The sequence below is a fragment of the Medicago sativa genome, chromosome 5 (assembly GCF_051527215.1).
Source record: "Medicago sativa cultivar Bolivia chromosome 5, Bolivia_mono, whole genome shotgun sequence".
Taxonomy (NCBI): domain Eukaryota; kingdom Viridiplantae; phylum Streptophyta; class Magnoliopsida; order Fabales; family Fabaceae; genus Medicago; species Medicago sativa.
In genome coordinates, this window is record NC_140753.1 from 828,085 (window position 1) to 972,263 (window position 144,179).

Here is a 144,179-nt window from a genome sequence, read left to right on the forward strand (position 1 = left end):
AGAAAATTAATAAACCATGTAACTCATGCAATATTGTTGAATATATCTTAAATATTCTGCTTAAATTATTTTGTTTAATTGAACTCTCTTTTGCACAAGTTATAAACTTTGACTCCAGGATCAAATTTGTTTGGTTAAACACGAGAAGGGGATCTAGGTGAGTTCAATGAACGGGGTGAGTTCAATTAGTTAAATTAATTTTCATGCAATAATTTTATTTCGTGAGTCATCTGAACGTGCAGAATAAATTTGATTTGTTCTGACAAGGCTACCTCATGCAATTTAATAAACCATGTCTTGGATGTCTTAAAGGTTGAAAATTAATTTAGGATGCTTCATTGAACTTTAGGATTCTTACTGGAAATTCATGATGGTCTGTATAGATTTCATATCTTCATGATTTAATTTTCCAGGTTTGCCTCTTTCGCTCATGAATATTTTCAAACAATTGCTCCAAGACATGGTTTAAAACATCCAACCAAATATAGCTCTGCAAATAACACTATAAAATAGCTCTGCAAATGACACTATAAAATCGTCACATGCAGCCTGTAACACAATATTTAGAGTATCTAATGCACAGGGATAGGTTAACTTATAAGTTGATGATAATTTTTTTTCTAGAATTGATTAGAGTATCTAATGTTATGCACCATGACTGATTGTTTACCCGGATATGACAGGCTAACAATGCTCTTGGATGTCTGTCGGATCTTGATGTTTTAGTTTGAAAACAGATGTTGTTCAAGGTTGAAATAACTGATGGGAATTTGCGTCATAACTGGAGGAATTATGATGTCAAGAGGACTTCTGCTAACACTGACCTGATCAAATAGTTTTTGCAGCGTGACAATATTAAGGTATTGATGACATAATTATACGTTGCAATATGTGTTAATCTTGAACTTGACAGATGAAGTGTCTGCCTGTCTGGTATGGTTTATATTAAGGTAGTAATAACCAATTAAACAGTACTATGTGTATATGCATTGCAGATTATTAATGAAGAGGATGAAAACTTCTGGAATAATGTGGCTTTAACACAAATTGATGCAGATTCGTTGGAATGAACCACCTTATTATTGGTAAATTGTTTTATGAGATAATGTTGACAACTGATACCGAAAGTTGATTTATGATTTCCCAAATTACAGGGTTGACTGATTGAGTCAACCCTTTTTGAATTTGTACCAGAAGGTGTTACCTGTTAGGCATAAAATGGGAGACACTGGTCTAAGAATCACGCTGCTCATAATGTTGGTGTAGTTAAAGGAATTTGAGGTTATTGGTATGTTAAAGTTTAATAGGCATATTCCATATTGAAAAATGCTAGATATTAGTTACATATTATGCTATATGTACTGTTATTATATCTAATACCATTTAAGGTATGGTTCTGTATACGTTTTTGTTCCAAGGAATTATTTCAGAATGTTTGAACTTCTATGCAGAATAAGAATCATTGAGCTCATTTTGAATTCACTCTTTATATAACATTTTCATTCATTGTATTCTCATATTATGCTTAATTTTATTTTGTTACTATATAAGACTGTCTTGCAACTATTTTACCAACATGTACATATATTATGTGTTGTATTCTACTAAATTTTAATCCAAACTATAAATGCCCATGCGTCAGCACGGGAAGACGATCTAGTATATATATATATATAGGGTTATGTTACAAGCCACCCTTTGGTGGTGTCTTTTATCAAGTCACGCCTTAAGGTGTGATTTTCACTTTTTAGTTATAACTTTGCTAAAAGACACCTTCACAAAAGGTGTCTTCTATCATAACCCATATATATATAGTTAAGTTGATACTTTTGTTGTCTGGACCCTTGTTCTATCATCAAGCATCTATTTGCATTGAAGTTAAGGTGGTGTTTTTGTTGTCTGGAAGGGGGCTGCTTTATATATTGTATATGTATATGATGCATGTAACATTCAGGGGAAGTGTTGGTTGTGAGAGGAGCGTTTGTCTCTCAGAAACAAAAATGTAGACTCAGAATGTACATGGTGATTTCAATGTCATTGTATCGAACAACAAAGGAAAGGTGATAGTAGCATGAGCATGCGAGGTGGGATAGATGAGTTCAGCCAGTTTATTGACAACATCGAACTGGTTGATATCTCATTGGTAGGAAAGAAATTCACATGATTTAGTGATGACAAGATATTTGATGAAATTTTAGCTATGTTTTTTAGTCGATTTAATAGAGTCTGAGGTCATTTTAGATATGTTTTAGAGAAGTTGATTATGGTTTAAGGGATATTTTTTATTGTTTTCATTTGAGTCAATGTAAGTCGACAACTTCATAGGTGTGTTGGTCCTTTTCGTAAGAAATCATGTAAATCGGAAAATCAAGACATCGCATGGTGGAGGCAGGACAATGAAGATCAATGGAGTTCAAAAATGGTTTTATGGCAATAAAATGAGGGAAAATAATGTTCCAAGTCCCATGATGAATATTAGAAATCGTGGTTGGGCCTAACACAACCCCACAAAACCGGCTTGTGTGGTGAAGATTGCCCCCGCTTATAAACAAATTGTCAGGCCAACTCCTAACCGATGTGGGACTCTTAACACACCCCCTCACGCTCAGGATTGCACATCTGAAGCGTGAACATAAATGACGGGTGGCCCGATAACGGAAACCTGACAACAGGTGGCCCAAAATCGTGAAGAGGCTCTGATACCATATTAGAAATCGTGGTTGGGCCTAACACAACCCCACAAAACCGGCTTGTGAGGTGAGGATTGCCCCCACATATAAACAAATTGTCAGGCCAACTCCTAACTGATGTGGGACTCTTAACACACCCCCTCACGCTCAGGATTAGACATCTGAAGCGTGAACATAAATGACGGGTGGCCTGATAACGGAAACCTGATAACAGGTGGCCCAGAATCGTGAAGAGTCTCTGATACCATGTTAGGAAACATGGCATCCATTGATGAAGGAGAGAAAAGCTTATAAAATTCTTTCTATTGATGGAAAATGAAATATTACAATATGAGAAAGTTATCCCACTAGTGGGGTTATTACAAGTATATATACTACTACAACTAGTATCTCTAATAGTCCCCCTCAAGTTGGAAGGTGTTCAAAACACTTCCAACTTGAAATGAGAAAATACAAGAAAATGCATCAAGCAAATGAAAATACAAGGAAAGATGCCGGAAAAACATCGGCTAAAAACCAAAGACATCAAACAAGTGCTTATCCAACAAGAAGCAACCACAACTCAAGGTTGAACCAATTGAAGGAAGAAGCATCAAAGCAACGCTTAACCACCATCCGGTAGAAGCCAATATCAACAAAGCCTTAAAAGGCACAACACTTAACCATCAAGAGTGTTCAATCACTCAAGATAGAAGCACAAGACAAGAAAAGAAGTGCAAGGAAGAGCCATAGTCTACAATGGAAGGAGGTCATATGTTGAACAAACTTCACACCAAAGGTACCATGAAGCAACAAGACCAAGGTTCCAAAGATAAAAGTGATGCCCTCCTATGCCGAGCCGAGACAAGAAAAAACAAAATCAAGCCAATAGAGATGCATAGCCATGTGATGTGTCTTCAAACCATAGAAAACAAATCCATGTTGATGCATTCAAACCATAGGCCAAAACCAATGCTTCCAATAATGAAGCACTCCAAACAACGATCCAGGACAAAGAAACCGAGGAAAAGTAATCAATTCAAGAATCTTCCAACAATCCAAAACTGAGCCAGAATCATAAACCTCACCAAAAGATCCAATAACACTGCAGCAGTCAAGAACAGCCATCACCAAACTGGACGCAATATGCAATAAGGACCAAAAACACGAACATAATAGTAGAAAACAATCTGAATCAATTGCCTAAGAGGATGCAACACAAACTTCATTGACATCAAATGGAACATCAAAGTAAGCTGGCCAACAAAGTAGCATCAGTCTTAACTATAGCCATAACAAACCATTTTGATGTCCTTGTGAACCACTCTCCAATAGTCACGATGAATCAAATCATATAACCAGATCAGGCAGCAGGGGAAAGCCAATCACCAAGGCAACATACAGTATGTAAATGTCCAAAAGAATCAATCTAACACCTCCAAAAACAGTCAGCAATATCAACAAAAAAATGCAGAGGGAAGAATCAGAATATGTGCATCAATGCATCTGGGAATCTCTATGCTCCACCAACAAAATGTTATTGCAGTAAACATCTTCTCACATACTCATCATTTCTCATCAAATGTTGAATTCAATTGTACTTCTACGAGAAACAAAAACTTGTGATCGAATCAAGTAACAAATGCCAACACGATTTTGCAGATTTTCAAGGTCTACTTGAATCATTATTTTGTTTTTCAGTTGAGCCTTTTTACAAACACCTTGTGAGCACAGATGCAATCTCTTTCAGATCATATTCACACTTGCGATTTCAGTCACAACCAGGAAATCGTTCATGAACATCATATTTGATAATGCGCCTAGCAAGCGCAAACGAAAACGATTACGATGAAACAGATCGAAAAAAGAGATCGAAGAAACTATAGGAAACCGCCAATTGTGAAATCGAAGTGGAATTCGTGAAACAGAACTGCAAATGATGACAACGAAATCTAACCAAATCGCGAACATAATCGGAAAGGATAAGACAAGTGAAACAGAATTGAGATACGAATCGTAGACGAAAACGATCGAAATCAAACGAAGACAATCGGATAGAAAAACGAAAAAAAAATCAGTGAAGAGAAACAGAATCGATTAAAAGATCAAGAAAGTGAAACCGAAAATTGAATCAGGAATTGAATTGCAATGGAGAAATCAAAACCGAAAATGGAAAGAAGAATTGAATCTCAATATTGAGATTCTAACAGAATCAAGAAAGAAAGGAAAAGAAAACGAACGAAAATGAAATACGAGAAAGAAAGTGAACGTGAGAAAATTTTATTTTCTCGACAAAATGCAGCGGAAAATATCCTTCAAGGTGGATACCAGGTTTGCTCTGATACCATGTTAGAAATCGTGGTTGGGCCTAACACAACCCCACAAAACCGGCTTGTGAGGTGAGGATTGCCCCCACTTATAAACAAATTGTCAGGCCAACTCCTAACCGATGTGGGACTCTTAACAATGAAAGCATGGATGAAGATCACTCAAAGAACGAACAAAAACATTTTTTGCACATTTTCCTGCCCCATGCGCCCCTAGGGTGTTCCCCAGGCGCATGACACCAACATGAAGGCAAAATTCCCTGCCCCCAGGACATGGTCAGAGACTCTTGCAAATATTTTTATTCATTCTGAAACTCAATGGTGCAAGTTGAAGGCAAGCATCAAGGAGCATCTAGGAGCTTTCCAACCTCTCTTTGGGTATGTTTTGTAACTCTTTCGTGTTTATGCTTTTTGTTGCTGTGAGAAACTAGACACCCTCTAATCTAATTAGGGTTCTATGATGAATCCATATTTATTTGTTGGAATATATTAATGCAATTTCTCTATTCAGTAATGATTTTAGTCTAATATAATTCCATTGTCCCGTTTGTAATGCTTTTAGACCCCTAGGCACAAATAAGCCTTAATTGTATCTAATTAGACCTTAGACAAAATAGGATCAATGATTTATCTATGTATGATCTCTATGTTACAGTACAAGGCTGACATATATTGATTTAACTTGAATAAAACTAAATCGAAAGTTGCTTACTTATTGTAGTCAAATTAAAGTTTTTAATATGATTGTTAAATTATGATTCATTCTAATTAAGCATAGTTACCATAAGTAATTCTATAGATCTATAACGGTTTGATAATCGAACCATCATTTATCAAATAGTTAGTCATAATCGCTATTGAATATTATATTTATTCGACAAAGAAGATAAAAGAGATTCAAAGAATTCTAATCACCGTCAAACCTCTGAAGCAAACTTTTATGTTCTACTAACAAAATCCTACTCCCGTTGTGCACACAATTCAACCGCGCCACCACTTAAACCCCTTTAATTGCTTTTAATTAAAAAAAGTTAAATAAATTGCTAAGTTGACTATGTGTATTACCAATTATCTCTCCTCGAACATATAAAACATTTCCTTAAAAAATACATATAAAACATTGAATAATATAAGTAAATATAATTTTATGATAAGTAATATCCATTAAAATCACATCTATATAGGCTATAGAAATAAACTTATATATAAGGCTGCTAATTTACATCCACCTAAAAATACTAAGGTGTAAATGAACCAGCTATACCCACTTGCTTTTTACCAAAAAACCAATCTCCACTGTTTGAAGTCATTTAAAATTAAAGGATAATTTTGTCATTGTCACTTTAATTAAAAAACACAAACCTTATATTCCTCAAAACAAAACAAAAAAACTATGATTGTGACCTGTTTTATCTATGTTGACCGCCAACTTTTTTTTTTTTTGCACGATAAAGCCAACGCTTTTTATTTTTTTACGTTAATTAATGACACCTTGATTTTACGAAAAAAATGCAGGCTAATTGCAGTTTTTTTTTTTTTTTTTTACGTTAAGAACATTTTGATTTAAAAAAAATTGTTCCCTTTTTTTTATTTATCATACGTTGGATTTGATAAATTATATGTTCTGTTTAGTACAAAGTGGGACAAACTTTAAAGGAAACAATATTTGAAATGATGACTTGTCAAAAAAAAAATTTGAAATGATGAAAGTATATGTAAATTAGTGAGGTGGGTGTAAACAATTGTTAAAACTTATAGAAATGAGTGTAAATAATCAAGTGGGTGTATGTTACTAACGTACATATTTTATGTGGCTAATTTACACCTTATTGGTTTTAGGTGTGTGTAATTTAGCAGCATATATATATATATATATATATATATATATATATATATATATAGATCCAGCTAAGGTAAGGAACTTCGTGTCGCGGCTGCTCCACTCCACCGCGGTCTCATGAACCGAACTTCGTAGCCTTCCTGCACGCGAAGTTAATGGCCGTTGTGCTGTGGGTCAGTTTCAGGGCATATATATATATATATATATATATATATATATATATATATATATATATATATTATAATAAATTTGGTCTATAGAATTTATTATAATAAAATGACCATAATAATAAAATAACTAAATCATTTTTTTTATCAAAATACAATTATTACTTAATAATATATTAAAATATTTTAATATATTTGGTGAAAACAAATTATTATAATTATAATAATAAAACAATAAAAACTTTATTTTTCTCTAAATAAAATCATTAGTTATGATATATTCAAATATTGTAATAACTTTGGTCAAAAGAAGAATTATAATGTTGAATGAAATTCATTATTCATTTTTTTTATCATTTAAATTAGATTTTTTTATTATAAATCATTTTCCAATATTTGTAGAATCACCTACCAAACTTTGTCAAAAAATTTATTTATAAATACTGATTTGGTCTAACTTTATAATTCGCACTTCTCCTTTCACGTCTTATCATTATCAAAGAGGTGAGGCAAAATCCTCTGCCACTGCTCACCATTTAAATTAGTCCTTGCCTTTTGTTTTCATCTTCAAGTTTTATCAATTATTCCATTACTGTAAAATTTTCATTTTGATTGCAATTTTTTGGGTACAATTATATATGTTGCATTTTCTTACTTGCATTTTGATGTTAATTTAACCTATAGCTAAATCTACCATTTACATCAATTATTTAAATCGACCAAATCTCAACCTTCATTTTAGTCTATTGTCCAAGAGTAACACTTTGAGCCATTAGATTAATATAACCATTGAATCGACTGAGATTTAGCCAAGGAGGAAAAAAGGACCTCAGTTGATCTTCATGCATGGTTTTCAAAAACAACAATTCAGTTGCAAAATGAATCATTACTCATTAGCTTTAGCTAGTTGTATAGTTTTCTTATAGCATTGTCAAACTGTTTGATTTAATAGAATACAAATACAGTTTATCATGATTAATGTTCTTCCTCTTCAATATTTTTCTATTGACAACATGCATAATTTACAAAAAAATTAATCTATTTAAGATGTGGGTGTAGATACTTCGATGCATAACAACGACAAGTGCCGAAAGATTATTATCCGATGAAAGTATTACAAAATTATGTGATCTACCGGATGGGATCGTGCAAAAGATATTATCCGACCTTCCAACGAAGGAAGCGGTTGCGACAAGTGTTTTGTCCAAGGGTTTGGGTTAATAAATGGACTGGTATCAACAAAATAGATTTGGAAGATGAAGTTGCACCTGAAAAGAGGCAACAATTCATAGACTTTGTAGAGAAGTTGCTGGAGGTTTGTAATACTTCAAGCCTCAAAAAGTTTTCTCTATTGTTTGAAGTTGGTACGGAAGCACCTAGGGTTACTAAATGGCTAAATATTTTTGTTAACCCTAATATTGAAGAATTAAACATTGAACTTTATACAGTTCGGGAACCACTTGTTCTCCCTGATCAATTTTTTACTTCTGCAAAATTGACCAAGTTTGAACTTAGTATGAGTCAAGTCATCAAACTTCCTTCTACCATTAATTTTCAAAATCTTGTGACATTGACTTTGAAATATGTTATTTTCCCTAATTATTATTGCACAACAGAGTTTTTCTTAAGTTTAAGGTCCCTGAAGGAAATGACCCTAATTGATTGTAATTGGAGGAAGGTTGGTACTATCATTATCACTTGTCCATTGCTTCAGAAATTGTTTATTAGGGATTGGAAAGACCATGATGATGAAGATGATCACCACAACATCGAGGAAGAAGTAGAAGAAGAACTTGCTAACGAATTAAATGATGATGTCAATGATATTGCTGCAGTGGAAGTTCTAAATCATCATCATGGAAATATAAGAATCCTTGCAAATGAACTGGTATCATTCACATATGACGGTGATCTCATGAATGATTATTCCTTATTTTACACATTCTTAGTCTCTGATGCAACTATTAAGCTTCATGAACAACACAATAATATGTTGCACGCTGGACATTTTATCTACAAACTTTTCATAGCCCTTTCTGGTGTGACAAAACTATCACTCTCTGACTTTGCTCTTGAGGTATGTGATCTCATCTTTCAAATTTTTATATATTCAAACAATAAATATCTATAATGGCTACTAATATATAATTTGATGACCCTTTTGAATTATTTAAATTTTGATTATGCATGCCAAAGGCTTTATGTCAGCCACTTCTTTTAGCTGCACATCTACCTCTTTTTTTTAATTTGGTCAAGCTCCGTGTGACCTCGCCATCAGCCGTGGATTTGTCTTGTGAAGGATTGCATGCCCTATTAAGAAACTCACCTTTTCTAGAAAAAATTGAGTTTAAGGTGGTAATCTAACTTGGATCAATTATAAATTAAAAGTTGTATTTATTTTACCTTCCAAAAAAAAAAGTTGTACTTATTTAGTTATATATTATATGCTCGTGATTGCAGGGGATCACTTTGGCTGAAATTGGTGGAAATATCATTAATCCATTGCCTGGATGCTTTTGGACAAAGCTCAAGGTTATCAAGATATATGGCTTCTGTGGGAGTGATGGAGAGTTAAATGCAATAAAGTTCTTGCTGCTGAAAACACTAGTTTTAGATACATTGTATATTCAATACAATGAATCTCATTTTGACTCTCCTGAAGGAACAGAGATGTTAGATATGTTGTTGCAACAAATTTATGAGTTTCCTAAAGCTTCAATGGATTGTGACATACATGTAGAATAGAGAAGAAGAAGAGAGGGCAAATTGGGGGGAAATGGTAGGGTTGGATTTTGAGTTGGTTAAATTTCAATGCTCGTTCTTTGAGACTTTAATAAATGTTTAGACTTTAATAATAAATAAAGATTTAAATTTTAAACATGTTCTCATGATATAAATTTCACTATGTTGTTGAGAGGAATGTTAAGGTCACACCCTCTAACACACTCCTTCAGACAATAATTTCTCCTATTAGCCTGTTGTACCAGTTGACAAACCGCCACTTTCTTTTTTTTTTTTTTAATAATTTGTCTGCAATATTTACATACACAACAATTTAATAATTTGTCTGCAATATTTACATACACAACAAAACTGCAACGTTGTGCACTATCTCACACACTGATGCTGCCATTGTCTCTATCCCAAGCTCTTTTGGTCATTTTCTCAAACATCTTTATTCACCATAGTTGATTTCAATAAAACCCATTTGCAGTCCCATCAAATTGGTATCCAAGATTCAAAACTTTACCAAAATCCTTATGGGAATCCTTTAATGGAGTTCAAATAAAAATTAACTGAGAGTGGAACAAGTTGAAAAAAATTCCAACTTTGATGTATGAATTGAAGAAAACGGTGGGGATTGAACTGTGAAAATGAGGTAATTAATGAATTTGTGATTTGGACTAGGTTTGATTTAATTTTGCAATGCGAATGGGGCGTTTTTTATATCACATTGAACCCCCTACCGCTGCCAACACAGGACGGGCTGCACCTCCCACTCATGATAAGTGCAAGAACTAGCAGGACGCTTAGCCAGGAACCAATTCCAAGCTAAGAGTTTCGCTCTATCTACCACAGGTTCATCACAAAGAACACCACCAGAAAAGATAAGGTCATTCTGAGATGTCCAGATGGTCCAAACAACAGCATGCCAAACAAGAAGCAACCCTAACCTAACTCTCTTCCCCCTCCTAACCCCGTAAGTCAAAGATTTATTCTATATTCCTTTCATTTATAATTTATTTTTAACTTGTGTGTGGTACTTATCTAATCTAATTATAAATATAAGTAAAAAGTTAGATGTATATTTGATCCTTAGCTTTACAACAACATTGAAAAACAATATATTTTAATATTGGAAAAAATATATTTAAATTTCATTTAGATAATTTCATCTTCACCTTATAATATGAGCACCTAAATATTTTTTGACCACATTAAAAAATATATTCGTTCATAAAAGAGCAATAAAATGTCTTATTTTTTTTTTTTTTAAGAATCAACCATAAAATATCTATTAGTATTCTTTAATTTGTAAAAAAAAAAAAAAAATCAAAAACAGATATGATGTAATAAAGAAAAAGAAAATATTTTGACCAAAAAGAAAAAGAAAAAGAAATATATTAAGGAATAATCAAAATTTATTCTTACATAGAAAAGAATATTCTTTTTCTCATATTTATCGTATAATTAACGTATCTGGTCTATATTACAAATAAAATACATAAATTATTGAATTGATGTAAGAAAATAATTCTTCTTATATATAATACCCGTGTGCTTTCATTTGTCACTCATCTCATCTCTCATAAACCCTAATTTCCCGCTCCTTACTATCTCCACGGCGCTAGCTCTCTTCCTCAAAAAAACACTCTTCCGATCTCAACTCAACCATGGAGTCTCATTTACCAATCACTGCCTTCACCACAACAACCATAAAGCCTTCCAAAATCACCAAAATCACAGATGCAAATGCAGTTGAAGACATAATCTCCAACATGCTCCCTGAACCAGTGATAACTCACATTCTCAATTTCCTACCAACCAAAGATGCTATTCGCACCTCCATTTTATCCAAAAAATGGGAACGTCGCTGGACTTCCCTAACCAAACTCTCCTTACATGATTATCAACTTTCTGTTGATTTCATTATCAGGTTTCAAAGAATGAAGAATTTTGCCACCTTTGTTAAGAGAGCACTTCTTCTTAACGATAGTTTAGCCATGGATCACATTTCTCTTTTCCTCCGTAGTTTGTATGACTGGTCTCTTCTAAATTCATGGTTATCAAACATCTTCAAACGAAGAGTTAAAATTCTTCAAATCCATTCATTTTTTCAAATCCCATTCTCCGTTCTCGCTGCTTCTCATTCTCTTTTCAATAACCTTTTGTTGTTAGAAGAATTAGAATTGCTTACTGATTCCATTTCCTTTATTAATGTTCCTATGTACGATGAAGAATTGAAATTGCTTCAAAATTCCATTGATGTTCCCGCTCCCAACAAATATATTCTATTTCGAAACTTGAAAATTCTCAACTTGTGTGGAATCAACTTTAACACGGACTCATCCAAATCTCCGCGCAATGTTCGTCTTGAATTCCCCCTCCTAACAAAATTTGAGGCTAAAAACTGCGCTTGGTTTGTTGATACATCTTTGGTTATGATATACGCGCCTCTACTTGAAAGCATTTCAATCGAACATAGCGTCGGTGTTCCTTGTAAACGTGACAAATCATTTATCTGCTTCCCTGATTCTGAGGATCTGAAAGAATTCAGTTTTTGCGGTTTTGATATATCACAAAACATTATAATTAAGTCCCCATGCCATGCTTCGGCTAAAATCAATTTATATGAGAGCCAGCACTATGTAAGTTATATGTCAGATTTCCATGCTACTGCACTTCTCGGTCAATTCAGTCACTCAAAATCTATCAAATTCGAGTCATCAAAGGTAAGTATATTTAATCCTTTAGTGTTTTTAACAATGAATGTCTTGATCTTGAAGTAATTTATTTTTATAATAATATAGCACAAGTAGGATAAATATTTATGAGTTTGTTCTCAACGGATATATATCTAAGTTTAATCCTTTTGTTGTAATATAAGTCAGTTTCGCTGTGTCATTCATTTCAGGTTCTGGATCTGAATGAGATGCTACCAAAAAAGCTATGTGTATTTCCATTGTTGACCCATTTGGAGGTTGGCTTCGTTAGTGTTGATATTCTATTAACCTTGCTTCAAAAGACACCGGTTCTCGAGACACTTGTTCTCAAGGTTCGTAATTACTAGTGTTTGATTTTAAAATACATTACTTTACTTTGGCTGCATTTTTTTATCTAGTTTGTTTGCTTTGTAAGAGTCTTATTTGGTCTTTCTTTGATGATTAATGGTTAGGAAATATGTGATTTTGGGAAAGAGCTTTTGAGTTCTGCTGATGTGCCCAAGCGTTTGGCTTTTCTCCATGTTGTGAAATTTGAAGAAGTTATTGGGGATGATCTTGAGTTATCTTTAGCTAAATATTTTCTGGATAATGGTAGGTGCTTGGAGAAGATCTGTTTCTCCCTTTCTAGTCAAATTGAGGACAAAGACGAGGTTGTGGAAGAAATTAAGGAGAAGCTGCAATCATTTTATAATTTCATTCCTGAATATCTTCTTGAATTTTTATATGATTAGCTTACGGAAGCAAGTGGTATTATTATAGTATGCTTGCTAGAATTTGTGGTCAAGTCCTCCTTTGAAGGATTAGCTTACAGTTAGGTCGCGTGTATGTTTAGTTTGTTTTTGGTATATTTGGGTTGATAGTATAAGGTGAAATATCAAATGAAATAGGACAACATCTATTTTATAATAAAATCTATAACATTGTAATGTTTCACTAATGTGAGATCTCTATCATGCCATATATTGCCATCAAAATAGCTGTTCATTAAAATACTTTTTATTTTTGAATCGGCAAAATATTATTCAATAATGCATCACTCGCACAATAGATACAAGCACACCAACAAAGCGAAACAACAAAAAAGGTCTCATATATCTACGACAACCTTCCCAACAACAAAAGAAAAAACAATAAAAATACTAAACAATGGCTAAAGGCTTGCATAACATCCTAAACAGCCAGCAGGAATAAAAAAGCCAGCTTCGGCAGCCTCAAACAACCTCCTTATTAACACTATTCTACCTCGATAGACAATCCCTTGGATTCCACCACCACTCATAATACATACATGCATGGAGGATTCTTAAGCTCTTCAAACCTCAATTCCAAGACAAAACTATTATTTCTTCACCCAAATCCTCCGCCACGCAAACCTCATTGTTGTTCATTAAAATACTTACAAATCTCAGTTTGATGATACTTCATTCTATCCTATACTTATTAAGCTTCATGAACAACACAATAATGTGTTGCACGTTGTTTATTTTATCTACAAACTTTTCATAGTCCTTTCTGGTGAGACAAAACTATCAGTCTCTGACTTTGCTCTTGAGGTACGTGATCTCACCGTTCAAATTTTTATTTATTCAAACTATAAATATATATAATCGCTACTAATATATAATTTGATGACCCTTTTGAATTATTTAGATTTTGATTATGCATGCCATAGGCTTTATGTCAGCTATTTGTTTTAGCTGCACATCCACCTTTTTTTTTTATTTGGTCAAGATTCGTGTGACCTCCGTGGATTTGTCTTGTGAAGGATTGCATACCCTATTAAGAAACTCACCTTTTCTAGAGGAAATTGAGTTTAAGGTGGTAACCTAACTTGGATCAATTATAAATTAAAAGTTGTACTTATATTTAGTTACATATTATATTCTCGTGATTGTATATATGTTTTGCTAATCCATTGCCTGGATGCTTTTGGACAAAACTCAAGGTTATCAAGACATATAACTTCTGTGGGAGTGATGGAGAGTTAAATGCAATAAAGTTCTTGCTGCAAAAAACGTACACATTGTATATTCAATACAATGAATCTCATTTTGATTCCATTGAAGGAACAGAGATGTTAGATATGTTGTTGCAACAAATTTATGAGTTTCCTAAAGATGTGTTCTATTCCTTTCATTCATAATTTATTTTTAACTTGTTTTGTACTTATCTAATTATAAATATAAGTAAAAAGATAGATGCATATTTGATCCTTAGCTTCACAACAATATTGAAAAACAATATATTTTAATATTGGAAAAAATATGTTTAAATTCCATTCAGATAATTTTATCTCCACCCTATAGTATGAGCACCTAAAATAAGATGTTTTTTTTTTTACCAAGCCTATTAAAAAAATATTTATTGGTAAAAAAACAATAAAATGTCTTTTTTTTAAGAGCCACCTATTTCCAAGTGTCCAAGGGACCGCTAAGATCGACTTAAAAGCTTGAAGGAATGGTTGAGAGTATAAGTGTAGTCTTTAGAAGTTGCGACTTCAATTGCAACATGCAATTCACCAAACAAAGCATTATCGGGACCTAGGTTTTGAGCAAAGCAGGCAATGCATATGTCATTGGCATCCTTAAAAATTCCACCAGTTGCTGCATTATCAGGACTATTCACAGTTGCTCCATCAGGGTTTACCTTGATCCAACTATGAAAAAAGTGGAGACGAAAAAACTTCCTTGATGATGGGAGACTTTGGAGGGTGAAAATCAACTTTACAAGCTTTTAGACTAGTGAACTCATACATAGAAACTGCAAATGTTATCTTTGTATTATAACAGGATAAAGAGACATTCGAGATGATTAGATTAATGGCAGGTTTCCAGTGAAGCATGTTGTCTTGGAATCTAGCTTGATTTCTTCTACACCAAAGGACATTCAAAAGATTTCTGATGCATGCTTTGATTACCACTTTACATTGAGGAGTCCAGTTTATGTCACATAAATGCCAGATATTATGAATTGTAGTGAATTGAAGAGTAGTGTTTAACACTGTGGCCAACCAAAAACAAAGTTTTAGAGCAAAGGAACATATGGAATGTTGATTCAGTACTAGTCATACAAGAGGAGCACATATGGATTTCTTGCAACCTCTAATCATGAGGTTTTCATCTGTTGGGAGCTTATCATGCATCAACCTCCAAACTAAAAAGGATTTAGAGGGAGGGATATCAAGACTCCAAATAACTTTAGCCTGATGTAAATTTGCGGTAGAAGATGATTTGAAATAAATGAACTAACTAAAAACAAAGATTATACAATAAAATCATAATAAAATAGATATATAATTCAATGAAATAAAATAAAATAAAATAAAATAACAAGAAACATACAGATACATGGTTTTCTTTCCCTCTAAAAAAAAATCAATGCTTTTCGTTCGGCTTTGCAATAAAATATTTTTTGGGTACATGGAGAAAAGCAACAAAAAAAGATAGAAAAAAAAAACTAGGCTACAACCTTAAGAACTACACTCTAGAAGCATCATCAAGAAGAACATCTTCCAAGTTCAGGAGGGAGTTCTCCAAGTTGCATCAAGAAAAATCATGATTAGCACCATGCATAGCTAAAAAATCCGGACACTCATTTGTCTCTTGAAGGATGAGGGTCATAGCTGAACATTGCAAAGGAGATCAACAATATCCTTGATATTTCTAATGATAGTTGCATAAACATGTCAAACATTGAGAGAAGCTTGAACTAAGTTTATAGCTTTCCCAAACTTAATTCAAGTTTGAGTGAAAGATTTAACCATATATGACAACCCTGTCACTTAAAATAAATATTTTATATTTATTTAAAAAACAATGAATATATTAATAGTATGTCTTATGATGTGTAATGAAAAATTTAGATCCTTAAAATTATAACGACACAATTTATTCATTTAAATTTGTGGAATGACAATCTAGCTCCTTAAATTAAAAAATTACAATTAAATTACCCTTTTTTGGTATGTAAATTACCCTCTCTTTTTTTCTTGTTGCAAATTTAGCACTATAATTTGAAACTACTATATTTTTTTATTTTATTTTATAACAAGTACTATATTTTGTTTGATGGAACACAAGACTATTTAAAATAATATGTAATTCTTTATTTTATTTTTATCAATTTTATTCTTAAATATATTTTGTCAATATACATTAAAATATATGCTCTGACTTTAATCTTCGTGTTCTTAACAGACTTAACACTATCAAAGCCATATCAATGATTTGTAATTGATGATTAACAATGTAAAACACACTAAAAAAAATAAACAATGTAAATCACTTTTAATTGGTTGGTGTTTCAAAGTTAATCAGTAGATTCAATTGACTGAAATTCTTTATTTAAAAAAACTAAATTATTGGTATCAATGTATCTCAATCTTGGTTTGAGGATGCTTCTCTGATGCTTAATTCTAAAATAGGAGGCAACTCTAGACGTTTATCTTTCTTCGATCTTTTGGTTGATGGAATAAGAAGAGGTACTCTCGTTGGAAGTGCAAAAATTTGTATACATAAGGTAGCCATAATTTACTCAAATATGGTGTGGTTGATGGCGTTGTTTTGCGGGGGAAATTGGGCTGCAGTTTGGTGGAAGAATTTGCATAGAGTTAGGTGGAAGGATAATGAGGGTTGGTTTGATAGTTTAGTTTTTTAAATGGTCGATAATGGTAAAAGTTTCATGTTTTGGCATGACCCGAGGTTGGAAGGAGGGTTTCTTAGAGAGAGCTATAGTAGACTTTTCGGATTAAATTGAGACAAAAATGTGTTAATGGCGGAGATGTGTAGGTAGGGTGGGGGAGACATGGTCTTTTTGCATTTGAAGATCTGGTGGGAGAGTCGATAGACTAAAGAACTTGTTTAGGGTCTTAATTGGTGTAATTTGCGATATACTTAATTAGGATCTCTAAAATTCTGCAACTACACAATTGTTTTTTAATGATTTCAGATCAATCCATAAAGCAATGGCGACTGATTTCAGATCAATCCATAAAGCAATGGCGACCAAAGGATGTAAAAAACTACAAACTATGTTTGATTTGAACAAATCTCTCAAAGACAACACAGAGGAGGTCAATAGAAAAAAATATTTGTCTCTTTGACATACTTCCAGTTGTAAAATCAGACCTGCTAGTTCCATTAGTGGAGCAACTATTTAAGTTACCATGATCTTCAGAAAAACTTGTATGAAATCAACGGGTATAAGCTTGTTACGTTGAAAGATATTTTGTACATAACCGGTTTGTCCATTCGAGGAAAACCAGGTACGAACGCTCCCAAAGACAAGGACACGTCTTTGGCATCGTCAACAAAAAACATGGCAATATTAAGAGGTTGAAGGACCTGACGAGAAATACAAATCTTGAAACGGATACTTGGGTTTAGGCAGCTTTAATGGTGTTAAATGCTTGCTTTGGGATCCCTACCGGTAGCGCTGACAATATAAAGGGAGATTTTGTCAAAAGGCCTAAGGACGTTGACACCTATGCATAGGGTACAGGTTTTCTCACATTCTTGTACAATGGTATTCGCAAATGGAAGGTTGATGAGAAAAACAATTGTAATCAATGACAACCTTTGGGTTGCATTGGTAAGTGGATTAGTTGTTTTTTCCTTAATTAAATTGTAGAAAATGTTGAACCAATTTTTCGTACTCAACTGAAATTTAAGTTTAAAGAAATTTTACAGGCGTTTTTTCTTATCATCGTTCCAGACTCAGGAGCAGCTTTTGAAATAAAACTAAACTTGGACGAACAACAAGTATCTTTGTTGCTTCTAGTTGTGGAGGAGTTGTGGAGGCGGCAAACAAAATTTCGCACAACCACACACCCACTTACCTAAACAAAGTACTAGACACTCTTACTGAGGATGTAATTCAATTTTATTGTTTTCTTCTTCACCAATAGAAGTTCAAAGCTACGCTACATAGTTTATTTTTTAATTGTTCTCATTAGAAAATAAGTTGGAAGTCGTACAAATTATATTTTCATCGTCCTATACCAATGGCTCATAAAATGTACAAGTTGTTTTTGGCCCAATTTATTGTATAAGTCTTACATTACCATACATCTCGTTATGTCCACAAGCAATTTGAAGAAGTTGAGGTGGTAGATGTGAATCAGATAATGTGGAAACTACCTATATACAAGAAAAGAAAATAAAGGACCGACTGCCCAAACGTTTTTATCTGATTTCGAGGTTCAGCAGTGGAATGAAGGGAGGCTGGTAATCAACTATTTTTAGGGGCATGAAGACAATGGTATGGTTGATAAACCCGAGAGACATGTAGATATTGTTATGGGTTGATCATTCATAACATTCTCTACATGTCTCCCTAGTTGATCAACTATAACATTCTTTACATGCCTCCCGGGTTGATCAACCATATCATCGTCTTCATATCCCTACATATATTTGATTACCAACCTCTTTTCATTCCACCGTTGAAGCTTGAAATAAGATAAAAACTTTTTGGCAGTCGATACCCTATTTTCTTTTCTTTTCTTGTACTTAGGTAGTTTCCACATTATCTGATTCACATCCACCACCTCAGGTTCTTCAAATTGCTTGTGGACACAATGAGGTATATGGTAATCTACGACCCTCATGCTACAAATTAGGGCTAAAAGCAGGTTGTACCTTTTATGAGCCCTCCCCTTAGTATAGGGCAATGAAGATCTAGTTTGAACGATTTCCAACTTATTTTCTAATGAGAACAATTATAAATTAAACTATGTATTCTATTGGTGAAGAAAACACTAAAATTGGCTTACATTCTCAGTAAGGGTGTCTAGTAATTTATCTACTTTTCTTAGGTAAGTGGATGTATGGTTGTGCGCAATTTTGTTTACCGCCTCCACATCTAAAAGCATCAAAGGTACTTGTTGCTCATCCAAGTTTAGGTCGATTTCAATTGCTGCTCCCAAGTATGGAAGGCGAATAAGAAAAAACACCTACAAAAAGTAAAATTTCATAAAACTTAAATTGCATTTGAGTACGGTAAAACTGGTTTAACATTTTCTACCATTTAATAAGGAAAAAAATTAGACAACTTACCAATACAACCCAAAGGTTGCAATTAATTACATTTTTTTCTTATCAACCTTCCATTTGCGGATACCATTGTACAGGAATGCGAGCAAAGCCACACCTATGCATAGTTGTCAATGTCTTCAAGTCTTTCAACAAATTTGACAAAATCACCCTTATATTGTGCGCGTCACCGGCAGTGATCACAAATCAAGCAACTAACATCATTAAAGTTGCTTTCACCCTAGTATTAGTTTCAAGATTTGTATTTTCCGCCAAGTCCTCCACCCTCTTAATAATGCCAGGTTTTTTATGGACAATGCCAAAGACGCGTTCAAACCCCCAGTCTTTGGAAGCGTTCATAATTGGTTTTCCACGAATGGGTAAACCAGTTATGTACAACATATCTTCCAACTTAACAACAAGCTTGTGCCCATTGATTTCAAAAAGGTTTTTTTTCTTATGAGCATAGTAACTCAATGGTTGCTCCACTAATGGAAGTAGCATGTGAGATTTTACAACTAAAAGTATGTCAAAGAGAGAAATATTTTTTTCTATTGACCTCCTATATGATATCTTGAAGAGATTTGTTCAGATCAAAAATAGTTGGTAGTTATTACATCCTTTGATCGCCATTGCTTTATGGATTGATTTGAAATCCTGAAGAACAACATTAAAAAAAAAGTTTTGCAACTGCAGAACTTTAGAGATCCTAATTAAGTGGATCGCTAATAACATCAATTAAGACCCTAAACAAGTTCTTTAGTGTAAATAATTTACACTTGAGAAATGCTAAACAATGCCCTTGGACAATGGTTATGGAAACAAAAATGGTAATATAATCTTGAAAGTAGTGCATTCAATGTGTTAAATTTTTAAGGAAAATGTTAACTAGTGCCCCGGGGGTTAAGGAAACCAAATATAGTATAAGTATCTTGGAACTTGTATAGTCAAAGTTTAAAAAGTGTAAATAATGATGTTTTCAATGCAAATATTTCCTTTTTTGTTTCCTTAACTAGTGCCCCGGAGGCACTCGTTAACAAGACCCAAATTTTAAAAAAAGAACATTTTCTACTTAAATAAGCTAACTTTTCAGGCATCCGCTAGCTTTTCAGCTATTAGCTAACTTATAGCTTAATTTTACCAAACATTCAAGTTTTGGTCTGGCCTCCTTTTCTCTTTCTCTATGAATAATTTCTTTTGTTAACAATGCGGAATAGAACATAGATTCCATTCACAAATTACCATCCGAATGCGAGAAGATAATAGAAATTAAAGTTAATGTGTCAAAAGAAATAATTTAGGTTGTTGTGAGTACCTCTCTTTAGCCAAAACACACACACACACACACACACACACACACACACACACACACATATCTATTACCATGGAAAGTGAAGTTGATAATGATGAGTGAATCATGTAAGAAGAGTGAAATTCCCGTTGATGTTAATGGAGTACGTGACGATATAGATTAAGCAACTATAATTTTCTAAACCAGTTAAGCAACTTCCAAAGGGCAGCAACGTGCTATACCTTTAAGTTGTAGAGTAAGACTTCAAGCATGTTAAAGCATCTCAACAACATGATTCACAACACACCAAAACAACGCAGGGACTGATCTACACAAGACAAAAAAAACCATTGATCTATCAAAAAACATTGCATATTAGCCTCCATAACATGATTCACAACACATCAAAACAACGCAGGGACTGATCTACACAAGACAAAAAAACGATTGATCTATCAAAAAACATTGCATATTAGCCTCCATTGTATACTCAGGTTGTTCCCAAAATTCATTAAGATCTGCTCCTGCTTTTGGTAACACGTCTGCTTCATTACAATCTACAAAAACTAGTATGTTCTATACCACTACAATTCAAACCTACAATTTAGAAATAGATTTACAAGTGAATCAACCAAGTTATCACAACAACAACGAATCAATGATTTCGCAACAACCAGGGGCGGAGCTACAGCAAGCATTCTGTTGGCACATGCCTGCACTAAAATTTACCTTTTAGTATGTAATAGTATTGTGTTATGCCAACTAACTGCCGCCATTATTTGAGTATAGAAGAAATACCCATCGTATCAAAACTAGTCCAAATTCTTTTTCTTGAGTAATCTATTCCAATTACTTAATATCTAATAGATCAATTAATCATAATATATATTTCTTCCATCTTATAATGAGTGATTATTTGTAATAAAAATTTTGTTTCAAATTGAATGATCTTTTCAATGCAATTTTAATTACTTCGATCTAGTTGAAGGTTTCAAATATGTTAGTCAATGCACAATTTTGATCTTTAATAATTATAATTATCTATCAGCAAATTTTTTAGAAAAAGTTAATATTTTAAAAATACTCATTGAGACAAATATAACCTTTTTTTTTTAGGGAACAAATATAACCTCTTATATGCAAACATTTGTCTTTACATATATTACTAGGAAAATAGAGTCAAAGTATGTTATGTGAATATTGTATATATATCAAACAAGGCCGGTCATTTTAGGACCGAAGGAGTACTTTTTATGATAGTACACTAATACTTGCATTATTCTCAAGTCAATAACTTCCACTTTGTATTTATTATATAAGAGTAATTTTATAAAAGTATCGTTATTTCTCTTTCATTTGTATATTATGGTAAGGTGTTTATTTTACTTTCAGCTTAACAAATCTCAAATACCATGCATGTAGTTTTTTTGGTTGGTAAAATATTATTTTTAGTATTAAAGTATGTGAATATTGCCCCCACAATCTAAAATTTCTGGCTGCAACAACAGATGTATCATGAATAATAGTCCCAATTGCATATTCAATCAATCAATTTATCACAACTGAAGTTATATAAAAAATCTCAAACCTAAATTATGAGATTTTTAGATTGGTACCTTCATAGTTATTTAATTACTGTTGGAAGCTAAATTGGTCGATTCTTGATTGTCTCTTTTGCTCCTTAATGGACGGCAGCGGCTGGGGAAGCCCGCATCGGCAAACATAGGGGAAAAAAGATAGCTAGAATGAGGGAGATCGATTCAGTGAGGTCCTGATCAGTTCAGAGAAAGAGGGTGGTCACATGGTGGTGGATGTGCATGAGGAGATGGTGTTTTATTATTAGTTTGTGGGTTGAGAGAAATTACGTTCCAAGAAAACGTTTTAGAAATATCAAAATGAATAAATTGATATATAAGTTTTTATAAGTTTTTTTGACGAAATAAATTTTTATAAGTTCATTACATGAAACAAAATATTTAGTATTATTTTAATTTATTATAGTATTATAATTTTTTTTTTTACCGTTAATGAGGATTTCAGTTTTACGGAGTTAATTTGGAACAAACTAGTTCATTTAAAGGCTTCTCTTTTAGTTTTTATTTGATGTTTGTTTAATAATAAAACACTACAAAAAAACGCGTTTTTTCCAACGGTTTTGTTCCGGCCAGTGCATTGCGGCAGTTTTTATAGCCACCGCTTTTTACGGTACATTGCGTCGGTTTCGACCGCCGGTATTAACAAGATTTAATTGAATAATATTCCTTGTATGTTATGGCATTTTTGACTGCCGGTATAACCTCTTTAATTTTTCCAGCCACGCGCACTAACTTCCCGCTATTGTTTTCCAATTATTTAGAAAATCCCTCCATCTTTTTTGTTCTCAACACATAATATTTTATTTTATAACAAAAACCTAAACTTTCATCTTTTTCTCTCAACACATAACTTTTTTTTTCTCAATCCAGAAACAACATGATGAAAACACAGTAGGACCCTTAATTCCAAACCCTCAAACACCATCAATTCATCCAAAACCCATCGATTCAAACACCGAAACCCTCAATTCCAAAACTTCAAACACCCAAATCGAAATACCCGAAGCTTCAATCACCATCGATCGATTAATCCAATACCCATCTTCAATTGAAATTCCAAAACCCTAACTTCCAAAACCCTCAAACCTTCAGCTTTGAATCCAGTGAAATATTTTTTCGGATCTCACATTCTCTTCCCTCTCTACCTTCACAAATTTCGCTGATTCTCGGTATTGCGATAATGCTTCTTTTTTCTTTTTTCTCTTTTTTATTTTAATTTTTTTTTAATTTCACGAAGCTTGTATCTGAAGTGTTATTAGATTCTTTGATTTTTTTTAATAGTAATACTGTTATTATTTACTGATTTTTTTTCTCTTCATGATTTTAAAATGCTATTTATGAATTTATTAATTTTGGATTAGTTTGTGTTTTTTTCTTAGTCATGTATAACGTTTGTCTTTTATATTGATGAATGAGTCAGTGAAAATGGAGTAAAGAGATAAATTTAAGATAATATATGTATGCTTAATCTTTGGTTTGCTTAGGTTAATCTTTGCTTAATCTAGAACCTGAAACTGAGTATGAAGTTTGCTTTTTCTTTGCTCAATCTTTGGTTTGTATTATTCTTTATTTTAGTTTGTGCTTTAATTCATTCAGTTGAAAATTACCCCTGTCTCCTGTTATTGAAGAGAACAAAGGTAAAATAGAAAGAACCTTTCATCCAGGTTCTTGAACAAATATTGTGTATGTTACCACTTCTGATATGAACTTTTGATTCGGTGTATTTTTGGATTTGTTACTTTATGTTTAGTGCAATTTCAATTTAATATTTTTAGTTTGGAAGCTATTTGAAGTTGTATCATATGGTCGTTTGAACTCATTTGATCTTGTCAGCTGATTTGTGATTCAAATTTTAGTATATTAATTAGGTTGGATTAATCAGTTTAATGATAAACAAACAAAGAGAAAGAAAGTTGCGGTGTACTGTAATAGTGTATTGTTGTAAACAATGATGTTTGAATATTAGTCAGTTAAGTAATCTTCAGGTTGTTTTCTCATGTTAAGCATCAATACATTTTTGAACTTGTATTGATGAATACTAAACACTGTCATATTTTTTGTGAAATTGATATGTACTACATATCAGTTTAACTCTTATATTAGTTATGTTATTTCTTATTTTCAAAGCTTGTACTTAATTGACTAATTTCTTTTACCTTAGTTCCATAGTTTAATTAACATTCTCATAATTCCTATGCAATACTATTTGAAAGTTGTTTTTGGTTTTAACAAAAATCAGTTCTCAGAACTTCTGATGATGGTCGAAATTGGTTCAATCTTTTCTGAGAATTTCTTCCTTTGATCCTTCCATACTAATGATTGTAATGATTATAGTTAAAGAAAGCTAGCTGGTTTGTTATGTGATTCTTCTTTATAAGGATAAGTGTGTATAACAGAATTTTCTCATAATAAATCTAGGTTGAATTGAATGTACCTTTCTTTCCATAATCATGTTGGTCTCTTTTTCTTTGCTCTATATCAGTTTTTTCATTTCTATAACTTTTGAGTTTTCTTTGCTTTATATTTTGACCAAAATTATTCTGTCAATGACTGATTTGTGTGACTTAGGGCCTTATTAGCTTACTTTGATTTGGTTTTATGCATCCATGTATTTGATTTGATGATTGAGCCTAAATATAATGTAACATTTTGCCTTATGGTAACAGATTTTACCTTATGGAATTGAAACTTGGATTAGAGATGGTTGTGGTTGGTAGGGAATTGAAACTTGGATTAGAGAGCTTGAGATGATTCACTTCACATTTGTCATTAAATGATTAGTTTGAATTGGTAGGGAAGAGAATTGAAACTTGGATTAAATGATTAGTTTGAATTGGTAGGGAATTGAAACTTGGATTAGAGAGTTTGGTGTTTTCCTGTTCTTCATATAGTTTTGTTTTTCGGTTAAGTGCAATGTATTACAATCCTGTTCTATAATCTATGTAGTTTTGTTTCAGTACTTTGGGAGAGTTACTGATAGAAAAGACAAGTGATAATCCATATGCAGGAATCTTACAAATTGACAGCAATTAGAAATGTAATATTTTTGGAACTTTTAATAAAGTATTGATGAGGCGTGATGGTGGTTTTGCTGCTGTATTTGTTACGGCTGGCTGGGAGTTTCCGCTAAGGGCCTGCTTGTTTTTTGGTGCCTACATGTATCTTGGTGCCTGTGTGTTTGTTTTCTAGCCTTTTTCATGTTTGCTGGACTGATATTTCCCTCCTGGTGTGCGGTTTCCTGCCATCAGATAGAAATTGCACTTCAAATGATGAGTTAGTTTGTATTGAGGATCTTGTTGAGCTGCGAGAAGTAGGTAATAATCATTATCATTGTTTTATCATATTTGTTTGCAAATGCATTAAGATTTGTTGCAGAGATGTTGCGTAAATTGACCCGGTATATATACATTTTATTTTTCTGGAACAATTGGATTAGATTTGATCATTGAGATGTATACTACATTCTTCTCTATACGTGTGCACATAGTTATTGATAAGAATTTTTTTTGATTGATTAGTGATAGTTTAGTACAATCTGTAGTTGTTCCTTTACATGATCAGGATTTCATTTAATTCCATATCTCTTTGTCTTACACTTATAGAAGCACCATGACTCTCAAATATTTCAATCCTAATTATTATTATGCTTATAGTTTTCTGATTGACTCTTTAACTAGCAGTGGGACTGCTCCTTTATGAGGAATAAAACTTTTTGCAAGAGGGAGGAGCAAGTATGGAGAGGGAAGTTCAACTATACTACATGTATACAATGTAAATTCAGTTTCATATTGTCATAAACCTAGCAACTAGTTCATTGTTGAGTAATAGAATGGCTAGATTATCTCATTGTTGAGAATTTCTCATCATTTTTATATGTTATCAACATTTGTATATATGTTTCTTATCAATTTTTATCAATGTATTATATTATTTTTGGGCCATAAAAATTCCTACTATCTATCTAATAATCATTATTTATATTAATTATTATTTTTTTGTAAAAAAAGTGGTAATTGTGGCGGTTAAAACTGCCATAATTACCAGTTCTTTTTTAATCCAAATGCGAGAATTCTGGGGGTTTAAACCGCCACTAATAACAAAAATATAGCCGCCAGTTTAAACATTGTGCATTGCGGCGGTTGTACGGGCGGTCAACTGCAAACTGCCAGTTTACACCTAGTGGCAGCAAAAATAACGGCAGTTTTGAAACTGCCAGTGAAGTTTATAGTGGCGGCTAAAACCGCCGCAATAAGCAAAAATTAGCCGCAGGAAATTACGCGTTTTTTTTGTAGTGAAAGGCTTACTATTAAAGATAATTTAGCGCATCAAGATATTATTAATCATAGATCGATTGACTTTGTTGGTGGTTGTGTGAAGGACAATGAGAGTGCTCAACGTATTCTTGTTGACTTTGATCCATTTAAAAATGTGTGGAAATAAATTTTAAAATGGTGATGTTAGACCATTTACAATGGTTTGTTGAATGAGGCTTTCAACAGGTAATAATGCTCCAATGGCAAGTTGAATGTGTGTTGAGAGATGACATGGTGGAGAGAAGTGTTGAACACATTCAACATTGTTTAACAGGGGACACAGGGACCCGCGGAAGCTTGCTGTTGGCCAAGTTGTTGTTTCATTCAGCAATCAAGCTTGTTGTTCTGCCATCGCCATTCCCAGTGCATGACACGTAGGGCACTAGTGCTCTTAAAATAACATTACACCAATAATAAAGAGAGAGAAAATAAAATAAAATAAGAATAAGAAATAAAAGGTGGTGGGGTAGAGTGTTGAATGAAAAAAACCATTGGAGAGGTAAAAATTGAATGAGTGTTGAATTAAGAGAGAGAAGATGATGTGGAGTGTTGAAAATTGAAAAAGTAGGTGTTGAAGGGTGTTGAATGTATTGAACCACTGTAAATGGTCTTACATAATCAAATTCCTTCACACACTCTTTAGGTCAATGAACTTCTTAAGGGTTGGAAGAAGTTTTTTTGTGCTTTAAATTTATTACGCATGCTTTGGATGACTTGTGTATGCAATATTTAGAAAGAAAGAAACAATAGAATCTCTAATCACAAAGAAACAACTAATTGATTCAATTAAAATTTTGATGCGGCGGTGGCTTAGAGCCGGCATTCCTAACTTTTCCTATAATTTGAATAATTGATGACTTAGGACGTGTTTGTTTTGGCTTTTAAGAGGTCGTTTATACATTTTTAAAGTCTTTTTTATCGTGAAAAATAGAAGCTGAAAATACTAGTTTTCTTCTTCGATTTTGTTTTGGTTTTTGATCTTCCTCGATGTTTTTCTCGACACATCTTATGCATGGAATAGTTTTTTAATATATTTGTTTCCTACTACCATCAAAACAAAACCAAAAATAATATCCTGAAACACAGCCAAAACACTGTCGGTGCACGTGTTTCCTGTCCTAAACTAAACTTATTTGGTACTTCTGCGGTACACAGCTTGTAGCTTTAACATCTTTCCACCTTCAAATCAAGTATCTTCTTCAAACTTTGAAGTAACAAATGGCATTTTTTCGCTTCTCTCTTCTTTTCTTCTTTTCTTCCATTCTCTTATTCAGTCACTCAGTTCATTGTGACCATGGTAACTATTCTTTCTATTTCTTAACATCTTTCACTTTTACCTACAGTACATTTTCTTAATTAATATATAGCCAATGTAGAACTAGCTAGATCTGATAGGGGAATTTAAGCACTTTATTAGTATATGACATGATAACCAAAATATATAGGCTTTAATTATTATTATAGATTTCATGTTTATCTTCTAAGATCTGCTAGCTTGTTTTAAGTTCAATGCTGCTTAACAACAAGTTTTTTAAATTTTCAAGTTCATCATGCTATAGTTAGATAGATCCATTGTGGATAATGCATTTAAAGACTTTTACTATAAGTTGGGTAATCCTGTTTTGTTGATTCAATACAGCGATAAGATCAGCGAATCTTATCGCTGTAGATACAAAGCTTGTTTGGATTGACTTTTTTGAGTTTATCTATTGCGATACACACTTACGAGATTGTTTAGGAGAGCTTATGAAAACAACTTATGACATGTTCATAAGCTGTTTTCAGCTTATTCCCATAAGCTTTCCTGGGTAACTAAAGAAAACTTATAGCTTGTATGAAAGCAATTTGACTTTATTTTATCTTTTGTTATAAAAACATCTGATCTTGTAAGTGTTTATGCTATAAGCGGTTAATTACGTTGTTTATTTAAACATTGTCATAGTGTGATTGAATTTTAGTTTGAAAAAGCTCAAACTTAAGCTTGAGTGAATCTATCTCTCTTGGTGGACTGGATCAAGCACAAGTTGGACGTCTTTCAAGCTGAAATCAAACAAACTAATAAACAAGTGTGTGTTGAACCTGTACTTACCTTAACATCCCCCTGCAGATGAGGAAGATGATCTTTATCAGGGAGTCAACATGTACCGCACATCATTGAACTTGACATCGCTAACAAAGAACGAAAATGCTAATTGTTTTGCTGAAAAATTAGCTGACCAGTTCAAGAATCAACCTTGTACAAATACCACAGGTGCTAACACAATACCAGGTACTGAGCCTCAATTTCCCAACTATGAAGACCTTTTAACTAAATGTCACTTAAATATTTCCAACACAAGGGATGGATCTGTAATGCCTGCTTGTGTTCCTGGCCTTGTTCCGGACATTGTCCTCTCTAATTTCACGAAATCTCTTTACTCGCAAAATCTTAATGACTCAAAGTTTACTGGAATTGGGATTGGTTCCGAAGATAATTGGATTGTTGTTGTATTGACTACAAGCACTTCTGACGGAAGCTTTGTTCCCGAGAGTTCTAGTGATGACGAGACTTCTAATGGTGAAAGCTTTATCACCAAAATTGGATTGGTTTACTGCTCATTGCTCTTGTTAGTTGGTAACATTATCCTGTTTTGAGCGTGAGGATGCTGTTCGATGTTCTCATTTTTATTGCAGCATAGTCGGTAAGCAGGCCAAGCTACCATATAGGCTTATACTATCACTGTCTGGGAAATGGGAAACTGCAAATAGTGATGGCTATTGTTTTTCAGTGAAGCATAGAGGGATATGGTAGAATAATTTTGCTTCAATATTGTCGGTGTCTGTAAAATGCCAGAGAAGAAGAATAGAAGGAAAAAAAAGCTGTTTTTTTATGTGGGGTTATGTAATTGTAATGACTATCATAAAAGATTTTCTTTTGTTTGAAATCTTTAAATTTTCTAAATCATAACTTGAGACAATAAATTGTTCTATTGATGGCAATTAACTTGTATTTTAATTTCAAAATGGAAACTCCATTGCTTAATTATTTGATGATGAGGTTGTCCAGTGTGCAATTTCAAATCAAAATATGGTGTCACTGTTTCTAACAGCAGCTCTCGAAGGCAATGTTTAGCCGAGGTTCAAGCGCATGTCAATTTGAAATAGCTGGTGGTCAAGGCTTCAAAAATCCGATTTCGCTGCTCTAAAATCGAAATGAGTTGCATGCTTCTTCATGTTGCTGGATCAAAACTCCTTCATTGTCATCTTCTTCCTCAATCAATCCTCATTCGCCCACGAACCTTAGTTCATATTCCATTTTATCCATCAACCTATTCTAACTTCTAAGTTATGCTTAAGTTGTTAGGATTCGGTGGAGACCGTTTGCCCCTCTGCTGCATTTTCTTTACCGCGTTCACATAGTCATATTCATCCTTTAACCATTACACATCAGTTATTCCATCCTTAATCCTATGCATTCTCTTGTAGGTAACTGAAATGTCTGTGCAATGACAAGTTTAACATGTATCTCCTTCACCTTAAATTGTGTTAACCTGTTACGAGTTTTGAGTTTTGAATAGAAATACCCTCACTAACAATAAGAAAATAAATGTTCAAAGAAAGATATTCCAATCCATGTTTTAAATTTGAAGTATACAGCACAAATGAAAACCTTCAGAGAAATAGGGAAACCACGCTTTCACAAAGAGTAAAACATTGACCTTATGATATTTTGCCTTATTTTCATGTAATCCCTTCTTAACCATGTTGGACTCACAATTGAATCTTCAACGAAGGAAAGTGATTTTCACATATTTTCAATCTTATTTCATTTGTTTTTGCGATTCCGTGGTTTTGCACCACTTCGTTTTGATTTACCGTCTTTGTGCAGTGTATTTTTTATTTCCCGTCTTAATGCGGTTTTTATTTGACTCAGATTGAAAATTAACTTTGAGCAAGTGCAACAATTAATGACTTTGACATCATCAATATTGTAGATCCAGAGACATGAGTATTACAAAGACTTGAATATAGTCTCATATTTGCTGGCATAGGTAATCTGCCGTTTTACGCTATTAACATGAATGTTGTGAGTTTGTTCATAGAATCATCCTTTTTGTTTTTAGCAACTTTGAATTATATAGTATTGATATACACTATCAATTTGAATAAATGAATATCGTTTAGTTTTGTAAAAAAGTAAAAAATATCACATGTGTGCACCGTGCACGAGTCATGGTCTAGTTATTTCAATGGGTGATAATATGAATGCAACCAATTTAATCTAATAGATATAATAATATTTTTTAAACTTCGCCTTCGTGAGCGTAGCTTTGCTGATATGGACATTGCATAGTATATGTAGGGGCCGAAGTTCAAACTCAGACACCCCATTTATTCCCTTTAATGTTGAAATTAGTAAAAAATTGAAATTCAACTTTGAGTATTATTTTTTAAAGGGTGTGTAACCATGAAATAATTGATTTTTTTTTGTCAAGTAGCCTTGTGGCTAGAAATTCTCCTTTTTAGGAAAATAAGTGAGGTGTCCGGGGTTCGAACTCCAGCCCCTGCATATATTATTCAATGTCCCTAGCAACTAAACTAAGCTCACGAGACGAAATAATTGTTTTTTTTTTTTGTCAAGTAGTCTGGTGGCTAGAGATTCTCCTTTCCCTAGCAACTGAACTAAGCTCACGAGACGAAATAATTGTTTTTTTTTTGTCAAGTAGTCTGGTGGCTAGAGATTCTCCTTTTTAGGAGAATAAGTAGGATGTTCGGGGTTCGAACCCCAGACCCAGCATATATTATGTTGGGGGTTCAATGTCCCTAGCAACTGAACTAAGTTCACGAGACGAAATAATTGATTTTTTTAATAAATGACAAAAACATGTTTTTGCTGTTGCTGCATTATTATTATTATTATTATTATTATTATTATTATTATTATTATTATTATTATTATTATTATTATTATTATATATATATATATATATATATATATATATATATATATATATATATTATGTCTAATTGATGTATTATTTTATGATGCAGGGGGAGCGGTTTTTGGCATCAATGAAGGGATTATAAGTTGAAAACAATCAAATGACCAATTAAATAATTTTATTTTAGAGGCTAAAATGAATTATATTACCACATTTAAATATTCATCCTAATACAAGGTGTACCAAGGAAGAACATGAAATTCAGAAACAATATGTACAAAAAAGGAAAACAAGAACAGACACCGAAAAAACGGAAAAAGTAAATAATTCTTGAATTAAATAAATGATCGGTTAAATAAATAATCCTTGAATGAAATTGAATGACTTGAACTGAATTAGACACATTTGGATCGTGAAAATGAAATTTGTTATATAAATGGAAACCATTTCCCTTCAAAAAAAAAATGGAAACCATTTTTTTACTAAATGTAATTGGAAACCTAATTATTGTTATTTATTATTTATTAGTAGTATAGAATTATTATTATTCTCTTTTACTGTCCATAAATTGTAATTTTAATTTTTTTTTTTGTTGTACCTATTCTCTTTGTGAAACAATGTGGCAGTGGCATGTGTACATTTTATATTTATATGTATTTGATTTGATTTTGAGATGCCATTTGAATTTGTCCTTTGTTTAGATTATATGAAGAGCAATGTTATATCTCTAGAAAAATAACATCAAGAATTCTTCAAGAATAAAGAATAGCCAATCACAATTCAAGGAGGTGTGGCTGAAAAATAGGAAGTGGACAAATAAATCATCCAATTAAAATTTGCCAACTGTGTCTTGAAAAATTCTTGAAGCTATTTTTCTTGAGAAGTAGCATTTTCCTTATATATGAAATGTATGTTTAGGGGAAGAGATACTTGTTTTTTTGAAAAGGCGTGTGCTTATACTTGTTTTGTCAAATGTATGATTTTGAGATACTTGTATTTGTCCTTTTTGCTAACGTTGTATTTTCGTGACGAAATTGTGTTTGAATAAGCTTATGCTTTGGTTAAGCTTTTGTACGATTCAAATCATGCAAGATGCAGCAATTTTACCGTAATTTGACAAAAGCTACAAGTAGAGAATAAACAACCAAGTCAGCTATCATAGAGGATTCTTATCAAAAAAAGCTTGTTCCAAATTTGACTCTTATGTAAAAAAATAAGTATGCTTCAAAGTTAGTAGTGACAACGAGTAGAAAACATGTAATCAATAACGAGCTGTTTGGATTGACTTATTTTTGAGCTTATGCGAAACTGTTTATGCAAATAAATAAATTTTTATATATTATTCATAACATTCTCAAGGTATTCTATGAAGAAAAAAAATTGATGAAGATACAATTTTCAATAGTGAAAACTTATGAATTAACATGCAAACTTATTTATTTGCATAAGCTATTTTTCATAAACTCAAAAATAAATCAATCCTATTAACCGTGACATGTTCATAACTTATTTCCTCCCAGATTCAAGTTCATCTTCTAATGTTGAAGTTTGATTCCCTGCTAAAGATAACCCAATAAACCCATGGTGACTTTGTCCCTCCTGGTTCTCAACTTGAGCTTCTGTTAATTGGGTCATTTGGGCTTGATTACCATTTTGAGCATTAGGAGCATGTGTCATACCTCTAGTTTCTTCCAACATTCTAAAATAAGCATAAGGACCCCAACCTGCAGAAAATAACAATATATTATCTACAACATCATATGGTTGTTAACTTGTCACCATAGTTCATAACAGAATTAAATTCATCAACTTGGTAATTTTTCACAGGAAATTATTTTAATTAAGTCGTGATTATGTCAAATATGAACCATGTTTTGTAGTGCTTAATCATTTCTCCCCATTATTATGTAATTTAGATATGTAAAATTCTTTGAATTGATGTCTCCTGCGATGACGACCCAAAAATTTTATGTAGTGCGGGCAACACATATAATTTTACAGAAGTAAAACATAACAAATTAATTAGGGCAACACAGACAATCGGTTTCTTTGTATTGTATGTATAATATAATATAAAATACAATCCTTATATTTGTGTATATGTTTAATATAATATAAAAAATATAATATTGATGTTAAAATATCCTTAAAACGCCTGTTTAAATCATGTTCAGCAGATAATAAATTAATAATCACTCAAATTAACTAATAATAAAAAAATACTGATATCCTTCAAAAAATAAAAAATACTGATAAAATATATATTTTCACACATTAAATGAATTGGTCCATCCACAAAATTATTTTTTGTTCCACCACTAAACTTCATTATTATTCCTTCTTTTCATTCTCTAGTGTATACCGGAGGAATTCTTTTATAGTTACAAGCATAAATGAATAGTGTTTAGGCTCACACATATTAAAAGATTTTTTTTAATAATAAAATGATTTATTATTTTAAGGAAAAACTTTTTTATGTGTGCCAAATACTATTCGTTTGTGTTTGTGACTATGCAAGAATGCCTCGTATATACTGATAAGATATATGTAAATGGAGTATAATATTAATGCATATAGAAGACCTAAAAACAAACATTTTCCAATACATTAGGAAACATATATTATCATCTAAAAGAATATGGATTAAGGCATACCTTCAGGATGATAAGGAGGAGGAAAAAACTGCAAATAGCAAAAAGTTGCTACTACAATCCCTGAAAGAAGAAATATTACATAGTCAACAACCAAAACTAAAAGAAGTTTTTCTTTTTTTGGTTTAACTGTTGGCTAAGTTAATTTGCAACTAATTGAGATGCAAAAAATGGACTAACCTATCAGACCTCCAGCAAACACGTCTGTCCAATGGTGCCAGTAGTCATCAACTCGAGAAATGCCAACAAGTGTTGCAGCAAATATTGGTAGAAAAATTATGCAAAGCTTTGCAACATGACCTTTGCGATCAAATGCTTTTAATTTTCCTGATAAGTACAATGATAAAAAACCTAGACCAGCAAATGACCCTGCATATATAAATTGAAATTCAAGTAAACATGCATGCTTTAAATGAGTTTATTAATAAATAAATGTTACATACATGAAGTATGGCCGCTTGGGAAGCTCTTATATCCTTCTTTTATGACAGGCTTGTCACCATTACAAATGACATTTCCCCATTCACCATAAACCTAACAAGAAGTCATTAACAATTAATTAAATATGCCTTGAAAGAGAAAATCTCTCATACAAACATGAACTAAAAAACCTAAAATTTGAGGAAGACATACATCCTTTCCATCTGGAAAACATCGCCAGAAAAAATTTGGTCGAGGTCGCCCCACTGCATCTTTTATTGCATCAGTTATCACTGCCGTTACTAAAATGGAGAACAATAGACCTATACCAGAAAATAAATTATTGTCATCAACATTAGCAAATAGAGTTTGTTTCTTAGAAATCCAACAAATATAGGGTTTTAATACCTAGTACGGCATGATGAAGATCATAGATGTCTCTCCTTCGGATATAAACAACAAGAAATATCACCATAGGCAATACAACGGCAAGGATCTGAAATGTTAAAGTAAATATTTAGGATGAAAAATACATTTACATGTGTTAATATATACATCTTCATCAGCAAACTTACAGGAACAGCCCAGACAGGAACTGTATTACTCTTCAGTGGATATTTGAGATCAAACATCATATCCTCTCCAACAAAGCGAAAGAATGGATCGATCATGTTTAACATGATAACAATTAGTACAAGGAGCAATAGTATGATCCAATCATACATATGTGTTCTAGCAACTGCAAATCCATGAGATCTCATAGTGTGTGCACCAAACTGGCCTTCCATCTGCCTGAATTCCTAGATCTTAGAAAAACCACAGTTAAGATCAGTAGCCTCAAATAATCAAATAAGTTTGATAGAGTATTTCTCTCTTAAATATAGAAAGAATTAGAGTCCTACATTAATTACAGAATTCATAACATAATTACAGGATATTAACAATAAAAGACTTTCTAAAAATATACTCTCTCCGTCCTAATCTCTCCGTCCTAATCAAGTGTCTCCGTCCTAATCAAGTGTCGCTTAATATACTCTCTAGGGTTTGTTTGTTTGAAGTTATAATTGTAGATTTTTGGGAATAAAATCATAAAAACATACATGTCAATGTTTGTTACAAGTTCACTAAATTTTATTCCCGGGTATAAAATGTTCCTGGGAATAGAAAAATTTTCCCAAAGAAAATGGTGGGAATAAAGTTCCCATGGAAATGAGAATAAAATCATGTATAATTACCTATTATAATCCCTAGTTTAAAGGTTCCTTGGAATATTATATTGTTAACCAAACATCTTTTTTCTAAATACCTTAGAATAAAATTTACATCTATATATTCCAATGAATGTTATTCCCATAAATAAATTTGGTAAATTTGAAACAAATACCCCTAGTTTTAAATTATATGGCATTCTAACAAATGCACATAGATTAAGAAATCGAATTAAAGTGTTAAGTTCATTTTTTTACATTCCAAAAGTACCCTCATTGGTATATACATTGGTTTAACAAAATAAATAAATATCATATACACGGTCCAATCTATTAATGAGTTATGAGTAGTAGTTTGCAAAGGTGGTTAATTGGTTATCATTGATTTAGCAAAACGAATAAATATCCATTATGAGTAATTGAGCACACTGTACTGTACGTGAGCAAATAAAATGAATGAATGAAATAATTGCTTAATATTGGTAAAACAAAGGAATATAGTCATAATTAAATGGACAAAATTGGAAAAATAATGAAATTTTTTATTGAATCACAAAATGACATATGTTCTGGACCGGCCAAAAGGATCTTTGGCCCATTACTTAGGCCCAATACCATCCTAAGCCCAAACTCCACGTTTGGCAGCATTACTTGCAACACACCTCCTCTCCGCGAGGGGGGTGCACGGAGCGAGCGAGACCGGTTCAAACGAACCGCAACGTCTCTTTGCACGTTCCCGCAATAAACTCTCTGGCGGTTACACTTCCCACGATTTCTTAACCGCCAGAACGAGGTGTGTCATTACAACGGCTCTGCAGCCCTCCACCTCTATAAATACGGGACTCAATGCAGTCCCCAAGGTAGAATCTCTTCCTCCCTCTAAACCCTCACTCTCTGATCTCTATTGACTTGAGTGTCGGAGTGCCTGCAGGTACACACCCCCCAAGCATTCTGACACATTCCACCACCGTCACAACCCCCGCATTCAAAGCACCGGCAGTCACCTTGATCAACATATAATTTAGAACAATTTTTTTTTGCGCAACTTTGGTGTTGCTGCAAATCTTGGATTGCATCGGACAACAAACCATGAATACGAACTCAATTTTCAGTTCTAACACTAAAGTGAAATTATGTGGCATGAATGGTGTACCTTTGGATATTTATCTGATATCAAATCATATTGATATATTCACTACTGAATGCAACACTAATTATTTAGACAGTATAGAAATTAAAATTTTTGTTTTTACTCATTGAACCTTTTTCATGTGATCTCCAATCACAAAGGTTGGGTTCCCATTACTTGTCCTTTTCTAGTGGCAAAGTCTCATTTCCCTAAATTTTTTCCCAGGGGTTTTATATACGGATCCGCTAAATTCACAATTATTGACTAAGACGTCTCTAAGTCAATTAACCTCATATTTCATCAAGTTTATAAAGACAAACTCGGATTATACAATAGATTAATACAAGTCGTTGTCTACTAAGCGACAACATGTTCATCAATAAGATAAATCTACTTGTAGATTTATTCTCATTGGATTCATATCTATTTGACATATTTGTATTATTTTAATACAAAGGTTTATCCATTCTGTAAACAATATCTCGTCGTGCTTGCATTCTGAAATTGTATGCACCTTGACGCCACAACGGAAGCATCCTTTCACCTCATCAGCACCACAAGCATTACTCTTGTGACCTTTTTCTCCACATTTGAAACAAACAATCCCAGCAGAAGTCTCATTCTTCTTAGGTCTTCCCTCATCATTCACCCTTTTCTTGCCCTTATCAGCTGGAGCACTATAAGGCTTCCCACGAGTCTGTTGCTGCTTACCCCTCCTCTCAGTCATAATCTTATAATGAGCCTTTGAATCATCTTCATAGATTCTACATCTGCTCACCAAAGCAGAAAAGTCACGGATTTGTTGGTAACCAATGGCTCGCTTAATATCAGCACGCAAACCATTCTCAAACTTGATACATTTAGAAAATTCAGCATTGTCTCCGGTATAGTGTGGATAGAACTGAGCCATCTCCACAAACTTCGCTGCATACTCTGTCACCGACATGTTTCCTTGCTTCAGCTCTAGGAACTCGATCTCTTTCCTTCCGCGAACATCTTCAGGAAAATATCTATTTAGGAACTCTTCCCTAAACACAGCCCAAGTAATAGCCGCTTCATTCTGTTCTAGGGTAGGTTGAACGCTCACCCACCAGTCATCAGCTTCCTCGGCCAGCATGTGCGTACCAAAACGCACCTTCTGATCATCAGTACATTGCATAACTCTGAAAATTCTTTCAACCTCTTTGAGCCACGTCTGTGCTCCATCAGGGTCATACATTCCTTTGAAGGTAGGAGGATGATTCCTCAGAAAGGTCTCCAACATTCTCACATCAGCATTCACACCAGCACCAGCATTTGGATGTTGTCCCACAGCTTGGGCTACAGCTTCCAAAGCAGCAGCAATCGCAGCATCATTTCTTCCAGCCATTATAGTCCTCTTGTAACAGATAAGGTTTGCAGCCTCCAGGTCTACTCTTCTTCACTGCACAACACACAACGTAATGGTATTCCAATTGCTAAAATGACACAACTTGAATCACTACTTGGCCGGACGGACCGACCTGCTCTGATACCAATTGTAACACCCCGTTTTTCCCAACTTAAAAATTTCATACAAATTATCAGAGTTTATCAACATAACGGAGCATCACATACATCAATACATCATTTCCAACAAATATAATAATAGGAAATACTATTATTTAAGTAACCTGTCTTTATAAAATTCAATAATCAAAAGCAGCGGAAATTTAGTTTGCAACGTCACATAAAATCTTTGGCATTGAAAGGCCACAACTTAACATCTCAAATAGTCTTCAAAAATTGTTCAACTTTTATTAAATAAAATACGTAACAAGGAAAAACAAGCATCAGACAACCCCCATCCCGTTACGTATCAGAGCATCCTAGACACGATGTGAGGAGTCTACTCACGAACACAGCTAGTCCTGGTTACCTGCAAGTTACCCATACGAAGGGCAACATTTTCAAGCAGAAGGGGTGAGATTTCACATTCATTAAAAACAAATAATAATTCATAAAAGATAACCAACGGCATATATCTAACATTAATATCATCATTTAATCATCATTTAACAAGGTTAAGTAATCAACAACTTCATAGTTATTCAAAGGTAGCATATTCATCTTAATTCACTTCATTTGCATCATTATAATTAATGGGACAGCAACAACAGCATCAAGGCAGCAACATCATCACAGCATTCATCATTTATTTTAATTTATGATGACTCTACAATGCAACAACAACATCAACAACAACTTAGACAACTTCAACATGCATGTGGTACCACCAGGGCATTAAGCCCCCATCGCTAAGGTCATATTTGGACCGTCGGGCATTAAGCCCCCATCGCTAAGGTCATAAGAACCTGTCAGGCATTAAGCCCCCATCGCCGACTATGCAACAACTCGACTCTAAATGTAACAATCTTCATTTTTAATGTTAAATTAATCAACAAATAATTCACAAAAACTCATTACATCAAAACAGCATCACTGGCACATCATAATTAGCAGTATCATCATTATTATAAACATCAGAAACTAATTCATTAAAGAAACGGGCGAAAAGACACAATTTCGCACAACAGCAGGTCTGTACAGCACTAGCTCGCAACGGCGAGCTATTCTACTCGCAACGGCGAGCTGAACGGGGAAACTCGCAACGGCAAGCAAGGTTACTCGCAATTGCGAGTTGGGGTTTACTCGCAACGGCGAGCTGAATCGCTCGCAACGGCGAGCGATGACAGAACAGGGTTCTGTCGCAGCTCTGTCTCTCATCTCAGCACTCGAATTCTCACTACCCAGGCCTCAAATTCATCACTAATCAACATCTAAACGTTTTCTATGACTAATTAACATCTGTCTACATCAAACTACATCAAAATTCACTTAATTCTTCCTCTTTTAATGATTTTTGACCTAATCCCAATCCCTTAAACCTACAACGATTGACCACTTCTATGAATCAAAACTTGTTAATAATGAGAGTTAGTCTCACCCTTACCTTAGATTATGTTTCTGAAATCCAACAGCCGCGTTCTTCGTTCTTTAGGGTTCTCTCTGACTTCTCTTCTTTCTCTCCTCTTTTCTCAGTTGTACGCGTTCTTATTTTCTCTCCCATTTACAGACTTTTATTCTTTCCCTAATTGCTCTTCTCACCACAACTTACTCTTTCCCCTAATAATTAATTATTTCTACTAATAACAATATTCCTCCCCCACTTAAGAAAATACTTATATTATTAACATATCTTCTACCATTATAAATATATATAATAATTCACATAATATTCTAATAAAAAGTCATAAATCACTTAAATATTAATTATGAAAAAGTGGGCGTTACAACTCTCCCCCACTTAGAATATTTACGTCCTCGTAAACGTACCTTGTTCAAACAACTCCGGGTAAGATTCCCGCATCTTACTCTCCAATTCCCAAGTCAAACTTTCACCAGCTGCTCCTTCCCAAACGACCTTCACAAGAGGTATCTCCTTGCCTCTAAGCCTCTTCACTTCTCGATCCTCTATTCTCACTGGTAGGGTCTCGATTGTAAGGTTATCCTTTACCTGCACATCATCTCTTGGAATCACATGGGATGGATCCGGCACATACTTCCGAAGTTGCGATACATGAAACACATCATGCAAGTTCGAAAGATGTGGTGGCAAACCCACCCTATAAGCAACTGTTCCGACCCTTTCTGAAATCTGATAAGGACCAATAAACCTCGGAGTCAACTTCTTTGACTTCAATGCACGTCCAACACCCGTCACCGGAGTGACTCTCAAAAACACATGGTCTCCTTCTTGAAACTCAAGATCCTTCATGCGCTTATCATGATAACTTTTCTGTCTATCATGTGACTCTTTCATCTTTTCTCTAATTAACTTCACCTTCTCGGTAGTCTGTTGGACAAGTTCTGGTCCCAATACCACACTCTCACCGGATTCAAACCAACACAACGGAGTTCTGCATCTCCGACCATACAATGCTTCGAAGGGTGCCATTCCAATACTAGCATGGTAACTGTTGTTGTACGTGAACTCTATCAGAGGTAGATAACTATCCCAAGTTCCACCTTGCTCAAGCACACAAACTCTCAATAAATCCTCCAGCGACTGAATTGTCCTTTCCGATTGTCCATCCGTCTGCGGGTGGTACGCTGAGCTTAACTTCAAATTAGTGCCCAAGGCCTCATGCAAACTCTTCCAGAACCTCGATGTAAACCTCGGATCTCTATCCGACACAATACTCGATGGGACACCATGTAGCTTCACAACATCTCTAACATAAATCTCTGCTAACTGGGACACAGGAAAGGTAATATTAATCGGAATGAAATGAGCCGACTTCGTCAATCTATCTATGATCACCCAAATTGCATCATTCCCTTTGTTGGTATTTGGCAAACTCGTCACAAAATCCATGGATATACTATCCCATTTCCATTCCGGAATCTCTAGCGGTGTCAATAACCCGGCAGGTTTCTGATGCTCAACTTTCGACTTCTGACAAGTCAAACATGCATACACAAATTGTGCCACGTCGCGCTTCAAACCTGACCACCAAAACATTTTCTTCAAATCTTGATACATTTTAGCAGCTCCTGGATGAATACTCAAACTGCTTCTATGTCCTTCTTCAAGGATCATCTTCTTCATCTCATCATTATCCGGAATACAAATTCTTCCTCGAAACCTCAACACTCCTTGGTCATCAACCTTAAAGTCACTGTCTACAGCAGGATCGCTTGCAACCATTAAATCCACCAACTTCACATCTACTTTCTGCGCCTCTCTGATACTATCCAGAAATTCATTGTTGATCTTCAACATCCCCAATTTCACACTCCTTGGCGACATTTCGCAAACCAAACTCAAGTCTCTTAACTGTTCAAGCAACTCCATCTCCTTAACCATCATTGCCGACAAGTGTAAAGTCTTCCTACTTAAGGCATCTGCAACAACATTAGCTTTACCCGGATGATAATTCAAACTAAAGTCATAATCCTTCAATAATTCGAGCCACCTTCGCTGCCTCATATTCAATTCCTTCTGATCAAACAAATACTTCAAGCTTTTGTGATCACTAAACACCTCAAATCTCGAACCATACAAGTAATGTCTCCAAATCTTAAGTGCAAATACAACTGCAGCTAATTCAAGATCATGAGTAGGGTAGTTTCGTTCATGAGTTCTCAACTGTCTTGATGCATATGCAACCACCTTACCATCTTGCATAAGTACACCTCCTAAGCCCAACTTGGACGCATCACAATACACTACAAAGGGTTCATCAGGTTTTGGCAAGATCAAAATCGGAGCCGTCGTCAAACGCTTCTTCAACTCATTAAAACTGTTCTCGCAATGAATATCCCACACAAAGGTTTTACCTTTACACGTCAACTGCGTTAACGGAAGTGCTAACTTAGAAAATCCTTCAATAAATCTTCGGTAGTAACCCGCTAAACCCAAAAAGCTTCTAATCTCTGTAACTGACTTTGGAGTCTCCCATTGTGATACCGCTTCAACTTTAGATGGATCAACTGCAATACCACTACCAGAAACAACATGGCCAAGAAAACTTACTTCCTTCAACCAGAACTCGCACTTAGACAATTTAGCATACAACTTCTTTTCTTTCAGCACTTGCAAGACAATCTTCAAATGCTCAACATGTTCTTCCTCCGTCTTAGAATAAATCAGAATATCATCAATGAACACAACCACGAAGCGATCCAAAAATGCATGAAAAATGTGATTCATATACTCCATAAATACACCAGGTGCATTACTAACACCAAAAGGCATCACCTTATATTCATAATGTCCATATCGCGTCCTAAAAGCCGTCTTCTGCATATCTTCATCTCTTACTTTAATCTGGTGATAACCCGACCTCAAGTCAATTTTGCTGAACACACGTGCACCCACTAACTGATCCATCAAGTCATCAATTCTTGGAAGTGGATACCAATTCTTTATAGTTACTTTGTTCAACTGTCGATAGTCAATACACAACCTCATACTGCCATCTTTCTTCTTAACCAGCAACACTGGAGCTCCCCAAGGTGAAACACTTGGTCTAATAAACTTCTTATCAAGCAAATCTTCCAACTGTTTCTTCAACTCAGCCAACTCAGAAGCTGACATACGGTAAGGTGTCATAGACACAGGCTTCGTTCCCGGAACAAGATTAATAGAAAATTCAACTTCTCTTTCCGGTGGCACATCAGGAATTTCATCAGGAAAAACTTCAGGGAAATCGTACACTACTTGTAACTTATCGATCACTGCTTGGTTCTCCAAAGATAAGGATGCCATCAAAGAAAACATTAGGATTTCATCGCGTTCTAGCTGCTTCAGCTGCTTAGTAGACAAAAACTCCGCTCCACTTTCCTCTTCAGCAGAAGAGAAACGCACCGACTTACTAAAACAATTAATGAGAACATGGTTGTACTCTAACCAGTTCATACCAAGAATCACATTCATTCCACTCAAAGGTAGACATACTAAATCAATCTCAAAATCACGATCAAACATAGACAGAGGACAACGTAAACAGACGAGAGAAGTGGTCACCGAACCCTTAGCTGGAGTTTCTACAACCATTTCTCCATTCATATCAGACATAGCAAGGCCCAACTTAAAAACACAATCAAAAGCAACAAAACAATGTGTAGCACCGGTATCAATAATAGCAACTAAAGGAGTGTCATTGATATAGCAAGTACCTCTGATCAAACGATCCTCATTCTCAGTCTGAGTGCCAGTCAAAGCAAAAACCTTACCCCTGGCCGGGGCCTTCTTTGGTTCAGTACACTTAGCAGAAATATGCCCCTTTACATCGCAATTGAAACAAATAATGTCGTCGTGCTTGCATTCTGAAATTGTATGCGCCTTGACGCCACAACGGAAGCACCCTTTCACCTCATCAGCACCACAAGCATTACTCTTGTGACCTTTTTCTCCACATTTGAAACAAACAATCCCAGCAGGAGTCTCATTCTTCTTAGGTCTTCCCTCATCATTCACCCTTTTCTTGCCCTTATCAGCTGGAGCCTTATAAGGCTTCCCACGAGTCTGTTGCTGCTTACCCCTCCTCTCAGTCATAATCTTATAATGAGTCTTTGAATCATCTTCATAGATTCTACATCTGCTCACCAAAGCAGAAAAATCACGGATTTGTTGGTAACCAATGGCTCGCTTAATATCAGCACGCAAACCATTCTCAAACTTGATACATTTAGAAAATTCAGCATTGTCTCCGGTATAGTGTGGATAGAACTGAGCCAGCTCCACAAATCAATATCCATATCACTTATAAAAGAAATAAATTTAGCATTCCATCACTAAAATATCACCTTATATGATAAGAAAATTATCACGCATCACAGTTGAAGTAAAACAAATCAATATCCATATCACTTATAAAAGAAATAAATTTAAAAATCTCTGCAACAATTCTACTATTAAAAGTATAATTAATTCAAATTTATATACTAGCACATCAAACTAATATATAAGCATAATGGAATTGAAAACACATGATTCAAACTGACAAAGCATACACCTATATATAATTGATATTATTCAATATCATTGGCATCAAAATTAAATGGAAAATAAGGATGGAAAAACCTGATTATCAAGTCCCTTTGTACATAACGCCATATCACGTAGAACCTGGCGCTAGTAATAGGAATCAGCCTTTTTTTTTTCTTCTTTTCACAACTTCACATTGTGTTTCTCCTATTCTCATCTCCAGGGACGGTCAATTGCACCTCGCTCTCATAAAATTTTCGCTTCACTTAATATTGAATCCTGCAAACTGATTCAGAAATTACCACACAAAAATTTAATTGAATTATAAATCCTTAAGATTGTTGTAAAAATTAGGAATACACTAACTCTATAAATAATAATCATCATATAAACAAGAGGGGTAACCAGTAAACTTATCTTTCTTGAAATTGCGGTGATTTGACATCGATAACGTTGAAGTAAGCAAACAAGAAATCGACCTGCAACCGTTATATAACATGAGGCGTGAGAAAGTCACTGTCCTTAAGGATTTATCCGCCTCATAAGCGCATGTCCTCCCAGGATACAACATGTTCTTCCCTGATATGAATCACATCAGATGTGATAGAACAGCTTGAATCTATCTCAAAGATAGCAGGAGATGTAACCCAGGAACTCAATTCTAAAACTAGAGAAACTATTTTATTTTATTTTTGTTTTAAGGTGTGTGGTTCTCTTATTCTACAGTCAAAAGTACTCTGTATAGTGCTACTGATCACTTTTATACATACACTTAATCAAGGGATAAATAGGCATGGAATAGTTAAATAGGAAGGTTGAGTGGTTCCTAAAAATAAGCAAGTAAGGCATGTGAACAAAATATTAACATGGATGTAAAAGCCAGGATTTGGTCAAATAAACATTAAGCTGGAGTATAAATAAACAAATGGATATGGTGCAAAATTTCTCTTTGAAATTGTTTGCTACTAATAAAAAACTTTTGAAATATTTAATAACTAAAAATTACAACCATCCCAAAATTCTTTGGCGTGTTGTAGCAAACCCGTCAACACTGAAACCTACAAATCTCAACAGATCTGAGACAAGTGAGGAATCAAGTTAGACACAACACTTTCAAAACCAGCACAACCCAAACAATCGGCGACTAAAGCGATGACGAAGAGGTGAATATGGGGTGAACCAACTAAAGAAAGATGAGGGTAACAACCACCATATCTCTATGTACAAACGACAACAAATTCGTTCTAAATCAACCCGCTGGAGAGATGACGACACCATCTCCGCCATCACCTCCGGTTTAGAAACAACGTGATTACGAACACAAAACAAGCAACTGAAACCATATCTAAACCAATGAATCATCCCAACAATGGCGGCTAGTGGCAGAACACGACGTCGTTTGTAAAACCGCCCATCAAGTACAAGACCCATCCGAATTTTAAGGTGGTGTCACGAATCTAACTTACTCGATCGCACCACCATGGAAACAGGCTACATCTCTGTAGTCGGATTTGAATTTGGGGGGAAGAGGTGGTGGCTTGTAGCTCGTCTTTGAGAAAAGGGAGAGCAAATTACGATGAGAGAGCTATTTTTGAGTTTTTGTCAAATATTGTTGAATCAAATATCTTAATACAACTATATAGTAGTTTTTTTTTTCAAAAACTATACAATGTTACTATTAAACTTTATAATTTATACTAAATTCACTTTTATTTTATACTCATGTGACCAAAAGTTCTAACTCAACCTTAAAAAAATATTAAAATTGCTAGACCGAATGTCGTGACTGGGGTTCAAACTATTACTTCTCCACTTGTGTGGGTGAATTTCCAATAGATATATCATTTCATCTATCTAAAAATACATGTATACTCTATTTTCCCCTTAAAAAAAAATACATTATTTTTGTGTGAGATTTTTTATTTTTTTTGTATAAATTCATTTTCAATTTAATATAAAATAATATTATTATTTTTACTAAAATTGTATAAATAAGCACGGTATCACATTAGTTAGTTTAAATTTAACACTTAGGTCCCGTGAACTTAGCTCGGTTGGTAAAGTACAATGCATAATATATGTAAGGTCGGGGTTCAAACCCCGACCACCACCCAAAAAATTTAACACTTATCTTTAAATTCAAATTTAGACTTTGAATCAAATCGTAGAGGCCCCATTAGCTGCATTATATGAACGTAAATTGTGAAGATCATATTTCCGGAAATCATGTGGATTATTAGTGGAAACAAAAACTGTTTAAAACATAAATCATGGAAATTGGTTATTTATCGACCCTTTCAGGTACCAGTTGTTTTCATGCTTACTACTCAAATGAGAATAGCCTGTTCATTTATGTTGAAATGTGGAGTATTTTGTGACGTCAAAAAATACCACACAATATTATAAAAAATATTTGTCAAAAGTTGCACTTACTATATAAGAAAAATGATGAATTATGTGGGTAATGAAGGGGCAAGGAACTGCATCAATTGCCACAAGTTACCTACGGGCTACCCTTTATGCTTCCAAATTTAAGAATAATTTGGATTATTGGACCCTGATTGCCTTAATTTTCCTTGAGCAAAGATCATTAAAAATCCACATTAAATCTTTTTGTTCCCTGGAATTAATCAAGGCGATCTATTGGGATATTCCCTCAATTTTCAAATTTGTGTTTTGGTCAACAAAAAAAAAAATCACAAAAGTTGCACACTTTTTTCATGATATATTTTTAGTCACACACAGTGTTGAACAAAGTTGTCAGCAGGACCCTTAACAGTGAGATAACATGCATGTTGAAAAGAAAAAATTTGAAAAAACAAAAGGGGCTGAATTTTGAATTATTATAAGGTCCAAAGTTAATGATAAGATGGTTTGTGCCGGTTGAGACGGACACATCATTTTCTTTTTTGTTTGTATTTTGTAGTAAAGAGAAAACCTCTGACGTAAGAGACCAATCAATATTCTGGGCAGATCAACGTGATATATGTGGAAAAAGATGTATGAAAAATATCATTTGGTAGATACGGTGAGGTGAGAAAAATCCAAATGAAAGACTATACTTTTTTACTCAAGATCATAAAAAAAAAAATTGTCACTTATTTATGAAGGAAGGATTGTGCACCTAGAACGAAAAAAAAGGCAATATATTGTAAACTGTTAGTAACAATTGTCTCTCGAATGAGAGATTCAATAGAGTTTATCACATAAGATAAATGGACGTATTTTCTTACCAAAAAAAAAATGAAGGAAGGATTCTTGCAAAAGTTATAGAAACTTTACCCGGAAAAGAAAATTTGTTCATAATTGTAACTAACTTGATGATTTTTTTTTGTTCATAATTTGTTCATAATTCAAGAGAAGAATCAACAAAAATACTATGAATTACGTTGTGTTGTGAATTTGATGAAAACTCACACCAATAAAACTTGATGTGTGGAGCAAAGGATAGTCAAGCAACCAAACAAAGTGTATGGAAGTTATAATCACAAACCAAAAGTAGAAAACACAACGAGATAAATGAATATTCATCTATGCTTAACATCTATAATTATGAAAACGTTTTAGTAAATTTACATCCCACGTCAATTTTTGTATCTTTTCTTGGTTCTAGTTAATAATTCAAGAGGGAGAAATAACAACTTTGTCCTTATGAGAATAAATCCCACATAGGAGGGAACTGAATAATCAAAAGCAGAAAGTTTACCCCCATGCATCTCAAATTATTAACTAGAGATAGTATGGATAGTTTCTTTGACCAAATGTACAGAATTTTAATTTTTGCATACAACATTGTTGTGTTATTCTTGCTTTAGTATACGAATAATTGGATCTACAATCACTAAGTTGTTTTTTTTTTCTTGGAGCATACGAGAACTAAGAAATATGCAACAATTATCACGGTATGTAAACCAAACTAATAGAACATATTTATGTATAGAAGCTATGAGCGTTGAAGAGACTAATTTTTTAATAAATGTGAAATTATTTTTTTGTTTTTTCTAACATGGGACGGAGAGAGTATATCTTAATTACAAAAAAAAGAAAAAACCATTAAACAAGTGTGAGATGTACACGTTGTTTCTTTAATCGAAGTTTTAAAAGTACTCGTTAACATTTTAATGCGTTTTCTGTTAAAAGCTTTCTTATTATCTTGCCAAAAAAAAAAAAAACTTCATTATCAATTCATAATCAATAGAAAGAAATTATAATGGTAGTAGTACTGCTTTCTAACGATGGTGATATCCGTGTGGGAAACAGCAATGTGTCTATAATTTCTCTTAAATAAGAGAACGTGGTTAAATACAACATCACACTCAGATAGCTGCATGCTTATCCATTTCGGTGGTGAATTTTATGCCACATAGTACATAATTTAAAAAGGGTTTGTCTAACATGTGCAATATTGCACATGTTAGGGCAAACTAAAAGTGGTAATTTTTTATTGAAAAACAACAATGATTTATTAAAAAGCTACATATTTAATTTTTTTTTTTTGATAAAGCTCAATGAAATAAAAAGTCAGGAGAGGCCTGAACCAAATACAAAATCAATCCATAGAAATACGAGAATGAGGTAATCCAAGACTATCTCTCGAAAGGAACGAACCAAAAAAGGGGGAGGGGAGGGCCATCGCTGAGAAGAGAACAAAGCTAGACCTTGTCCATTCTTGGCAAGGGCATCAGCCGTCATGTTACCTTCCCCGAGATTGTGAGTGCATATGCATCTAATCTGCTGACAGAACTGCATACAAATTGCACAAGTTCCAATATAAAGTTACTATTTAAAACTTCTTATCATATGCAGATTTGCACATGATAGAAAAACCCATTTAAAGATGATGTAAATAATCACATACTTAAACACTTAAACATTTATACGTTTAAATTTGAGCTTTCTTGATTGAAAGCTTATGCTTCAACTTCTCGGTTAGATTCTGGTGTCAATATTGAAAGGACAATTAGTACAACTATTTGTCAATATTGAAAGCTTATGCTTCAACTTCTAAGTTATTGGAATCGCATTGAGAATTATTTTAAATTTTTAAGGCATGTAATTTAATTTTTCAATGATCAATTTTCTGCTTAATATTTATTACAATATAAATTTGTGGTCCACCCAAAAAAAAATTATTGCTCAGTCATTGCACCCACTACCTTTAGGGGGACTTTCTCCCCCATCCACACGAAAAACATTTCCCATCTACATATCTCCAAATGGGACGGTACCGGCTAGACATGACAGCAAAGTGCATACCCGTGGGTAACAGCCCAAACCAAACCCATATTAACAGGTTTTTTCCACTTTGACTGTGTTTGGATATCAGTTTGAGTTTTTTTCGATTTCAAAACATGGGTACGGGACAGGTAATGAGGATATAAGAATCCACCACGAACACATACCCAAACCCGTCCCAAATATAAAAAAATCAATTTATTATTCCTTTTATATAAAGGATCTTGCTAACAAGTTTCCACTTGTTAAGGATTCAAAAAAGGAAAAAATTGATAAATTTTAGGGTTAACTATGTTTTTGGTCCCTATAAATATACCAACTTTTCGTTTTAGTCCTTCTAAAAAATTTCCTTCAACTTTTCGTCCCAATAAAATTTTCATTCACTACTTTTGGTCCCTATTTTTAATTTAATTTTTGTATATTTTAATGAAATTGTGCAGAAATGTGTAAAATATTCTAAAACAATTTCCTAAAAAAAATAGAATTTTTTAACAAAACAAAAATTAAATATGAATTTTTAACCGTAAAAAATATAAAAATTCATATTAAATTCATGTTTTGTTAAAAATTTCTAAATTTTTTTTGAGAGATTCTTATAATATTATGAATTTTTTTGGAAAATTTTATTCAAAAATATGAATTCTACATATGAGTTTACTTTAAAGGAGGGACCAAAAGTGAATATGGAAAATTTTTGAGGGACTAAAAATTGAAGAAATTTTTTAGAGGGACTAAAACAAAAGGTTGACATATTTATAGGGACTAAAAACATATTTAACACTAAATTTTATGTTGAAAAAGTTACTTTTTAATGTTTTTATGTGTTGAATACACAACTTCTTAAGGACACTTGTTAGCATTTCCCTTATATAAATAGAAACTTAAACTCTAAATCATTTAACTCACAGAATCAAAGTCTTACTCTTTCAGACAACACCCACTTCTCTAAGTTCTATCTCTTCTCCTTCCACATCTCACACATTCGATCTCTCTTTTCTCTATCATCATAGTCATCGATCGCTATCATCTATTTGTTGAATAATGCATTAAACATTGAGTCTGATGCTAAAAAATACTTTTTTATTGAAATAAATTATCCACTACGGAGATGGGGTTGGGATACCCGAATCCGTCGGAGACGGGGATGAGATTCGACTTCTCATTCCCATTAGCATTGGGTATGTGTAAGGCAACAAGTCAGTATTTTTTTTTTTTGTAGTGGTCGGGGTTTGAACCCCGAACCTTATATTATTCATTGTTTTTACCAACTGAGTTAAGCTCACGAGAACAATGTAACATGTAAGTATTTAAGAGTAGAATATGTGGACGTGAAATATAAAACTAGCCCGTTGTCATGTCTAATCCTGGCCGTGTTTCCCATTTTCGGATCTAATTGGCATCATTAGCTTAATTAGTTGATATTTTCAGCGGTTCCACACTATTTTTTTTTTTGTTCTAATACATAAATGGACAAATTTGTCCATAGAATTTACATTAAACCGGAATTAAAAGTTTTGGTATCTCTGCTAGATTTTAAATCTCAACCATTCTTCCATTGGAGAAGTTTGGCAGCGATCATGAAAATTTAGAAATCACGAATGAGATTGCACGATATCTCAAAAAATGACAAACAACTTAGCTCTTCACATTCGCAAAAAAAAAAAAAAAAGATGTCAGGTTGCAGATCACAAATCTTAGAAGATGAAAACAAAACATGCATGATCCAATGATTATAAAACATTCACTCACGAAGGAAATTTGTGCTCTTTTCAGCTTTTTCCATTTGAAATATTGGCACGACATAAGGACCAATTTATCCCTTTTGATCGTTAAATGTCAAGCAAACAAGCATTAAAAGTGTGCAACTCAATATAATAAAATTTGCCCAGATGATACAAGTTGGATATGTGAGACTAGAATAATCTAAGGTTAAATAAAATTTTTGTCTCTATAAATATATTCAATTTTGTTTTTAATCTTTGTAAAAAAATTTACATGTTTTGATTTGTAAAAAAATTGACATGTTTTGATCTTTATAAAAAATTTCAGCATGTAGTTTTAGTCCTATTAAATTAAAGTTTGTTTAATTATAATTAAACTTTAAAAAATTTAAATGGTTTTTTAAAAACTCGTTTAAAACATTATAAAAAGTTCATCCGTAAAAAATTAGCTCAAAATTTGAGTTTTTGATTGAAATTTTCATTAGTTTTATCTTGAAATTTTGACGTTTAAAAATATTCAAATTTAATTCATTATATGTTAATAAGCTTTAGTTTTTTATTAAAGAGTTTTTATAATGTTCTTAACATGTCTATAAAAAATCATTCAAAAATTTAAAATTTTAAGCATAATTAAACAAATTTTAATTTAACAAGATTAAAACTACGTGTTGAGATTCTTTTTATAGAGACCAAAACTTGTAAATTTTTTTATGATAACTAAAAATAAAATTCGTTATATTTATAGGGACTAAAAACTTATTTAACACAATAATTTTTTTTTGAGAGATTTAACACAATAATTTGTTTAAGAATCAAATTGAATCTCAAGTATTTTTCTTATGGATGAAATCGAAAAATAAGAGGGGGATATAAAGTTGATTTGATGAATGGAAAGAAAGAGATGAGTATGTATTTGCATAGAGTTCGATTGATTTTCACTCTCAATATAATACTAACTGAGTAACAATTATTAACAATATTGGCACTGGTTTGTTTTCTTTTTAATTATCAAAAAAAAATATTAACACTGGTTTTGTAAAAAAAAAAAAATATTAACACTGGTTGTTTCAAAATATAATCAATTTATGACATTTTCCTTATTTTCATTTGTATTTTAAATTAATATGGCCATGAACACACCACGTTATGTCCTATATGAGTTTTCACTTTCAACTTTCCAATGAGTGAAATATATTTTTTTGGAAAAGGAAAAAGATAAACAATATACTAGGATATAAATATAAATTCTTGAATTACATATGAAGTGCTATATCCATAGCCAATTAACGACTGAATTGGTTGACTTCTCAAATTTTGTCCCCTTTGAGTGGGGTGGATGTGAGTGGTGGGGACTAAAGCCTCTAAACTCCAAAGGATGAAGGAATGCTTTTACGACAACGATTGTTCTTTTTGTTGGTGATGCATGCTTGGCAGTTTAGACCCACCAATAATTAATGGGGAAAGATCTCTTCTTTACTATGCTCAATCTTTCTTCTCTTTTCCAATAAATCATTCAAAGACCATTTTTTTGATGTTGAATAACAATACATTTTTTTAATTTAAAAATTGAGAATGGAAGTTGCATTTGTTATTCAAATCAAAAGTTGCTTACGCATTGAATTGTCCATTTGTTGGAAAGTTCATCCATGCATTCCCTTCAAAATATTCAACACTCTTCTTGGAATAGTTTGAACAAGTTGTTCGTCCAAAGTTTTTTCTTTTTATCGTCCAATAAGTGTTATTTCACAATTAGCTTTCCAAAAAATTGTGGATGGAGGGAATGAAAAGTTTTATTTCTATTACCAACAAACAAAACAAAAGTCAAACGCTTTCCAATACTTAACAATCAAGAAAACCAGATGTCTTATTCATAAAAAATTATTTAATTCCACTTAGATGTCTATGGGTTGGATTATCTCATGTCATCTTAAATGAGTCGTGATTTATAGGGTGTGATTTATAGGGTTTAAGGTATAGGGTTTAGATTCAAATATTTATCGAAGTTTATTTCGCTAAAAAAAGTTATACATCAAACTAGAAAAAAAAAATGTTTAGGCCTAACATTCAATCATGTTTTAGTAGTTTGGGTGGAAGAGTTAAGGAAATAGAGTGATAAGGATGTCGATGTCGTTATTAAGTCATATTAAAGTATAATAACAATATGCCATATGCAAAGTTTTCTTTTATACCATTTAGTTTAATAGTTGGGGTTTATACATTTTAAATATAGAAAAGTGGGAAATTTGAAGCTTGAATCTCGACCTCTCATAATATTGTCTTTATAACTATTAAGTGAGTTGTGTTTATAGAACAACTCTATATAAAGTTAAATAGGTAATATTAGATTTTTGTGGGTCCACTAATGTGTTTTAATTTCTTCCCATATGTTTTCTATTGCATCAAATTGTGGAAAAAATCTTGAAAGATGTGCTTTTCCTTCACGCCTTTTTGATTTGGTATGTTTCTTTGCATCCAAACTTGATGTAATTTTCTTAGTAAATTAACATTTCAGTACTTGAGATTGTAAGGGTGAAATAATTTAGCATTAAAATCAAAGAACCTCAATTAATTCAATCAATCTACCAAAATACTATCTCTTTAGTAAACATTTATCAAAATCAAAGAAATATTTACTAAATTGGCCTGATTAACCGTTTCCTATATCAACTTGGAAATATTACATAAATTGTGGTGTAGGTTTAGAACTTCGTAGTATGTTTTTTTAATGTTAATTTTGTTTCTTCAGGTGCTAACAATTATGTGTTGCTCCGACTTCAATTAAGTCATATGCTAATAGATGGTGAGATTGATATTTAGATTCGTTCACATTTGAGTGAGACATCGTGTTTTAAAAAATAATTTGAACGTATGCTTGATAGATTCAGGATGTTATTGGTGGGGAGGAGATTGTCTCCTGTGAGATTTCCATCCAGTGAAATCTCCTCCACTCATGTTATGTTTATTAAATGCAGGTCCAATTATCAAAAAAAGGTGAACGGTGTGGATCAGCACTGGACAGCCTGCAGTGGACTTCTCACTGGAGAGGATCCCTGCCCTTATTGGTGTTCTGTCTTTTAGCATTGAGGGTGCTCCACACCAATCCCATCGCTGCGATTTTCTCTTACAAAGAAACAATATGTCCTATCGGAAGAATTGAATTGGGAAAAAGCAATTGTTGTGTTCTTATGAGGTACCAATAATTTACCGTGCTTAGCCTCTTGCATTTACACATGTCCTTTCTATTTTTACACACATGCCCATTGTTCATAGTTAATTTGTGAATTGGATCATATACAATGATTTCGTGGATTGTATTGACTGGATAATTTCTCTGAAACTAAAAAGATTGTACTGCTTGAGTATCCAAGTAATTGATTCTCAACCCTACAATAATTCTCTTTTGTGTTTGGTTTTATCAATGACATCAGCAGTTTTATAACTTTGTGTGACAAATATATATTGCCCAAATATACATGAGATGAGACTATTATGATTAGAGTTATGCTAACAACTGTTCTAAGAGCATTTGTTAAGGAAATCAAAAGTAATAGGTTTGTATAAAATTCAACAATATTTTACCTTTTAACAAGTTAAATTCATCATTTTCTAATGCAATATTTCTATTTATATCTTCTTAACCAATGTCATAAGATCACTCTTTATCATTTCCCTTATGATTATAGTAACCTTAAATGTGCTTTTTATACGTATAATCGGCCCTAATGTAATTTTTATACTGAACTTGTGTATGTTACCAATATATAAATATATTATTATGTTTTTTTTTTTCAACGATGGTCTACAACTTTTCTTAATCCCACTAACACATGATTGAGAGAATGATCACTTAATTTGTGATGCCGGTAGGCATGGGAACAAAACTCATGTCCATAGTTACCCGCCCAAAACAACCCCGATTTGATTGGTTTTTCCCGATTTGACTGAGTTTGGGTATAAGTTTGGTTTTCCCCGATTTCAAAATACGGGTTCCGAACGGGTAACGGGGATATATGTACTCACCCCGAACCCATACCCAAACCTTACCCGAATGTAGAAAGGTCATATTTTTGTTTTTGTTGAAGGGCATGATAATGATATGCCAAGTTTTTTTGGTTTGATAATTGTCATGATATAAGAACTTTTATTGATAGTTAAAGGAGCAACCAAATTATTTAGTAAGGAAATGTTAAAATGAGCACAAATTGTTGAATAATTCATTATAACAGTATCATTGAAGCTTAAAAACAACTTTTTTTTATTAAAAAAAATTGATTCACTTCGGGACGAGGATGGGGCGGGAATACCCGAACGCATTGGGGACGGGGATGAGATTCAATTTTTCATTCATATGGGTAGGGTAACAGATAAGTATATGGAAGTAGGGGATGAGGATGGGGAAGGCAAAACTCGTCCCCACCCCGCCCCATTGCCATGCCTAGATGCCGGGGAAGATGAGATTAATACATTGTTAATTTTATCGAGAAAAAAACTAGTATTATATTGCTTGAATTCCATGCATGATTATCTTTAATAATGTACCGACTTGATTATTGAATTCCATGCATGATTGATGAATTGAATTCATGATATACACGGTAAGGTAAAAAAAGGAATAGGGTACATATGAGGTAGGATGAATGAGTTGTCAACGGAATTATGGAAGTATGCTATTGCTACCCACTTTAATAAGATGAGCACTACTCACATATCTCTTTTTCAAATCATATATATCCTCACAAAGTCACAAGTGGATCAAATACACAATAAAGACACGATTCAATTTTTGATTTTGTTTCAGAGTTATGGATATGTTGGTCCCCCAAATTGGTACGACAGACATATGTGGATACTTTCAAGATGTACTCAATTTAGTACAGTTCTAAGTTGCTTCAGGTTATCTCAAAAAGGTTAAAATCTAGGAAGTAGAGCAAACATATATACATGTTACGCCAATGCACTTTTTGAGATGAGGAAAAACGGATTCGATTGCAGTACTCGTACAGATTGTAGAATTGAAATTATATGAACCAAAGTTTTGAAATTAGTGACCCATTTTTTCCCTTGTTGGGTGTGAGACTTGCTTTCGGTCCCGTACCGCTTTTCCTTTACGAATGATAAGGGTTAACAAAAAGGACGTAGATTTCATTAAGGATATAAGAATGAATAGATGGAAACTTTATCACCTATATCATAAATCATAGATACAACATATGACATGATAACAAAACAAAACAAAACAAACAAAAAAACGCACCAACCACACGCATATTGGGAAAATGCGCAGCCAACGCCACCAGGTCTGAATACAACTCGATGTTTGTTGTTTGTGTTCCTCTTCATGTGAGGTTCATGTGCTCTATGTTTTATGTGACACGTCTTGTGTACATGTTGTGTCTTGTGCATCCTTACACTATCCTCTGTAACGCCTCTTGTTACGATGTCCATATTATGTGGCGTGAAACCTATTGAGACATGTCTATACAAGATTGCTTGTTCTATCTTTTGTGACATTGTCTCGTGTGTGTTGTTGCTTGTTGCGTCGTCGCTTTTAAGGCTTGTAACTTGTTTTGAAGTTTTTTGTTGGCTTCATCATCATCTCCTCGTATTCCACATATTTGACATCGTGAAATTAGCGATGATCAATGGCGGATCCAGCTATGCTTGAGGGTGTGCACCTGCACACCCTGGATCTTTTTTATTTGCACCAGTACTTAGTTTTATTGCTATATGCACACCCTGAGATTTTAGTTTTGCACCTCCTCACAAGACTATGCCAGTTTAGCGTGACTGATATTAACCAGTGTGTTTAGTGCTACTAATTTTCCCATGAATGACGTGTTTAATGCTGATAATTTTCCCACAAAAATGACTTTGAATGTTATTTACTGTAATTGGTAGACTTTTAGTTTTCCATAAATGTATTAAGGCTCATACATATTTTTTTTGACAGAAGGCTCATACATATTTATTAAACACTAAAAAATATGACTAGATCAAATTTTGGTAACCATATATACATACATACATACATACATATATATATATATATATATATATATATAAATTTATAATTTTAATATTAATATTAATTATTAAAATTAAAAATTTTGCACCCCCTGATTCAGGGTCTTGGATACGCCACTGGCGATGATCCTTCGCCAACCAAGCAATGTCATTCCTTCACACAAGCCTTAAATGATGTGATTGATGTTCCTTTTAGCGAGCTCCCAAACCTCGTATAAATGGTGATTCAATTTTAATTAAAAATTCCGATGATTTATATCAACTAGGGTTGGTAAAACGCAAGTACAAACTACATTGCAAAGTTACGCTGCAGAAGGAGGATACACTGCTAAAATCGAGGACCTTTTCTATCCAAAGTAGCACACTATGGAAACCATTATGCTCTTGGAAGATGATAACACTAGGTAAGGGTTTTTATGAATTTTGTTTTGCTTCTAATAAAGAGGATTTGAGAAGCGCCTGAGATGTGGAAGCATAACCTCGACATCCTAGTATCTTGCATTTACACGAGTGAACTCTAGATTTCAGCCCGAGCAAACAAAGACAAACAAATGTACAATGTTGGATCCTATCAATCAATTTGTCGTTGGAATATTGGGAACATAGACTTCTGTTTGAAATTGCTTGTAGTATTGGGACTCCAATTGCTTTAGATATAGCCATGAGGGGTCATGTTTTTCGATCATTTTGCAAGGTTTCTTAACAATAATATCACAAAAAAATTGCATAATAAAATCATAGCAAACAAAGAATGTTTTGCTCTTTACATCAGAGTAGAATATGAGAAACTTCCTCTTATTTGTGCTCATTGTTATGTTATTGGACACACTGTCGTAAACCGTAAAAAGATAATCTTTGAAATACTCTTTTGCAGAGATAAAATACTGAGACGACACCACAAAATTCAAAATTCTTGTCCCTTTAAATAAAGTAAAAGAGTTTTGTCCCTATTCCTATGACCTTCAAAAAATTAGCTTTTAAAAAAGGTCCTTTTATAACAATTTTCGCAAAAACAGACCTTATTTTTGTCATAACACAAAAGAGAGTCTAAGATCGCATAATGTGGATTATCTGCAATTTTCAATGACAAAATCATCAACGAGTTTTAAATAGGATTAGTTTTTATTTGAAGTTTTCCTTTTCTTTTCAAATTTTCACTTATTTTGAAGTAATATTATTTAAGGCGTGTAGTAAGACCATAATAAATGTGTCACTACCAAACAAAATTTGAATTCATCTTAGTGTGATAGATTAATTATTTTACAATTTATAATTAAAATTTGAAATGTATGATTAAAGTTTTTTTGGTCCACAAAGTTAATTTTTTTTTTTATCTAGGTTATTATTTATAAAAAAAAAAAAAAAATTAGTTTTTGCTGCAAACATGTCACAACTTGCATGTTTCAGTTTAACTGTGTCCACTGTCCAGTCCAAGAAACAGAAAGAATAACAATATTAACTAACTACCTACCACGACCATTTTTTTTTAAGTAAAAAAACACTAGAATTTTTCATTAGGAAGATACAAAACAAGTAGCAAAAACAAAAGGGATATTCAGAAGAAAAAGAACAGATACCTAAAAAAATTGTTTTACATCATCATTGTTACATAGAGAGAGACAAAGAAAGATCCAAATGAGACTTTTCAAGAAGTTGCCAATGCAAGCCAAAGAGGTTCACCCCAATTTCCCAACCTTTCATTGTTTTCATGTTTACCTTCTTTGCATCTCCTTCTTCTACTTCCCCTCTCATACCTCTCCATTTTCACTTCACTCTCAATTTTCCAACCATTTTCTTTCTTCTCTATACACTCGCCGACACGTGTCAGTGTCGGTGTTTCTTCCTCCTCATTCTCATTATCAATACCACCTTCTTCTACTACTTCCTTCACACTCTCTTCTTCTTGATCCTCCACATTCATTTTAATTTCGAACTCTTCTTTTATTGGGGAGACCGAGGGAGCGTCAGGAGCAATAACAGCCGGGGAATTCTCGATGTCGTCAAACCCTTGATTTTCATCTTCTTCAGGGTCATTCCACAAAGAAAGACGAAGTCGTCCATTACTTCTCTCAGCTTGGAAGCAAGAAACAGTTGATGGAACTTTGGTTAGCTCAATCACTAACCTTCCATTTTCTCTATGTGGTCTCACTCTAAGAGACTCTGATCCTCTCATACTCTTCAATGGTGGTGGAAAACTCTTGGTTCTCATTTTCTCACCTCCCAAATTTTGACAATAATTTTTCTTTTGTTCCTTTGTCTCTGAATTACCACAAGTTGAGTTTGTTGAAGAGAGCAAGTCAATGCTAAATTCTGGGATATCAGCACCTGTTTCATTCCCTAAATTCTCAGTGCAAAGCTCCAAACTCTTAGGGCTAAGTCTATGCCATGGAAGCTTCACATTGGTAGTTTCTTTAAGGCCTTTGGAAGCATTGGATTTGGAAAGTGATTGAATGGAACTCCAACTATCTTCTTTAGGATTAGAATCAACAGTTTCAGTTTTATTAATGTTGTTTTCGAAATGGGGTTTGTTATTTGATTCCCAAAAACAAGTCTTGAAAGGTAAATCAATGGGTTGAGTGGTGACTGGTTTTGGAGAAGGTAAACGAATAGTATGAAACCTTGACTCAACAAGGTGAGAATCATGACATGAAGGTAACCCGTGGCAAACTATTGCAGCCATTTGGTAGCTTAAGGTGTTGAAATCTAAAAGGATAAAACAGAGGAAAACAGAGTGTTCTGTTTTGTGTTTTGAGATTTATGGTTAAGGTTAGATGTTTGTGTGTTGGATGAAAAGATAGTGAGAATGGGAGAGAAAGGATTTGGAGAAGAGGCAATGGAAATACATGTGGTAGAATTGAGGGGATGGGACTGTATTTGTAGTAGCCAAAAAGTGAAGAGGGGGGCATGTCATGTCATGTAGGGAGATTATGAATGGTGCCTTTTTACACCACTAGAATTATACAATTCCTAATCCACCACATGATACAAAAGTGATTAAAAAGACACTTAAAAAAAAAAATGAGAAAATGGGCAAGTGAACGAATATCCACTCTATTACATTCTCATGACACAAATGATTTATATGACCATAGGAAAATAATTTTTAGACACCCATTATTCAATCTACTATTAAAGAGAGAAAAGAAATAAAGAAAGTATTGTCATAGATCGGTGATATGATAGGAAGAGATATCAAAGAAATGATGTTTTAAATGGATGTAAGAAAATAAAGGGTGTACAAATATAAATGTCCACGGCTTTAATAGTTTGTTTGATGGTAATGTTATAAATATCGATACGACAAGAGAGTTTGATAAGAATATAATATAATACGGACATGCTAAAGTCTTTTTAGATTTATTAGCATGATAAAAAAAAAACTAATGTAGGGTTTAGTTATAAAACAATAACAATTAATTTTGATTGTATATGTGACTTTTTTTTAAGGGATTTGTATAGTGACTTTTAAGATTTTTTTAATTAAAATTAAATATTTTTAAGAATCCAACAATTATAATTGATTTATAATATAATTTTTTTAAAACTGTATAGTGATTTAATTCTAAATAAAAGAAGTAGTAAGGAAAAATATATAATTTAACATAATTTGGGAGAAATATGTATTTCCCCATAACCTTTCCAACAATTTAAAATTTGAGAAATGGGTCTGTTTTTTTTTTTTTTAAGGAGAGAAATAAGTCTTTTATGCATGTCATTATGATGAAATCAATGCAAAAAGGGAGAGACAGGTGGGTTTTAAACTTTGCTGCAAAATTACCTCCTAACTTTTTTAAAGAAAATTACCTCCTAACAATTACTATTCCTTTCCATAAGAAAGCCAACAAAAGACCATACCACTAATTGGATTCTCCCAAATATTGCTTGATAGTGATAGTGATTGATATTTGCTTCTCTGTTAATATTATTCAGCTTCTTTAAGTAGTGCTTTCTTCTTTTTTTCCCAAGGCAATCCAAATGCTATAGAGTCAAAATCTAGGTGGCATTTAGCCTACACAAGTGTAAAACTTGTGTAGCATGCACAAATTAAGAAATGAAGGGCAACTGCCGGTTGATACTTGTTGTTAATAAATCCCATTTAAAAAAAGCAACATATTTTAATCCTAAATAATAGTTGTTTTTTTTTTGCTGGATGCACCCCCATATCTGAAACAACAATTTTTTTAGAAATTAGTAACACAGTGTCATTAGAAACAACAAGTCTTGAGTTTCATTCTTTCTTGTTTGCAGACATGAACAGAACCAAACAAACCCAACCCAGACTGTTTGTCCACTGCCACTGAACCACCATGTTGTCTCCGACCACCGCCATGTTAAAATCTTAAAGCTCCAAATTTGCAGTCGGAATCCGATCTGGTGTTGACACCACCAACTGAAAACGCAAACATTATCAGCAGCCACAACTCCTTGTTTCTACTACCCATTCAATAAAAATTGATTTTCACCAAAAACTCCTTATTTCCTGATGAACATTTGATGATATTGTGTTCTTCAGATCTGCATTGATAAACCCTTTATTTCTGGAATTTTGAATCTGAAAGGTATGTATAATCATGTTGTTGAAACCTTATTTTCTTCAAATGTATTGAGTGTTTGGTTGGAAAATACTTATGTGATGTTCTTGTTCGTCCTATTTAGATGTTATGGAAAAATTGTTTCAAGATTTTAGTGTATTTACTATGTAGCTAAAGTTTAGATCTGCATTTGAAAAATTGTTTAGATGATAGTTGTTGTTTGCTGTTTGCTAGTGTAGAGCTAGTCGAATATATAGTTCTGGAAATACGCACGACCGTTAGTTATTTTGGCACAGACGTTGTATATCACACTGTAATTCTTAAAATTAACACATAATTTAATGCGCACGGTCGTGCAATTGAATGACACGGTCGTTCTATTGAAGGAAACGGTCGTGCTAGAGAATGAATGACATAGTTGTGCTAGTTTGTACTAGACATGTTACGTAATTCCATGTGTGTTTGGTTTCTGCCATTTTCGAATTAAAAGGAAGTGTGTCTTTGGGTGAATCTGTGTTGTCCGATTCGAGCATCCATCAGAAAAATGTAGAATAGAAAAAAGAAATTAAGTTAGATTGTTATAATTTGGTTGACATGTATTGAAAGTTTAAAGCAAATTGAAAGAAAGAAAAACTACCCAACTTTGTGTTGTATGTGACTGTTTGGTTATCCTGTCTAACTCAATCTATGTATGTATTATGAACAGAAAAATGGATATTGGTGAAATTTTTGATATTTTTGGAGTTTCAAACGTGAGCAACATAACTGGGGAAGGCAACATAGCTGGGGAAGGTTCAGAGGTATGTTAAAGTGATTACATAATTGCGTAAATTATTTTGGAAGTTGCATTTATTAGGGAAAAGCATACGGTAATTACGGTCATATGTTTGGCAATTACTAAGTTATTTTGCATGTTATATTGTACAGGATCGCAGTAGTTCTTGTTCGGAGAGTGTTTTATGTTCCTCGGATGATGATATGGAAGACACGTACAATTCGTTCTATGGGTGCAATTTTGAGGATGAATTTGCGGTTGATTGCACGACTGACTTTGAGAAAATTAATTTCAAGGAATTAAGCTCTGATGAAATAAACTGAAAACTCTTACCCTAACTGGAAGAATCTTGGAGTCATAGTACTTGGATGAACGTTCAATGACTAATCCAACTATTTATCGACTGACCAGGCATGCATCTCTCACCCTAATGACAACTATAACCCTAACTACAAGATTCTTGGAACTAAACTACTTCGAAGATTTCATAACGACCGATCAAACTCAAAACTCTTGCCCTAACTGGAAGAATCTTGGAGTCATAGTACTTGGATGAACGTTCAATGACTAACCCAACTATTTATCGACTAACCAGACATGCATCTCTCACCCTAATGACAACTATAACCCTAACTACAAGATTCTTGGAACTAAACTACTTCGAAGATTTCATAACGACCGATCAAACTCAAAACTCTTGCCCTAACTGGAAGAATCTTGGAGTCATAGTACTTGGATGAACGTTCAATGACTAAGCCAACTATTTATCGACTAACCATGCATGCATCTCTCACCCTAATGACAACTATAACCCTAACGACAAGATTCTTTGAACTAAACTACTTCGAAGATTTCATAATGACCGATCAAACTCACAAACTCAAAACTCTTACCCTAACTGGAAGAATCTTGGAGTCATAGTACTTGGATGAACGTTCAATGACTAATCCAACTATTTATCGACTGACCAGGCATGCATCTCTCACCCTAATGACAACTATAACCCTAACGACAAGATTCTTTGAACTAAACTACTTCGAAGATTTCATAACGACCGATCAAACTCACAAACTGAAAACTCTTACCCTAACTGGAAGAATCTTGGAGTCATAGTACTTGGATGAACGTTCAATGACTAATCCAACTATTTATCGACTGACCAGGCATGCATCTCTCACCCTAATGACAACTATAACCGTAACGACAAGATTCTTGGAACTAAACTACTTCGAAGATTTCATAACGACCGATCAAACTCAAAACTCTTGCCCTAACTGGAAGAATCTTGGAGTCATAGTACTTGGATGGACGTTCAATGACTAACCCAACTATTTATCGAATAACCAGACATGCATCTCTCACCCTAATGACAAGATTCTTGGACCTAAACTACTTGGAAGACTGCTAATTTTTTGATCAAGATGTCACAACGACAAATCAAACTGGCTAACGAATAAATGTTTTGCATATTTTAATGTTCATTTACCTTGACCCATTCAACAATAATGTCCACACTTCGGTCACCATAATAAGCAAAACTTGAAATTTAAGATTTATTCAATAAATTATCTACGTGGTCTTTAATATACATCACACGCACTATTTATAATAGTGACTGAACTGTCTATTTATTACCCAACTATTACACCCAATTTATTCATATTCTAAATTTTCCCGATAAAAAATATATCCCAATTACAAACGTTGAAATTACTTAATAGCTTGTACTAAATTTTTCATCATTTTCGATTTTTCCATTTAAGAAAAAAAAATCCAACTACATATCTTTACTGATATTAAGTGACATTTATCGACTAAACAGACTCCCACAACAATGTTTACCGATATTAATTGACATTAACCAATTGGAGGTGGGATTACAACAATGTTTAGTGATATTAATAGCAATTTTAATTTTTTGTAGTGATATTAATAGCAATTTTGGTATGCCAACAACACAAAGACAGAAAATTTCATTCAGCCCATACTCACTTAGTGCTAAAACAAGGTCCCAAGCCCAATACAAAAGTCACCAAAAAAAGGAATAAAATATCAGCTTTTATTCCATTCGTGGGGTCCGCTGCACCATTTAAACAAAAGTACCAGCAGGTCACCCTCTCTACTTTTCTGCAAAATCTGAACCGTTGGAATATTTTATTAATAAATCAAAGGCTGAAAACGATTTTAAGCAATACACAAGTGACATTGTGTATCCTACACAAATCATTCTCTTGGGTATAGCAAACGGCACCCAAAATCTATGCTGGTTGATAATTCTATTCAAAAGCGTGAAAGGAAAAGAAAAATTATTCAGCCCATAGCTTTTGACAAAAAGGGTAAGTGGCCATTTATTTCTATCCAAAATGATGAAAAGAATGTTGTGAGCAACAAAAAATCAGACCAAAAGGGTGTTTCACAAATTACTCCTAAACACCATCATAAGTTTATGACATAATAAATGTTGTGTTTGGTACATGTTGGCAAGACTAACTGCTATATGCATATCAACGCGGTTTATTATGTTTGAACAAAATTGGGAGCCATGAAAACGTGATTCTATGGCTTTATCTTTCTATACACCCTTTGAAACTCGAACATGGGCATATTTTTTCCCACTAAGCATGATGTGTGTTTGGTTCGGCGGTGGAGAGAATTGATTTCGATAGAATTGAGTTTGACAAAATTGATTTTGGGTAAAAGTGAGTTGAATGTGAATTGATTTATGTTTCGATACATCGACTTAGAAGTGATTCTTAAAAATTCATGTTGTTTGGATAGTTTGGCCCAAAATTGATTTTGAATGAATAATTACCAAAAAGGGTATTAATATCTATTTAAAATTAGATTTCATTTCTATTTTATATAATTACTCAAATTTATGTTGCATTATCAATTTAATTATTTGTAGATTAGTAAAACTTCTAAAATAAAATGCAGATTTCCTTAAAAAAAAAAAAAAGGCAGATTATTTTTACACATATTAATTAACAAATTTTGTCAAAAATTTAATGGGCTTGCATAAGAGGAGAAATTAACGGACCTTTAGAACCTAATTCCATTTTGTGAAAATTAAAATAAAATAAATAAATAAAAACCCAATTCCATCTTCTTCTCAAAGAAAGAGAGAGAATGTTGAAGCTTGCAGGGTAACATGAATGCTGAAACAGAGTCGAGAAAAGAATTTGAGCAATGAAAAAAATTAATCATTTTGGCTGTGTTGTATACAACTTTGTGTAGGAAAATGAAAAAGAATATCATGGGTATTTTTGGGAAAGTACATCAGCCACCAAAAATTGATTAATAAGAATATATATATATATATATATATATATATATATATATACTTTTTTTTGTTTTTTTTATGGAGGAATTTTTGTTTGACAAAACAATAAATACTTGACATGAGTCTAATCTAACAGCACATAACTTGTATTGTTGAGAGATAGAGAGATAATATGTTTTATGTTGAAAAATAAGAAGGGTAGGTTGGTAATTTTTTATAGTAACTACTATGGACAATAAGTTGTAACCTTACTAAGGTTTAGTGAGGGAAAATCCATTGCTACTTTGTTTTGTCCAATTTCATGACAAATTTATAAATCAAAAGGGTAAAAAAAAAGTTGTTCATCAGTTCAGTCTCTTGTTTTTTAGCAAACCAAATTCATTTATATATGGTTTAAATAGGTATTTCGTCCATGCAAATATAGGTCATTTGAATTTTCGTCCCTGAAGTTACTAATCTTTCCAATCTGCCACTGCAAATATTAATCATTTGAAAAATGGTCCTAATTACATCTGATTAGTAACTTCATGGACGAAAATTCAAATGGTCTATATTTGCAGGGACAAAAGACCTATTTAAGCCAACCACCTCGCCCAATCATCACTTGCCACATGGGCACCACGTCGCTAATGACATGCCACCTCAACAAAAAAACCTAGTTAGGACCATAAGTCAAATGATTAATCTTTGCAGTGGCAGATTGGAAGGATTAGTAACTTCGGGGACGAAAATTCAAATGGCCTATATTTGCAGGGACGAAAGACCTATTTAAACCTTTATATATTGATATGCTAAAAGGTAAGTATTGGATACAACAACATAAGACGGATCAACACATCATAAGGTAAAACAACAGATGACAAATTTTTATGGTATTGAACAATTTTTTTTGTCTTTACGATGTTTGGTGGACAAAAAAGTATTTTGATATTTTAGATAAATCGTACTTGAGACAAAAAAATTGGTTGTGGTTTAGTGTGAGAGAAGAATTTCAGTTTTTGTCTATCCTTTGCCCCCTAGTTTGTCATGTTCATGGAACAGTCTTACAATAAAACATAGTCCATGTTGGAGTTGTCATGACCCTTATTTTTTAGCAGATCAAATGCATAATAATGTTTTAATCACCATTAGAGTAAGTTTTTCTAAGCAAAATGATCTACGGGTCTTTGTTAGGCTATCTCAGTGTCTTGTTCTTCATCTTTGTTGTGAGAAGTCTAATTGTTTTCCTCTCCTTTCGTGGTGATAGGTTTTGTTTCTTCATTAACAATATTGGCAATCTACTGGCATATTAGAGGATCTCTAATCAAGCGATGATGAAGTTGATATTCTGAATTTCGATACTGATCAGAACATTGAGGCTAATTCTATGATAGAATTAGCACATCATGTATTACAGCTTGATGATTGAAGTTGGATTGGTGTTTTGCATATTAATTATTTGAGTATTATTTTTCCCACCTTACTGCCTTCTCGCGCGTCATGCAAAATTTCCAAAAATACACCTGGTCCGGATTATATAATTCGGATCAGATTGTTAGTGATATCCAGAAAACGAAATCCGGACCGGATGTTATGTGCTTTTTTGTGTCTTTCTTTGATGTCAAAGGTCTCTGTTGACCGTTATATGAACCCCACACAAGTTGCAATGCAATTGCAGGGTTCATATGAACGGTCAACAATGACCATGACACCACCGACACCCCTAAAAAACTAAGAAAATTTGAAGAAAATGGAAGAAAAGAGGTGAAGTGAAGAATAAAGGTATTTGTTGAAGATGGAAGCCTATTTATAGCCTAAAACAAGTCCTAGGTCATTAGTACAGTCAATGAAAACGTGTTAGTGGTTGTAACCGTCCAAACCTACATTAATGGCTCCATACAAAAGAATCCAATGCTGAAGCTTTCTGGATTATACATTCCGGAACGTCCTTAATCCTACAAGAAGTGCCAGCTTTTCCCTCGTTCACCAGTATCGTATTATTCCGGAAAATATATTCCATACACCAAAGGTGCATTCCGGATTGTATTTTCCGGACTGCATCAGTGTCATGGTCGATGGTCTGCACCTCAAGTAAAACGTTTTTCAAACGTTTTTTGTCGGCGGTCAAGTCAACAAAACGTGTTTTACCACGTTTTTTGACTGCATTTAAGGCCTCCCAACCATTTTTTGACCCACCATCCCTATAAATAGCCTTCCAAACCCCACCATTTCTCACACCATCCTCTCCCACCCTTTCCTCATCTTCTTCCTTCTACAACCATGGTTTTCCATCGTTGGTCTTTCATAGATAAGGGCCTCGTTGAAAACTTTCAGGGTTTATATGAACGGTCAATGAGGATGTAACTGCACTGCAAAGAAGTGTGGTTCATCTAGGGGTCATGTGGGTCAGTGTGGTTCTTAGCTTGGCCTGTCTGGGCGTAAGTTTGAGCACCCCCTACCTCCCTCAGGGGCATTGGTTTCTTCTTCCCGCCCTCCTCTTCCCTCCTCCCCTGGTTGCCCTCCAACAGGGAAGTTACTGGTATGTCCCATCACATACCAGTGATTAGGCTCTTAGGAGATTAGAAATAGATTCGGGTTCTTATGTAATAAGCTTAAAAAGCTTCAACATTATTGTAATGTATTGTTCATATATTAATAAAATGAGTTATTTTTTTATCTTTTTGTCTTTTTATTCCTGGTTTATATGTTTATTTGCATTTATTTTACGAATTTCAAAACTTAAAAGGTAAAAGACCATTCCGGAATTTATAATCCGGATAAATCTGAAAAACATTAACAATTCATTCCAGAAAACGAATTCCAGACCAAAGGGTAAAAAAGGAAAAAATAGGGCGCGTGAGGAAAGTCATAGGGTGAGAAAAGTAATACTCTGGTTAGTTTTCAAACAAGGCATCTCTTCATACCCAAAGGAGGAAAGTCTGGCCCAGCCACTACCCTAATATGTACGGATATCTCGTAAAGACATGTACAAAAGCCATATGAAAAGGAAATGAGTGATTCTCCACTAATTATAAGGACATCACTTTGCCACCGTCGGCTAAGCTTAACCAATGAATCTTAAACATGTTTTCTACATAGAAAAGGTTAATGTCTCATTCTCTTACTTCATAAGAAAATTAAAAGCAGACTAAATTGGCAACCCATACCCCATGTAATAATGAACCACCCTACCCATATACATACCCCATGTAATAATGAACCACCCTGCCCATATACTTCAAAGTTTTTCAATGTTTAATGTATGTTTTAATTAGAGTATCTATTAACTAAGAAATTCAAAAGGAAAATTTTATCTTCAAAACGATGTATTTAACATTTTGAAACTTGAAATCGACTTTTTCTATATAAATTTTAACTTGGAAATGATATTTTTAGCATGACCCTTTATAGCAAAAAAATTTATATGAAGAATCTTTTGTGTGTTCACAAATCACAACGACAACAACAAAAAATCTTGTAGAAGTTTAAATATTTTCTTGCTATATAAGTCGTGTTCGAATAGAAAGAATTATTTCGGGTTGGAGTGACCATTATGACCCTAACTCAATTACCATGATAATATTAGAAGTCTTCAAGATGCAAATCTCTAATATCATGACTATATTCGTGACCATTTAACTTGTCACAGTTTTAACTAATAATCATAGTTTTTATCCAATTATATTAATAATCATAGTGAGAAGAAAGTGATTATCAATGCAAAATCTCTATGACAGTAATATTGTATTGTATTATGATAGGGCTGGAAATGAGTCGAGCTGAGTCGAACCCATCTAAGCTCGACTCGACTCGATAAGAATTGACTCGGCTCGAAACTCGACTCGAGTTCGATACGAACCATTTTTTTGACTCGGGTTCGGCTCGTTTAAAGTTCACGAACAACTCGGTTCGGCTCGTTAGGTTCAACTTGTTTGCTCGAGTAACATAATTCAAAAGTTTTTTTTTTTGTTTTTGTCAAAATAAAGCATATCTTGACCTTTAAATTTATATTTTAAATAAACAAAATAATATTAAACTGTTTGGCCTCTCCACCCAGGAAAAGAGCATGCGCACCTTATGCTGTTGCGCTGTCCATAGTAATGTGCTTCTATTTATAACTACCCGTCCTCACTAGTGTGTGTAAACTTACCGATGTGGGACAAAATATAGTATATATGTGTCGTTAAAAGCCTAATCTTGCACTAGTTTATCATTAGTTTTTTTTTCTCTCTTTTCTTATTTATTTTAAGGATCTCTTTTCTTATAATTAGTATACATATGATTTTAGTATAAGAGGAAGCTTGTAATAAATTAAATATATATGTGTATATATTATCGAGTCAGCTCATGAACTAATCGAGTCGAACTATATACAGATCAAGTTCGGCTCATTTATTTAACGAACTTAATTTTCAGCTCAAGTTCATCTCATTTGGTTCATGAACCAAGTTCAACGAATTAATTGTCAAATCGAGTTCCAAACTATTATCGAGTTGGTTTGGTTCATTGCCAGCCCTATATGCAATACAACAGTTGTTTTAAATTTTAGTTTGGGAACTGATTGCTACTATGATTCAACAACTGTTTTCTGATTGTATTCTACAGCGGTCTAGACTCTAAAAGTGATGATGTAAGAAATTGAGAGGATTAATATTCCTCTATTTGTGCTTGAGACTTTTATTTATGTGTATAAATGAAATAAGTTACATATCACTAGTTTTTATCATCATTAGAGATCTAAGGGAAATGTTAATCAGTGTCCCCAAGACACTAGCTAAGGAATTATAAAAGGAAATATTTTTTCAGAAATTGTGTATTTTACTTTTTGAAACTTGAAAAAGTGTTGATTTTAATGTTGACTTTACTTTTTCTTTTTAATTTTGACTGTTTAACTAGTATCCCGGAGGCACGAGTTAACATCCCTTAATATAATGGTGAGACTTATTGATACAATCGTAAAAAAATATACTTGTTCATTAAATTTGAGAGTCTCGTCATAGTTTAATTTTCACACTGAACTTTATTTTCATCTCAGTAATACTACTAATAACTGCCCATTGGAGTTGGAGCAGCCTATTCTCAACTGAGATTAATATATTGCGTCATATCTTATTATTGCAAATATAATAATTATTTCCCCCCTAAAAGTACTTTTTGAGTAAGCATTGAATTTGTAGCTTGGAAAGCTTCTTTCTCAAGTAAACATCAAGTTTATATTATAATATGTGCAATCATACCAATAGAGAGGGAAAAACATGACATGACCAAATTTTGCATTGTACGCCTATGTGTTTCCCCCCTTAAAAAGCTTAAATCTAGCTAGTAGAGAGAGGAACAATGATATTTGCATCAGAATCCATTTATAAATGCATGTTCTTTACCTTTGTTTTGATTAATGGAGAATCTTTTAACCAAGTATACGTCACGGTCCCTTAATTAAGTGAAGCCTATGGTTACTCAAGCTTTCAAATTGTTTGCCTATTAATTAATAAACTTATACTTTACAATAAAAACTTTATAGGGAAGGACAAGAGAATCCAAATCATACGGCTTACACAAGCAAGTAAAAAATGACTAAAATGTTCCCCCGACGCATCTTTTGGACCATATGTTTGTGTCACCTTTCAAATTATTGTAGTTATTTTTTTAATCCTGTTCCTCCTTTTCAATTAAACAAAATAGTGAGACTATTTTAGGTAACAGATGAAAGCATGACAACTAAATAGTAGTAGTAAACAAATTGCTAATTGCAAGATTAGGTAACTATAAACTTTATGTTTGTTGAGTCCAAAAGGTTTAAATGCTGGTTAATTATAAATTATATATATATATATATATATAATATCATAGTTGAGACGGGAATGGATTCTCTCAAGTGAATTTCTTTCCATTTTTCTCAATTGTTACATCTCAACCACACACTTAATATCATCTCTTTTTTATAATATTATATCTCCTTTTCTCTCTCATGTTTAATGGTGTAGATGTAACAATTGAGAAAAATAGAGAAAATTTTAATTGAGAGAATCCATTTTCAATTGTGACAAGGACTATCTAGGACCACACAAGTACAAATAGCTACCGTTTCTAGATAATCTCATTGAGAATAAATGACTCACTAATTGGTATATGAGTGTTAATTCTATTATTAGTGTGTGCTAGTAATTAAAAACGCATATTTTAACATATATTTTTCAACACTTTTTTATTAGTTAAAATTTAAATAATTCCATTAAATTACGTGTTCCATTTAAATTTGACGGTACTCATATGAAATTAAACTAATAAAAGAGATGTCATAGTTTATTGGTGTTCAATCATATCACATTAACCTAAACAACCAGACAAGTGGAATGGACGTACACTACATTCTTAACTCAAAACTCTAAGATATCAAGTACATGTGGCTCGTCATTTTTATGTTCTTCAACATCCAATGTAAAACTTGTAAAGTTATACTCACACACCACTAATCTGTTAGGACTAACTGAAAGATTTTAAGAATATAACCATAGAGATACAAGTCATAACATATTTGCGGTTCATCTTCTCATTGAAGGAAGGAGAATTGTGTTTTGGCAACACATTCTTCCAGAGGCTAACCAAACTGCAGATAGTATAGTTTACTCCACTAATGATTCTCCCCATGAGTGACAATAATCACACGTTTTAAAAGCATTTACATTTTTTTAAATATTTTTTAATATCCATGTTGATGTCACCGACCAGGCCATTCTTTGGGGAGTGCACATAGTTCAATCGAACTGGGCCTTCCAAAGTGATGGGTCTCAAGAAAAAAAAATTATTGCTCAAAATCCTCACCTCCACTCAAAAAAGAAAAATAAACATGTTTCATGTTTCAATTTCTAAGTAAAAAATCATGTTTCATGTTTCTATTTCTAAGTTAAAAAACACGTCTTTAGTAAAAATAATTGCTAATATTGATTTCGGTGGCTAATAATCATTATACGAGTGTTATTTTCAATTTAAATAGAAGATTAATCTTTTAAAAAATTGTGCGTTTTTTTATTAGAAACCTATTCTTACTATGAGAGTCGAGCCTCCAGTTTTGTAGGGACAGCCCTGGTAAGTGAAACTTGGTTAGAAGAACAAAATCAGTAGACTCACTCATACCCAAACTTTTAGCAAAACCGTATATCTAATTGCCATCATTGTCTCGAAGTATCCCACTCTGACCTGCTTGCACACCGCTTATATTTACTACCATATTGTATAATTTGTGATTTCTTTTTTAAAATAAATAATATAGTGGCTTTTAAATAAATAATATAGTGGCTTTTTTAACATCATCTTTTTATGAGTTTATAGTGTTTTTTGATATGCTACTTTAAGTAGAGTTTCAAAATGTGAATAACAAACGTGAGTTTTGTCTTACATTTTTAGGTTGAACGAAAATGTTACTTCTTTATTGTTTTAAGAAGCACGTGAGTGGACACAAATTTAGGGCCCGTTTGTTTTAGATTTAAAAAAAAAAAAATGGATTCTTCTTTGTATTTCTAAAATTGGATTTTTTTAGAAATTTATTCAAAAATAGTAGAAATAGTTTTAAACTCATTTGTCATAAGTTAAAAAAGAGATTTTGACATTCACTAACTTAAATATTAATTGATTGAGACTTTAAATAGTAAAAATTGCATATTTTTTCAAAATGACATCTTTCAAAAATGATTTTTATGAAAAACTATTTGAAATAGCTTTTTTTAGAGATATTTTCAAAATTTTAGTATCCAAAAAAAATTATAAAAAAATGATGAAATATTTAGAATGACATTTTAAGATAATCTATTCAAACGAATTTTTTATTTGAAATTTTCCTTAAAAATTTCTTTGTTAAAAAAATTATAACAAAAACATATTACACAACAAAAATCTATTTTAAAAAGAGCTATAACAAACATACCCTCAAAACTAATAAATTACTTTTATTCAAGGAGCAAGACACTAATATGAACATCACATATGCTAAAATACGAACAGATTTCTGACAACTTAAATTGTATAGATTCTATAATTTCTAAAAATCCTTGGCAGTTTTTGTCAAATATGCACATTCCAATAACTGTTTTGATTCATAAAATATTTTCAAAATACATCGGTAGATCAACATGGAAAAAATCTAATATGAACCAAAAAGATAGAGAAAGATATCATGAACTTGAAAAGATGAAATGCATTAACTCTAACATTCTACAATAAAAATTTCATCATACTCCCTCCGTCCCTTAATGTAACCACCTATTTGGTTTTATTTTTGTCCCTAAATGTAACCCCCTTTTCAAATTACTAGATGCATTTATTACTTTTTTCCTAAACATACCCCTAATTAATACTACTAACTTGTCCTGAAATATGAATAGTCAAATTTAATACACATACAAACAAAGGACAATTTGGTAATATTAATACACAAAACAGACACATTAATTACACTAACAACTTTTCTTAAGAAATGTGAAAAATACAAAGGGGGGTTACATTAAGGGACGGAGGGAGTAGATATTTTACTTCGCATGGTTTTGAGTCCACAACATGAAAATTAAATTCCATGGGCATATTACCGATGCTTAGAAAATACTCCATCCGTTTCAAAATACATGTCCAATTTTTGGAATGTACACTATTCACTTGACTTACTTTGACCATACTTTTTAACTATAAACACAAATATTAGCATGTAAGATGTTGTTTGATTTGTCTCGACAAATATTTTTAAAATATTAAATTTTATAATTTTTTACTTTAGATAATTAAAGATATTAATGGTCAAAATTGTGCATTAGCATATGTGAAGTGGTTGACTTGGACATGTATTTTGAAACAGAGGGAGTAGTTGTTTGTTCTCCAATTCATACTCGGTGCAAGTATATATTGTCGCAAGTAATAAACAGTAAGTTAGAGTATGGATCCCATAAGGATTGGAGTGGATACGTTCTAAGTATGTCTAAATGTTAAGTTTAATTATTTAGGATCCAAAATGACAAACAACAAAGATAAGGTTTTGAGATATCAAAATAAAATGCAGAAGTAAATTAATAAAGCATATAAAAAGAATTTAGAGATTCAAGTGAAAAAGTGTGGTTAAGGAATTAACTTGGTAAAAATAGATGTTTGCAAGATTTAGAAAGCTACAACTCTCTGAGATGGAAGTTATAGCTTCGTACAACTTCCTGAGGAAAAATGTAGAGAGTTATAGTTTTGCAAAGTTTTCTGCCAACCTAGTGGCCTTTGGGGTCTTTCGACTCAGCCATCATGTTAAGCATGTGAAAACACACATCTTAAAGTACATTCACAGTACTTAACATGCAACATTACTAGGTTAGGTCATTAGTAGCTCTACAACAATGGCAGAGGATGAGTCATGGCCTATGACAAGATACCTAGTTAGATCTCAGCGCTTTCAGGCTCTTCCAAGATCTAGTTTTCGTTCAAAACAGTCTCCCTTGTTTCCGTCTCCTCTCGATACAAGGGGACATAACTCATGTCAAACAAATATTTTCCATTCTCACACCCTCTCAGTTTCAAGGACACAATAGCATCAAAAATAAAAAAGATCAAGTAATGTTGCATGGAAAGACGGACGCAAAGATGTTAGCCACAACGAAGATAGTAGCGTGAATAGAAAAGTGCAGTGTCAAACAGAGTAGGAAGAGAAGTGTGGTCGACCGACCACAATGAAATTTTGGATTAGCTATTTAGGGTTCCTAGTTCTTTGAGAAGATGAAGTCCAAATTTCCCTCTTTTTATTTTTAAATTTTTTATGATCACATTTCTTAAAAATATGTATTATAAACAAGTGAGAAATACGAATTGTAACTTCAACTCCTACATATTGCAATATCTCTACCAACTAAATTATGCTTACATAAACAATGTTATTCAATTATATACAATGCTAGTGTGCATAGAATGATAATTTGTTATTATATATCGATACTTAAAATAAAAATGATTGAATTTTTCACTAGAAAATATGCGAGAGATTCACTCATTGGTTTAAGAGATGTTAGTATTAGTCGTCAAAAAGTATTGTTAGCAAGGTTGTCAGACTCGCGAGTCTACATAGACTCGAAAAAGGTCTGTAGACTCGTATGAGTCTACGAAAAATTAAAATTGACTTTGAAAAATATGTAAGTGACACATAAATGACATATATATTTATAATAGAACACCAATTAACATAAAAATTAAAGTTTCAAACTCTGTAACAAACATTTTAACAAAAAAAAAACCCATATTAGAGCAAAGCAATGTAGAAAAGTAAGTAGATAAGATTTGAGTTCCTTCTTAGTTTGCTACTATATATTCCAAAAAATCATAAAACATATATGTGAATGTCTTCAAACATCCAAAGCTCCCATGAAATCTTGTCCAACATCAAAATCATCACCATCATCTTCACGAGCATCCTGACCATCATCATCAAACTCAACCTAGATAAAACACTTTATTCATCATTAACTGTAACCAAACTTGAATTATTTTAACCTCCACCTAATTCAACATTTCCTCAACCACCATTTTGCATATTATTATTACCAACATCAGTTCGGTTTTGGACTTTGGTAGCTAAAGTTGCTCTATAGGCATCTACATTGTTTACAGACCCTCATAAAATTTCAAAAATGTTGCATTTTGATGCTCTTGAAAGTTATGCTTCGATTATAATTTTTTAACCCCCTCACTTTTTTATTATAATTTTTCAGGTTAAGAAACAAAGTTCTAGATCTTTCTCTTGCAAGAAAAAAATCACAGAAAGAAAATATAAGGATTGAGGAAAAACCAATGACTTCACAGTTAAAAAATTGATTTAGAGGTCAAAACAAGTTTTCAGAAAAATCTCATTTGTCTATGAAGGAAACAAGGCACAACCTAGATTGAGATGATTGGTCCAACAATGTCGTATACGAGTTTGAGGGATAATGTTGTTGCAACCTTCTTCTATGAATCACAACTGAAATGAGAATAAGGAACCAAACAAATGTTGTCTTCTAAGAATATAGGAACTTAACTCCTAGTCCCATAGTGTAACTCCCGAACATTATATAAAAGGTATTTTTGGGGCTTGTGAGCAATTAAAGGGGCACATAGAACAATTTTCAAGGTACGTTATGTTTTTTGGGTCTAGTAATTTACATTGATGAAGTTGGGCTATTGGAACTTTTTTGGAACGTTTCTCTTCAGCCCTCCAATATTTCTAAGGCCCCCCTAAATACGCATATGGAATATCTTCCGGATGTACGTGTTTTTTTGAATGGCAAAGGTAAGAATGTGATAAAGCAATTTTGTTGATAAGCTAATTTGTACAAATGCCATTTATTGATTTGTGGTAAAAACTTCAATTTTCTTTAATTGTAATTGTAAATTATTAGTGTGATGAGATGAAATATAGTAAATTACTGAGATTCAAACGAGATTGAGATAAACGCTCTCTGTTTTTATAGAGGAGATAAGAGTTTTTATTTATTTTTTAATTAATCAATTATAGATTGACATAATTTTTTTTTGACATAATTAATTATTATTATTAAGGAATGATAAATTATTTGTTGGGCTTAGTTAGATTGGATCAGATCATTTTATTATGCCCGATAAAAGTTTTTTTTTTTTGAGAGATGCCCGATAAAAGTTTTCTAACTCTAATAATGTGACTATTTATTATAGTCAAAAAGATAATAATGCGACTATTTTTAATCATTGTCTATTAGACGGTTAAAGAACTATAAAGACCACATTGGACATAAGGTAGTAGTGAGTACACTAGCAATCTCTACTGATCATACTTTTGATCACCATTCCGTTGTTATGGATCTAAAGGTATGCAATTCGTTATCTATCATTTATACAATATATGTATATCATAATAATTTGTGTATTATTATTGTTACAATTATATTCAAGTCCTTCAATCTTTCCTTTGTGAAACAAGGTACCTTGCCAATTGCCATATCTTATAGGTCGCTCTTAATTTTATGAAAGTGGAAGAAAATGTGTTTATTTTAGGAAGAAGAAAATGTGTTTTTTGTTGGTCTCATTATGAAAATAAAAGGTGCTATTATTTTTGAAGAATTGCACAAAAAAACAGTCTCTTTCGAAATGTAAAATAAAATAATAATACAATGTAAAAAAAGAGTATGATTAAATTACCTTCAACTTAATTTGTTTTTCTCCATTAGGATTTAAACTATGACTATTACTCATCCTTTTAATTTGATTTTTTTTAAAGGTCCTCTTAACTTGAATTAGTTCACTAATGTTGAACAAATTATAAATGTCATCTTTAATATAAATAGTTTATTTATTAAATTTAAAAATATATAAATCTTTTAAAATTATTAAATAAAAATAAAGAAAACTCTAGAATAGTTTCAATTAATTGTGTTTTTATGCATTCATTGTATGTTTTTATATGATATGTTATTGCATTTTTTCTTTAAAATAATACAATTAAAATAAAAATACAGATTCATGTTTTTGTGTTAACCCTCCGATTTTTAGAGGAATGAGGTCCAGTAATCTGGAGTTCGACCAAAAGGTAAATAAAATCTGATAAAAAATTATTCGATCTATGAATCAAACTCGGGTTCTATACAATGATATGTCTTATAGTGAGACTCATTAACATATGAGCTCAATCACTTGGTTATATGGATTCATGATTTAAATTTGATAAAAACATTTCAAATTAATTTTTTTTATGCATTTATTGTATGTTTTTTCATAATATTTCATTGCCTCTTTTAAAAGAATAAATATATGAAATTATTATTTGAAATTTGGTAAAATAAATTCATCTTTTTGGGCATTTATTATCTTTTTTGATAATATTTGACTGCATCATTTAAAAGAATACACTTAGTATAAAAATATCAAACCAACGTTAGAAGCATTTCAATTTTTTTATGAATTTTTTGTCTTTTTTTTTTTACAATATTTTATTACCTTGTCTAAAAGAATATAGTTAAAATAAAATTACAAAACCATGATTTGATATTAATAAAAATATTACAAATGAATCAAGTCCAAAAGAAGGTAGGAATACACATGTTAATGAATGTTGACTTAGTTAATAAAAAAGTTGACTCATTTACAAGGTCGTACTCATACAACCAACGTTAGAATATATTTGTGGCTCTCTATTCTCTTTTAAACTCGCTATTTATTTATTAAAAATTTAAAATATAATCATGAGAGAGAGGATGAGATTAAGAGAGAACCTGAGTTACGAGATAAACATAAAGAAGATAATCCAAATTAATCTTGTAGTCCAACCCATCTAAACGCAACAAACAAAAATATTAGAAAACATTAAGCCGATAATTGTTTAAAGAGTTTCATCAATGTAAAATGTAAAATGATTTATACGAGGAAGTATATAGATTAGTTTGTTTATTGTTAGAAAATGTAATAAAAGATGAAATAAAGAGAAAACGCGTAAAAAGAAAAGGGTAAAAAAATGAAATACACATAATAGAAAAATCTTTGTAATAATTAGCAAAATCAGCACATTAATGGAAAAAAGAAGAAGGAAAAAAGAAGTGACTATTTCAAAGAACGAAATTGTCGCAAACCCAAACCCAATCTCAAAAAAATTGTGTGTGTTGTGTCGCGAAGATGGAACAAACGATGTTACAAAACATTGTGACTGTGCTTCTTCTCCTTATGCTTCTTCTCATCTTCATTTTCCTTTTCTTTCTCTTCAAACCATGGCGCTTCTTTTTCTCTTCTCGTTTTCGTTCTTTCATCAAGGTAATAATTAATCATTAATCTTCTTTATTAATCATGATTTCATTATTAAACCTAATCTTGATCTGTATTCATTTGATTAGGGTTCTGCTGATGAATTAGAGAGGCCATTAGTTGAAGATAATCAAAATATTAGTAATAATAATAATAATAATGGATTATTATCTAGGGATTATGATCTTGAAGGTGCGTGTTATTATCCCAATGAAGTTAATTTTCGTTCTCCAAGAACACATGGACAAGCTCTTGTTCATAAACAAAGGTTTCATAATGTTCCTGTTTCCAATAATTTTCAACAAGGTGGCGGTGTTGTTGCTGATAGTTTGGTTGTTGATGTAATCACTGAGGATGTTGTTGATCATCATGTTGGTGAAGTTGTTAAGGTTGTTGATCATGCTCCTGTTTTAGCTCAAATTCCAAAGAACGATTTTCGAAATGATACTAGATTGCAGGATTTTGTGGAGAAAGATATCAGCGATCAAAGTAATTTTTTTAACTCTTTTTATAGTGATTGAGTTTTTTTTGTTGAATTTTGTGTATTTGTATATTGTGTGTTAATGGGGATAACGTATTGTTGTTTTAGAAGTGCAGGAAGTTGTCTTACTCTTGAGGTTATCAGTGGTCCTTCTCGCGGGCAACAATGGTCTGTACAATCGACGGAGACTTCTCGTTTACCGTTGACGTTGGGACGGATTTTTCCTAGTGATTTTTTGATAAAGGATAATGAAGTTTCGGGGAAGCATGCTTTGATCAAGTGGAATTTGGATGTAAACCCTATTTGTTTCTATTAGATTTATGATTGGATTTTTTTATACGACGTATTTATGTGTGTTATTCTGAGCTATCATTGTTGTTTAAATTGAATTTTCAGACGATGAAATGGGAGCTGGTGGATATGGGTAGCCTGAATGGAACACTGTTGAATTCTAAGTCAATCAATCGTCTGGACACTGAACGTAGGCATTGGGGAGATCCGATGAATCTTGCTAATGGAGATGTTATAACACTTGGAACAACATCGAAAATAATTGTAAGTATGAGTTTTGAAGGAACCACCTTATGTGAAGGTGCTGCCATTTGCTTATGCTTAGATTTTCTTTATTGTCATAGATGATAGATGCAAAGCTTGCTTAAACTTGTATGCATGATACTATCTACGTGAAGATATTGTATGTCGCTTTTACAGGTCAAATGAATTGAAGTTGGTAATTTATAATTGCAGCGTATTTTGCTTTCCTTTACAATCCAAAATTTGTATTCCATGGAAACATACTTGTCCTGTCCTATTTCATGCATGCAGATGTATAAGAGGGAAATTTTTTATTGAATATGACTATTTCTGTGAGATACATTTAGAATAACTTGTGCATTCAAAATAAGACTTTAGCTAGATCGAATCTGGAATGTAGTTATTTTCGGTTTAAGAATGTTGTTTTTAGCCCCGGAAAAATGTCGATCTTTGACATTTGTCCTTAATTGGATGTTTTTCCTTTTGTAGTTCTTATATTTAACAAAATTGCGCATTTTACTCCCTAAAAATGATGTGCGTTTAGTCCCTAATGAATTCGATGACTATTAATGAGTGAAATTCAAATAAGGACTAATTTCCGAAAGTCACTGTTTAAGGAATTGAAAACTTATTTAAGCCTTTATCAAATTCAATCTCCTTCCTCTCCTGAACTGTTATTTGTTATAGAAAAAACTCTACATACATATTTCCAAAGTCCAGTGCTGTCAAATACCGGCCATGGCGGATATCGGTGGTGGATTTTTGGAAAACCAACATGGCCAATTTGTGAAGGATGGCGGCGCCACGGTGCCGTACTCGGATATGGATGTGCCATATGTTAGCTGATATGTCAGATTTTTGGCTTTCCGCCATGGTCCATTGCCATCGATAACATTGCCAAAGTCTGTTTTAATTAATTTTTAATTTGTTAGAATTAAATTACTTACTCTTCCAATAGTTAGAGGTAGGAGGAGACGGAAGAAAACTATTGGCCAAACAAGTGATGTCAATTGCGGATTGCTAAAATTCCGCTGCGCAATAGTGCAGCTATAGCCGCTATATGACAATATTTTGTACTAAATAGCGTATCGCGAAATAGCAGCGGTTCGTTGAAATTCTGCTACATATATTACCGCTATAGCTGCGGCCAAGCTACATATATTACCGCTATAGCTGCGGCCAATTCAGTAAAAGGGATTCAACGTTAAAGGGTCTAATTGGTCTATCATTAAATATGATTCATGACAGAGCTTTATGATGTAGATTGATCAATGTAGCCAACCCCACCTAGTTGGAAAGATTTTGGCGGTGTTTGTTGTTCCTGTAGAGTTAGTTTTATCTGTTTTGCACTGCTCTGTCATTTACATTGACGTCGTATGACAGAGTATGTTGCTGTGGTTATTTTTTATGCTGTTATAGATTTTCTTCTGTTTTTTCCGTAAAAGACATTCCTATTTATTCTGCCATGTGGTTTAATGTATGACAGGTTCATATCACTTCACAAAATCATCATCACATCCCCTTTGGAGTTGGTATGGCATCAGATCCCATGTCTTTGCGTCGAGGAGGAAAAAAACTTCCTATGGAGGATGTTTGCTACTATCAATGGCCTCTACCTGGACTGGATAAGGTTCGTAATTTATTAATCGCTCTTTTTCAATGAAGATCTCTTCAACTTCTTTATTTCTCAATTTCCAGAGAGAGCTAACTCATTTCTGTGCCTAATTTTCAGTTTGGACTTTTTGGCATTTGTGACGGGCACAGTGGCGATGCGGCTGCCAAATCTGCTAGCAAGTTAGTATTTTCTTCCTTAGGTCAGCCATGTTTGATGGTTGCCATTTTAATGAAACTCATAGATTAATGCTTGCCAGTTCTGTACTTTGCTCTATGTTGGTGACTATGAACAGTGGACTCGATGAATATAAATAATTTAATCTAGTCTCTTTAATCCATTAACTTGAATATCAGTATTATATCCAAACATCATCTACTTACTGTTCTATAATTATACGTTGCTGTTACAACTTTCTCCCACATCATTTAGTAGCTTAAATATATTTACTACGTCAATAGATTTATGATGTTTCAGTAACGTTTATATTATACTATAGTTGATTGAATTATTAAATATGAAGTATACTATTCAATTGACTGTATTGACTTGTCTACTATTAGAATATATAGATGATAATTGATAACTACTAAGATTGTAATTGTGACTTTTACCCTAAACTGAATTAGACGATCTCGTAGGATTGGATTCCATATTCCCTAATTTGTTTCCTGATTTGATTAGGATGAGAATTTGGATTCTAATACTATAAACGAGAAAAATCTTCATGGTTTCTTTCATTTCGTTTCCTCCTTTCCTATCTGAATCCATGTAATTTTGCTGATTTTCATCCGTCATCATTTGCACTTCCAATACTGCTGTACTGCTTAAAGTGGATTCCATTGTCATTTGTCCTGCACCAATAGTGTACGCTGAGACTTACTGCACCTCATATTTTTTATCTTCACCAAGTTCTATGAAGGAATTGTTTTAAGGTTTTAGACCATCAATATATGTAGATAATAAGGACACAATAAGCCAGGTCAAATATTGAGATTCACCCGCGTATGCTTGCATTTGTTTGAAGTAATTCTTAGCCCTTGATCACAGATGTAACAAACAACATGACTGGTTTTTCTGGTACTCTAGTTTTATTGGGATTATCTGCTGTAATAAAAACCAGTTGATGCTAACTATAATAGTATAATGACATGGTGTCTGGACACAGAATTTCGTTACTGGCAATTTGCAAAGAAAACTGGAACCTATAGTAAAAGGAAGTATTTACCAAAAATGCATTCCTTTTATAATTAATCAAATGTTCAATGCATATGTTTTTTTCCATCCGAAGTCATTATTCTCTATCTGCAAAACATTACTAACTTTCTGTAATTATATTTTCAGACTTTTTCCCGAGATAATTTCTAGTATCTTGTCGGATTCATCAAGAAGGGAGAGGGTTTTGTTACTTCGTGATGCTTCTGATATTCTTCGAGATGCATTTTCTCAAACAGAAGCAGGCATAAATAACTCTTATGAGGTACTGTGGTCATTTTTATCTTGTTTGACTTTTGCGTACCACTTTGGTTTTATCTTGTTTGACTTTTGCGTCTCACTTTGGTCTTGCTTAACTTATCCTTATATGCATGAGTTTTTGGTCTTATTTTCTATATCAACCTTCTGTATTTATGGTTTGTATATTTCGATAACAAATCTATGCAGGGATGTACAGCAACAGTGCTTCTGGTGTGGGCTGACCGCGATGATAATTTCTATGCACAATGTGCAAATGTTGGAGATTCTGAATGCATTATGAGGTATGTTTATCTACCCAGCTGGAATGCTTGAATTCTCTGAATTTTGAATGGTTCGTGGGTGGGCAACATGACTATTGGGTTATCAGAAACAAAATAATATGGTTATGTTGGGTGATGCTAGCTTCTCTTTTCTAGCTATGTTGAGATTCCTGTAGTTCTGGAACTTTCAAAGTGGATAGCATAGCAGAGAAATTTGATGAATGGAGACTCGGTTAGAATTTTCAAGTTGCTGTTGATAGCAATATGCAGTTTTATCATCGTCAAAAAAAAAAAAATATATGCAGTTTTATCCATTTATAAATTCGTTGGCATTATAGATGGCAGTGGTTATGCTGGCATAAAATGAAAGGAATATTATGCGTAATTTATGCCTGTATGAAACTCATTGTTAATTATTTTTGTCAGTGTTGATGGCCAACAAATCAAGATGACAGAAGATCACAAGATATCAAACCATTCTGAAAGACTCAGAATGGAAGGGACAGGTGAACCATTGAAAGATGGGGAAACACGGCTATATGGTATGAAGGAGGAAAAAGTCACTGAAACATAATTTTCCTGGGCTAGGATCTTGACATGACAACTTACTGATTGTGGTCCTTAACTTGATGCAGGTATAAATCTTGCAAGGATGCTTGGTGACAAATTCCTAAAACAGCAGGATTCCCGGTTCAGTTCAGAACCTTATATAAGTGAGGCTGTGCATATTCACCAATCAAGCAAGGCTTTTGCTCTTCTGGCTAGGTGATTTTGTTTTTATAAATTTTCCATAGCTAAATGTATATTCTGATTATCATTTTCCACTGTCATCATCTTCAAATAATTTTCCATCCAGAAGGAAGGAGTTATTCTAAAGTGAGTTTGTGCGAGTGAGCAAATAAGGGTGTACCCAATTGCGGTGAAAGTCACTAGTTTATTTGTTTGAACATTTGCATTTTTCTTTAGACCGTGTTGAATAACTTCGGTATATCTGTTCAATTTTCAGTGATGGGTTATGGGATGTCGTCAGTTCGAAGAAGGCGATTCAGCTAGTGCTTCAGGTATTGTATTAACAAACTGTTTTTAGTTGTAATATTATTTTTTTCTATTTCCGATGAACTTGCTCTAATAGTTTGCTTTCTGAATTGCACAGGCGAGGGAGCGGTACAATACAGATAGAGAGAATACAGCAGAAAAGATTGCTAGTTTGTTGTTGAGTGAAGCTAGAACAAACAAAACCAAGGATAATACCTCTATAATATTCTTAGATTTTGATAGCTTCGATAGATTATCTTGTAAAGTTGAATCCTAGTATGAGTTAGGAATAGAGTTACAGAAATGGTAGCAATACATCTTTTTTGGTTACTGGAACTTGTTTCATTTCTGGTCTTCTCAAGCGCACTTCATAGAACCAAAAAATAAAACAAATAAAAAAACGCAGTGCGAATTTCTGAATCGTTTACAATGAAACTATTCCGTTGAAGATATAACGATGATCGATCGTCTTAATGCTATATGGATAATTGAAATTATGCTGAAATCTTTAAATTTGTACTATGTCTGTTAAAACTTGAATTATAGTTCATTTTATTTTCATCAGTGAGAGGATTAGTTTGATGGGTAGTAGGATAACCAGTGTGAGTATGCCAAACTCAGAATAATTTTATTTTTTTAATATTATTTATTTGCTAATGGTAATGTATTGTATGAAGAACTTCTATTTTTTAAGATAAACCAAGAGCATGTAAAGGCAACATTTTGCTTTTTTTCATCCCAACTACCCAAAAGAGAAAAAATTAACAGTAACATACTCGTGAAATTAGCTTTAACTTGAACATTATTTTCATCTAACATAGGACTTCAAATTGGTAACTCTATTCATCAATGTCTCTGTTCATGTATATACTAAAAAACAGTACATCAATCATTACACTTGTATATATAAATTCTGTCTTTTTAATATTCAGTGCTTTTCCAATATAATTTTCAGTATTCACCAGAGGACACTTTGAGGGTAGTGTTGCTTTGGGGTGGCCTTGCCTACTCAAGTTTTTTTTTTTTTTAAATATTTTTGAAAAGTTTTTTATGTTCACTACTTTAATAATGTAGATTTAGCTACCTAAAATAAGTTTATTTTGTAAACATTATTAGTAGAAATACAAAAGACAAACTTATCATTTGATGTATAAATTTATTTGTCTTGTTTTGACATTTTCGGTCTCTATAGTAATTAGTAACTACATATAAAACTTTGTCCACAAAAGTTGTTAAGATAAGATTCATGAAAATATGGGTGGGGATATTTTGACTCCAAGAGTAAGTGTAATATCTTACTCCAAATCTTGACCTTTAATTCCAATATTGGTTAATGACTTAGATTAATTGATGTGGTAGGCTTTAATTCCATTTTCTATTGTAGTAGCACTTATCACCACAAAATAACAAAACAATAAATGTCTTTTAATTGATTGATTTTTGTTCTTCCATTGCTTTTTTTTTTGTTTCACGCTAAAAGAATTTTTGAGGATTAACTTAAAATTCTTTCCTTAAATAAAAATTTCAAGATTCACTCATTCTATTCCTTAAAAAAAATTGCATAAGAAAAAATTTGCATATATTTTTTTTACGCTAAAAGAATTTTTTTTCTTCTCCCATTGATTTTTTTTCTTCTCCCTTTACTTTTTTTACGCTAAAAAAATTGCATATATTTTTTTAAAGAAAACAATTGTAAAATTCAAAGAATTGCATATTTATTCTTCTCCAGTTACTATTTTTATACGACATATTTTTTATGGTTTCTTCATTATAATCCTAATCTTTTCTTATATTTTTTGTAAACACACATTTTTGTACTAATCTGTCACGGATAAAAAAGACGATAGAGTAAGTAACCCTAGTCTTTTCTTATATCTAATTCATTTACAATAATTGCATAAAATATAAATAAATTTGTGTATTTTCTTATATAAATAACGACAAATTAAAATAACCATCTCCAACGTAATTAGTTTTTGTTGTCATGGACATACATAGATGATGATGTTATTTGAGAAAGAGCTCAAGAATTAAACATAACATAAAAAAAAAAAACATGTGAATCCAAAAATTCTTTTAGCGTGAAATAAAAAAAAAGCAATGGAAGAAGAAAAAAAAATCAATCAATTAAAAGACATTTATTGTTTTGTTATTTTGTGGTGATAAATGTTGACTACAATAAAAAATGAAATTAAAGTCTACCATATCAATTAATCTAAGCCATTAACAAAAATTGGAATTAAAGGTCAAGATTTGGAGTAAGATATTACACTTACTCTTGGAGTCAAAATATCCCCACCCTATATATATATATATATATATATAATATTTTCAGGGTGGGGATATTTTGACTCCAAGAGTAAGTGTAATATCTTACTCCAAATCTTGACCTTTAATTCCAATTTTTGTTAATGGCTTAGATTAATTGATATGGTAGACTTTAATTTCATTTTTTATTGTAGTCAACATTTATCACCACAAAATAACAAAACAATAAATGTCTTTTAATTGATTGATTTTTTTTTCTTCTTCCATTGCTTTTTTTTTATTTCACGCTAAAAGAATTTTTGGATTCACATGTTTTTTTTTTTATGTTATGTTTAATTCTTGAGCTCTTTCTCAAATAACATCATCATCTATGTATGTCCATGACAACAAAAACTAATTACGTTGGAGATGGTTATTTTAATTTGTCGTTATTTATATAAGAAAATACACAAATTTATTTATATTTTATGCAATTATTGTAAATGAATTAGATATAAGAAAAGACTAGGGTTACTTACTCTATCGTCTTTTTTATCCGTGACAGATTAGTACAAAAATGTGTGTTTACAAAAAATATAAGAAAAGATTAGGATTATAATGAAGAAACCATAAAAAATATGTCGTATAAAAATAGTAACTGGAGAAGAATAAATATGCAATTCTTTGAATTTTACAATTGTTTTCTTTAAAAAAATATATGCAATTTTTTTAGCGTAAAAAAAGTAAAGGGAGAAGAAAAAAAATCAATGGGAGAAGAAAAAAAATTCTTTTAGCGTAAAAAAAATATATGCAAATTTTTTCTTATGCAATTTTTTTTAAGGAATAGAATGAGTGAATCTTGAAATTTTTATTTAAGGAAAGAATTTTAAGTTAATCCTCAAAAATTCTTTTAGCGTGAAACAAAAAAAAAAGCAATGGAAGAACAAAAATCAATCAATTAAAAGACATTTATTGTTTTGTTATTTTGTGGTGATAAGTGCTACTACAATAGAAAATGGAATTAAAGCCTACCACATCAATTAATCTAAGTCATTAACCAATATTGGAATTAAAGGTCAAGATTTGGAGTAAGATATTACACTTACTCTTGGAGTCAAAATATCCCCACCCATATATATATATATATATATATATATATATATATATATATATATATATATATATATATATATATATATACCCCTCGTAATATTTTCGGCGAGCTTCGCCATCAACCACATCATTATCAAGATCTTCATAAGGTCCGTCTTAATTGATTATGGTGATATTGTTAGACTGAACATATTCATTGACTCAAACCAAGAATTTTGCAATTGTGTGTGAGTTTTCGGATGGTATATGACATTTCATCCACAAATAAAAAAAGGGACAAAAATGATTTTTTTTTTTTGTTTGAAGATGTCAGGTCTCGAACCAAGGGCCACAAGATTGAGGAGAGAATCTAACAACCAAGTGATCTAGAGTGTGTTTGGATCAAGTAATTGAGAAATTTTAAAGAATTTAGAATTCTAGGCAATTTAAATGATTCAATTAAATTACTTTCATTTCTCAATACTTTTGTTTGGATGGAGTAATAAAAAAAATCATTATCATCATTTTTGGGAAACTTTTATAAATTTTATTTTTTTTTTGGGTCAAATTGTAAATTTCAAAAACTTGAGGGGTCAATTTATAATTTTTGAAAATTTTGAGGGGCAAATTTGCACTTTTTTGGAAATTTATTGCGTCAAAATTGAAAAATTTGGGGACCAAAATGCAAAATTTAAAAAATTATAACAATGAAGAATTTTGAAATTCTTAGCTTTTATGTGTCATTTTAAATTCTCTAAATTTGAATTGAACAAAATACTTCATGAATTTCCATCATTTTTTAAATTCTTCAAATTATTATCCAAACAATGGAATTCACCTCAAAGTATTTGAATTCCCTCAAAACATTCCCTCATCCAAACACACAGGGAAATTGGCCAAAAATGATATTTTTTATTTGGTTACACAAAAATGAACTTTTAAATAAGTGGCATTGTTTTTTTTTAAGAAATTAAATTAGCCCACTCAAACTGGCACCAAAGAGAATCGAATCTGAGACCTTAAAGAAGAACACACTTCAAGATCCCAAATCAATATCATCATGTCAATCCAAGTGGGTTAGCATTGTTTTATGTTGAACTTCTTTTTCTTTTGACAATTATGTTGAACTTCTTGTCAAAGATTATAATAATAAATAAATAAAAACTTATTATTAACGAAGACAAATTGATTTTGTAGGTTTTTTTTTATTCAAATAGCTAGTGTTTAGAAATTCATCTATTAAGTGAATAAGTGAGTGTCTGTGGTTCAAACCCGACCAATGTCTATATTATGCAATGTTGCTATTAACATAATCAAGTTTACGAGTGCTTTGTAATTTTATCAATACATATGCTGAAACAGTAAAATTTCAAAGAAGTTATGAGCGAAATCAAAATATTTTGAGTAAAATTTCAAAGAAGTTAAGAGCCAAATCAAAATATTTTACCCAAAAGTTGAATTGTTCTCTATATAGAAACTTTGTAAAGTTTACGAGTACTTTGTAATTTTATCAATACATATGCTGAAACAGTAAAATTTCAAAGAAGTTATGAGCGAAATCAAAATATTTTGAGTAAAATTTCAAAGAAGTTAAGAGCCAAATCAAAATATTTTACCCAAAAGTTGAATTGTTCTCTATATAGAAACTTTGTATTAATGTGAATTTTTTTCGACTAATTATATTAATGTTAATTATTATTTACTCCTTAAATGGAATTGTTCTCTATATAGAAACTTTCTGAAAAACGCAAACAATAATTTGGTAAAGCAATGAAACCATTTGGTTTGGGCTCATTGTTTTCATTCCCGTCATTCTCCCCCTCTTATTTTTAGCTCTTCTGCCAAAACTGCTATGGCAGCCTATGAAGTATTTGGAGTGAAGATAGAGAAGAATCCATCAAAATCTAAACTCATTGAGCTTGGTGTTTCAACTTGGCCTAAGTAATTCCCTTTTTCTTCACACTTTTTGTTTTCTTTCAATTTTTTACATTTCTTGTTTTTATTTTTGTGATGTATGTTTCTTACATTGTAGTCCGGTTCGGTTGGTTTTACATTATTTATTTATTTATACTTATTTATTTATTTATTTATCTTCCGATTCAATTGGAGTTACACCAATTAAATCATGACCTAGAAATTTCACCGATTCGATTTTCGGTCATGGTTTTAAAACATTTATTTAGACGCTTCTAGACGATTTATGTCGTCCTATGCACACTTCTAACAATATTAAGCTTTTAAGTAGCAGGGAAGCGAAACCGCTTCACTTACGTTTTACCTCTGATCTGGATCTCTCCTTCCAATCACTTTCTCCTTCTCCCTCCTTCCACAATTTGTCTATCTATCTCTAAATTTTAGAGGGAAGATCAAGAGAGAGATAGACATATATTCTTGAAGGAGGTAGAAGGATCGAGTGATCGGAATGAGAGGATCCAAAGTGGTTCGATCTCATGTTTGGGCTGTTTTGGCCCTAGGGTTTAGGATCAATGTAGTTTAATTTCATACTTTCAGCCTATAGTGGTTTCATGGTGTGTTTCCTTATGTTTCTAAAGGGAAAAAAATTGACACAGCTTTATAATCTATTTACATGTTTGGATTCTTGAAAACGTACCTTTGTCTCAAAGGAACTCTATACTTCGGATTCAAATGTACATATTCACATCCCTTGTGAAAGTTTGTGATATTAACATCTTATGTTTTGTTATAGAGTTAAAAGAAAATTATAATGATATTCTGTTCATAACTTTTAATTCTTGATATGAACATATCATTGGATGATATGTTTGATATTGGATATGCAATTCATATCAAGGAACTCTAAAATATCATGAAGGAGATTCACATATACCCTATTGCATCTAGTTTAGAGAAACTGATGGAAACAAATCAAACCTAAAGAAATATGCTCTTGCACATGCCAAATACCCATAAACATGTTTGAGAATGACATCCATTCATACTTCATCATCTTGTCACATTATATAGCTATTAAACTCTTTTATTTATGTCATATATCTGAATTTGTTTTTGTAGGTTTATATGTTACCTTCCTGGTTTTGTTTTCTTTTTAGTGCTTTGGTTTGAAACCTGACTGAAACAATTGTTGATTAGATTTTACTTAGCTCTGGACTGAATTCCGGATGAGATCAACATCCTTTCCATGAAAATCGGACGGTTAAGACTAAAAACATTGTTTCATTCTATCTTAAGTTACACTGACACATGAATTTGAACATTTAACAGGTGGGAAGGTGGTCCATTAAAAATTCCAAGGTCCTTTAAAGAAGAAGAAACAATGTATCTTGTTGAGGGAAAAGTGAAGGTTACTGTTGAAGAGAAAATTGGATCTTTTGAAATTGGAGGTGGTGATTTAGTTGTTTTCCCTAAAGGAATGACCATTACATGGGAAATAACTGAACCTGTGAAGAAGCACTCTAGTTGGAAAAGAGAATGAGCCTATAACAAAGCTTTGTGGCCTAGTTAGTAATTATGCTATGTAGAATTTCATGAAGTGATTATCGCACACTGTGGCTATATAATTATTGTAGAGATGCACCTTTAAGCTTTCATTTCCAGTAGATTACACCTTTGATTCGAAGTAATTTGTAGTCAGTATGTTGATGGTGATTAATGGATATTATGCTAATAGATTCATTTGAATTATAAGTTGGAATTGCTTTGTGTCAGTATAATTTAGGAGAAAACTTGAGTACATTTTCTTTTAGTTAAGTGCACCTATGTTTTGTCCTATGATTTTTTTTGGTAGTGATCGGGGTTTGAATCCCGGACCTTGCATATTTTATGTATTGTCCGAACCAGCTGAACTAAGCTCACAAGGACCTATAATTTAATACCGAAGAAGGATTAAATATGTTTAATATATGAAAATATAATATATCTTTTTGCAAAATCAGTCTATATTTGCTGTGTCAATGGATTCTTGAAGTGAATAATTGTGTGTATTTTTTAGATTTTAAAAATGTCAAAATATTCTTCATTATTTTTAAAATAGCATCATTTCTAACTAACATTTCATCTTCTTCTTTCTTTGAGAAAAAATTTCAATTTCTTCTTTAATTCACAATGATTCACTTCAAGAGTCTCATATCTTCTTTCAGACAAATTAAAATGAACACGTATTTAAAAAAAAAAATGTTTTCACAAATGGGGCGTGTGTTTTTAGTTTGTAGTGAGGACTACACTATTTTTGTTAAACATAAATAAAAAAAAACACACTATTTTAGTCATTAAAATTGTAATGATGGACCAAATTAGTTTTTTTAAATTTGTTAAATAGCAATTTATTTTCTTAAATTGAAAAATGTCGGTCAATTTTACCTTTTCACCAAAATATCTCTCTTTTAAAGATAACTATACCAAATTAGTTTTTTAAATTTGTTAAATAGCAATTTATTTTCTTAAATTGAAAAATGTCAGTCGATATTACCTTTTCACCCAAATATCTATCTTAAAAATAACTATATATTGAAGGGTTAATTATGTTTTTGGTCCCTACAAAATTGCGACCTTGTAAGTTTAGTCCTTACTTAATTTTAATAGCATTTTTAATCCCTACAAAAAATTTCTGCACTCAATATTAGTCCTTACTCAATCCAAATTTGTTTAATTTATGCTTAAACTCTTAAGTTTTTCAACAATTTTTTACAGGCGTGTTAAGAACGTTATTAAAAGGTCATCCGAAAAAAATATCGCAAAAATTTGATTTCTACGTCCATATCTTTGTTACTTATATCTTAAACTTTTGTCGTTTTAAAAAATTCATATTTAATTTATTTCATGTTAAAAAATTATAGATTTTAGTAAATGAACCTTTCATAGTGTTCTAAACTTGTATAAAAAGAATCGTTAAAAAATTTAAGAGTTTAAGGATAATTAAACAAAATTTATTTTAGCAGGGACTAAAATTATAAGTAATTTTTTTTTGTAGGGATTAAAAATGCTATTAAAATTAAGTAAGGACTAAACTTACAAGGTCGCAATTTTGTAGGGACCAAAAACATAATTAACCCTATATTGAATGGTTTTGCTAACCAGTGCCCTAAGGGAGATGGTTAAGGAATCCAGAAGTAGAAGTTTTGTCTTGGAAATGTAAGATGTTACATTTGATCAAGTAGTGATTATACTACTTTTTATTAAAAACTTACTTGTTTTTTTTGCTTATTTAAAAAAAATTTGTTTTTGGTCCCTGCAAATTTTTTTGTTTTTTAAAATAGTCTCTGGAGGGACTATTTTCAAAAACAAAATATTTTGCAGGGACCTTTTTAAAAAACAAAATATTTTGCAAGGACCAAAAACTACAAAATGGGTTCAGTCATCATGTGCCACGTATGCAAATCATCACAAAAATGGGGTCAGGGACTATTTTAAAAAACAAAAAATTTTGCAAGGACCAAAAACAAAATTTTTTTTTACAGGGACTAAAACCAAAACGAGACATATTTGCAAGAACTAAAACCATATTTTAGCCTTTTATCAACTACAAAGAGAGTTTTGTTAGCAATAAAAATTGTCAATATACAAGATTCAAACATAAAATTGAAAATACATTTCTTGCAAATTACATGGTTGCTTACAATACATAAAAAAAAAAAAAATACCTTTTATATTTGGCTCCCTCGTAAAAAATGTTGTTAGCTTTGCTGTTGTGTCAACATTGAGAAACTATTTTAATGTCAGAGATTATTTTGACTAACGAAATATACCATCAAAGACTATTATAAAATTTTAATATATTAAAAGACTATTGTCTTCTACTAGATATTTTAATATTGTTGCAAAAACAAAAGGGTATAAACGTCTTTAAAGTGAAACTATACTAAAAGGCCGTGTTTGGCTAACCCTATACACAAAATAAAAGAGAAACAAGGCTCCACAATATAGAGAAAGCAGCGAAGGTGAGAGGGTTATAGTTTGGCACTGTGAATTACGAGTCGCAACTCACTCACTCTCACTCAAACGCGCTTACAAAGCTTAATTCAAAAACATTTGCATGCAATAAATAAACAACGCTCTCTCGCGCCACGCCAGTAGAAGCATAAGCAGAAGCAGAAACGGCGATGGAGCAAGCACTTATCGGTGCACTAAACCTCGTTTCTCGAGACTTACCTCTTCCTCCTGAACTCTTCAACACCGTTTCTTCTATCTGTTACGGATCTGACTCCAAACCTCTCTCTCTCAACGCTGAGGTATAATCAATCACTTTTTTCTTTACCTGCTTAATTCTCTTAATTCGCTTCTCAATTATTCACTATTTTCTCATACATTTTTGTTTCCGTTCTTGTTTAGGTTGATGAGGGAAATTCTGCACAGGATGATGATAGTTTACTGACTGAGCTTCAAGATGCAATTTCCAAACAACGACCTAATTGTTCCTCTAGTTCGAAATTGAACAATGCTATGAAAGCTCGTACTCAAGCTCGGTTTCAGAATCGATTAACTCAGCTTGAAGGTAATTTAGTTTTGCTTTATTTTCAAGTTTTGCTTTAATTTATTACTTCCTTGTGTTGTGTAACTTGTGTTTTGTTTTTCTATATGATAATCTATGAAGCACTGACACAAATATGACACTGACACGTCGATACTGATAGTAATTTAAGAAAATGACATAATTGAATGTAATCACACCGGACACATGTCTCGGGAGATTGGTTTTTGATTATAAATTGATTGGAAATGATTCTTAGTAATGTTGTTGATTATTGTTTTTGAGTAGGTTTGCGTTGGAACTGGGGGGACAACCTACAGACGAAGTGCTTGCTCGAGCTTTATGGACTAAAGGTGAAATTGATTCTTGAATATTTGTTCATTGTTTTGTGTCTTGGGAGTGTTGTTTATATTTGCTAAGTATGTGTTTGTTTTGGCGGTGGGTGAACTGTTAACGCGCGTTAACTTTGAAACTACATAATTTGTGGCTTTTATGTTTTTGCGTTGAAATGCTATGACGTCGTGTGGTGGGAGTGTGGGCAAATGGTCTGCTAAACATGTGGCTAAATTGGTTATCAGTTTTTTTTTTTTTTTTTTTATAGTAACGCATTTAATTTTCCCATGCTTGTCGTATGTGAATGAATATCATTTCCTTTATTGCTTTTCGTATATCATGAAGAACGATTTCCCTTGATGAAACTATTATTTTTATTTCCATATCTGCCTGCTTGCATGTCAATTAAAACCGATAAATGACAAGAAACGTGTCCTTGTCGGCAAGGACTTTTTTTCTTGCAGCTAGCGGAGTTACAGGGGAAGGTTCGAACGGAAGTGAGCTCTGAATATTGGCTTAATGTTAACTGTGCATATCCCGACAAGCAATTGTTTGACTGGGGCATGATGCGGTTGCGGCGTCCTCCTTATGGCATTGGAGATCCATTTGCCATGGATGCTGATGATCAAATAAGGAAGAAACGGGATGCGGAGGTGATTTTCTATTTCACTGATCAGTGCCCCTCTCCCCCACTTGGTTTAAATCCAGTTTTTCATATTATGGATATTATTGGTTATAGTTTGCATATATTGATGATGAGGCTCCGCTTCATTGATCCAAGGAATAAATGAGAGTGAAATGAAATTTATTTGGAATGCACATCTCATGTAGAACTTCAATTGCAGAGACTATCTAGAATAGAAGAGCAAGCAAAAGGTCAGATAGAGACCAGAACAAGAAGATTTTTTGCTGAAATACTGAATGCTGTCCGTGAGTTCCAGTTACAAATCCAAGGTTCTTTGAAGAGGAGAAAACAGAGGAATGATGCTGTTCAGGTCCGCTATTTCTTCCGCTGTCTTTCATTTGTTACAAAACATGTATGTTTATATGGGAAACTAAAATGTACAGTTGGTATACAACTTTTTGGCCTATTACAAGTGCATGTGCTTTCCATAATACTGGATATGCAAGAACAAGAACTTTGTTTATTTTCAAAATATGTTAATATGATAAAAATGTTTGAATTTGTTACTGTCTGTCTCTCTTGGGTTAACGTGAAAATTTTTATGTTATTTTTTATGTCAGATTTTCCCATCTTTTTGGGTCAAAAGATCGTTTAAGTAACTTTGGCTTAATATGGATTACAAATTCTCATAAACAATATTGCAGGCATGGCATGGAAGGCAAAGACAACGTGCAACTCGGGCTGAGAAGCTGAGATTCCAAGCTTTAAAAGCTGATGATCAGGAAGCTTACATGAGAATGGTGAAAGAGAGTAAGAATGAAAGATTAACGTTGCTTCTTGAAGAAACAAATAAACTGCTTGTAAATTTGGGAGCAGCGGTTCAACGTCAAAGAGACTCCAAACAATCAAATGGTATTGAACCCTTGGAAGATTCAGATGCTTTGAAGAATGGAATTTCTAAGGAATCACCTCTTGAGGAAGATGAGGATTTGATGGATTCTGATCATAATGATGACAGTAGTGATTTACTTGAAGGTCAGCGGCAATACAATTCAACCATACATTCCATTCAAGAAAAGGTTGGTATCTGTGAATACTTTATTATACTATTATAATTTTTTCATATATTGGAATTCTAACTAGCATAGGGTTTAGGGTAGCTCGTTGTAATTTAAATTAACTTGTAGTACATTGTAATTGTATATAGGTAACTGAGCAACCATCTATGCTTCAAGGCGGAGAATTAAGACCATACCAGATAGAAGGGCTCCAGTGGATGCTTTCTTTGTTTAATAACAACTTAAATGGAATTTTGGCTGATGAAATGGGGCTTGGAAAGACAATACAAACCATTTCGTTGATAGCACATCTTATGGAATACAAGGGTGTGACTGGCCCTTTTTTGATTGTGGCTCCAAAGGCTGTTCTGCCAAATTGGGTCAACGAGTTCGCAACATGGGCTCCTAGGTATGTCGAAGTTAGATATAGAATAGTAATTTCCTAACATGTTCTCCTGTTTGGGAGAAGGTAATGGATTCTGCGCATCATATTCACTTTCTTAATCACTTGTGCATTTTCGTTATGATTCAGCATTACAGCTGTTTTATATGATGGACGAATGGATGAGAGGAAAGCAATAAAGGAAGAAATATCAGGGGAGGGGAAGTTTAATGTTCTTTTAACACACTATGATCTTATAATGAGAGATAAAGCATTTCTGAAGAAAATCCATTGGAAATACTTGATTGTTGATGAAGGCCATCGATTGAAGAATCATGAGTGTGCTCTAGCAAGAACCCTGGACAACAGGTATGGCCAGTATTAGTGTTATGGGGACTTTATTATGTTTGTTAGTATTGGTGTTATACTGATGTTTTTGTTTGGGTATATTGAAGGAGGAAAGATAATGGAGAGTGATAAAAATCGGGGTGGGGCCACCCGGATTTTTTTCTTTCCTCCTGTCATTTATTTGACATTTGTGCCACCCTCCATCTTCTCTGTTTCACAATCATTTCTTTCTCAGCCTCTCTCTCTGGACTATCTCTTTCTTCCTGGACCTTCTTTTCAGACCCCCTGAGACCTAGCTCACTACCTTCCTCCATTGCCCCACAATACAGTGTATATCATGTACTAAAGTTTGGTCGAATACCCTAAACTCATCTCTGTTAAAGGGGCATGTGTTGTTTAGGCTCACTGCAACCTCAACCAACCCCAAAACTAATTATGAGACCATGGCATATAGGATGGTTATTCAACCTGCGTATGTTTTTAGATAAATTGGTTAGTCAAAACGTAAGTGTTCTTAAATAACCTTTCTTATTAGAATTTTACTTGGAAGCATTTTTTGGGTCTGCTCATCACCTTCTAAAGCTGTTTACATCCAGCAATATCTATTGTTGAATTTCTTATAATTTTCATTAGATTATACTAACTTTCATTAATATAATTGCATTAGAATTTTGCAAAACAAAATTTACAAATTCTCCAATTCAATTATTTTGCAGCTATCACATTGAACGAAGACTTCTGTTGACCGGTACCCCAATTCAGAACAGCCTGCAGGAATTGTGGTCCCTGCTCAATTTTCTCCTCCCAAACATTTTCAATTCAGTTCAAAATTTCGAGGACTGGTTTAATGCTCCCTTTGCAGATCGAGTTGATGTGTCCTTAACAGATGAAGAACAATTATTGATTATTCGCCGTCTGCATCAGGTGAGTTTCTATCTTATTTTTTATTCTCTTTCTCTTGTCAATGTCATTCTAATATAATAAACCATTCCCTCTTTTAGGTAATAAGGCCCTTCATACTACGAAGGAAAAAGGCTGAGGTAGAAAAGTTTCTTCCTGGTAAATCTCAGGTCATACTCAAATGTGACATGTCAGCCTGGCAGAAAGTATATTATCAACAAGTGACCGACGTGGGCAGAGTTGGGTTAGACTACGGTTTGTCTCAATTACCTTCCAGTTATCCCTTTACATACTCTTCTCTTAAAGTTCAACTCACAAAAATATATGCTTAACCTGAGTACTTTTTTATTTGAATATTGGCCTGCTTCTGCCAAGGGTTATTTGTTTATTCCCATCCAACCCCATTCTATTTGGTTTTGGCTCTCAAAAATCAAAAACTTCATTGTAGCTGTATAGAAATATATCAGTTCTGCCATCTTTAGAAAGCAAATCAAAATCTTTTTTTTCCCATTCAGTTGGATATTAATTTGTTATTGATATGTTCTATGTTTGGAACAGATTTCCTTCTCTCTTTCGTAAAGCGAGAATTTTTTTCCTGGTGTTTTCCAACATTTTACTAGTTGTAACATTATGATAATTTGGTTAAATAATATTCTTTTGTTCAATAAAAATGTAATTTCTAATTTTGTCTTTCTTTCATCCAAAGAACTAGTTTTCATTGGTATTATAACCATCCCAAACTATCCGTCTCTGTAATGTTGGTTTATACATCCTTATATGCTTACCTGATTTCTTGAGAACTTCAGTTACAAACTCTTTAACTAAATAGAGAAAAATCTGTAGGTTCTGGAAAATCAAAAAGTTTACAGAACTTGACAATGCAACTCAGGAAGTGCTGTAACCATCCCTACCTCTTTGTGGGAAACTATGATATATATCGTAGGGAGGAGATCGTCAGAGCATCAGGGAAATTTGAACTTCTTGACCGCTTGCTTCCAAAACTCCGTAGAGCTGGTCATAGAGTCCTCCTTTTTTCACAAATGACTCGCCTCATGGACATTCTTGAGGTTTATCTTCAACTTCATGATTATAAATTTCTTAGACTTGATGGCTCAACAAAAACCGAGGAAAGAGGTTCCCTTCTAAAGAAATTCAATGCTCCTGACTCACCATATTTTATGTTTCTTTTGAGCACTCGTGCCGGAGGTCTTGGTTTGAACTTGCAAACAGCAGATACTGTTATAATCTTTGACAGTGATTGGAACCCACAAATGGATCAACAAGCTGAGGATCGAGCCCATCGCATTGGGCAAAAGAAGGAAGTTAGAGTTTTTGTGTTAGTTAGTGTGGGATCCATTGAAGAGGTGATATTGGAACGTGCTAAACAAAAGATGGGAATTGATGCCAAAGTCATCCAGGCTGGCCTTTTCAATACAACGTCAACAGGTTCGTTTTCGTACTTTTGCTATGCCCAGAAAATATCTAAATGTTTTCAGTTTTTGGGTGGTGGGGGAAATTGTTTCTTTGCATGTTAAAAAGGAGATAAGTTTTCGTTTATTCACTACTCAGACTTAGAGCCAGCATTATGCTTGCAAATTGCTGCATATTCCCTGTATAAACTTTGTCAAACAGCTCTTCTCTGACATACAGAATGTGTCATGACCCAATGTAATTTCAGGCCTTTTGATGCTTGATACTGACCCATAATCATGAATTTTATGTCCTTTTATACTGAACGCAGCTTGTTTTTATGCACATAATCCTATATTTTATTATTTGAATGTATCATCCGATGCACGTCAATATTGTTTTTATAAGCAATATGTTAGTTGCTAGTATGTTAATAATCAAAGTTTGAATCCTGGCCCTTCTCAAACTCTTTCAGATGTCTCAGCTCAACTACTTGACGAGACATTCTTTATTGGAACGTTTACTTGTGTTTTAATCTCATCTTCTCATTTGAGAAACTTTATCGTTGGTTGAGCATTTGAGGGATGTTCGAATAATTAGTTGGTGATAGTTGAATATTGCATTCTTAATTGCATTTGACTCCCTACCTGATTTTGAGCATTAGCAAAGATGTTTGCGTTCAACTTTGAACATACCCTGCTGCCATTTCAATCTTCCGTGTTTCGCTTCCTAGATCTTGCTAAAAATTAACTATTTAAACATTAATATATGGTATTTCAATTCGTGCAGCCCAGGACAGAAGAGAAATGTTGGAGGAGATTATGCGTAGAGGTAGCAGCTCACTTGGAACAGATGTGCCAAGCGAGAGAGAAATTAACCGCCTTGCAGCCCGATCAGATGAGGAATTTTGGCTGTTCGAGAGAATGGATGAAGATAGAAGGCAAAAGGAGAACTACAGATCTCGTCTCATGGATGAGAACGAACTGCCAGATTGGGTATACTCGGCACTAAATAAGGATGAAAAGGCCAAAGCTTTTGACAGCAGTGCTGTTACTGGAAAGCGGACAAGAAAAGAAGTGGTATATGCAGATACGTTAAGCGATCTACAATGGATGAAGGCTGTGGAAAGCGGACATGATGTATCTAATTCTTCAGCTAAAGGAAAAAGAAGAATACGCCTCCCTATCGACAGCCATGCACAAACGAGTGATGACACCGGGGCAGAAGAAAGGTTGTTAGAGTTAAGCAACACCATGGGAAATGAAAGATCAAATGCAGATACTTTTTATGGGACCCCTGCCTCTAAGAGGTTCAAGCATGAAGAAGTAAGTTCCCATAAACATGAAATCAAGGATACAGGTGTAAGTGGTTTGAACGAGCATGTGTTTTCTTGGAATACTATTAGAAAAAAAAGATCAAGCTATCCTAGCCAGGGTTCATTATCTGATGCCAGAGGGCAGAATTCAAATGGAAGAAGAGCAAGCTAAAACTTATGAGTTTCAAATTAATCAATGATGCCAGAAATTTTCCCAAATATTTGAACCAAGTTCTGCTTTTAATTCTTGAGTTTCTCAAGAGTTATTAGTAGATTCTTCTATCAAAAAATGAAGATACTACCAAGTTCCTTCTGGCTGTTGTAATTTTATCGTAATTAATGTAAAATCAATCATTTTATGAAGTCTAATTTCCAAGTAATTTATATGCATACGCTAGATTGTTCCAAGTGGAGTGAATGGTAGTTGTTGGCGAACGCACTTCTCAACAAAATAAACACCAAAACGAGTCAAAATAAACTCAATTTGATAAATGGGGTCAGGATTAATTACTAAAGTAATTGCTTATTTTCTGACCTCGTGTTGAACTTGTATGTTAACTACTAAAAAAAGAGTTTAATCAATCATTTAATAAGCTCAACAATATTTCACAGACAACTATGGGTTTTTTTTCCCTCACTTACGGACCAATACATTTTACTCACATTAATTGAAAAGGATTAATCAAACAAGAAAAGAAGCTAAGCGTTTGATAAATTGTTTAGCCCTTTCAGTTTCAGGTTTGAAGATCTGAAAACCATGTTCCTCATCTCCAGCTTCAAACAGTTCAATTTGACCTTGCCACCCACTTTTTCTAACAGACTCAAAATACAAAACATCCCTGTCTCTAAACTCATCCTTGTCAGTAATAGTTAGTAGTATCTTAGAACACCCAAGTGTAGCCAAACGAGGTGCACCAATAGCACAAGGGTTAACCATAGGATTATCAATACCACCCTTTGCATTAGGGTACACAAAGTTCCACGCTTTAATTGCAAGGCTATTCTCATGTTCCTCCACAGGTTCTGACCCAATTGGCTTTGAACCCCAGAAAAAAGGACAACATAGTAATGCTCCCAATATTTTAAGATTGTTTGGTAATGTTTCAACTCCAGCACGCATAGCTAAGTTATGAGCAAGATTAGCACCGTTGACGTCACCACCTATGTACACTTTGTTGAAATCACCATAATCTAGTAACCATTGTTCTCTTTCTATGCTACTGTTGGGGTCATTGCTTGTGTGAGAAGCAACCCATTGGAGAGAAGTCCAACCATCTTCATACGCTGCAGGAAGTGGATGTTGTGGAAGAAGTCTATAATCTATAGAAACAGCTATTATATTTGATTCAGAAACTAAGAGGTTGAGATATCGGTGGTGGCAGAAAAAGGAGAAGGGGGATTCAACACAAAAAGTACCAGCATGAAAGTAGAGAAAGATGGGAAATTTATGATTGTGATGAGATTTTGGATGGAAAATGCGAGCGGAAAGGGAAGGGTTATTGTTGGAGATAACAATATCTTTGGATGAGACACCGGTTTGAGGGTCTTGAAGGGAAGGTGGGACTATTGTAGAGCTCATGAGACGTTCTATGGTGCCATCTTTGTAGACAGGGAAGGTGGGACTATTTGAGACGTTCTATGGTGCCATCTTTGTAGACACGGATAAGGGGTAGAAGCTCTTTTTCTCTCTCTTTGTTAGTGTTGGAAGAAGAATCTATAATCTTAACATAGCGAGCTTTACTGTTCTAGAGACACCGTCCTGTAGGAGAGGTTATTTGCGCTAGATCCAACTCTTCCATGGCTGTTTTAATTTGGGGATTTATGTCGGTTTGTGTATTATTTTTCGAAAGCTGCTCCAAGAAGACTTCTTTGTATGGATTTCTCGCGCGTTCCCGATGTTAATACGGATTGTGCATGGATTGTAGTTGGATTTGTCAGATAATGGGGCCGGTACTTGAAAAATTTCCGGCGGTACTTCAATTCGGGTCCATAATTTCTCTGTGGTGGGGTTGGTTTTTCCTTTCATTTTATATGGGTTTTGTCTTCTTTTGTTGATTGTAGTTTTGTTTTGTTGTTGTTGGTGCCTGATTGCCGTTTTGTCGTGATATTGTTCTGTGTGGTGTTGATGCTGTATTTAATGGTTGTGTGCATTCATTTTTCTTTCACAATCAAATTCGTTTCAAGAATTTTGTTTTGGCAGTGAGTTTTGCTATTGCAATGGAGATATGTTGGCTGACATTGTTCATGGGTTGGACTCGAGGAGAATTAAGGATAGGGTAAGTTCAACCTCAACTTCTCCATTATTTTTTTATTGCTGTTTTTTTGTTTATTCTAATTTTTGTGTTCTTGCTGGTTTGTTCTTGCTATTCTTTTATTCATTTGAAGCATGCACAATCCGTATTTGTTATGCACTAATTTTGACGCACAATCCTGATTATAAAAAAAAAAAAAAAGGTTAGATCAATATTTGTTATGCACTAATTTTGACAGATCATGTGTTCCCTGCACATACTCAAGGAGTCTATTTGAGGCATCAATGGCTATGTGTATGATTTTAGCATTATATATCAATCAATATCAATACTCTTAACCATCTGTGGAAAAAATACACTCTTTAGATTTGCAAGCCTTTTATATTAGAATTATGCGATTACTACAAACCTTTAAGTACTTAGACTTACGGTACCACCCTATCTATCACTGAGAAGGAAATAACAGAGAAAGTGACGGAGTTGTGGCGGGGAAAGAAATTGGTGTTCATTTTCATCAATGTGATTGATTGGTTGTTGTTCTACGATTTGATTTCTTGCTCTTATTGTTCATCTAATTTTTTTTTTCTTTTCTAAAATTGATAGGTTTCCCTTCTAACTTCTTCCATTTGCAGTCTTGGTTAAATCATCTATTCATGCTTTTTTGAATGCTTTATGATATGGGCAGGGACTCATTATGAGGTCCATCTCCATCCCTTGGACTATATCTTTCTAGAACATATATTTTGTAACCGGTTATTAAATATGAAGAACATTTTTGTTGTGGGATTTGACATGGACTATACTCTGGCACAATACAAGCCTGAAGGCACAATTAAAAAGCTGGTCTACGATTTCGAATATCCTATCAAGGTTTGTCCTATCTGTCTTGCAACACTCTCACCATGTTTCTCCTTTTTCTTGCAGTAATTATGATGGGGTTGGTTGTGTGACATGATATGCATGTTTTGTTACAGATTTACTCACTCACTCACTCTTGGTTCACTGTGTTAAAGGATATTTTTTTTTAAATACTTTTTTTAAGTATCTTACATTCTGTTATACTTTGGCTAAAAACCTTAACTCTACACTACTGCAACAGAAATTCATGAGTACAGCTGGTGGTGGTGATCCTTTTCATCATGAGGCTGGAATGATGGATTCATAAGAAGTGAAATTAGGGGAAGGACAACAAAATAGGCTGGATCAGTGGAGTAATGATATGAATGCTAATGGTGGCGTTGCTTTTCAAAACCAGATGGAGAATTTGGGTTTGTCAGATTCTTCTTCTCTTTATTGGAATAACAACACCAACAACAACAACAACACTGCAGCAACAAGTTTGAGTAGTGTTTGGAGTACTGATCATCAAACTAATAATATTGGTCATAATTCAGTTACTTCTCTGATCTAGGAATCAACATGAAGCATCGTTTTCAAACTATATAGCCATCTCTTTGAGGTCTTTTTCTTTAGCTCTATTAGGCTTCTATTGCTGAAAAATGTTGCTTTTGTTTTTTATTTTCATTTGGGGTCAATTGGGTTTGGTTTACTTGCATTGGAAAATAAGATACTTAAAGCTGAGAGAGTTTAGGATCAGAGAGATCATGTCAGCTGCAAATATAATTACTATTCAACCCTGTCAGTTTTATGTTTCAAGGTTGAGAATTTGGGCTGAGAGGAACCTCAAATCCTCTTCTCTCATCATGTGTGTAACTGTATCTGTGGAGCTCAGATCAAGGGATATGGAGGTTCTTCATTTGGTGCAAGTACTTCCGTAGTTGATTGATTGAGTAAGTTGGTCTTTTTCATTAATTTTGTAATGTGTATATGCAACGACATATCCTTTATTTTCTTTACTTTTTCTAATGTATTATTGTGATTAGTTAGGGTGGTCAGGTTGGTGGATTTACTCACTATATGATGAAAGGAAATTTAAAGTTGGTTTCTTTTTTAATATGTATTAACATTAGTTCCTAAGGAACTAATGTGTTCATTTCTTTTTTGTTAACTTCCTTAACATTTGGAAGGGGTTAGGTTATGGGGGAGATTAATATTATATACTTTGATTTGGATGATTAATATGTATGTGGGATGGTATTTGGTGTGTGGTTTTTCATCTATTAAGAAACTTTTAGTTCATGCAAATTGTATTGCTATTGTTTTGTGATTATCTACTTTAGACAAGCTCATGTTAGAGAGTAGTACTGCCAAGCATATAGATCCTGAACTGGTGTGGAACTGTATGTGGGCTATGGTAGTCTGGCTCAAAACTGTTACACACAATAGGGAATTAAGCCGCATGACTCAAACTTATATGCTGTCATTTGGTGGCAGGGAACATTTCATCATCTATATTCAATTCAGGTGCCTAGAAACTATAGTGCTAGGTGACAGGTTTCATCAACATTGATATATTTTCTTGGTTCCAATTTCTAATATTCATACTCCTCTTGCATCTTTTATTTCACTTTTTTTTTTTAACAAATATTCAATGCATCATTAGACAGGGGTAAAGGAGTTATATGTATGATTGTGATTCTCTTGAGATTCCCATTAGAACCAAGATACTTGCCTTAATGCATGTTATTCACTATATCCTTCCATCTCTTCTATCTTCATGTCACATGCATCTTGATTTTTTCTCCCTAACTTTTGGAGATTTCACATTGCTCTGAGTGGTTCCTTTTTATATATGTGTGTTGTCAACTTTGTTCATGGAACCAATGACTATATGCTTTTATTTTTGTTCGATTATTTTGTGATCACTTGGACAACAACACAAATATCTAGCCATGAAGCTCCAACAAGTAAAAGATTGAATTTGAAGGTGATGACATCCATGTAAGTGTTGTCCTTATGCTTAAAAGGTGGCTGCTATCTTAAAAAATATAATTTCCTTTTTCCTTTCTAGATGATAGCTTTACTATTATGGTATGGATTTACCTACTATGCTATCATGTATATTACCATTTATCTATTATCTATTACAGTGTCCTGAAACCTCTTATTGTGCTGTCAAATTTGATCATGGAACCAATGACTATATGCTTTTAGTGTTGTCGGTCGATTTATGCTATGTGAAATTTAGTTATTTTATTCATCTCTTCGTGTCATTTTGCTGATGAGATGTGGGTTATTCGGTGTCTTTTTTGTGCAGGTTGTGTGATAGATGTCGAAAGCATACAATGAAGTGGTGAAAAGCATGGTTTGAGAGGACATGAGTTAAATCTGTTTTATAAAAAGTTAATTGATCTTTTTTTTTTTGACAAAAAAAAGTTAATTGATCTTATGCTTGATGTTTTAAATTTTTTTTTCTTTTTATATTTGTAAGGTTATTTTTTGCAATTTATTGAGTATTTAGCACTAGAGAGATATTATGAAGATATTGTGAAAAAGAATTCGAGTGTACTCATGTTAAGCAGTTAATGTAAAATGAGAACATCTTGGCTGATGTATATACTTATCATTTCCTTATGTATATTCAACTATGTCATGGTAATGCATATTAAAATATTTTTAATTTGCCTTATATTCTCTGCAACAATTTATCTTAGCAGAGCTTTTACAAAATTTTGATGAATGTAACATTGAAATTGAACTTTTGTTAACGGGGGATTTGGTAATATACTGTTTGTGGTATTTGGGAAGGCATCTTATTGAATAAATATGTATTGGCATTTGTTTATTATATATTGTTGAAGTCTTATGTAGTTTATAACCTCAGAAGTGAACAAAGAGTAGTCAAATGACTTGCTTCAATTGTCAAACTGGGCCAAAGATATATCTTAGCATGTTTAATGATGCAATTAAGAAGCCACATACCACGTTGAGAACAATTATGACTCCTACATAACTAATTACGTTGTTGCTTTGGAGCGTAGCTTTTGCAAAATTATAGTAGGTTGCCGTGTGGTTTAATCTGATGGTAAAACGGTGTCGTTATTATGTATAGCTTTTGTATGTTGAATAATGTATAGCTTCATGTCCTATTGTAGTTATTGTTTGTGGATTATGGAAATTAAGAATTCCTTTGTAATATAATCTTGATTAATGTTTATGTATAATAATAACTAAGTATTTGTTGGTTAATCTATGTGGTGAATTGTGTAACAATACCTTATGAATAGATTATTACGCGTCTGTGATTTGGTATGTATAACGTTGTCGTTTGTTGATTTTGGACACCGACTATTGCGCGTATATGATATGCAATATGTATCGACATATAAACAAAGGTAGATTAGCCCGTGCGTGTGCGCACGGGTCCGCACACTAGTTCATTGACATTTTGGTGGAATTTAAACAAAGTGAGTGAGAAACATGGGAAGGAGGGTGTGTACTAATATAGTAGTACAATATAGTCAAAGATAAGATTAATTAGATAAGGTTCCATCTAAATGGTTGGTGAAGATCAATAATTTTTTTTGGTCAAAAGTGGAACTGTAACGGTCAACAATTGAGGCTTTTTACTTGTCTTAAATGAAGCATACTTTAAATTTGGTTTTTTTATTTGTTTTTTTTTTAAGACAAATAAATAAACTTTTATTTATTTGAAAGTTGAAATAAGCTCATTAGATTCGGCTTCTCAATTCGAATCACATGATTAAAAAAAAATCCAAAACATAAAAAAAGTATATTCTCAACCTTTTAATTTTTCTTTTAAAAAGAAATAGACTGAATTAAAATAAAGAGTATATTGCACTCCCCTCCCCTCAAAGATGCTTGAATTACACTCCCCTCCCCTCTTATGTTAAAATATACATTCCCCTCCCCTCTTATTCAAAATATATAAGAAAACTTTTCACTCCCCTCCCTTAGAAGAAGTTTGAATTACATTCCACTCTCCTCTTATGTTAAAATCAACACTTTACTCCCTCAATATTTTTTTTATTACTAATAATCTAGCAAAAAAATATTAATCTAACCTAACACACTTTGAAAAAAATAGTATTGCGGGTCTATTTTAATATAATAAAAAATCGAATACATATTTTTCGCTAATTTATATTCACAATTTCATTAACAAGTAGTTTTAAACCCAATTATAAAATATGAAACAACCAAAAATAAAATTTAAATATGTGAAAAATTACTAAAGACAATAAAGCATGGTTATTTAAAGTTAATTTTATACTCTAAATTATAAAATCAATAGCAAAATATTTAAATTTAATTAACATTTAAATTATAAAGAAATGAATTAATTTTTCTTAAATGGTGGTTTAAAATTAATATATATATCATAAAAATATTTGTTTATGTTAAAATAGATTAAAGTGTGTCCTTGTGAGCTTAGCTCAGTTGGTATGGACAATGCATAATATATGCAAGGTCAGGGATTCAAATCCCGACCACCACCAAAAAAAAAATAGATTAAAGTGTAATGCATATTTAATTATTATGGGAGGTGGTTGCAATTCAAGCATCTTATAAGGGAGAGGAGTATAAATTTTACTTTTCAAGGGAGGGGAGTGTATATTTTAACATAAGAGGGGAGGGGAGTGTAATTCAAGCATCTTTGAGGGGAGGGGAGTGTAGTTTACTCTAAAATAAAAGTTATCATATTCATATAACTTTGTTTTCCATATTCTCTGTTTTTCAAACTACTTTGTATAACTAACATGAAAAAACTAACAAGTGATGGACGATCCCAGCGACGATGAGGAACGATGGATTAGGTATGACTGGAAGCTAGTGTTCTTATTTAGTAGAAATGAAATAGAGTGTGAATGATGAGATGGGATGATGATGAGAGAAAGTGAATGAATTAAGGAGTATTATATGTTGGACTTTAATTTTGAGCTTAATCATATGAAAAAACTAACAAGTGATGGACGATCTCAGCGACGATGAGGAACGATGGATTAGGTATGACTGGAAGCTAGTGTTCTTATTTAGTAGAAACGAAATAGAGTGTGAATGATGAGATGGGATGATGATGAGAGAAAGTGAATGAATTAAGGAGTATTTTATGTTGGACTTTAATTTTGAGCTTAATCATAAGTGTGTGTGAGGAGGGATAATATTACTAAAATGGAAAGTGAGGTTAGCATCGGTTCGGTTCATCGGTTCATTGGATCTCAAAATTAAAAACCAAGAACCGAACAAAACTAGATCGGTTTAGGTTGGTTCGGTTCGGTTTTGAACCGAACCAAACAAGGTCGGATACTTTTTCGCTTTGGTTCGGTTTGGATTTCCGGTTTCATCGGTTTTGTCCGAACCACTTACACCCCTAATTGTGTCCATAAATAAGATTAAACAATCAAATATTTTTAACTAAAATAACATGTATAATCCATTTCCTAAATAATGTGTGTAATAAAAAAGAATGCAAATCAAAAGGAATAATAGTTGCAAGGAGAAAATGTCTTCCACACCAAAGAAAGAGATAGTGTCACTTGTTCCTGATTTCAGTCATGTCTATAAGGATGAAATCATAGAACGTCTCAATGACATACGTATATTGTTTAAAGGAAACGATATAATTAAAGTAAAATAAAACGATTGAATTAAAATAAAATAAAAGTTATCATAAACACACACATATTGTTTAAAGGAAAAACACAAATATAAAGTTTATACATGTATAAAATGGAAATATATATAGAATTGAACACATAATAAGCTATAAAGAATCAAAATCAATAATACAAAAAAAAAAACATACTAGAACTAATGCATGTAATTTTACACATGCTCGCATGTGCGCGCCCAAACGCATACATATATACATAACTATGGCTCTGTTTGGTAAACCCAAAAAAAGAGCTTTTAGCTCTTAGCTTTTAGCTTATAAGCTCATTTGACAAAAAAAGCTCTGTTTGGTAACACTTTAGCTCTGTTTGGTACAACGAGCTTAAAGCTTATTTCAGGAGCTTATAAGCTATTTTTCAGAAGCTACTTCAAGTAGCTTTTGAGCTTATAGCTTTTAGCTTCTCATTTTTTCTTCCATATTTACCCTTATTATTCAAAGCAAAAGCTACCAGCTAATTTTACCAAACACTTCAACTAGCTTATCAGCTAAAAGCTATCAGCTAGCTTATCAGCTATCAGCTAATTTTACCAAACAGAGCCTTTAGCTCTTAGCTTTTAGCTTATAAGCTCATTTGACAATGGTAACACAAAAGCTCTGTTTGGTACAACGAGCTTATAGCTTATTTCAGGAGCTTATAAGCTATTTTTCAAAAGCTACTTCAAGTAGCTTTTGAGCTTATAGCTTTTAGCTTCTCATTTTTTCTTCCATATTTACCCTTATTATTCAAAGCAAAAGCTATCAGCTAATTTTACCAAACACTTCAACTAGCTTATCAGCTAAAAGCTATCAGCTAGCTTATCAGCTAAAAGTTATCAGCTAACTTATCAGCTAAAAGCTATCAGCTAGCTTATCAGCTATCAGCTAATTTTACCAAACAGAGCAGTGAAGCCAACTTATAACCCAATCGAACGGGAAGGAATTTGTTAGGGGTAAGCAAAGGCACCAATACCAATTATTGATTTTTTTTTTTTGGTGGTGGCCGGGATTCGAACCCCGGACCGCATATTTTATGCATTGTCCATACCAATTATTGATTTTTATAATCAAACGAGCCACCTCCATTCATTTTAATAAATTAAAAATATCATTCGCACTCTTCTTGTTAATATTACTAAAAAAATTATTGATTTTTCATAATGAAATATATTGATCGATTTACTAAAACTGATTTTTACCATTTAAACCATTTTACTTTTTATTGGTTGATAGTACGACTGCAAAAAGATAACAATATCTTTTGTAATAGTATAAAAAATCCGATTCTTGGTATAAATAAAATAAATATTTGAATTATGTCCATAAATATGATTAAAAAATCAGATATTCTTAATTAAAATAACATGTAAAATCCATTTCCTAAACAATGTGTGTAATAAAAAATAAATAAATAGAGGAACATAACAGATAACTTTCTCCATGAAACTATTACTCCTCCTAATTTGCATGCTAGAAAATGTCTTCCACACCAAAGAAAGAGATAGTGTCACTAGTTCCTGATTTCATTCATGTGTACAAGGATGGAACCATAGAACGTCTCAATGACATGCCAAGGGTTCCACCTTCACCACTAGACCCTGAAACAAATGTCTCATCAAAAGACATTCTCTTTTCCTTAAAAAAAAAAGACATTCTCTTTTCCAATGACCCTTCACTCTTGGCTAGACTTTACCTACCAAAACTAACCAATCAAAACCAAAAAATACCAATCTTAGTCTACTTTCATGGTGGTGCATTTTGTTGTGAATCAGCTTTTGCATCACACCATCACAAATATTGTAACATTATTGCTTCTCAAGGAAATGTTCTAATTTTTTCTATTGAATATAGAAAAGCGCCAGAACATTTTCTTCCAACACAATATAATGATTGTTGGGATGGTCTCAATTGGGTTGCTTCTCATAACACTACCATTGAAAATGTTCCAGAAAATAGTGACCCTTGGATCATTAATCATGGTGATTTCAACAAAGTTTTTATTGGTGGTGATAGTAGTGGTGCAAATATTGTTCACAACATTGCTATGCGTGCTGGTGTTACAAGAATACCTAATGGTGTTAAAATATTTGGTGCTTATATGAACCATACATTTTTCTGGGGTTCAAAACCATTAGGGTTTGAAAAGGTTGAGAAATTTGAGAAGGTAAATGAATTTGCTACTTTGCTTTGGAAATTTGTGTACCCTCGTGCTCCTTTTGGGATAGATAATCCAAATGTGAATCCATTGGGACCAATGTCACCTAATTTAGCTCTACTTGGTTGTTCTAAAATGCTTGTTACTGTTGCTGGTAAGGATCGTTTTAGGGATAGAGCTGTTTTGTATTATGAAGCTGTGAAAGGGAGTCAGTGGAATGGAGAAGTGGAATTTTTTGAAGAAGAAGATGAAGATCATTGTTATTATATGGTCCATCCTGAATCTGATAAGGGCAAAAAACTCATCAAAGTTGTGGCTGATTTTCTTCACCAGTGAAAGATTTAAGAAATTGTATGGGTTGAATAAGGATGTGTCATGCTATTGTTTTTTTTTTTTTTTTGTTAAGTTGTCTAGTGGTTAGATGTCTAGGGTTCGAACCCCGGCCTCTGCATATCCCTACCAACTGAGTTAAGCTCACAGGGATTGCTTGATTCTCTTTTATTTATGTTTGTTTTGTTTTAAGCTTATTCAATCACTCGGTCCCTTAACTTAATTGATTGTCTCAATTTGGTCCCCTAACTATAATTTGTACCAATTTGGTCCCCTATGTTTTGCTTCGTTACTAGTTTTAGTCCTTTCTGGTAGTTTCTCTCAAAAAAACGTTAACTTATGTACCAATTCGGTCCCCTATGTTTTGCTCCGTTACTAGTTTTAGTCCTTTCTGTTCACCTTTTTTTGAGAGAAACTAACAGAAAGGACTAAAACTAGTAACAGAGCAAAACATAGAGGACCAAATTGATACAAATTATGGTTATGGGACCAAATTGAGACAATCAATTAAGTTAAGGAACCGGTTGATTGAATAAGTCTTTTGTTTTATTTATTCAAATGTGTCGCTTGGGTTTTCTCTATTGGTGTTTTCATGTATGAGGTATTATGGTTTTCTTTTGGGTGTTCCATATATATGCGGCGTCTTTTGTTATGTTGTTTTCGTCTTGCAAGTCTATGTTCTTCTTGAACAAAGACTTGGTTATTAATAACAAAATTGACGTTAGAAAAAAATGTCGCCTGAATTGGACTGATGGTGTTAACTGAAGACTTTAAAGTGTGTTCATTTTAAGGTTTCAAGTTTAATTCTTAGGTGCCAATTTCGGATTAATAATCCTTGAGTCAGATACCAAATTTTTAAAAAAAAAAATGTGTCACTTTATGTGAGAATTGTATGTACACCCTAAAATAGTGATCAAATCGAATAATCATAATCCTTAAAAGATGGTCTTTCTAACATATTTTCTCTTCTGTTCATCTAATTTTATATTCCTCTACTATTTCTATTTCTTTCTTTTTTTTTAACAAGTCAAACTCAACTCATTTCATTTGTTAAATACGGGTTGATACATAAAGAGGAGCAAGTATAAAAAAATCTGACAATTAATATAGAAAAATCACATACGAATGGGCTATACCATATTCGTTTATCGTCTTACAAACTTAACCTCAAAACCATCATTTAAATCAACTTCTGTAATGTTTTTTTTGACAATCAATTTCTGTAATATTAATTAATGATTAAAACATTTAACTCTGAGAGATCTTCTCGCCGCGCATTAACAACATCAACATGGATTTGAGAGTTTCCTTAAAAAAAAATAAGGATTTGAACCTAACAACATCTTCAAACAATCCAAACGCATCACCTTCATGAACGTGATATTGGAAGGTTTCAATGATTTATATTTTGATGATTTTATTATGAGAAATTCTTACATGAACTCTTACCTAAGAGATCATTCTTACACCCAACCAATTAAAATCAAACATCTCATTAAAATAATAAAAATAATTAATATCATAATTTTTTCTCATTATTTTTAATATTTCTCTCTCATTTTTCCACTTTCTTTAACCAACAAAAACCACCCACCACCATTTATTGTTTCCATTTCCTTAATTAAAATCACATTTTTTTTAAGTTAATAACATGTGTCATATTTTTATTGGTTGGGTGTAAGAATAATCTCTTAGGTAAGAGTTCATGCAAGAATATCTCTTTTATTATTATTATTATTATTATTATTATTATTATTATTATTATTATTATTATTATTATTATTATTATTATATGCATGAAATTATTTGAATTAATATGAGTTTTGAAAGTAAAAAAAAATAGTATGATTTGCATCCGAATTAAAAGTGTATTTGATTGTAAGTTGGGTTATCACATGACTATTTTGGGTGTAAATAGCTAGCAGCATTCCTTTCCATAAAAAAGTTGTTGAGTAGAATTTTATTTTGATAATTTATACATAAAAAATAATAATTTTATGTGGATAATTTTACCAAAAATTAACAATTTTATTTGGACACGTATTCCGTCTATATTTGTATTGTAGTAGCAACTGCGACAAAAACATCAAATTAAAACGGAATTTTGGGACGAAAATTTTAAATCTATCACAAAGTTTGAGACAGATATAAGAATTTTGCCAGTATATTTATTTATTTTCCGTCCTAAAATTGCGACAGTTAAATACTCCATCCCAAATTTTTTCCCACAAGCGATCTAAGATGTAATGTTTTTGTCACAAAGTCCATTCGAAAAATAAGCTAAACCACACCAGGGATCCTTTAAGTTTGAGGTACAAATTGGTTCTTTTAAGTTATTTTTGTCACACATAAGTCCTTTAAGTTTGAGGTTTGTAACAGATTAATCCTTATTTTGGTCATACATTAGTCTTTTAAGTTTGTAAACGTTTTCAATTTACCAAATATTACAAAAACGATGATGTGGCAGAAGGACTAAATCGAAAATATTTACAAACTTAAATGACTAAATCGAAAATGGTTTGTTCAAATAACACAATTGTATTTTATTTTATTTTTGAGATAACACTTAGAAGTTGTACTTGCGATAAGCACAATCTATAAGTCTAGGGTTAATCTGTTTTTGTCATGCTTTGAGAGTGCTCATAAGGTAGATATTTATAGCCTTGATTGGGCTTGGATTTTCGCTGACTTAGGTACTAAGTTACTTGGACCAAAGTAAACGCATGTGGTCTCTAGATGCTTCTAGAAGCTTTCTTCAAGCGGAGCCCGTATATAAAGAGCGTGCCTAAGGTCATTCCGGCCCTTGGGAAGGGCGTTGTGTCCTTATTCGGATATCTCTGGTCCACAAGCCCCCCAAGCATAAGTCTTGGGACAAGGCAAAGTGGTTTGTAATCAACGTCCGTGTTATGAGGTGCCACGTAAAGTCATTCTAGCCTTGTGGAGGGCACTGTGTCTTTATCCGAATATCTCCGGTCCAAAAAGCATTAAATGTTTTTTTATGATATTTGACTAAATAAAAAGTTTCACGATGAGAACCTTTTAAAGTTGATCAAATAAACCAGTCAAAATAAGTTGATCAAATTAAAAAACCAGTCAACAGAAAAAGTTGAACAACACAAATCCTAAAAAAAAAATGTTGGTCAAACAAAAAAAGTAAGGTTGTTATTTTTCAAAGTTTAATTATTTTTGGATTATTATATATGCATGAAATTATTTGAATTAATATGGATTTGGAAATTAAAAAGTTAGTGTGATATGCATCCGAATTAAACGTGTCTTTGTGTAACCAAAAAAAAAAATGTGTCTTTGACGTAAGATGAGTTTTTCGACAATGTTGGTCGGTCACATACATTGTTTAAATTCATGCTTATCTTTCTTTTAAAGAATATTGGTCACATAATTGTTCCTCCACTTATATACGTGAGTTTTTGAAGACTATTATCATTTTAGTCTATTTTCCCAACAAAAAAAAAAAATCCTTGAAAATAATTTACCTAAACAATGTTGGTCCAAACGTTGTCTCAATTCATGCTTATTTTTTTTAAAGGAAATTCATTCTTATCTAAATTCATGCTTATGCTAAAAAGATACTTTACCTTTTAAGCTGATAAAATAAATCCTAAAAAGGTGTCGGTCAAACTAAATAAATAATTCATGATTATCCAAAAATATGATTCACACATATATAAATTGCACAAGGTGTTGTGAACTCATCCATCTTTAACATTGCATGCTTAATCAAAATGGCTTCAACAGCAGAGAGCAATAGTAACAAGGTAATAGTTCACAACTTGCTCCCCCATTTAGTTGTCTATAATGATGGCACCATAGATCGTCCAAGAAACTTTCCAATTGTTCCTCCACAACAAGAGGACCCTAAAACCGGTGTCTCATCCAAAGACATTGTCTTTTCCAATGACCCTTACCTCACTGCTAGACTTTACCTTCCAAAACTAACACATTCCAATGATCAAAACCAAAAACTCTCCATCTTGGTTTATTTTTATGGTGGTGCATTCTGCTTTGAATCAGCATATTCATCCATCCACCATGCATATTGTAACCTCTTAGCTTCTCGAGCAAATATTTTGATTGCTTCCATAGAACATAGAAATGCTCCAGAACATTATCTTCCTGCAGGTTATAATGATTGTTGGGATGGTCTCTATTGGGTTGCTTCTCATGCAACCCAAAATCCCATAAACAGTGACCCTTGGATCATCAATCATGGTGATTTTAATAGAGTTTTCATTGGTGGTGATAGTAGTGGTGGCAACCTTTGTCACAATGTTGCTATGCGTGCTGGCGTTGAAGCTTTACCTGGTGGTGTTAAAGTATTTGGTGCTTATCTTAACCACCCTTACTTTTGGGGTGCAAAACCAATGGGGGAAGAACCTGTTATAGGATTTGAGGAGACTTTGCAATCTAGGATATGGAAGTTTGCATACCCTTCTGCTCCTGGTGGGTTAGATAACCCTATGATCAATCCATTGGCTTCTGGGGCACCTAGTTTGGCTACACTTGGTTGTTCCAGGTTGCTTATTACTGCTGCTGGCAAGGATCACCTTCTCTTTAGGGACAGATCAGAAAGATATTGTGAGGCTGTGAAGAAGAGTGGATGGAAAGGGGAAGTGGAATTCTTTGAAGAGAAAGATGAAGATCATGTTTATTACATGTATGATCTTGAAACAGAACAATCTAAAAGATTCATAAAAGTTTTGGTTGATTTTCTTCGCCAGTGAAAGAGATCATCACTTCATGTCATTCTCCTTTGTAATAATTTCTGGTAGCTAGTGTCTTTGTAATAATAAAATCTGGTATTGTATTTATAATAATTATTTCTTGGTCAAGAATGTATTTGGAACAAAGTTGTTCATCTATATCAATAAATTATTCTCTTCAACCACCACAAAGCAGAAAATGTTCCCAAGATTTTATCCACATGCTATCCTCTTCATCTGCTTACGCTGAGAATGTCAATGTCATGTGCTATTTTCCCTTCAGATTCACTAATAATGGCTAATTCTGTGAATGTTGACAAATCAAATTAATTTCCAATTAATCATTTCTCCGTTCTAATTAACAAAATATTCCAGTTTGCATGTAAGATTTCGCCCATGGCTTTGCAATTAACAAAATAAAATATCCCTATTTGGTTCTAATTAATCATTTTTTTCCAAAGATACCAACGCAACGCCATTGATTTTTAAATTTCAAATTTTAAAATTTTAATTTTCAATATCATTTTATTCTTCTCTAGGAGATTCATTCATTCTTTTCAGGTTTTATTTTGATCCATTCATGAATTGATTAAACTGCACCGTTCATCACTGTCATGTAGTGGTGTGGAAAATAATCGATGCATCGAAACCAATTCAATATTCGAACCAAACATTCAAAAGACTACACCAAATTATGAAGGAAAAAAAAACGAGTGAATCATCAACTTCGTCCCTGAATTTTCACAGAACGGTCAACTTCGTCCCTCAATTATGCGAAATATCAATTTAATCCCTGAATTTGTTAAATGTCAATCAAGTTAGTCCTTTGTTCAAACAGAACGTTAACGGGGCTGACGTGGCCATTAACCTCTCACATGTCAGACGCCACGTAGGCAAGGACTAATTTGGCCGATAATAACAAACATTTTGTAGGACTAAATTAATTGATTTGCAGAAAATGTTTTGGCTTTCTTCCCAAATGGCTCTTTTCTTCCCCAACGGCTCTTTCTTCCCGAATTATATAAAATTGGAACCCTAATTACACAATCTGCAATCTACACTCTATAATCACCAAAATTTCCTCCAATAATAAGTGGTCCGGTTCTGCCCCAATTCAAAAAACTTCAAACCCTAATTTTTTTCGTATTGAATATGTAAGCTAAAATCCTCAAAATTTCTCGAAGCAAAACTATTGAAATTGAATCTGAAATGATGAGGGTGGAAATATGGGAAAAACGGTTATGAAAGTCAAGCTTCATCTTCAAGCTCCAAGTTTAATGGTGTTGTGAGAGTGCTTGAATGTTGGTGTCCTACAATTTGTGTTGTTAGAAAATCCAATACTTCAAAAAACCCAGGAAGGCCTTTCTATGCTTGCCCTCTGCCAAAGGTTCGTTTAACTAATGAAAAGAGGTTGAAGATGATTGAGAAATATAATATTTCTATAATAATATTGTCATCAAATTAGTCCCTGAACTATTTCTCTATCTATCAAATAGATCCCCACATTATATTAAAAAACCATCAAATAAGTCCCTGAATTGTTTAATCAGGTATCAAATTGATCCTTGAAACATATGTGTACAAAATAAACTAAAAAAGGCAGAACACACAAATTGAAACTGAAATATTACATAGGCATATGTCATAAGTCATAAGTCTGAGAAATTACATAGGCAAAAGCAACCCAACTATGTGGCATTAACAAGTAACAAGTCTTAAACGGCAAGTTAAGCAAAAAGAAGCCTAACTATGGGGCATAATTCAAATAAGACTAAATATTACAAATCCAACAGGGTGAATACGAACACAGAAACTTGATAAACAACAGGAAAGGTGTTACCTTTAATCACAGCCAAACACACAAACTTCAAATACGTCAGAATCGCCGGAGATGATGATGGTTTTGGAGGGGAGAAAATGGAGGAAGTTTTAGCGGGAAGAAGAAGGGACAATGACGCTTTTGATGTTCAGAAATATGAAGAAGGAGATATGGGTATTGCAGGGGCAAAAAGGGAAAAGCAGAAAAAAAATAAACTGAAAAGTGAAAACTCAACTTTTTTCAATTCAGTCAAATTAGTCCCTGAACACGTGGCTTCCTTCTTGCCACGCATACAAGACAACACAGCATGCAGGGCGACAGATCAGCATGGCTAACGGAGCACTTGGACGGAGGGACCTTTTTGATGGACGTCTGACAAATTCAGGGACTAAGTTGATATTTCGCATAATTGAGGGATGAATTTGGCCGACGCGTGAAAATTCAGGGACGAATCTGATGGTTCACCTGTTTGAAAAAAAAATAAAACTTGACCAAAGAAAAAAACTTTACATAATGACTTAATACTTTAGACTTAATGAACAAAAGTATAGAAATGATATTTGTACAGTCATTTTATGACAGTTTTCTCTCATACTCATATTATATTTTTACTTTCTCTATTGCATTGGTTTCCGTGTCAATACCTATTTTTCTTTGTAAATTTATAATTGTCTCAAAAGTTGTTCAAATAACACACCTCACGGTTATAAGCTCATGCATACATAAAAGATGTATCGTTAAATATGTTTTTGGTCCCTATAGATATGTCAGCTTTTCATTTTAGTCCCTCTAAAAAATTTCTTCAACATCTAGTCCCTCAAAAAAATTCCATCTTCACTTTTGGTCCCTCTTTTAAAGTAAACTCATATGTAGAATTCATATTTTTGAATAAAATTTTACAGAAAAATTCATTCATAATATTATGATAATCTCTCCCACAAAAATTAGAATTTTTTAACAAAAAATGAATTTAATATAATTTTTTGGTGGATTCTAAGGTGATGGAGCAATTAAGTCCCTCACCGGTGAACCATCTTTTTTGGTAGTGTTACAAAGTAATGAGGAAAAGTTTAGGTGGGTTCGGCTCCAGTCACCACCAGGGTCAGGGCACGCCTCCGGACCCAAATGACACTTATAGAGGTACTTACAGATCACCCACCAACACTGCCCTCACATCGGCAGAGGGAATCGAACACACAACCTTCTGCAATGAAGTGGCCCGTTCCTTACCAACTGAGCCAACGTGTGTTGGTCACCGGTGAACCATCTATAATATACCATTAGATCTTTAAAAATGATTTAATATAAATTTCTTTGATTTTATTAAAAAAAGAGAGAGTAACACATATGTTTTCCTCCATCCAATCCCTCCTCTTTTTTATTTTTCCAGCAAAACCTTCAGCCTTCTCTTGCTTCCTTTCTGTTTCTTTCTTTTTCTACTAAACTAGATAGAGAAAAACCAGATCAAAAAAACTTCAAACCTTGTAACAATGGAAAGAGAAAACTTAAATCAAAGAAATTTCAAACCTTGTTTGTAACAATGTTTGAAGCTTGACAGTTGATTAAAAAACACAATTGAAATGAATTTCATATGCCTTAACATTCCAAATCTAAAGATTCATACATATACGATATGTTTAACTTTTATCGGTAATTGATAAAAACACATTGATGTGAAATCTAAGAATTTATTCAAAGCATTTTGCCTAAATTTACACTCAGATCTAATTTTTCTACATATGAATAGCCATAATTTTTAGTTTTATTTCGAACATTGTAAACGTGATCATCGTTGGTGTTTTGTGTTTGGCAACAGACCACTATCTTCATGTATATCTTCGGTGGTTAGCACCTCTTTGTGGGAGAAGCCTACTTGGGGATGATTTGGATGGAAAAAGGCATATGTGTTGCTCTCTCTTGTTTTAATAAAATCTAAAGTGTCGTTTTAGCCAAAAAAAAATTGTTTCAAAATGAATGTCACTTTCAGTTTCCAATGCAATAATAACTTTTTCTTTTCAATTGTACCCTTCAATTAATACTATGTTACACTACTTCCAAAGTATTATTTTTTCTTTAATGAAAAACAAACAAATAGTTGATTTGGATAATTTAGTAAAATTGCTATGACATTTGACTATTTTATTTCATTCCTTAATATGTGTGTAATTGGCTAAAGCGACACTCATTTTGAAACGGATGGAGTATATTATAGATGGTTTATCGGTGAGGGACTTAATTGCTCCCTCACCTTAGAATCCACCTAAATTTTTATATTATTTACGGTTAAAAATTCACATTTAATTTTTGTTTTGCTAAAAAATTATATTTTTTTTTACAATATTCTACACATTTCTGCATAATTTCATTAAAAAAATACAAAAATTAACTTAAAAATAAGGACCAAAAGTAGTGATTGAAAATTTTATAAAGACTAAAAGTTGAAGGAAAATTATAGAGATACTAAAACAAAAAATTTATAAGGACCAAAAACATATTTAACCCAAAGATGTATATGTAACATTGGTGCCATTTAGCTTGGACCTTTTCAGTTTTGGTCCAAGATGGACCAATTTTTTTTTAACCATTAGATTAAATCAGTTACCAATTCTTATCATAGTCCATCTGCATCAAATACAACCCATCAACTTCATCTCTCTATCATTGCAAGCTTTCTCTTTCTCTTTCAACTTCAGTTCCTTTCTCTTTCAAAGTGTTTCAAAGCTTAATACTAATCATCAAATTGTAAGAACTATAAAGAGCTCCATTCACAATCTCAACTCCCAAAAAACCCAAAACCAAAATCATATCATATTCTAATTTTCTACTGCAGATGGCTGACCCAAGCTCCCAAATCCCTGCTACTACTTCTCTATATTATAGAAACACCATTTGCAAGGCTGAAGCAAGTTTCATCGTTTCTTTTAGAGTGAGAAAATTCAAAACTCAAAAAAAGCTTGCCATATTACCAAGCATGTGCCAAAATGATAACAAAAAGCCATAGAAAACAAAGATATAACCCTCTATGGTAGCACAACCTTGAGTTTGTCACTTGTGTTGTGAGTATTGAGAGGATAATTAAAATTTCACAGTCTATGAGTTTTTTTAAAATTATTTTATCTAATCTTGTTTATTATTTGATTAATTAACGTTAGACTTTACTGCTGCCTCTCTGGAAATCTGGAAGGTAAGGAATAGAGAGAGTGAATGAGAGTGATAGGTTATATGTGTTAAATTTAGTGTTTAATGACCATGATAAGGTTTGGTGGGTTCATATGATCCAACGGTACAAAAAATTGGTCCATCTTAGACCAATATTTTCACAGGTTCATTTTAAACGGAACCTGTAACATTTGTTAGCAACACCTTTTTATGTCAGAACAACTAAAAGACTACATAACCTTAGTCAAAAAAAAAAAAAAAAAAGACTACATAACCAGCCCATCAACGCAACATTCTTGCAAACGACTAATTAATGGTCATATATACATGAAATGATTGGGTAACCTATAACAAAATCATAAACTCAACAATTGCAAAGCAAAATCGATTGGGATAGAGAACAATCAATTCATAACCATCACAATATTGCAGGGAAAAAAAAAAGAAAAATGATATTTTGACAACCACTTTTTGACAACTTTTGGACAACTTTCTCTCCCATACTCACATGATGTTGTTATCCTCTCTCTTCCTTTTTCTCTCTCCATTGTTTTTGACCAATAAGAAGTGAGAAAAACAAGGTTGTCAACAAAGTTGTCATCAAATGGATGTCAAAATATCATTACTTAAAAAAAAACAATGTTCGTGAAGGTCATGTGTGCTACATCTATGACATCGACATTACAATCAGATGAGAGACACATCATCAAAAAGGAACAGACACCACTTGGTGTTGGACATTTCTTCAAAACCATGTTGTTCTGAATCCAGAAGACCTCACACTTCAATAAATAACATCTTCATATTATGTACATTGCAATCTGTTAGAAATCACTAATAGAATGGCACATGCTACGCCTGGATGTTGGAGTTCCCCTTTGTAAGAGCATTAACAAAGTAATTGCGGATATCTGGTATTGTACGCTGAATTAAATCAGAGTTCCTGCAAACATTTGGCAAAATCAAAGTTCTCCTTGTTAATTAATATCTATAATACCTGTATAATTTTCTTTTAGACCTCTAAAAGAATGTCACTGTTTGCCAGAAACTTTCAATATATGGATTCATTTTAGGTCAATCGTAGATACATAATTAATTTAGATTGCCTATTAATCAATTTATAAGAAAGTGTCTTTTACACATTCCAAGGGAAAAGAGAATTCTACAAAAAGCGAGAAGCAAATATAAGATTGAGGAATTCAGATAGATACCCTGGCGTTTCACTTAATTTATCGAAGTGCCCCAAGATAAAAAGGATGCATGTGTGTCTCAATGATGTAGCATTGAAGGCTTCTGAAAGTTCATACATACTTGACACGTTCTCGAGTGATACATGCTGTGACAAAAAATCAAGTAATGAGGAATTCACTTTTGATTCTAATATTAGTTCAGGAAACAATACTCTAGCAAAACCAATTCACTTAGCTAACCTGTGCAATCGTGTATTCACATAGTCTCTTAAGCCCTTCCAAGAGATATTGATCAGCTGCTCGGAGGAGATCTTGAGCAATTTCAAGAGTGACATCAACCGATCCAGTGTAGATAAATCTGGACAAAGAGTGAACAGTGAGATTTAAGTTGTCCTCAAATCATTACAAACTTCCATAAGGCATATATGGTTAGACCTCATCATAAGCTCAAAGACCTCCCATCTAATATTTGGAATCTCAATGTCCCTTGCATCCTTCTCCTGTAATAGAGTAAAAGAATTGTATATCAATCAAGGACATGGATTATAGCTTTGTATTAAAATTTCAACAGAAATTTTTATTGCTAAATTTAAAATTCACCATGAAATATCCAACAAAAGTGTTCGCAGGGAAGAGAAAGTATTAAAACCAAAATAGTAGGTGATAAATATGTTTCTCGTAGAGAGAAATCAATAAAGGAGTTTTGTTATTTGGTAGATAATCAACAGTAACAAGAATCAAGGGAGGAGAGAGAGTAAATATACCCACCCTATAACCACCATCAAACATCGCACGAAATGCATCTGAAGATGCAAGTAGACAGATTCTATGAGCATGAAACCGTTTACCTGCAGCAAAGTATAGAGATACCTAGTTATCTACAAATGTCAACTGAAACTATGACACTACATTTCAGGCAAGCTATTTTTCAAGATACATTCATGAGAATTAAACGATATATATGGATAGAAAGTATCAACCTTCAACCAAAAATGTAACGTCGGACAGGGTAGCATTGTTTACATACTGCTCCCCCAAATAGACCTGCAAGAATAGTCTAGGATATAAATATTTCAACATTGAAAGCAACTTATCCAGAATCATTTAGACGTGATGGAAAGTAAGGAGAAAGGATGAAACTAGACATCAGATGCCAATTAATTAAATGTAGCATATATTCATAACTCGACACCGTCACTTCTAGAAAACAGTTTTATCGACTGTGGATGGAATACCATGGCGGAAAGCAAGACTATAGTACAACACTACAGCACTTCCACCCTTGATAAATTGGCCATTGTGGTTGTAAAAAATAAAACCACCACCGCAATCTTCCATGGCTGCTATTTGCCAAGAGATATCACAAGTTCAAAACATGGCAAACACAGAATATGCGCAAACAGGGTGAGGTCAGATCGTTGCCAGCATAAAAAAAAAATTAGGGTTATGCTAGCACTTGTTAAGGAAACCAAAATTAGTAGGTTTACATTGGATTCAACAATTTTTTATCTTTTAAAAAGTTAAATTCATTACTTTTCACCATTTTCCAATGCAACATTTCTATTTTTGTCCTCTTAACCAATGCTCTAAGGGCACTCTTTAGCATTTCCCAAAAATTTAATCAATGATGATAAGATTCAAATGGGTAAAGATCTCACAGCTAACACTTTTTAAGCATGTGAATGCACAAAGTTCCTATGAGAACAACAAGGGTAAAACCAAAATCAGAAGAAACAAAGTTTTCCCACACCATCGAGAAAGATAAAGGAAATAAAATTTTGACCAAAAAACATCATGTACAAGTAAAGCATTGAGATCCTGTGATTATGAAAATAGTGGGATGAAAATATTAAACTTTTAGCAGTGAGATTATAAACCCTGAAGAAAAAGCAAATTGTATATAAGCTAACCTGCGGTGTTGGGGATGGAGGAGCAGCATCTACAGGAGACAGAGTCATAGCTTTGTTGGCCAACTTGAATAAAGCCACAGCACCATCAAGTTGCTGCTTAGGGCAAGATGAGCCAAGAAGTGCAATAAGCAACTCCAGCCCTGCATGAACAGATGCTCGACTTCAAACAGAATAAAATAAGCAACAAAGTATCCATAAAAAGGATTTTATAGACAAGAAACAAGAGACATGACACTAATGCAAAAGGGTTGACTAGGAACATGCATACCATTGTGGTCAATAAATATTTTTTTCTGGTCATCTGCAGAACAAAGATGAGCAAGAGCCAAAGCAACTCGTCTTTGGAATGCCTTTTCAGAAACTCTCATAAGATATAACAAATGGTTCAGCACCTACAAAGAGAATATTAATAGATTACAAATTTGATCATAATATGAACTTTGGAACTTATAGAATAAGGTTTGGTGGTCGTATATAACTAATTAAGTAATGGCATCCATGTCATTTCCATGTTAATTACAGTATAATGAGTAAACTCGGTAAAGTAACAAGTTAATGTGATATTGTGCTTACACGACCATTAATCTTCTCTTCTAGTCTTTTCAATGTCTTGGCAACACAATCCTTAGTTGCCTACAATAGAAATCAATAGCATTTCCTTAAAGATCAGTGGGTGTCAGAAAGCCTAATGTTTCAAGTTCATGAAGATAAAATTTGCATGCAATCACCAATATCATTTAATTCCCAATGATATAGGCAACAAAAGGGTTCAAGGCGGAAACTCTGAAACCAGAGTTACTACCTAGGTATTAAAGAGATAAACTTACTTGGATTATAAACTCTCCATCCTGAAGTCTCTTAATTCCACCTACCCTAATAAAGTCGGGCACATTATCCTACGGCACAAAGTAAAACACATAAATTAACTTTGGTTTTCAGTAATAAATTTTCTAAACAATTGAGACAAAAGATCTATAGTGGTAGAGTTATTATAGTGTATCTTACCTCATTCTCTGCAAGGCCATAAAGAGCAAAAGCAGCATTATGTTGCAAAGACCCATTTTTTGAGTCAAGAAGCTTCAGTAGTGGCACTAATCCGCCAGAGTGTGCAATACCAGCTTGGTTATGTGTATCCTGACATAAAATTTAATATCTTCAGGCCAAAGGAAATGGTTATGATGTTAAAAGAATTCTGTAATTCAGCTTACAAATGGAAATAGTGCATAAAACTTGAATCTAAAAGGCTGCAATATAATATTAGTATGACACTTCCTTGCTCAAATCTAAGCTCACTTAATTTAATGCTTTAAAGGTTTCATCAACTTCAAAAACAACGTAATAAAATAACAACTGATAGTTTCCATCAGTGCAGTAAGATCCCTACGATACGTTTCACGATACCAACCGAAAAGACCATTCACCGATACATATCTCACTCTGTATCCCAAAAACCTTGAATCCTACTATACGACCGAAAACACCCTTCACTGATATGTATCTTACTCTGTATCCCAAACCAGTGTAGTAGTTCCTCCTATTTTTCTGTTTACCAGCGCCGCTTCATATTCTTTTTTTTTCAATAAAGTAGCTTTATAGGTTATTAAGGGAATTAAATATGTTTCCAATACTTTTCAATACCCCACGATTCAATTCTTTACTATAACCTTTCAGACTTAAACTGTAACTTGTAACCTTTCCAATATCCCACGACTCAATGATTTAATTTCTCTGTTTACAACTTCCCATTATCCGCTATGTTTCTATATATCTCGTTTCTCTATCTCTTTATTTTCTGCCATCTTTCTCTGTTCCTCTGCTCTGTTGCCCTATTCCATTCTATTAATCTTAAACTATTCACTAATGGGGCAGACAAAAAAGAAGAGAGACCGTGATATTCCTTGTACTTCAAGGATGAAACATCACCTTGCTGGGACAAATAAGAATGTTATTCCTTGTACTTCTGTTCCTGATGAAGTAAAAAGATGTTTAAGGATGTTTAATCCTTATTTATTAATTTTGTTAGGTCTGCAGCAATTTAACCTAATATTTTCCCGCTCATTTGCTGTATTAGGTTAGCAATAATTTAACCTAACAAATTCCATCTAAAAAAATGCATCGCACCAATTTCATTGCTATCCTCTTGCCTTTTTTTTTTTTTGACAATATTTTGTACCCTAAAACTAAAAAAATGCATCGTTCCTATCCTCTTGCCTTTTTTTTTGACAATATTTTGTACACTTCTTTAATACTAAAAAAATGCATCCTTTTTTTTTTTTTACAATATTTTGTACACTTATTTAATACGTTTACAAACAAAATACCCTAATTTCCATGCAAACTCGGCTATATATAGCAAACCCTAAACCGTGTTTTTCTAAAAAAAAAAAAACTAAACCGTGGTAAATTTTCATTTGTTAAATACTTTTTTGTTTAATGAATTAATGGCTACTTCAATTTCAGCATTATTTGTTTCAATAAATGTAGTATTTTATTTGTTTTTGAATTTACAAATTTGTTAAGAAAAAATTGAAGGAAAATTTGCTATTATTTTTAAAACTGATTTTTTTTTCTTCGAATTTTTATCATATCCACTAAAAAATTCATGCTACCAAACATTATTTTTGAAAGTTAATGACCAGTATGATTTTTGAATGTCAAACATGCTCTGATTATTTTTTAATGTTAATTAATAGTAAAAAAAAATCTCTAAATTATTGAATGTCAAAATCATTTTTATTTAAATTTGTTACAAACAGGGTCTATGGGGTTGTTCGTTATAACTTTTAAAAAGATCACTTTTAAGAGCATTATTTCTCTTTGTTATTGGTTTTTTTTAAAACCAGGATCTAAAAAAAAATCTAAAAACAATTTCAAATTAAAAGATATTAAGATTATGTTTTTTATGGGAGGGGGGAGAAAATAAGTATCAAAAGATGAAACTAATTTTGTAACAAAAAATTCGGATACCATACATAGCGAATTTCACTCATCCTTAATTATATGTCTAACCCGGGCAACGCAGGGTAAAAAAACTAGTGTTATTTATTTTTGTTTATGACTTGAGTTTTGAAGTATCTTGAAGTTTTTATATGATATTTGAAGTATTTTAGAGTTTATATATGATATTTTAAGTCATTTTTTTTTTTTGTTAAATGTATCTTACGATACTAGATACGTATCCCGATTTGACTACTATGGTTTCATGAATATAGTGATGAAACTACCCTCTCAAGTTGCACATACAGGTACAATAACATGAAAAAAGACAAAGGAAAACAAATAACCTGTGCCAATCTCCCCAATGCAAAAGCAGACATTTCTTTGAGCTGAACATCTGAAGACTGAAGCATTTCTATCAAAGGTCGTACAGCACCTCTCTGTACAATGTGAACCTACAAAAACCAAGATCAACAGAAGATAAGAATTAAATTCTGGAGACAAAGCATCTGCTTGGATCCTTTCTTTGAGAAAGAAATAATTCTTAGAATAATGGTGTAAAAACAGATTCAAATTAATAAAGATTGTAAGCAAATGAAGGATTTATTATTTCTTTAGAGAGATTGAAAGAGAAGATACAAAAGGTTTACAGAGGAGCGCTCTTCTTTCGTACTGGAACAACCAGTCCCAAAACTCAATTATTCCAAAAGCTATCTTTCCCCTCTACCGATTGAGGGCTATTTAAAGACTTCCTAAGAAAAACCAAAATAATAATACTTAACAGCCACCTAACAAGCTCATCAACTTACTAACTAACTTCTACAAAATAACTCTTAACTACTCCAATTATCCTATACTCTATATCCTAACAGCATCAAACAGTAGTTAAAACCTAACTATTCAGAAAAAAGTAACACATAATTCAACATTTGAAGTTGGAATTATTGAACAATTGCTCTAAAACCAAACTTAGGTGTATAGTTTTAGTTAGAAAACAAAAGTCTATATTTACCTTGCAGTCTGAATCAGTCGCTGCAAACTGTCCAAGTAACAATGCTGCTTCCCTCTGGCTTTCAGAGCAACAAGAGCTGTTACATGGATCCTCATTAGAATAGATTAATAAGATATCATTCTCAGCTGTATATTTTGATCTTGGAAGATTATTGCCATCAAAAAAGGAGCTTTGGACATATTGTAATTATTATAATCACATCATAATATCAATACAAGTTGAGGGTAGGGTTGCAGAAGGGGGTAAAGGCTTAAATGGAGCATTGTACTTTTCATGGGTTCAAATTGAGAGTATACCTAAGTAATCCAATAACAGGTTGCAAGGCTCCAGCAAGAATAACTTCTTTCTTTATATTGGGGGATGAGTGGACCAGATTTCCGATCACACCAACCTGTAATAATTCATCAAATGTGCCCAGTAAGAGAAGTGTAAAGACCAAACTCAACAGTATTGCGAATTAAGAATCTATAATTAAGGCTAAACTAGTAGTACCGCTTCATAATGAATAGCAGCATCTTCTGACCGAAGCATCAAAATCAGAGTTGGAAGAGCGTTGCATTCAACAATCTGACACGTCATGACGATGCTATGTAACTTACTCATATACCTCATATATCATTAAAGTTTATCTAAATCCGCTTCTTCCAATAAAAGGCCACTTACCTGATTCTTGTTTTCATCATTTTTAAAAGCCAGGGTTCGTAATGCACCAGCAGCTGCTCTTTGCACTTTTGTATCCGCAAATTCAAGCAAATGAACTAATGGTGGAATCCCACCTTCCGTCCTACACATTGAGATCAACATATTAAACAGAATCATTCATTTAAAAGTAAATTTCATTAGTATGGTAGTCCTTGAAGAAGCAAACCTGACACGGGTTTTAATACTGCTGTTCTCGTGAGCAAGATTAGTGATCGCATCTGCAGCCCTCCGAATGAGACTATTAATGGCACGTGATGTTAGTCCATTCTTATGTCTCTTCAAAAGATCAACAAGATGCTTCAAGGCACCACTGTCTACAATGAGCTGTTGATGTTCTGGCTGTAGAAAGCATTTCAAACAAAATAGTTAGTTTAGGGAATGACCAAGGAATCATTCTACATATTAGACCCTCAAATATTATCCTGTAAGCTTCCCTGTACCAATTCTAAAATGGGAGAAAGTTTTTCCACCCCAACATGACGAGTACATCCGAAACAAATACAAATTTTGTGCCATCCAAAAGTGTACTTCTTGAACATTGTGTGGTTTTTAAAAAAGAAACTGTGGGGTGAAAATTAGCCCCCTTAACCTGAATAATCTAATAATATAATAAAGGAATAACCCACATTTCAAATTAGAAACACATGATCGAATACAAATAGCTATCAAAGAACTGTAATCTTAAAGTAGCCAAATCAGTTTCTGACTTTGTATGACACTCTGAAATAGGTCCCTAAAATTATGAGTATTTCAAAAAGGTCTCTGACTCTATTAAGTTGTCAAGTTGATCCTTATATTTAACCACTTATGATCAATTAAGTCCTTATATTTTAACAATTTACTATCAATTTGATCCCTAAGTTTTCCACCTACTATCAGTGTAGTCCCTAGCATATTCATTGAAGGACTAATATGAGGAAAATCTGACAAAATCAAGAACCTTTTTGAAATATTCAGAACGCCAGCAACCTATTTGAGAGCACCCTACAAAGTCAGGGACTATTTTGGCGGTAGACACTAATCTTAATATGAGTGTGCAGAATACAACAACAACAAAAACAAAGTCGTATCCTGCTAAGTGGGGTTGGCTACATGGATCAAACTACGACATAATGTTCTATCGTAAACCATATTTTGATACAACTAATTAAACTTTAAATCTTTCTTAATAGTTTTTCTTGTAGTTTTTACAAGTTTTCATCTGAACTATCCTCCATTTGATTTACTTTTTGTACTACAAAATCTAAAGATCTTCTCTCTATCCTTCAAAAAAAAAAAATATCTTCTCTCTAAATGCCCAAACCACCTAAATCTTATTTTCCACTATCTTTTCTACTATAGTTGTCACCCTAACTCTCTCTCCTAATATTGTCATTTCTAATTCTATCTAATCTGGTCTTACCACACATCAAACATAACATCCTCATATCCGCTACACATTTTATTCACGTGCCGGTTCTTCATCGCCTAACACTATGTTCCATACAACCTGAACCATAGTTTTGCATCACATAAAACTCTTGAAGTTGTTCTCCATTTCAACGACTGAACTTGAAGTCGATGACATAAGTAAAATAATAGTGGAAGTGAAGTTACCTTGACAGCAAGAAGTCCAAGTGCGAAAGCACTTCCTTTCTCAACCTCATGTTCAAACGGCAACGGCTTCTGAACAGAATCATGTTGAGTCGGCGGTTGAAGATGTTTAATCAAAGCCGGAACAGCACCTCCTTCAACAATCACATTCACAATTTCCTCTACAATTGCAACAACAACAACAATAACAGAATGAATCATTTAATTCAAAAAACAAGACATGTTAGTTAAAAAGATGAAGAATACCGTTTTTAGCAAGATCAGCGAGAGCGTGAGTGGCGCGTTTAGCGGAAGCTCTATCGAATTCGTTGGAAGAGAAAGAAGAAAGGAGAATTGAAACGTGTTGATTGACGTCGGAGAGAACAGCGTCGCGAGCGTCTCCGGTGAGAGGAAGGGAGATCTGTGTGTCTTGTTGGAATTCTTCTTGTTGTTCCAGTTTTCTTTTCTGGCCTTTCTTTTCTGATGATGGTAGATGCTCCATCAACGATCAAGAAGAAGAAGAAAGAGTCTAGAAGGTTCCTCTCCCTCTCTCTCTCTCTCTTCTGTCTCTCTCTCTCTGAGATAGATAAGAGTTAGATAGTTGTGAGAGGGAGAAGAGCGTGATACAAAATGGATTTCGGATTTGAACATAGATGATGATGAATACCAGATCGGAGGGGTATTTCGGGAATTCTGCACCTATTTTTATTTCTTTTTCTTTTTACTTTTGTCTCTCAATGGGAGGGAAAGGTGTCGGCTTCTCAAACGGCCGCAATAAATGAGAAAGTTCCAACGGTGTGAATAGTGTGCACTAACTTTACAAAAATATATCATTTTTTTAAAAAAAAAAAATTCTTAAAGTTTAACTACACTTTTTATTCCTATTTTATAAAACTGGCAAAAAAAAATATACTTTTTTTTATAAAAACAAAACTATATTCATTCATTTAAATTGATAGAGTACATTACATCAGATGCAAACATCACTAAAAATTGATAGAGTACATTACATCAGATGCAAACATCACTAAAAATTGATAGAGTACATTACATCAGATGCAAACATCGCTAAAAACATAAAGGATGAATCTGCGAACAAACTCACAACATCCAAGTTAATAGCATACAACGGCAAGATGCCTACAAATAATATGATAAAATCTAAGTCACCGAAATTCTCATGTTTCCGGATATGCAACGTTGACACCCAAATCATTTATTGAACTTGTAATTGACTGATGTCGATCTTTCAATTTAAACTAAACAAACACTGCGATAAGACGCAAAATCAGACGCCGCACAAGACGACTAACAACATAATGCCACAATTAGACGATGAAATCACAAAAATGCAAAAGGAAAAACTCAATATATGCGAAAACCACTTATTTAGATTGAAAGAAAAGAGGAAAAAAGATGTAGAGTGTGATTTTAGGTCAAAAAAATGACATAAAACCACATCTCCTCGACGAATGAAGGAAAAAGAAAGTTTAGAGAGAAATTAGAGTTTCTCTCACTAAAAAACTAGCGCCTGCTGTGCACCATTATAGATTTTTTTCATTTAAAAATAACCCTGAGTTTAACCAATAAGAAAAAAGAATCACAATAACTATTGCTTATATAAATGTACTCCATAAAATACACTTTTTTTTTTTGTTTTTTCTCCATAAAATACACTTAAATCAATAAGAATGGATAATACCAACAAAAAAAAATTACTTTTTGAAAATGGAACTTATAGTTTTTCTTATATTTGTGGTAATTTTGTTCTCAAGCCAATGTTTTTGCTTTAAAAATAGTGACTTTTTGACGCCAAAAAATAATAATTTCATTCTTAAAAATGATATTTTGTCTTTATATTCAATAATTGGGTTATAATTACCATTTTTTGCATCAAAATTTACCATTTTTAAAGTGAAAAGCATGGGTTATGACCAAAATTACAACAAATGTTAAATAGAGGGATTAAAAACTTCAATTTTTTAAAAAAAGAGACTTTTTTCTCAAATTTTATAAAATAGGAGAACCAAAAATATAATTAAACCTTGTTTAAACTCATTATCTACTACAATGACATACTAATTAGAATGATTGATTTCACCATCCATTAGTGAGAGGTTTAATTGAAGTTAAAGTAAAGTCGTGTATGAATTGGTTCAAGAAATAAATAGCTAGCACGGTGAATCAATTGGGATTATAAGAATAACTAGGAAAAACACCCAGTCGTGTATGAATTTATCTTGTGACATAGGGAGTCACAAGAACATTTCCAAAAATTAATACAGATAATATTCTCTCAATAAATGCAAATTAAAAAACATAAAAAAAATTGTTTTTCCTACCTAAAAAGTTGCTTAAAAACACATGACGACGACCAAAAACTCCAACGGTAGTTAACTACAGCTCACTTCAGAAGAGAAAAGAAAACCGTGGTTAACTACCGTTTAAGTTTTTTTTTGTCATTTTCATGTGTTTTTAGACACCTTCTTATGTGGGAAAAGCAATGTTCAAACATAAATTCCTTTATGGAAATTGGTTTTGATCAATCGACCACAATGAAAGGGTTGGGCTCTACACAGACAAAGTCCATAAATTCTTAGCAAGCCCATTGTCCAATACTATAAGGTACATACACTTTGGCATTAAGCGTGTTTCGGTGTTTAACACGTGTCCCAAAATAAACATTTTCTTCTTGTTTCGACACACTCTTACACTCCTTAGATACATCTCAGTCACTCTTATGAGGCTTAAAGATGTGTCTAAGTAGTGATGATCGATGAAGAAGTTGAAGACATTAAATTTGATAGCGTCATTTTTAACTTTTCAATATAGTAGATGGATGAATGAGAAGAAAATTGGGTTAATAGTCAATTTGGTCCCTGAAATTGTAATGAGTAGTCAAAATAGTCCTTCAATGTATCAAAACTTCAAAGTAGTCCCTGATTGTGCATTTTGTTAGTCAAAATAGTCCTTAACGTTAAAATATTTCATTAATATTGTCAGATTAGTCCTCCAATATACTTACTTATTGTCATATTAGTCCTTATAAGTACATGTTTATTGTCATTGTAGTCCCTATATGAAAAGAGTTATTGTGAACATTGAGAGGTTATTTTAGTGTCAAGGACTATTTTGACTAACATAATGCGCAATCAGGGACTATTTTGAAATTTTGATACAATGAAGGACTAAAATGACTAATCATTACATATTCAGGGACTAAAGTGACTATTACCCCGAAGAAAATTGTCATATTTTGTTTAAGAACATTTTTGCAGTGTATCAATTGATTGGTCAATTTATAGGTACATATATGTTTTAGCTCATAAATTAGATTTTTATTTATTTTTAATTTTTTGGCAAAGATCTTTTATAGATAATGCTTAAGTTTTATTTAGTTATAAAAAATATGTATGCATTACGGTTATGGTACTGTATTTTTTAAATTTGTTGTACCGACGAGTCCGTCTAATGTCAGATGTTCGTGTTTGAGTTTATACTTCATAGTCAATAAACAATCTCCACATATCTATGCACACACTTGATTTTGATTTCCAACTTCCAAGTTATAGTAGATAGCTATGGGTTGGGTCGGGTCGGGTTCAAACCCAAAATCCGAGCCAACCCACGGGTGGAGAAGAGCAATCCTAATGCACCTGAAATTTAAATCGGGTTTCAGGTTCCGGGGTGATTCGGATCGGTTTACCGGGTTGTGTCATAAAAAAAAACCAAAACAAATAAATAATAACAAACACCTATGAACAGAAAAATCCAGAGACACAATCTCAAATAACAAAAGTCCATAAATTTATGATCATTCCTTTCTCAAATTCAATTCGTGTTCTTTTCCATTGTTTTGACAGATCCGAAGAAGTAGATTTGGATCATTCCTTTCTCAAATTCAATTCGTGTTCTTTTCCATTGTTTTGACAGATCTGTGTTTGGTTACAATAAAATAAAGTTTTGATTTGTGGTTGTGGTTAATAGAGAGGAATGGACAGACACATATCAATGGTGAATGGAGATAATAGAGAGGAGAGAGAGAAAGAGGGACGGAGTTAGAAGGACAAACACAGCATACAAAGAGGAAGTGTGACGGCAACATGGAGAAAACAAGTGAGTGCTAGCTCGTTAGGGTTTAGGTTTTAAGTGGGCTAGACATATATTCAGTTTTGGGCCTCTTGAGCTATGTGTTGTGGACTTGTAAGAAACATGGACGGAAAAAACTAGTAATAATAATAGTAATGCTTCAGCCTCAGTAACAATGCTTCAAAAATAATAAGACTAATTCTAATTATTAATACTATTATTATAATAATAATGCTTCAATCGGGTTGATCGAGTTAGTTAGGGTTCCGATGGGTCCAAGTTAACCACCCGAACCGAACCGAGTATACCCATAATAACCCGTAAAATTCACCCGACAAACCCGATACCCATTTTAACCCGAACCGAATGTGTAAATTTACATCGGGTTGGTCGGGTAAATCCGGGTTCGCCCGTATATGCCCACCCCTAGTAGATACCCGTCAAAAACAAGCCATGACTATCCCTAGTTATCCCCCACACGCCGTAAATATGGACCCATTCACATTAACTTTCCAAGCTATATATACCTACCTTGGTTACAGCTTTAGGATATTGCTCTTTAGTTCTAAAATTGTTCTTAAGCATCTGAAGATGATTTTTTTCTCCAACGGCAGTTAACTGATGCTCTTAAGCATCTGGATACGATCTTTTTACTCCTAATGACAATTAACCGTCGTTACTTTGTCAATGTCAATTAGTTGTCATTGTAAATTTTTGTTTAATTTCCCAACAACGCTTAAATGTCATCGGGAGGTTAAACAAAAATCTGCAACGATAATTGACTACCGTTGAAAAGTGAATGACAATGACAGTGAATTGACATTAAGAGGTAAAAAAAAAATAGTCATTTTTTAGTAAAAGAACAATTTTGGAAGCTTAAAACAATTTCCACAACTTTATGTATTAGTGAGAAGTTTGCAATGAGCTAACTTCATGTGGATTGAGCTCATGCTCAATACACACATGGGTAGCACTTGAGTGACATTGGGGTGCAAATGTCATGTGAGGTGTATTGATGTTTTCCAACATCAATGCACATATAGTACATGTTAAGGTGTTGCGCCGTCAATAAACACTAGCATTCCTCCTCAACTATGAAACACTTGTGATCAACAACACACGTTGAGATTCTCTCGGCTGTTTCAACAGAAATTACCCTAATTTATCTAAAACTCACTTATAAAAGGATATGGATTCTATGAAAACGGTACACTTTATATATGATATGATATGATAAGCCTCTCACTCTATTCGATCAAATAGTGACTTAAACATCTGAATTTTCAGATTGGCGGGTACATACCCTTGTACACCGGTTGCTACCTCATATACACTTCGGGTCACTTCCACGTTATAGAACAATGATCAAAGGCCCATGATTTTATATTAGTCTATTATACATGCAAAACAAAACTAACAAGAAAAAGACGTACATATCATACATCATTACCTGCATGGGGTCACGACTATTATGATTGATATTTCAGCTTAAATATCAGAATATATATTTTGATAAAGACAGTACATTATCAAATAATAATACTCCCTCCGTCCCGGAATAACTGACCTATTTTCTAAAAAAAAGTGTCCCAAAATAACTGATCCATTTCAATTTTCAATACAACTTTCATCATTCCCAATACAATATAACACTAAATAATACTACTTTTATCATTCCCAATACAATATATTCCACTTTCCCCTTTATTTTTACATTTGTCTTAATATGTGTGAAAAACAAAATTGTGTCAATTAAATTGGGACGGAGGTAGTATGTCGTTATAGAAAAATAAAATATATATTTATAATGTGAATTTATGGTGATCCTGGTTTCTTTCTGCGGGGTCAGCAGGAGTTGTTGTCATCCCTTTCTTTCATCAACATTGGCACCTCTCTCTTGTATTATATATTGCAAAGGTTAAATAAAAAAATTCCTAATTAAAAAAAATAGTTGTGTGCCAAATGAACATTTTCTAATCAAGTGCTTAATGAACTTTAGTTAAAAACAAATTATGTAAAAGAATATGAGTTCGGGTTAAAATCAAAACAAAACTAGGTCTTTTCCTACAAAATTAAGATTGGTAAAGCATTCAAAATAACATTTTAAACTACGCAAAAATTCAATTTGATGCAGATCAGAAAGTATATATAACTATATAAGCAACCAACTAGCTAGATTACAAGTCAGAAACTTTATGCGCAGTACAAATGCTAACAACAATAGTAATAGTGAGGTACTTAATTTAGAAACAATAATACCGATAACGGTGAAAGAAAAAAAAATGAATTACATTCAGAATTTGATTTTATTGTTGCAGGTTGAATTGGCAATTTGGCCATGTATGTATACAAAGATATCACAAGTGGAGTAAGTTGTGGCTTTGATCTTTATGAAATTAAATATCTTGACTTTACCTACTAAAGTAGTTGTTGAGGTAAAATTTATAACACCACTTAAATAATCACCCAGTAAATCCGGAACTTCTGTAACATCTACATAAACATTCAAAATAGTGCTTATGTTGTGTGATTTAAGAGCTGGAATTGCGTCTTCGTGTAATGGAGCTGTAGCCAAAAGATTACCACGGTAATTAAGATAAGCACTGCTGTTTTGGTATGTAAAGCTTCCATGATTAGGATTATCAACAGTGACCAATATAGCTAATGATATATTTAGATCCAAAATTGGGAGAATATCAAGATGAAACCTTCCAAACTTAACTGATTGGAGTGTAATTGTGGGGTCTTTTCGCTTGAAATCAGTGAGGAATAAGATTAATAGTATCACTAATACTACAATTAGAAAAATGGTTGTGACACCACAACAAATTTTTAGCCCTTTGGTACACCTTAAGCCACATGCCATGATGACTTTAATTCACAAATGAGTTTGAAAATGAATTATTTGGAGAACAATATGTTTAGAAGTTAGCTCATCTTGCATAATATTTATAGGAATAGCTGTCAGTATGTATGTTTAGTGATGAGAAATCAATGACTAATTAATTAGTTTTAATAGTAATTTTATAGTACTAATTAAGTTAGGGGATGAAAACTAGGAATTAGACGGCTGCATATGGTATTTGTCTTTCATCGATCCTCCGGCTCTTGTTCTTGCAGTTACACAACTTCCCTTTTACAAGCTTATTTTTTGTTCATGCTGTCTATGCTTTCATTTCATCCATGAGGTGTCAATTCAATGACAAAACTTTGAGCTTCTAATTTTAAGGATCAAATTAAATCCACTTAAACCAAATTAAGTTGTAAAATAATATCAGTGGTGACATACGAAGTCTTGATACAATACTGTTTAAAATATTATGTAAATACGTATCCTAAAGCTTTCAAATTATTTTTTAAAATATATTTTACGGGATATGTATCAGATGCTTCACAGATACACGTACATATGTATGTAGTCACATGAAGGATGAAGGATATAAAAAGGACGAAACAAGGTTGTGAGATATAATTAGAGATGTAATGGTCCACTACTTTAATATGATGTTAAGCTTCTTGGACTAGTACAGTTGTCTCTTGAAAAATCACGATTAGAAGTTTTTTTAAAGCAAAATCACAATTAAAAATTGTGTTTTAAGGATTGTGGTACTAATGGGGAAGAAAGAACCGAATCAGTTAGCATTAAACAATAATTTATCAAAAATATTTTTGAATTGTTTGTTATTTCATAGAGTCAAGATTGTTTTCGATATGTTTATATTAGGGAGGGGATTGTTTGTTATTTCATAGGATATGTTTAATATCCTAAAATAGGGGTTAAAACATGTTATAATTTACTTGAAACTCTACCATTTGCGTTTTGACCACAAGTTTTTTTCTCTAAATTATAGTTTTTTTCTTCAAATAATCATTGTAATTATACATCAATATTAAAGAATAATCAATACATCTTTCTTTTACAAATATTCTACACACACACACACACATATATTCGCTACATTTTTTAATCATCATAAAAGCAGGTTTTTTCTCATAATAATTACTATAGGGAGTACACTTATACATGCAGAAGCTAAAGTTGAAACTACAAATAAAGCTTTTCTTTTTATTTCCATCCCAATAATTTAATTTTTTTAAATATATATTTATTTTTGTTTTTCTTCTGTATCACATAATAATGACGAGGTCAGATGAAATTTGATAAGCAACATGCAATGTCACACCCAGTAGGCCACGGTTCTTTTTTGGCCAAGTTACCTTTTTTGGATGTGAAGATGACGTCGGTGATAAAAATGAGAATCTAAAATTACTCTGTTGCGAGTTGCGAGATTCAATCTGTTGGAATATATAGTACGTGTGATATTTGTGATTCTTGGAATTCAAATGAATGATGGTGATTATAGGAATTCAAACTAGGCCAAATGAATGGTGACCACTAGGATTTGGGTCCCATAATAATAGGAATTCAACAGGTCATATTTGTGATTCTTTTTCAAATGATGATTGCTTAGAGATGTGAATATGCATGAAAGAGGGGAGAGTTTTTTGATTGAGGAATGATATTTTGACATTTATTTAATGACAACTTTGTTGACAACCTTGGTTTTCTCACTTCTTATTGGTCAAAAACAATGGAGAGAGAAAAAGGAAGAGAGAGGATAACAACATCATGTGAGTATGAGAGAGAAAGTTGTCAAAAAGTTGTCAAAAAGTGGTTGTCAAAAAGTCATTTCTTTTTTTGATTAGAAACACATTGGGGGCCATTTGCCCATTTGTGATCGTACTGAGCTAGCTATATATTTGGCCAATTAATCATGCCATGTGATATGTCCCTAGCCGAGAGAGACTATACTTGGATATATCTCAACTTTGATATATCCTAGCTACATAAATTAATTATAATTACTCATTGACTATAATTAACCTCATCTCAAGGCTTAAGCTTCTAATGGTTTCAGAACAACAATACGAATAAGATTTCCAAACTATCCTTGTTAAGGCTCCAACAGTTTGGAACATTGACTCGCCTAAGATGGCTTTCTTTAAGAAAAATGATTGGTCATAGGGGTAAGTAGCACATGTAATAAAATCAGAAGCAATTTTAGTGTATGCTTGTTTTCCCTTTTAAAAAGATAAAATTAATATTTGTGAGGTAAAATTGATTTTTCCATATTTGATTGATCTTGAGTTGAATTGATTTTACCTTCAGAACTTGATTCCACTTTGAAACTAGAATTTATGGTCTATTAGATGTAGAGATGGCAATTGGACCCAAGCTCAATGGGCACCCGCAAAAAATACCCATGGCGGGCGGGTAAATACCCGCATTGTTGGGTATGGGCTTGGGCACGGGTAATTGCCCGCAAATTTGAACGGGTATGGGTGCGGGTACGGGCACTCTAGTGCCCACCCCGCCCCATGCCCGCACATTATATAGACTATACCAATAATTTTATTTATATTAAATTTAGTTAATTAATCCTAAGTCTTTGATATTTATTGTAACATGCACTTGTTTTTTATATTTTAGATGCTTTTTATTTGGCTAAATAATATGATGCCTAATATTTTATATGTTGATTTAGCATATTTCATATCATATTTTAATTATGTTGTGATATTTTTTGTTATTTATTATCTTTTTCTTATGAAAGTGTGGGTAATGGGTGCGGGTACGGGCACTTAGATACCCATAGGGTATGGGGACGGGCACCAAACTTATTGCCCAAGAGGGTATGGGCTCGGGTATGGGGATTTTCTTAAAGCGCGGGTATGGGGATGGGCACTATGGTACCCTCCCCAATGGGTACCCATTGCCATCCCTGCACATGATAAGATAGAGACGTGATAAGATAAGAAATTGGATAAGTTTACGATACGATAGTTACATGATAGACATGTATCCTATCATACGTTTGATGTACACATGATAAAAAAGATGATAACATTATTCAAGGTTATCATGTATTTGATGTACACTTGATATTGACGTCATAAATAATTCACCTCAAATAAAAATCATAAGAAATAAATCATATAACAAAGCATTACCTGACCAAGTTTTAAAGGGAATTAAAAAAAAAAAACAAGCTTTTCAATCACATAACAATAAACAAATGTAGTTATGTAAAAGAATAAATAAATAAACGAATAGCAAGTAGCAGAAGCAAGACAAATGATTGGGTTATGGAACAAAATCGAATCACAAAAAACAGGAAAAAATATTATAAAAAATATTGAAGTTGAATTGCTCTTTTTTTTTTTGACGTTGAGGTTGAATTGCTCTGGATGAAACAAACAACGCACATATGATAGTTTTATATTATCGGGTTGCTGGTCCATTAAAAACCAAGGATAAGAATAATAAAGGTTGAGTATGGTAAGACTAAAAATAAGTTTAATTTATCCTCTTGGTGTATCAAACAATCGATTTAATTAGGATAGAATAATTATATCGTATCCTGTTTAGTTATCAAGCACACCAAACATGCCCTTAGAATTTTACATCGTCACTGTGAAGGTTGGTTGGGTATGTACCCAACCCATCATCCGATTATACAATGTCATGATATATTTTTGTATTAATTTATTTAAAAATCAAATTAAATTTTAAATAAGTTTACTTTATCCATACTCGACCAAACTTTAGTGTATCTAATAGTGTACCTAGCATAGCTAACAAAAACTTCAAAGTATCTAAGAATTCTCCTATAATTTTAACCTTTAATATAATGTTCGACTTACTTTAACCTAATTTTACATAATCAATTCATTCAAAATCAATATTTATCACCGTAAAACTAATTAGACAAAGAGTTGAAATTTGTGTGATTGTGTCTATAATTAATTTGTAATTACCTCAAACTTATCATATAATACACTTTTTAGTATTTTTCTGTTTTTGGTTACTGTACACTTTTTTTGGGTGGAAATATACACTTTTTTATATGTATGTGAATGTATCCAAATCAATTTACGTACATAATTCTAACCAAAATCCAAAGAATAGGTTGAAGTCAAAATTTGGCAACATAAAATAAAATGCATATACAAAGATATTCTAGATCCAACACATGACTCGTATTATTTTGAACAGAAAGTTTGCATTGGTAATGTGTGTAATGTAATCAAATTGAGAGAAAAAAATCAAAGCAGCAAACTACCGACCCGTAAAGGAAAAGGAAGCATACACGAATCTTCCTACTACATGCCTCTTTGATTAAACAATAAATGCACATTTATTTAATTAATTAACTAGAATACAACGCCATATCCTATTACTTGAAGTAGAAGAGTTGAACTTTCCTTTCAAGCTACGCACATGCATTATTATCAGATCCAGTTCTTTTCTGTACTATTGCATTTATAGTACATGTAAGGACTCAGTAGTATCAATCAACCAATGTCCATTTCACTCTCAAATCTAAATGCTGTAGTATTCATTAATATCATTATCATTCATTATTTTATACTATTCTATACTATACTATATGCTTCAGATTTTCAGAAGTTACAAATGGAACCATAATTCACTGAAAAATCCAATTCATATGGTGCCAATTTTGCTTTGCAGAGCAATTACTACCACCACTGTACTGTACCACATCAACGTCACTCTTAATATTACAACTAAATTCTAAAATCTAAACTATTACACAGACAGAACAATATTTCAAATTTTCCAATGCAATTAAAAAAAAAAACAGTCAGAAAAAGTTTTTCCACTTTCCCGAGCAAAAATCCAAAAGCACGTTCCAAATCTAACTACTCAGTCACATGCAAATGCAACGTTCTAACTATTCCACGTCAGATTCTACAATACAAAAATTTTAAAAGCAAGAAAGAAAAATATTCTTTTTTTTTTTTTTTTTTAACATTAACATGATTGTTGGTTAATGAGAACCAAAAAAACATAGATCAAGAAACTAACTGCATGATCTTTGTAGCACCGACACCTTTCATCGAAGACGTAACTGATGTTCGACGCATGTCATATATGTGCGATTACATTCAATGGCTTCATTTTCTCAAATTATTATCGACAGTTGGGTGTCGATGTTTGCTATTATGCTAAACAGTAAACTAAACACCAATTAAACAAATTACAAGACAGTTAGATGAGATTAATTTCATGATTACTACTAACCCCTGGTTTATTGGTAATCAAAGAGTTTTTGCAATGAGTAATAGCACCTTGAATGGCACTCTGCAACTCTTCCATGGAAGAAGCATCTCGATCACCACCACGAAGAAGAACACCCTTTTGTGAAAGAACGCCAGAATGACTTGGTGAAGATCTCATCGAAGAAGGACAACTTGAAACACAGCTTCTCTTTCTTGGATACCTTAAATTCCCCGAAAACGAATGAGATAACATAGTACCCGCCACATTCTCTTTCTTCTCAGATCTCTCTGTTTTTGTTAACAAAGACATAACCGTTGTCGTAGTAGTTAACGTTGTTGTATTTGTATTGCTATT

At 32.9% G+C, this 144,179-nt stretch overlaps 10 protein-coding genes, 5 long non-coding RNA genes and 5 pseudogenes across 27 annotated transcripts in view; 14 read left to right on the forward strand and 6 right to left on the reverse strand.

Moving 5' to 3' along the window:
* LOC146918881 (uncharacterized) overlaps window positions 1-1,482 on the forward strand; it is a 3,468-nt gene extending 1,986 nt beyond the window's left edge. For 2 of the 9 annotated variants that reach the window (XR_015011249.1, XR_015011257.1), the window contains 3 exons: window positions 100-175; window positions 684-860; window positions 996-1,184. This is a non-coding gene — a long non-coding RNA (uncharacterized LOC146918881). The other 7 variants (XR_015011255.1, XR_015011254.1, XR_015011250.1 and 4 more) reach the window with 7 other exon arrangements.
* Window positions 1,483-8,070: 6,588 nt separating this feature from the next.
* On the forward strand, window positions 8,071-10,062 carry LOC146918882 (F-box/LRR-repeat protein At2g42730-like; annotated as a pseudogene).
* Window positions 10,063-11,353: 1,291 nt separating this feature from the next.
* On the forward strand, window positions 11,354-13,220 carry LOC146918883 (F-box/FBD/LRR-repeat protein At3g14710-like). Its single transcript, XM_085710543.1, has 3 exons — window positions 11,354-12,456; window positions 12,639-12,779; window positions 12,900-13,220. Exons 1-3 carry the CDS (start codon window positions 11,398-11,400, stop codon window positions 13,176-13,178), a joined length of 1,479 nt encoding a protein of 492 aa, XP_085566669.1. The 5' UTR covers window positions 11,354-11,397; the 3' UTR covers window positions 13,179-13,220.
* A 4,223-nt stretch (window positions 13,221-17,443) lies between these two features.
* On the forward strand, window positions 17,444-18,752 carry LOC146918884 (uncharacterized; annotated as a pseudogene).
* Window positions 18,752-20,111, reverse strand: LOC146918885 (protein MAINTENANCE OF MERISTEMS-like; annotated as a pseudogene).
* Window positions 20,112-23,959: 3,848 nt separating this feature from the next.
* LOC146918886 (uncharacterized) lies at window positions 23,960-26,311 on the forward strand. Its single transcript, XR_015010644.1, has 2 exons — window positions 23,960-25,678; window positions 26,042-26,311. It is a non-coding gene; the product is annotated as an uncharacterized LOC146918886 (long non-coding RNA).
* A 1,283-nt stretch (window positions 26,312-27,594) lies between these two features.
* LOC146918887 (putative GPI-anchored protein At3g06035) lies at window positions 27,595-29,656 on the forward strand. Its single transcript, XM_085712115.1, has 2 exons — window positions 27,595-27,974; window positions 28,785-29,656. The coding sequence occupies exons 1-2, from the start codon at window positions 27,896-27,898 to the stop codon at window positions 29,309-29,311; spliced, it is 606 nt and encodes a 201-aa protein (XP_085568241.1). The 5' UTR covers window positions 27,595-27,895; the 3' UTR covers window positions 29,312-29,656.
* A 3,302-nt stretch (window positions 29,657-32,958) lies between these two features.
* Window positions 32,959-35,410, reverse strand: LOC146918888 (putative lipid phosphate phosphatase 3, chloroplastic). The gene is made up of 7 exons (XM_085710544.1): window positions 35,246-35,410; window positions 35,079-35,166; window positions 34,884-34,993; window positions 34,694-34,784; window positions 34,431-34,619; window positions 34,254-34,313; window positions 32,959-33,323 (listed from the first exon to the last, which is right to left on the reverse strand). Exons 1-7 carry the CDS (start codon window positions 35,393-35,395, stop codon window positions 33,106-33,108), a joined length of 906 nt encoding a protein of 301 aa, XP_085566670.1. The 5' UTR covers window positions 35,396-35,410; the 3' UTR covers window positions 32,959-33,105.
* Window positions 35,411-59,054: 23,644 nt separating this feature from the next.
* On the reverse strand, window positions 59,055-60,354 carry LOC146918889 (protein FANTASTIC FOUR 3-like). The gene has a single exon (XM_085712116.1). The coding sequence runs from the start codon at window positions 60,178-60,180 to the stop codon at window positions 59,146-59,148; it is 1,035 nt and encodes a 344-aa protein (XP_085568242.1). The 5' UTR covers window positions 60,181-60,354; the 3' UTR covers window positions 59,055-59,145.
* Window positions 60,355-61,799: 1,445 nt separating this feature from the next.
* LOC146918890 (uncharacterized) lies at window positions 61,800-64,357 on the forward strand. The gene is made up of 3 exons (XR_015011259.1): window positions 61,800-62,059; window positions 62,739-62,832; window positions 62,960-64,357. It is a non-coding gene; the product is annotated as an uncharacterized LOC146918890 (long non-coding RNA).
* Window positions 64,358-79,666: 15,309 nt separating this feature from the next.
* Window positions 79,667-85,645, forward strand: KAPP (kinase associated protein phosphatase). 4 transcript variants are annotated; one of them, XR_015011261.1, is made up of 14 exons: window positions 79,667-79,836; window positions 79,917-80,019; window positions 80,134-80,316; window positions 80,425-80,600; window positions 80,705-80,863; window positions 82,329-82,472; window positions 82,575-82,636; window positions 83,799-83,934; window positions 84,117-84,211; window positions 84,617-84,732; window positions 84,826-84,955; window positions 85,047-85,109; window positions 85,197-85,251; window positions 85,344-85,645. XR_015011261.1 is itself a non-coding variant. In XM_085712118.1 (13 exons), the coding sequence occupies exons 1-13, from the start codon at window positions 79,702-79,704 to the stop codon at window positions 85,500-85,502; spliced, it is 1,653 nt and encodes a 550-aa protein (XP_085568244.1). In that variant the 5' UTR covers window positions 79,667-79,701; the 3' UTR covers window positions 85,503-85,645. The 4 variants fall into 4 exon arrangements, 2 of the variants coding, with proteins under 2 accessions (XP_085568244.1, XP_085568243.1); XR_015011260.1 differs by having other exon boundaries at window positions 79,917-80,316; XM_085712118.1 differs by lacking the exon at window positions 85,047-85,109.
* Window positions 85,646-90,401: 4,756 nt separating this feature from the next.
* LOC146918892 (uncharacterized) lies at window positions 90,402-92,230 on the forward strand. Its single transcript, XM_085710545.1, has 2 exons — window positions 90,402-90,505; window positions 91,808-92,230. Exons 1-2 carry the CDS (start codon window positions 90,417-90,419, stop codon window positions 92,016-92,018), a joined length of 300 nt encoding a protein of 99 aa, XP_085566671.1. The 5' UTR covers window positions 90,402-90,416; the 3' UTR covers window positions 92,019-92,230.
* Window positions 92,231-94,467: 2,237 nt separating this feature from the next.
* LOC146918893 (putative ATP-dependent DNA helicase CHR12) lies at window positions 94,468-101,743 on the forward strand. The gene is made up of 12 exons (XM_085712119.1): window positions 94,468-94,770; window positions 94,871-95,033; window positions 95,298-95,362; window positions 95,807-95,995; window positions 96,188-96,337; window positions 96,672-97,046; window positions 97,175-97,434; window positions 97,558-97,776; window positions 98,472-98,679; window positions 98,757-98,910; window positions 99,499-100,101; window positions 100,855-101,743. Exons 1-12 carry the CDS (start codon window positions 94,642-94,644, stop codon window positions 101,550-101,552), a joined length of 3,213 nt encoding a protein of 1,070 aa, XP_085568245.1. The 5' UTR covers window positions 94,468-94,641; the 3' UTR covers window positions 101,553-101,743.
* Window positions 101,744-101,832: 89 nt separating this feature from the next.
* Window positions 101,833-103,179, reverse strand: LOC146918894 (2-hydroxyisoflavanone dehydratase-like). The gene is made up of 3 exons (XM_085710552.1): window positions 103,172-103,179; window positions 103,014-103,120; window positions 101,833-102,967 (listed from the first exon to the last, which is right to left on the reverse strand). Exons 1-3 carry the CDS (start codon window positions 103,177-103,179, stop codon window positions 102,063-102,065), a joined length of 1,020 nt encoding a protein of 339 aa, XP_085566678.1. The 3' UTR covers window positions 101,833-102,062.
* A 74-nt stretch (window positions 103,180-103,253) lies between these two features.
* On the forward strand, window positions 103,254-103,691 carry LOC146918895 (uncharacterized). Its single transcript, XR_015011263.1, has 2 exons — window positions 103,254-103,388; window positions 103,581-103,691. It is a non-coding gene; the product is annotated as an uncharacterized LOC146918895 (long non-coding RNA).
* Window positions 103,692-105,702: 2,011 nt separating this feature from the next.
* Window positions 105,703-107,087, forward strand: LOC146918896 (uncharacterized). Its single transcript, XR_015011262.1, has 2 exons — window positions 105,703-106,473; window positions 106,790-107,087. It is a non-coding gene; the product is annotated as an uncharacterized LOC146918896 (long non-coding RNA).
* A 4,533-nt stretch (window positions 107,088-111,620) lies between these two features.
* Window positions 111,621-113,018, forward strand: LOC146918897 (2-hydroxyisoflavanone dehydratase pseudogene; annotated as a pseudogene).
* Window positions 113,019-116,338: 3,320 nt separating this feature from the next.
* Window positions 116,339-117,539, forward strand: LOC146918898 (2-hydroxyisoflavanone dehydratase pseudogene; annotated as a pseudogene). The gene has a single exon (XR_015010646.1). The product of XR_015010646.1 is annotated as a 2-hydroxyisoflavanone dehydratase pseudogene (transcript).
* A 5,159-nt stretch (window positions 117,540-122,698) lies between these two features.
* Window positions 122,699-132,277, reverse strand: ARIA (ARM repeat protein interacting with ABF2). Its single transcript, XM_085712134.1, has 19 exons — window positions 131,918-132,277; window positions 131,675-131,832; window positions 130,245-130,417; window positions 130,040-130,160; window positions 129,869-129,943; window positions 129,673-129,767; window positions 129,377-129,452; window positions 128,712-128,819; window positions 126,433-126,561; window positions 126,255-126,323; window positions 126,001-126,060; window positions 125,696-125,819; window positions 125,428-125,567; window positions 124,498-124,561; window positions 124,286-124,365; window positions 123,953-124,017; window positions 123,758-123,875; window positions 123,539-123,663; window positions 122,699-123,270 (listed from the first exon to the last, which is right to left on the reverse strand). The coding sequence occupies exons 1-19, from the start codon at window positions 132,150-132,152 to the stop codon at window positions 123,180-123,182; spliced, it is 2,106 nt and encodes a 701-aa protein (XP_085568260.1). The 5' UTR covers window positions 132,153-132,277; the 3' UTR covers window positions 122,699-123,179.
* An 11,336-nt stretch (window positions 132,278-143,613) lies between these two features.
* MAKR1 (membrane-associated kinase regulator) overlaps window positions 143,614-144,179 on the reverse strand; it is a 1,453-nt gene continuing 887 nt past the window's right edge. The window contains exon 1 of the mRNA XM_085712135.1: window positions 143,614-144,179. This exon is cut by the window's right edge and continues 887 nt beyond it. Coding sequence (XP_085568261.1) covers window positions 143,814-144,179 — 366 coding nt within the window. The 3' untranslated portion in view covers window positions 143,614-143,813.

What these genes read in the sequence shown, in the direction of transcription:
- LOC146918883 (XM_085710543.1), top strand. Translation starts at nt 11,398, where the DNA reads ATGGAGTCTCATTTACCAATCACTGCCTTCACCACAACAACCATAAAG. An exon ending in TCAAATTCGAGTCATCAAAG is followed by an intron (nt 12,457 to 12,638) that starts GTAAGTATATTT and finishes CATTCATTTCAG; the next exon opens with GTTCTGGATCTGAATGAGAT. An exon ending in TCGAGACACTTGTTCTCAAG is followed by an intron (nt 12,780 to 12,899) that starts GTTCGTAATTAC and finishes ATTAATGGTTAG; the next exon opens with GAAATATGTGATTTTGGGAA.
- LOC146918887 (XM_085712115.1), top strand. Translation starts at nt 27,896, where the DNA reads ATGGCATTTTTTCGCTTCTCTCTTCTTTTCTTCTTTTCTTCCATTCTC. An exon ending in CTCAGTTCATTGTGACCATG is followed by an intron (nt 27,975 to 28,784) that starts GTAACTATTCTT and finishes ATCCCCCTGCAG; the next exon opens with ATGAGGAAGATGATCTTTAT.
- LOC146918888 (XM_085710544.1), bottom strand. Translation starts at nt 35,395, where the DNA reads ATGTATGATTGGATCATACTATTGCTCCTTGTACTAATTGTTATCATG. An exon ending in TCTTCATCATGCCGTACTAG is followed by an intron (nt 34,994 to 35,078) that starts GTATTAAAACCC and finishes TTTCTGGTATAG; the next exon opens with GTCTATTGTTCTCCATTTTA. An exon ending in GTTTTCCAGATGGAAAGGAT is followed by an intron (nt 34,785 to 34,883) that starts GTATGTCTTCCT and finishes ACTTCTTGTTAG; the next exon opens with GTTTATGGTGAATGGGGAAA.
- LOC146918889 (XM_085712116.1), bottom strand. Translation starts at nt 60,180, where the DNA reads ATGGCTGCAATAGTTTGCCACGGGTTACCTTCATGTCATGATTCTCAC.
- KAPP (XM_085712117.1), top strand. Translation starts at nt 79,702, where the DNA reads ATGGAACAAACGATGTTACAAAACATTGTGACTGTGCTTCTTCTCCTT. An exon ending in GAAAGATATCAGCGATCAAA is followed by an intron (nt 80,317 to 80,424) that starts GTAATTTTTTTA and finishes TTAGAAGTGCAG; the next exon opens with GAAGTTGTCTTACTCTTGAG. An exon ending in TGATCAAGTGGAATTTGGAT is followed by an intron (nt 80,601 to 80,704) that starts GTAAACCCTATT and finishes TTGAATTTTCAG; the next exon opens with ACGATGAAATGGGAGCTGGT.
- LOC146918892 (XM_085710545.1), top strand. Translation starts at nt 90,417, where the DNA reads ATGGCAGCCTATGAAGTATTTGGAGTGAAGATAGAGAAGAATCCATCA. An exon ending in GGTGTTTCAACTTGGCCTAA is followed by an intron (nt 90,506 to 91,807) that starts GTAATTCCCTTT and finishes AACATTTAACAG; the next exon opens with GTGGGAAGGTGGTCCATTAA.
- LOC146918893 (XM_085712119.1), top strand. Translation starts at nt 94,642, where the DNA reads ATGGAGCAAGCACTTATCGGTGCACTAAACCTCGTTTCTCGAGACTTA. An exon ending in TCGATTAACTCAGCTTGAAG is followed by an intron (nt 95,034 to 95,297) that starts GTAATTTAGTTT and finishes GTTTTTGAGTAG; the next exon opens with GTTTGCGTTGGAACTGGGGG. An exon ending in CAGAGTTGGGTTAGACTACG is followed by an intron (nt 98,911 to 99,498) that starts GTTTGTCTCAAT and finishes AAAAATCTGTAG; the next exon opens with GTTCTGGAAAATCAAAAAGT.
- LOC146918894 (XM_085710552.1), bottom strand. An exon ending in CAAAGATGGCACCATAGAAC is followed by an intron (nt 102,968 to 103,013) that starts GTCTCAAATAGT and finishes ATGGCACCATAG; the next exon opens with AACGTCTCATGAGCTCTACA.
- ARIA (XM_085712134.1), bottom strand. Translation starts at nt 132,152, where the DNA reads ATGGAGCATCTACCATCATCAGAAAAGAAAGGCCAGAAAAGAAAACTG. An exon ending in ATGGCCTTGCAGAGAATGAG is followed by an intron (nt 126,324 to 126,432) that starts GTAAGATACACT and finishes TTTGTGCCGTAG; the next exon opens with GATAATGTGCCCGACTTTAT. An exon ending in GTCTTTGAGCTTATGATGAG is followed by an intron (nt 123,876 to 123,952) that starts GTCTAACCATAT and finishes CTCTTTGTCCAG; the next exon opens with ATTTATCTACACTGGATCGG.